Below are 137,226 nucleotides of genomic sequence, written 5' to 3' on the forward strand. Positions count from 1 at the left end.
ACTATAATCTCTTCAAATATTTTCTCAGGTCCTTTCTCTCTCTTCTCTTTCTGGGACCCCTATAATGTGAATGTTGGTGTGTTTAATATTGTCCCAGAGGTCTCTTAGGCTGTCTTCATTTCTTTTCATTCTTTTTTCTTTTTTCTGTTCTGTGGCAGTGAATTCCACCATTCTGTCTTCCAGGTCAATTATCCATTCTTCTGCCTCAGGTATTCTGCTATTGATTCCTTCTAGTGTATTTTTCATTTCAGTTATTGTATTGTTCATCTCTGTCTGTTTTTTCTTTAATTCTTCTAGATGTTTGTTCTTTAATTCTTCTAGGTCTTTGTTAAACATTTCTTGCCACTTCTCGATCTTTGCCTCCATTCTTTTTCCGAGGTCCTGGATCATCTTCACTGTCATTATTCTGAAATCTTTTTCTGGAAGGTTACCTGTTCCCACTTCATTTAGTTGTTTTTCTGGGGTTTTATCTTGTTCCTTCATCTGGTACATAGTCCTCTGCCTTTTCAATTTGTCTGTCTTTCTGTGAATGTGATTTTCATCCCACAGGCTGCAACTGCAACAGGCTGCAAGGAGAACTGTAGTTCTCCTTGCTTCTGCTGGCTGCTCTCTGGTGGATGACACTATCTAAGAGGCTTGTGCAAGCTTCGTAATGGGAGGGACTGGTGATGGGTAGAGCTGGGTGTTGCTCTGGTGGGCAGAGCTCAGTAAAACTTTAATTTGCTTGTCTGCTGATGGGTGGGGCTGGGTTCCCTCCCTGTTGGTTGTTTGGCCTGAGGCGAAGCAGCACTGGAGGCTACAGACTCTTTGGTGGGGTTAATGGCAGACTTCAGGAGGGCTCATGCCAAGGAGAACTTCCCAGAACTTCTGCTGCCAGTGTCCTTGTCCCCATGGTGAGCCACAGCCACCCCCCGCCTCTGCAGGAGACCCTCCAACAGTAGCAGGTAGGTCTGGTTCAGTCTCCTATGGGGTCACAGCTCCTTCTCCCTGGGTCCTGATGCGCACACTACTTTGTGTGTGTCCTCTAAGAGTGGAGCCTCTGTTTCCCCCAGTCCTGTCGAAGTCCTGCAATCAAATCCCGCTAGCCTTCAATGTCTGATTCTCTGGGAATTCCCCCTCCCATTGCCAGACCCCCAGGTTGGGAAGCCTGGGGCTCAGAACCTTCACTCCAGTGGGTGGACTTCTGTGGTATAATTGTTCTCCAGTTTGTGAGTTGCCCACCCAACGGTTATGGGATTTGATTTTATTGTGATTGCACCCCTCCTACCATCTAATTGCAGCTTCTCCTTTGTCTTTGGATGTGGGGTATATTTTTTGGTGAGTTCCAGTGTCTTCCTGTTGATAATTGTTCAGCAGTTAGTTGTGATTCTGGTGCTCTCACAAGAGGGAGTGAGAGCACGTCCTTATACTCCACCATCTTGAACAGACTGTCTTATGATTACACTTTGCATTGCATATATTTTCCATCCTTTTATTTATTTGTGTCAGTATATTTAAAGTGCAATTCTTGTATATAACTGAGTCTTGTTTTTTAATTCAGTTTGACAATCTGGAATATATGGTCTGTTTACATTTAGTGTATTTATTGATATGGTTGAGTTAAGTCTATGATTTTGCTCTTTGTTTTCACTTTGTCTCATCTATATTTTGTTCCTTTATGCCTCCTTTCTTGCGTTTTTTTTTGAACTCTGTTTTTCTTTTTTCATTTTAACTCCTCCACTAGCTTTTTAGATATACATCTTTGTTTTAATAGTTGCTCTAGGGAATACAATACACATCCATAACTGATCACAGTCTACCATGAGTTAATATATCACTTCACATATAACCGAAGAACTTTACATTATATTATAAACCTCATGATACAGTGTTATTATTTCTTCTTTGAATAGGTTTTTTTTTTTGCGGTACGCGGGGCTCTCACTGTTGTGGCCTCTCCCATTGCGGAGCACAGGTTCCGGACGCGCAGGCTCAGAGGCCATGGCTCACAGGCCCAGCCATTCTGTGGCATGTGGGATCTTCCCGGACCGGGGCACGAACCCGTGTCCCCTGCATCGGCAGGCAGACTTCCAACCACTGCGCCACCAGGGAAGCCATGAATAGTTATTTTTAAAGAAATTTAATAAATGAGAAAAAAGTATTTTTTATTTATCTACAAATGCACCATTTCTGGTGCTTTCCATTCCTTTGTATAAATCTCAGTTTCTACCTTACTTCATTTTCTTTGACCTGAAGAACTTGCTTTAACATTTAATTTCTTGTAGTGCAGGTCTACTGGTGAATTCTCTCAGCCTTTTTGTCTGAAAATATATGTTTTTGCCTTCATTTAAAAAAAATAGAGCAGTTTTAGGGTCACAGCAAAATTGAGTGAAAAGTACAAAGAATTCCCATATACCCTTGGAACCACCCCTCAACCCCACCCCCACCATCACAGGCCTTTGTTTTTCAAGAATATTTTCACTGGACATAGGTTCCCAGATTAACAGCATTTTTTCATTGTCTTCTGAGAGCATTATTTCTGGTGAAAAATCAGTGATCATTCTTATTGTTGTTCACCTATTTGTAATGTATATTTATTGTTGTTTGCCTATTTGTAATGTATATTTCTCCTCCAGGTACTTTTAAGATTAACTCTTTTTCATCTTTAGTAATTTGATTGCTGCGCCTAGGTATGACTTTCTTTGCATTTTTTTTCCTGTTTGTGGTTCACTGAGATTCTAGGATCTAATGAATTGATATTTTTCTTCAAATATGGAAGCATTTTTGGCCACTATTTCTTTAAATTATTTTTTTCTACCCTAGTCTTTTTCTCCTCTTAGTCTAGGACTGCAATTATACACATGTTAGACCTTCTGATATTATCCAGTAGCCATTGCTTTTTTCCCTTTTTCCAGCCTTTTTCCCCCCACTGTGAGCATTACTCTGGATAATTCTTATGTTCCTATCTTCAATTTCACTGATCTTTCCTTCTCTAGTTTCCAGTGTGCTATTAATTCCACCTGGTGAATTTATATTCCAGATGCTACATTTTTCATATCTAGAATCTCCATTTCTGTCCATCAACAGATGAATGGATAAAGAAGATGTGGTACATATATACAATAGACTACTACTCAGCCATAAAAAAGAACAAAATAATGCCTTTTGCAACAACATGGATGTAACTTGTGATTATCATACTAAGTGAAGTAAATCAGAAAGAGAAAGATAAATACCATATATCATCACTTATATGTGAAATCTAAAATATGACACAAATGAACTTAACTACAAAACAGAAACATACAGACATATAGAACAGACTTGTGGTTGCCAAGGGAAAGGCGGGGGTGGGGAAAGAATATAATGGAAGGCTGGTGTTAATAGATGCAAACAATTATATATAGAATGGATAAACAACAAGGTCCTACTGTATAGCACAGGGAACTATATTCAATATCCTGTGATAAACCATAATGGAAAAGAATATGAAAAAGAATGTATATATGTATATAACCAAATCACTTTGCTGTACAGCAGAAATTAACACATTGTAAATCAACTATACTTCAATTTAAAAAAAATAGAATTTCCATTTCTTTTCTTACTGTTTCTATTTCTTTAGTGAGCTTTTCCATCTCTTACCCAGTATGTTAATCTTTTCCTTTAAATCCTTAAGTATATTTAGAATAGCTGTTTAAAATTACCTGTCTGCTCTTTCAACATTTGTCATCTATGGGTAAATTTCTATTGCTTTTTTTTTTTCACTCTGGTTATGGGTCACATTTTCCTGATTTTTTTTTTCATGTCTAGCAATTCTACGTTTTATGTTGGACATTGTGAATGCTAAATTTTTTGAGTGTCAGGATTTTGTTGCTTTCCTTTAAAGGATGTTTTGTCTTGTTCTGGCAAAGTTAATTTACTGGCAGATAAGTTGTTCTTTTAATGGTTTATTTTTAAGCTTTATTGGAAAGGTCTAGAGTAACCCTACTCCTAATGCATGGCTAGAGTAACCCTATTCCTAATGCATGGCCTTTCTGGGGTCTCAATTGAATGCTCAGAGTATTTAATGATGTCTCTTGATTCCGCCTAATAGGAACTCCTATGTCTCCCAGTGCTGTGAGACCCAGTAGCTGTTCTCTGCTAGGCCTGTGAGGTCTCACCCTAAACATAGTTATGTCTTTAGTGCTTGGCTAAAGACTTAAGATCCATATGCAAATTTCTGGAGCTCCTTTTCTGTACACGCTTTTGTCTAATATCCCGACCTACAATTCCCAGCTGTCTCAACAGTTTCAAATGTTAAATTAGGGACTTCCCTGGTGGCGCAGTGGTTAAGAATCCGCCTGCCAATGCAGGGTACCCGGGTTCGAGCCCTGGTCCAGGAAGATCCCACATGCCACGGAGCAACTAAGCCCGTGTGCCACACCTACTGAGCCTGCGCTCTAGAGCCCGTGAGCCACAACTACTGAAGCCCGCATGCCTAGAGCCCGTGCTCTGCAACAAGAGAAGCCACCACAACGAAAAGCCCCTGCACCGCAACGAAGAGCAGCCCCCGCTCGCCGCAACTAGAGAAAGCCACGCGCAGCAACAAAGACCCAATGAAGCCAAAAATAAATAATAAAAAAATTTTTTTTTTAATGTTAAATTAACCTCTGCTGTTTTCTGCTTGAATTTCACCTCATTACAGCACCAGAAAGTGCCATCAGGCAGAAAGCCAGCGACATAGCGGGGTCCACTTTGTATGCCTCATTTTTACTTGGGGAATCACACTGCCGATTGTGCAACGGCCAAAAACAGTCACTTCATGTATTTTTTTCCATTTTATAATTGTTTATGGTGGGAGGGACACACCCTGTGGAACTTCAAATACCATATTTATGTAACTTGTTCCCTACTTAAACAGATATTTAGGTGGTTCTAAATGATAGTACAGCATAATGATCGAGTGTGCAGCTCTGGGTTAAATTCTCAGCTCTGTTACTTACTTGTTGTGGTTCCTTGGGGAAGTTGCCCGCTAATTACCCCACTTGCAAAATGGAATATAATAATAAAAACCACTTCATAGAGTTGCTCTGTGAAGTATATGAGATACTGTCCTGGAACACAGTGAGTACTCAAAAATGTCAGCTGTTATTATTCCACATTCTTCCTATTACAAAAAATGCTACAATCAGGAATTCCCCGGCAGTCCAGTGGTTAAGACTCTGCGCTTCCACTGCAGGGGGCACAGGTTCGATCCCTGGTTGGGAAACTAAGATCCCATATGCCTAGCGGTGCAGCACCCCCCCGCAAAAAAAAAAGCTACAATAAACACTCTGGAGGATACTTATTTGCATTCTTATGTAAGTGTATCTCTGGAATTCTTGGGTCTATGAATATATGCCTTTTATAATTTGATAGATATTGCCAAATGCTTTCTAAAAAAAACACTGGGGCTTTCCTGTTTTTCCAAACTCTCACCAAGGTTAAGAGATATGGCCAAACCTCTAAATTTTGGCACTCTGATATATGAAAAGTGCAGTCTCCCTCCTTTTAAATTATGGGACAAATTCTGGGCATCCTCTTATGTTTGTTGGCTCTCTATACATTTTCTCCTATGACCTCCTGTTGGTATCACCTCATTTGGGTTTTTTTTTCTTATTGATTTTATCCATTCATCCAACTAATTGTATTGAGTACATATTAGGCATACAACAGTGAACAAGACACGTCTCGTCCTTATGAAGCTTATAGTTCAGCCAGGGAGACAGAAAATTAGCAAAGAAAGAATAAAATAATTACAATTCCCGTGAGAAGAAAACAAAGAGGATGTTAAAATCGTGAGTAAGCAGCAGTAGGGATCTTCCGTAGAAAGAGTGGTAGTCATGGAAAGAGTATTTAAAGAAATGAACTTTAAGTTGGGAACAGATGGTTGAGAAGGAGCGAGTCATGGAAGGAGCAGTGGATCACGTTTGAAGCAGAAGGAACAGCCATATGCAGAAGCTCTCATTCAAGAATGAATTTAGCCTGTTTCAGGAACAGGAAGGCCACTGTGGCCATAGTGTCCTTGGTGAGGGGAAAAGAGCCACCAGATGAGATTGGAGATGTAGGCAGTGCCCACAGGAATATGAATTTATTTATTTATTTTTTTGCTGTACGCGGGCCTCTCACCGTTGTGGCCTCTCCCGTTGCGGAGCACAGGCTCCGGACGCGCAGGCTCAGCGGCCATGGCTCACGGGCCCAGCCGCTCCGCGGCATGTGGGATCCTCCCGGACCGGGGCATGAACCCGCGTCCCCTGCATCGGCAGGCGGACTCTCAACCACTGCGCCACCAGGGAAGCCCAGGAATATGAATTTTATTTCCAGTGCTATGGGAAACCAATTACAGGTTTTAAGCAGGAAACTGACATGATCTTAAATTCTCAAAGACCACTCTAGCTGTTCTGTGATTGGATAGGAGGGAGTCAAATGTGGATGAAGCCAGAAAGGCTAGTGAGGAGACTAATGCAGGAATCTGAGCAAGTGACAATAGCTTGGATAGAGTGGAGACACTGGAGAATGAGGAAAGGGAGGACATTTATGGTATTTTTGGAGGTATAACTGGCAGGACTTGGTAATGAATCAACCACGGCAGCTCATTGGAGAGTGAAGCTTCAGAAATGACTCCCCGGTGTTTAGCTTGTGCCACTGAGTGAACAGAGCACTTATAACGGCGGGGAAGACAACAGAAGGGGAGGTTTGAGAGGTGAAGTGGGAGATGGCAAGTTCAAGGCTTGGACATGCTAATCTGGATACGATGGTAAGACATCCTAATGCAAGTGGCCACAAGGCATGAGCTACATGAGTTAGAAGCTCAAAAGAGTGACCTGGACTAACCACATAAATTTAATGGCAAATGTTCTTTGTGTTTTTACTGTGAAGCCTGAGGGTAATTAAATGTAATGATGTGAACATTTAGAGTTTTGCAATCTAAAATGATTTAGCTGTTCATTAGACTGCCTGTGGTGATCATTTTGCAGTACATAGAAATTTCAAATCATTATGTTGTATACCTGAAACTAACATACGTTATATGTCAATTATACCTCAATTATTTTTTAAAAAGAGCAACAAGTTAGAAATTTTTAAAAAATGACTTAGCAATGAAAATATCTTGCACTTATATCAGGCCTCTCTCTCAAAAATTCAATGCACATCATCAAATCAGAATGGCTGATAAAAATAAGGAAGCAGGGACTTCCCTGGTGCAGTAGTTAAGACTCCACACTCCCAATGCAGCGGGCCCGGGTTTGATCCCTGGTCAGGAAACTAGATCCCACATGCGTGCCACAAGTAAGAGTTCACATGCCACAACTAAGGAGTCCGCAAGCCACAACTAAGGAGCCTGCGAGCTGCAACTAAGGACCCCACCCGCCGCAACTAAGACCTGGCTCAACCAAAGAAAGAAAGAAAGAATGACGGAGCAGTAAGCAGGAAGGAGGCAGGGGAAGGACCAGCTCCTCCATCGTAGAAGAAAAGTGTGCTGCAGTCTGGAGCCCTCCCCCCACAGTAAGGTACCCTTCTCTACCAGGGCAGAATTGAAACCCAGCAAGGGCTCAGGCACCCGTGGCACAGAAAGCCCAACTCTGACAGCGGGAATTTGCAGCAAAGTAAGGATTTACTGCAGGGCACCAAGCAAGGGAATGGGAGACAAGCCTCAGATGTATTCTAACTTGGTCTTTGAGTGAGGGGTTTTTTTTGGCGGGGGGGGTACACGGGCCTCTCACTGTTGTGGCCTCTGCCGTTGTGGAGCACAGGCTCCGGACGCGCAGGCTCAGCGGCCATGGCTCACGGGCCCAGCCGCTCCGCGGCACGTGGGATCTTCCTGGACCGGGGCACGAACCCGTGTCCCCTGCATCGGCAGGCGGACTCTCAACCACTGCGCCACCAGGGAAGCCCGAGTGAGGGTTTTTTTTAAAAGGGGAAGAACAAAGAGGCTGGGATTAATCATTGTCTTGTGAAAGTTCTATGGCATTTCTTAAACGTAGTTTCAGGAGCCAGGATGTCTCTGGTTTACGATTCTCTGGACAAGTGGTCCACGGCTCAGGGATCTGTTAGCTCATATTGCCCTGGGAAACAATCGAGTTTGTATGTTTAATGATGATATTTAGAATAGCAATTTCAGTACATTAATGATGTTATCAACAACAGTAATTTTAGTCACCTGACTCTGGTTGATGACTGTTCAGTTAGCACAGGACTGAGGTCAGAGGGGACAAGAAAGGGAATAAGTTTTGGATAAGGAGATTAATCGTAAACTCGGTAAGGGAACCCGGTTTTAGGGGAACTCGGTTTCAGAATCACTTGGCCACACTTTTACAAAAACTCTAATCTCCTCAGTCCTTAAAAAGATAGGTCAGATGCCACGGTACCTGAGGAAGGGGTTTCTCGTTTCCAAGGTCCCATATTCAGCCTTTCTGGATTGGGACTTTAGTTTGGGTCCAGTAAATAAGTGACGTGTTTAGCACACTGCCTGGCACACTGGAGGTGCTCGATGACTCCCTGCTGTTATTAACATTAGAAGAAAGGGCCCTGGGGCCTAAGAGCCAGAGGTTCTAGGTTCATTTCCTGGCTGCAAATAACAAAAAAAGGAATTCTAATTAGTGTAAGGAAAAAAAAGAAAGTTACTGGCTCACCTAGCCTGGAGGACTAGCCAGACAGGTCACAGAACTAAACGGCTTCAGAAACCAGGGCCTCTGGAAGCAGCGATTCAACACTTGATATTTGTCTCTGCTCTTCGTTCCCTGTTGGCCTGCTTCTCTCTTACTGCAGAAAGGTCGTCTCCATGGAACAGACAAAAATGGCTGCACTGGCTAAGCAACCCCAGCAGAAAGAATGTTTCCCCAGCCCCTGCTTCCTGCACTAATCCCCCAGGAATGGCTCTGCTGGGCTTGAGGTCACATTCTGACCCTTGGGCCAATTACAGTTGTCAGAGGAATGAGACATTCTGCTTGGCTAGGCCTAGGTCACAAATGCAGCCGTGGATCTGGGCTTTGGGGAAGAGTGTCTGTTCCTTCTTGTGGGAAGTCCCAGATCAAAAGCAATCACAGGCCACATGAATATTCCTGCTCCATCAATTACGGCCTGATGTTAGGTCTCCCAGCCTCTCAGTTTCCTCATGATAAAATGGAGACTGTAACTTCGGACTTACCATACTCAATTTTTTTTGTTTGTTTAAATAATGAAGATCAAAGGACACAAGTTGTATGAAAAAAAACGTACACATACTATCTTAGCTAACAATATTGGTCAGGCCAAGATATTTTAACTAAGTACACTAGATAACAATTTAATTTGCAGCCAAAGTTGTTAACTATTAAAAAAATTCAAGAATTTTCAACAATAAAAATGGCGTAAACTTAATAAGGCTGTCAAATTCAGTTGCCTTAAATGACAGGCAACTATTGAGTAGTCTATCTAAGAAACGAGTTGTTATCAAAAGCATCAGGGCTTCCCTGGTGGCGCAGTGGTTGAGAGTCCACCTGCCGATGCAGGGGACAAGGGTTCGTGCCCCGGTCCGGGAAGATCCCACATGCCGCAGAGTGGCTGGGCCCGTGAGACATGGTCGCTGAGCCTGTGCGTCTGGAGCCTGTGCTCCGCAACAGGAGAGGCCACAACAGTGAGAGGCCCTAGGGCAAAAAAAAAAAAAAAATAGCATCATCTCTAGGTGGATGTCGACCAGAGATATGGGATCTTGAGTGACATTTTCATCAAAAAAGGCAGGAACTGCTAGTGCTGGAAGGAATCTGGCCTCTTTACTTTAGATATGGAATCTGTGACCAGAGAGGCTAACATGGCATCCAACATTGCACAGCAGCCGGTGGAGCAGCAGGACTTCCCCAGGTCTCTCAAGTAGCAATCCTTATTCTTCCTATTCTATCACATTGCCTCCCTCCGTGATCACATCCTGCTGGAACTTGATAAAGCCTTCTCTAACTCTGAAATGCATTTAGAATAGAACTTGCTTGTAGGTTGATAGTACAATTATTTGGATAAAATGTGGGGGATTGACAGACTCCCGGGAGAGACCCCAAGTGGTGGTGCTTCATTCCTGAATGTTTAGAGCTCACAGTATTGGCGGGGAGGCAATTGGCCAGGGAGCAGCAGACCAGCATTCCTTTCTTGTTCTGGTGACAGCAGCTGCAGTCAAACTAAACAACCCACAGTAAATGCTCAGTAAACCAACTTTGCTGAGAAGCAATGTGGCAACACATAACAGGAGCCCAAAAATGTTCTTACTTAGTGCATTAATTACACACATAGAACTTATCCTAAGAAAATGCTCATAAATATAACTAATATCTATGTTTAAAATTTTTTCAGCACTGCAATTTTTTTTTTTTTTTTTTTTTGGCCACGCTACTCAGCTTGAGGGATCTCAGTTCCCCAAGCAGGGACTGAACCCGGGCCCTAGGCAGTGAAAGCATGGAGTTCTAACCACTGGACCGTCAGGGAATTCCCCTTTTTGCTTTATTTTAAATGGAGATCCTTTGTACTGTAAAGTTGCATTAGAAGAGCAGCAAAAAGCTGACATCAATGGCTGGGGCAGTGCAGACCAATTTCCTGGGGAAATCCGAAGGTCTGGGGCTTACCTGTTCAGGCCTGCCTTCTCCCATTTTATAGAGGCGGGTCTAAGGACCTGGAAGGAAGAAGGTGCCCAGAGAAGCAAGGACAGCAACACTGACACTGCTGCCTCTTTTTGAAACCAGGGAGGACTTATATCAAACACGTTCATTGAACCCACTGTTTAGGAACTCCTGCAGAGAGGAACTAAAAGGTATAAATGAGTCCTAGGGTAAATTCCAGCCCCAGATGTCCTATTTTCAAATGTGTGGCTCCCACGCTTCGGCTCTCAGTCACCTTATCTGTTAAATAGTAGGTTCAATATACTGGTCTGTAAGGTGTCTATCCTCTATACAACAAAAAGAAGACAACTGCGTTACGGACATCCCATGAGTTCATCCTGCACGAGCCCCTTGTCCCCCACCTCCTGTGTTACACACCGTGAAATTGTTCAGCAAAGTCTTTATTTAAGTGGAAAATTGGCTGTCCAGGGGGGCAGCTGCATGGACCATGATTCCTGAGCAAGGTGCAGTTGCCTGGCATTTAACTGGAGCTTCCCCTTGGGAACTTAGGAAGTCCCTTCCCCATTCTGAACCTCAATTTTCATATCTCAAGAAATGAGGGATTTGGGTTGAATGGATGAAGGTCCTTTTCTACCAGAAATCTGGCTGTATTTCTCCTAGTCTCCTGACTCCTAGGGGCAAAGACCCTAGTTCAAGTGCATGGAATAAAGCTTGGCCTCCTTTCCCCTGGCTGCAGAATCCATTAGTATAATCAGAGGAGAGACAGCAGAGCTACACGCTGCTTCGAAGCTCAGTCCTGCCACTCACTGTGTGATAAAATTCTTCACCTCTCAGTGGCTCCATTTCTCCATCTGTAAGTGAGGTTCCTACCTCAAAGAGCTCTTATGATAATTAAATGAGTTAATGTTTGCAAAGCACTAAAAACAGTGCCTGGCACGTAGTGCTTTGTAAAGTGTTTTTTGAATAAATAAAATTTAGTATGTGAACTGAATCTCTTCATAACTCTAACAGCTTCTTGACTCCCCCTTCCCCCAGGCCCCAGCCTCTGTGTTCACCCCTTCCTAAAGCTCAGAGCTCTGAACCCCCAATCTCTCTACTTAAAGGCCTCCTACAGCTCCCAGGTTCCTCCAGGATGGAGCATTGATGCCTCAGCTGGAGACCCAGGCTCTTCACACAGGCCCTCCCAGAGGTCCAGAGATGCTAGGCCACTTCCTTTTATTTAAGGATCCCAGTTAATTGAAAAAAAATAAAAATAAAAACAAACAAGCAAAAAAGGCACACAGAATTACGAAAATTGTGAGGCATTTTTTTTTTTTGTTTTTGTTTTTTTGCGGTACACGGGCCTCTCACTGTTGTGGCCCCTCCCGCCGCGGAGCACAGGCTCCGGACGCGCAGGCCCACCGGCCATGGCCCACGGGCCCAGTCGCTCCGCGGCACGTGGGATCCTCCCGGACCGGGTCACGAACCGGCGTCCCCCGCATTGGCAAGCGGACTCCCAACCACTGCACCACCAGGGAAGCCATGTGGGGCATTTTTAATGTTATACTGAGCAAAGTCAAGCGTTAACCACTCCCACACCCCAGCGCAGATAAACCGTAATTACGCTGTTTCAAGATAATTGCCAAGGGTTCTCAGGCTCTTAACTTCCAGCCGCACAACTGGTGGAGCGGCGTGGCAAGGAGGCGGGGGTTCATCAGGTGGATCTCTGGAGGGTCAGCGTCGGGAGACTGGCGAGGACGCCCCCAACCCAAAGACGAGGCCCCTGGGACAACCCCTCTCCACCCCCCCCCCCACAAAACCCCTCAATCTCCAACCCGCGGGCCCGGCAGGCCTCCCAGGCCGCGAGACCGGCCCTCCATGCACCCACTCACCCGGCTCGGCCGAGCCCACCCTACCTTAGTAGCCCAGGGCGCCCGCGCACCCGGTGCCGCCGCCCCGCGAGCCGGGACCCGCACCCAGGAGCCTCCACAGGAACCGTTATCTTGCCCGCGGCGCCCCCTGTGAGCTACAGGCGTGAGTCGGAGAGTGGGGTCCGGCGGCGGCGACCCCCGCAAAGAGCCCGCGAGGGGGCGCGCGTCCCCGCGCTCAGCCGGCCTGCCACGACCCTCCTGCAGCGCCCGCCCGCGCGGGGCCGGCGGGAAGGCGGGGACTCGGTCCCCGCGCCACGCGGCTCGACCAATAGAAGCGCGCGCAGCGGGGCTCGGCGCCGACCACCTCGGTTGCTGAAAACCCGACGCGCGGGCAGCGGGCTCTAGGCGGGCGCCAGCGGACCGGCTCCCAGAGCACTCGAGGCCGGTGCGCGCTACCCCGCGGGTCCCGTGCGCGCGCCTGACCTCCCTTGCCCAGTCGTTGCGCGGCATCGCCCGGCCCCGATGGCCCCCGAGACCCCGGCCCAGGGGCCTATCCCGCGCTACTTCACCTGGGACGAGGTGGCGCAGCGCTCGGGACGCGACAAAGAGCGGTGGCTCGTGATTGACCGGAAGGTGTACAACATCAGCGAGTTCACCCGCCAGCACCCCGGGGGCTCCCGGGTCATCAGCCACTACGCGGGTCAGGACGCCACGGTGAGCGCTGCCAGTCCAGGGAACGGGAGGAGGCGGGGCCGGGCGGTCGGAGCCTGGGGCTCAGCGCGCGAGACAAGAGATTTGGCACTCAGGGCCGAATACTCTAATTCGGGGAAAAGCCGGGAGGCGCAGGAGCGTCCCGGTTGCCAGGTGATTGGGTGTGCTGCGAAAACGGGATGCAAGGGCAGGAGAGAGGCTGCGAAAAGTGGAGTCTGGGGAGTAGGGAGGGAGGGAGGCCGGCAACGTGCACGCACAAACAAAGGGCCGCGCCATCTGTCTGTGCGCTCCGTCTGCTGCCCGGAGTCTGCGGTCTCCAGGCGTGGGCAGTCCCCGGAGCAGGGGTAGGAGAGAGGACAGCGGGGATGTGGAACCCCCGGACGGCGGCACTGCCGAGACCAAGGGAGGAGGGGTCAGTGGCAGGGAGAGGGATCAAGTCTTGACCTGACTTGGTGGCTGGGAGGGAAGCGCAGACGCGTCTGGGCCGAGCATGCCGGACTAGACTGGCGAGCGTGAGCAGGGCAGAGAACGAGGGAACCACACTCGGGGATTTTCCTGAGCGGGGAAGCCACCTAGTGCCCGCTGCCTTAGGAACCCCTGCACAGGGTGAAGACCGGAGGGTGGGGAAGGGGCAGCACCGGCCAGAGAGGGCTAGCGCCTGCTCTTGCACAAAAAAGAGTGGGAGCAACGTGCTGAAGGGGGTGGGGCTGCATCAGCATACACTTAGCGAGGGCCCTGGAACAGTCCTGGAATCCTGTGGGGAGGTCACTCAGCCTCAGGCCAGCAGCTGTTTGCAGTCCTGGGCTGTAGGCCCCGTGCTGGGTCGCATCCCTCCTCCCTCAGGCCTCACTGCGGGCCAGCGCGCGTCCCAGCCCCGATTCTGTTGCTTCCCTCTCTAGACGACCTGCTCTCGGAACTAAAGCACCTAGCACTTCCCTTCTGGGTTTGAGAGCTGGGGGTCCACTCCTTGGGACCCAAACATTGGAGCGTTCGCTTCGCCGTGTCCCCTCCCCCTATATCCTTCCCCCATCCTTCGCCTAGCGGCGTGACCCCTTCCACTGTCCCCAGCTTTCTCCCTGCCATCTCGGAGCGCGCCTCGGGCCACTAGGGTTCCCGTGATGTGGCGGTACAGCCTAACACGGTAAGGACCCGCCGGTCCCTCCGACGCGGCTGGCCTGGGAGTCGAGGCCTGAGCCTGTGCTCGTCTCAGGAGTGACCACTGGGGAGCTCAGGCAGTGGCCGAAGGTGAAGGTGTGGACTGGCGCATGCGTAGACGGAGCAGGCTTCCTGCAGTGTGATTTAGGGCCGGGGCCGGCTGCAACGGAGACCGCGATTGGTCCGGATGTGTGGTGCCACCGGCCGCCGGCTCCGCCCCGGCTCCCTCCGCCTCCAAGCTTGTGGCTTTGGGCCTGGGGCTGTCTGACCTTCAGGACATTAATCTCTTAATCTAGTCGCTGAGGACCCCGCCTTGCGTAACCAAAATTAGTGCCCTAGGGCAGGGGGTGTTCAGAGTGGGAAGGGAAATATGGAACCCCAACCAGAACAGCAGCGGAGGGAAGGGGGAGAAATGCAAGAGTCCTCCAGTTGGACACAGGGAGTCTCCCTCAGCACATTTCATGAGACACCTAGAGGAGAGGCCAGCCCAGGCAGGTCTTTCTGTGGTCGCCCTACCCGTGCTTCCTATTCCTTGGCATGGTACCCTTCTTCCTAGAACACAGTTGTTGGGTGATCCTGAGCTGTGGACACCAGGGACAGGTCTGAGCACTCTCAAAGGGCAGCTGCCTGGAGGGGGGTGGGGTCTGTTTGAACTTGGGTACAGCCTCCTTGCTGGATCAGGAGGATGGTCCTTGGTGTGAGCCCTCCACAAATCTTGGGGGGGCCGGGCTGACTTCCTCACTGTTCTGCCTTCTCCCCAAACTTGCAGGATCCCTTTGTGGCGTTCCACATCAACAAGGGCCTTGTGAGGAAGTATATGAACTCTCTCCTGATTGGAGAACTGTCTCCGGAGCAGCCCAGCTTTGAGCCCACTAAGAATGTGAGACCCCGTCTGCTGTTTGGAGATCCTGCAGTTGTTGAGGGGCAAAGGGTAGAAGGAAGCCCTAGATATGATCACAGGGGACCACAGTCAGTAGTTCTTGGGAATCTCGAGATCCTTGCTTCTCCTGCATAGTTATTGGGTTGCAGGGCTTTGGAACCTGTGGTTCTCACAAGGCCACCACCACCATCCCCATCCTCAACGTGAGACCTATCGACCGAGCACTTATTCTGTGCGAAGCATAACATCATATAATCCACACACAGTTACAGATGAGAAAACTGAGTCTCAGAGAGGTTAAGCAACTCGGCCAAGGATCACACCATTACTAAGTGGCAGAGCAGTGGCTTGAATGAATTCTGTTTAACTCCAAAGACCACATGCTCTTAGACTTAATCCCATATCACCTTCTGTCATCCCTCCTCAGCATTGTGGTATTTTTACCTAGGACCGTGGGCTTCCCTCAGCTACCTGGGTGGGGGGGCCTTGAGCTTAAGAGGGTCCTTGGCTCCAGTGCTGGGTTGCATCTGGGGAGAATAACACCCTTTCCATCTCCACTCTTCTACAGAAAGAGCTGACTGAGGAGTTCCGGGCGCTGCAGGCCACAGTGGAGCGGATGGGGCTCATGAAGGCGAACCCTGTCTTCTTCCTGCTGTACCTGCTGCACATCGTGCTGCTGGATGTTGCTGCCTGGCTCACTCTTTGGCTCTTTGGGACATCCTTCCTGCCCTTCCTCCTCTGTGCAGTGCTGCTCGGCACAGTTCAGGTGAGAGCCCTCGGCTTGTCGAGAACACAGCCAGCTCAGCTTCCGTGGGGAAAATTCTTTGTACCCCTCAGGAGGCCAAGGAGCCCTCTGTCCAGGGCAGAGCTGAGGACACATGGTAGAGTTGGTGCAGAAAGAGCACACATTGCGTCATCTGTGGCTTTCATCTGCTCGTCTTCACCACGTGCACCTTCATTTCTCCCACTGCCTCTCCAGCCGCTTCTCCCAGGGCTCCCTTCTTCCCGTGGCATTTCTCCTCTGAAACTTCACATTCAGGTTCTGTCACAGTCCAGGTGTGCCAAGAACCAAGATTCTGGTTTCTCAGCTGGGGCCCTAATACTTGGCTGTCAGAACCATTAGTTAAGCCTTCCACTTGCCTGAGTTTGTCACTCTGTCCTGTTCTGTAGTTTGGATGTTCAGTCCATCGGAAGTCACAGAACTCCAGAGCTGGGGACACCAAAGAACAGGGAAGGGGTCGTGATTTGCCCTAGCTCTCGTGTGAGTCAGTGGCAGAGCCAGAAGCAGGACCCAGGCTTCCTGACTCCTTTCCTGATGTGCTCAGTTAGGCCAGCACAGGCCTAGGTAGATGAAGGACGAGGGAGAGGCCGAGTCAGTTGAGACAGATGCAGGGCTGGTGGGCTGCTCTCAGCGCTAGCCTTTCTCACCCAGGCCCAGGCTGGCTGGCTGCAGCATGACTTTGGACACCTGTCCGTCTTCAGCACCTCTACATGGAACCACCTGCTACATCATTTCGTGATTGGCCACCTGAAGGTCAATGGGACGGGGAGGGACTCTGTGAAACTCCAGTCAACAATGGGCTGCCTGTGGGAGGGGGGGCACCAGGCTTCCATACTCATGCCCCGCTTTTCTGTAGGGGGCCCCTGCCAGTTGGTGGAACCACCTGCACTTCCAGCACCATGCCAAGCCCAACTGCTTCCGCAAAGACCCGGACATCAACATGCACCCCTTCTTCTTTGCCTTGGGGAAGATCCTCTCTGTGGAGGTGAGCAGAGGTATCGGTGAAGGTCTCGGAGAATGGGAACCAGGCAGCACACAGGGCTTGCAGGGAAGTGCTCACAATGCTGTCAGTGTGGGCAAGACATTGGGGGCCGGGCTGGCTGGCTGTTTGGAAGTTGTGGGACGCCACAGGCAGTAAGCAGGCTGCCCAGGACACTCACCTGTCCTCCCTCATGAGTTCAAGTCAGCAAATAGCTGTTGCAGAAAGGTACCCCACGCTGCTAAGGACCCAAAGGATGACCAGATTGCTGTGCAAACCCTGCTTGGCCTTGAAGGTGATGGATGGCCTCCTTGCAGGTGCTTTTTAGACACTCCCACCCCAGGCAGTCAGCCCCCTGCACTTTGTAATCCTCTCTCTTACGCAACGGCTACACTGGCTTACTCTTCTCTGATGCCCATTATCTAGAATATTCATTCACTGAGTAATTCTTCCCACCCGCCTGATCCTAGCCTGACTTTCAGGGTGGTCAGCACTGGGTTTGAGTTGTCATCTGAGGGTGTGAGCAACCATTATAATGCAGCTGCTAAAGCCTGGGGGTGGGTGGAGATCTGGTGAGCCTTCAGTGAGTGCAAAGTGATGGACGCTGGGAGTGGGCAGGGGAGTTCTTTACAAAGTTAATTTAGGGCTTCCCTGGTGGCGCAGTGGTTGAGAGTCCGCCTGCCGATGCAGGGGACATGGGTTCGTGCCCTGGTCTGGGAAGATCCCACCTGCCGCGGAGCGGCTGGGCCTGTGAGCCATGGCCACTGGGCCTGCGCGTCCGGAGCCTGTGCTCTGCAACGGGAGAGGCCACAACAGTGAGAGGCCCGCGTACCGCTAAAAAAAAAAAAAAAGAAAAAGAAAAACAGTAGATGGACTCATGAAAGAAGGGTGAGCTGGCATTCTGCTCTGGGGTAGAGTCCCTCCTGTGCCCTGTGGTCATCTGGTGGCCAGAACTGACCAGGACACGGGGAACAGAAGGAGCCATGACTCGAACACGAGCGCAGAGCTTCGCGGTCATGGTTGTGAGAGCTCCCGCTAGGGGACCCAGACTGACCGGCTGGCCTGGCAGCCCCAGCCTGTCTCTACGGCCGCTCAGCTTACAAAATCACCACCAGCCGCTGGGGAAAACCTTGCCAGAGCCTTCAGATTGCCAAGCTGATTTTGGTAATCTTTCCACAAATATTTGCCAAACTGTGCTTAGCTTTCAAGGGATTTTATAAAGCTCATGTTGACATTTGAAGAGACCGAAAGATTTGGAGAAGGTCAGGGGCTGGATGTAGAGGGGATCCTGGCCCGGGTAAGGGTAAAAATTGTTGTCTGTGGAGACCCTGGTGTCAAAAGAGTACCAGATGGAGAAAGGAAGGGGAGGTGGAGGGGCCTGGAAACCTGACAAGGGCGTCTCGGGCTGAGCACGAGGTGTACTGAGGACCTGCAGGCTCCGCTGTGCCCAGGCCTCGTGTGGGTGTGGGCCACCGAGCTGCGTCCACGCTGTGGCGCGCTTGGCAAATCCAGCAGCCCGGGCTTCACGCGCCAGGAGCTGGAGGTAAGGCTGGGCTTGTTGGAGCCTTCCGTGGCGCCAGCAAGCTGACGGCCCCCGCAGGAGGCCTCGGCTCCTGAGCAGGGAGAAGCCAAGGTCACGGGGAGGGGAATGGGTGACTGGCCTGTGGGGGCTGATGTGTGTTTGCTTTCCTTCACAGCTTGGGAAACAGAAGAAAAAGTACATGCCGTACAACCACCAGCACAGATACTTCTTCCTGAGTGAGTGTCCTCGTCCAGCCCCGGGGGGCGGGGCTTGCGACGCTGCCGCGGGACTGCGGTACTTGAAGTGAAGGCTGGAGGATCTCCACCTGGAACAGGGTGCCCCCTGCAAGGGGACAGTCTACCTTCTCAAGGGGCAAAGGCAAGAGTTAGGCTAATGTTTGGTCAAAGGTCACTTGTGTTGGGGGCAAACTAGCTCCTCCAGGCCCACCCTGGCTTCCACAAGGGAACTGAATGGTGGGGGGCCATCCCGACTAAGTCTGAAACCTCACTTTAAATCTTGTCAAACAGCCCAGGGCTAAGGTGACGCAGTGGGACACAGTCTAACACCCAGAAGGACAAAGGTAGATAGACTAGCAATGGGAGGATTGGATCTGAAGAGGGAGCTGGGGAGAAAACATTGCTGTGGTTGTCTTAAGCTCTTTCTCAAGACTGCTGTGTATATTCCCTGCTTTAAAAATCTCCATAATGTCTAAAATTTTTTAAACCCTTTCAAAAATTCAAATTTTTAAAGGAAAGGAGGGGATGAGTCCATTGATCCCATTTTCGTTCAAAGGAATTTTTTTTTTTTTTTTTTTTTTTTTTGCGGTACGCAGGCCTCTCACTATTGTGGCCTCTCCCGTTGCGGAGCACAGGCTCCGGACGCGCAGGCCCAGCGGCCATGGCTCACAGGCCCAGCCGCTCCACGGCATGTGGGATCTTCCCAGACCGGGGCACGAACCCATGTCCCCTGCCTCGGCAGGCGGACTCTCAACCACTGCGCCACCAGCGAAGTCCCAGAGCAGTACCTTTTTAAAGGCACAGGAGCAGAGCAAGTTCCATGCGTGGAGCTTGTCTCCCCAGCTATCCTTTTCCATGGAAGAGAATGCCACGTTCCCCCCACCTCACCCTCTCAGCATCCACTGGGAGGTTCTGCTTTCTTCAGACTTGCATTCATGCCCACCTCCAGCGCCCGTCGGTTCCAATGGATTGAGGACTGCCGAGGCAGCTGGAGGGGCAACAGGAGATGGCAGAGGGGCAGCCCTGTGCTGGAGGCCATCTGTCCAGCACCAGCTGGCCCTTTAGTGACACTTTAGTGCTGCTCACACCTCCCCCCTTGTGTCCATTTCCTCCCCAGTTGGGCCCCCAGCCTTGCTGCCTCTCTACTTCCAGTGGTATATTTTCTATTTTGTTATCCAGAGGAAGAAGTGGGTGGTAAGTATCCATGGCCCCCACATCCTTTGTCTCCAGTACCCTGAGGGATGGGAAGGGGGTTCTCCAGGGGAAATCCCACTAAGATTTACTCCAGGCCTAATTTAGAGCAAAGTAACAGAACCAGGTATAGACCCTTCCTTATCTCTAGGTGAGATGACTTGGGCTCAGCAGGCAACCTGACTCCTGATGCCCTATTTAATTCAGCGAGTTATCTCCTGAGGTTATTGTGTTCGGCATAAAGCAGGGGCCAGGCTGGGGAGGGGGAAGATGAATGAGAGACGGCACCTTCACTCGGGAAACTTCTGATGAAACAGGATGTGGTTGACACCAGACAGGAGGTACAGGCAGCAGCTTTGGGGATTCCGAAAGGGGCCTGACTGCCTCTGGCTGGATGGGAGGCATCAGAAAGGACTTTGCAAAGTCCCTTACCTAGCTGGCCTTGGAGGACAGGCGGAGGCAGGGGAGGTGGGATGGACTCTGAGCAGAGAAGCTGGGAATTAAGGGGCGAATCTGGTCACCGGACATGCGGTGGAGGACTCGGGTGTCAGGGGAGGAGGGTGGTGCAGAAAACTCATCAGCGATTTGATCAGGGCACTGGCACAGACTCAGCCACGATCCTGGAAGACTCACTTGGCAGCGTGATGAAGGGGTGAAGGATGGAGATGGGTTGGGAGGAAGTGGAGGCAGGGAGACCTGGCACCTGTGAAGGAAACAGGCAAGGAGGGCTGGGGGCGCCACTAGGAACGGAGCGGAGCTAGATGGTGCCGGACAGGGCAGCTGGGAGAGGCTGCCGTGAGCACTCCAGTGTCAGGACCGGGGAGGATGGCTGCTCCACGCAGAGGAACAAGTGCCGTGAGAGGAGAGGTGCTTTGTGCCGTCACAGGGCTCTGCCTCTCGCTGCAGGACTTGGCCTGGATGATCAGCTTCTACGTCCGCATCTTCCTCACTTACGTGCCGCTGCTGGGACTGAAAGGCTTCCTGGGCCTTTTCTTCATGGTCAGGTAGTACTTGATGGGGGAGGAGGGAGCGGCGCAGAGATGTGTGGGAGTAACCAGTCTGGTCTGGGGGCGTTGGCTGGGGAGGGTGGCGGGGTTGGAGCAGCTTCTGAGCGAGAGTCAGAACTCTGGGCTCTGCTTGTACTGGTTTTGTCTGGGTGCCATGTCCACCAGGTTCCTGGAAAGCAACTGGTTTGTTTGGGTGACACAGATGAACCACATCCCCATGCACATTGATTACGACAGGAACGTGGACTGGGTCTCCACCCAGGTGAGGGACAGTCACTTGGAAGACCTGGGCACAACTAATAAGAAGGGTGGGTGGGCACAGACCCAGGGTAGGGGTGGGCGGTGGTTGACAACAGACGCTCCCAAACCTTGCCTCGTTAGCCTGAAGCTTCTCTCCTGCCACCACGTGGAGAAGGGAGTGACCAGGGACAGGCCGGCTTTGCCTGGAGAAGGCTGGGCTGGCCTTTCCATCTGGTACCCAGAGCCATGCTCCCCCAACCTTCTCCTCCAGCTCCAGGCAACATGCAACGTCCATAAGTCGGCCTTCAATGACTGGTTCAGTGGCCACCTCAACTTCCAGATTGAGCACCAGTGAGTAGGGAGGCCTGGGAAGCAGGGACCTGGGGAGGGTCCACGTAGGAGGGGGATCGGGGGGCCACAGGAGCTGGAGCCACTGACTGTCCCCTGTTCTCCGTGAAGTCTTTTCCCCACGATGCCTCGACACAATTACCACAAAGCGGCTCCCCTGGTGCAGTCCCTGTGTGCCAAGCATGGCGTAGAGTACCAGTCCAAGCCCCTGTTCTCAGCCTTTGCCGACATTGTCCAGTGAGTATCTGAGCCTAGGAAAAGGGCTGGGAGGGCTGGAAGAGGGCAGGGCAGTGGGGTCAGTGGTGAAGTACGGGGTGGGAGCCACAGGAAGGTGTCCCCAGCTCGTCTGGAATGGAGGTCACCAAGGCCAAGGCCAGGTGCTCTGGTGGTCTTGTGGCCAGTTTGGGCCTTTGCTCTCAGTGCCATGGCCCAAGCCCTTTCTCAGAAGCAAAGGGGAGGCGAGTGCTCAAGTCAAGGGGGCCTTACATCACCTCTGGAAGGGCCTCACTGCTGCACTTCTGGTGGGTATGGCTTTGGGGCTCCTCTCCACTCTGTCTCCCTCACCGTCTGCTCCCATCTTGTCCCCTCAGCTCACTGAGAGAGTCCGGGCAGCTCTGGCTAGATGCCTATCTCCACCAGTAAGAGCAGCCTCCCATCTGGAAGAAGAGCCTTGGAGCCAAAGCAGAGGGGGGCTTGGGGACAATGCCACTACAATCCTAATGTTCAGAGGGGGTGGGTTTGAGGAGATAAAGGCTCTGACTCAAACCCCTCCCCTTTATCTTCTAGGCACAGATCTAAGACCCAAAGAGGGGTGCGCAAGCCCCCTGGAAGGAGGGGTGGAGCTGTTGGGACAGGGATGTGAAAGTTTTGTTTCCTTTTTTGTTTAGCAGATGCAAGTGGTTGGTGGGCAAAGAGGGAGTCAGGAGGGTGTTAGAATAGGGAGGGTCTACTGAGCCCAGAAATCAGGAAGAGATTTAGCACTAAAATTCCACCCAGGGGACTTCCCTGGCGGTCCAATGGTTAAAACTCCGTGCTTCCAATGCAGGGGGCGCAGGTTCAATCCCTGGTTGGGGAACGAAGACCCCACATGCCGCACGGTGTGGCCAAAAAAAAAAAAATTCCATCCAGGAAAGGGAGGAGCTCATCCCACTGGTCCACTTCTCAGTGCCTTCTCCACTCTTGCTTGCAAACCTCAGAAGTTCGCAGGCTGGAGGAGGACAGAGCAGCTCAACCTTCTGGGCAAGATTTAGAAAGGAAGCATTAGCGCCTGAGGCCCCGCAGCTTGGCTCACTCTAGGGCTAGGTGTGACCCATGTCTGCCTCAGGCTCCTGGAGAAGCAATTTTTCCACTTTTAGAAGCAGGGAGGGCAAAGGCCAGGGCTGTGGTGTCAGAGGCATCTGGCCCTGAAGGATGCTGCCACTACAGGATTTGGTCCCGCATTCCATCCAGGGTACCAAAGGAGCATGAGGTCCCAGGGCTTGCCAAAACAGCCAGCAGAGAGTCGCTGGCCATTAAAAATCCTTTCAGCTTTTGACCACCACCCGAGGGAGAGCACACTCCTAGGATGGGGAGTCTACTTCTCGCTCCATAAGCAGGTGGGCAGACGGGCGCTTAGTCTTCTCCTCCACAGAAACAAACGGGGGCTCCCAGGGGTTTCCCTTTGCTCCCCAACCTGTAATTCCAAATTTAATGAAGTAGCAGTTAGTGAGCACAAGTGACCAAGCTGGGAGAGGGTGAATTAGCAGTCATGACGAAAACACAGGGTTCAGTCATAAAGAATATAAGGGCCGTAAGAGATTTTCCATCACGTAAATTATGTAGCATTACTTCTGAGCAGGAGCAATGGGTTAAGTGTAATGACTTCATAGTTCTAACCGGAAACAGGAAGGGGAAAACGCAGACATTTGTGATCTCATGGCTGCCCTTCAGCATCCTTCCTCTGGCAATTCTGTCCAAGTACCTTTCTCTGCTGGAGACCAGGTAGGAATTTAGGAGAATCTCTTAAAGGTATATCAGTCTAATACTGAAATACAATTTTTTTAATCTCCGTTTTTTTTTAAAAGATAGAAACAGTTTAACCCATCTCTAGAGAGTGAACACAGGACTGTTCCCCATGGGTTGCCAGCGTTCACACCCTTTCCCCTTCCCACACCCACAGCCTTGCAGGTGAGGTGAGGGGATCATTCACTTGTCCCAACAGCATCTACTCGAAGCATATTGAGCATTTTGGACACTGGAAAGAAAGTACCTTAAACTACAAGGAAAAAGCAGAGACCTGGGAGAACTCATATTTCGTTTAGGAAAGGAACGGCAAGGAGATGAGAATGGTAATCAGGGAGGTGAAGGTCCTAAGGCATGCTGGGGTGGGATTAGAGGCACCACCTAATGGGAAGGCTGTTGTGATTACTCAGAGGTGTGTCAAAACAAAGACAGACTTAAACACACACACGCACACACGGCAGAACAGGTTACAGAAGGTTTTAGACCTTTTCCATTTGGGCAGAACCTGGCTTGAAACAGTCTGGGTAGAACAATTAGGAGCAGAATTGGAGAGTTCTACTTGCACTGGCGCCTTCATTCCAGAACAGGTGCTGAACCCAGCCCATCAAGCCATCTGGCTTTGGGCCCAGGCTGCCCGATCTGAGCAGAGCCAGTGAAACTTACTGAGCCAAGTCCAAGCCCTCAAAGCACCTCAACCACTGTGGCCTTCTCTCCTTAGCCTGGACCAGTGTGGTCTCACATGGCCACCAAGGGACAGACTAGTGACAAAAAGCTCAGACGTCGCGAGGTAACATGAGTGATCTCAAATCCAAACAATGACATGAGAAGACAGGATTAGAGAGGATAAGCTGCCTCTGGTCATAGATGTGGCAGAACTAACATTTGAACTCACTTTGTAAAAACTCCAACTTCTATGCTTACCTTTGTGACTTTCATCTTCCTACCACTTTGCCAGAGCCATTTTCATCAGACCCAATATCATCCTTTCTGTGTGTGCCAGCTTTGTTACCACACGCCAATGGAGTAAAACAGAAATAAAGGTAATTTTGACCAAACGAAGGCTGTTATAATCCACGATCCTCTCCTGCATCTGTTGACAGGAGTCCCTGTACCTCTGCTACAAGTTACTATCCGACTCTCTCACTTCTTTCTGAATATGAGTCCCCATACTGACTCCCCCTTGCCTAAGCCCCTTGGGGCAGAGGGAGGGTCATCAGGCTGCTGTAGAAACACCAAGGCACAGGTGGACTGTGGCAAGGAGAAGAAAGGCCAGCCCATTCCCATGATACCTACATGTTCCAATGCTAGACTGCCTGTGTGCGCTAGCCCATTCTAGTGTTTAGTGCACTGCTTCCTACTACCATGAGGCAATGCCCTCACCCTTTTAAACTTTGATAGTCTGTGTAGGTAGTCTCCGTAAGTTTCCTTTTTGCCTAAATCTCTGTAAGGCGTAATACCTCAGAGCTGGACTGCAAAGCAATGCCCTTTTAACACTGCCCTACTAGAACAGCTCTCCTCTCCAAGCGAGAATATTAGAAATGTGCTAGGGCTCCCCTGGTGGCACAATGGTTAAGAATCTGCCCGGCAATGCAGGGAACACGGGTTCGAGCCCTGGTCTGGGAAGATCCCACATGCCGTGGAGCAGCTAATGCGCCACAACTACTGAGCCTGCACTCTGGAGCCCGCGAGCCACAACTACTGAGCCTGTGTGCCTAGAGCACATGCTCTGCAACAAGAGAAGCCACCGCAATGAGAAACCTGCATGCCGCAACGAAGAGTAGCCCCTGCTCGCCACTAGAGAAAGCCCGTGCAGCTACGAAGACCCAGTGCAGCCAAAAATAAATTTATATTTTAAAAAATGTGCTAAGTAGGATTTGCAGGATTGATTTTCCCTGCAGTGGTTAATAAACTGGAAAAGACCAGGTAACTCAACTTCAAAAATAAGAGGAAAACAAACCACACGCTACCTGCTACCACAGGGGACAGGCCCTTAACTAGAGCTACTGCGCTGAGGTGGTAACACCTAAGTCTTCCCACCTCGGCCCCATCACCATTACTGCAGGCTTAGAATTGAATTACCTGAATGAGAAAATGGAGCTCAGGAAAATTCCCTGGCGGTCCGGTGGTTAGGACTCCACGCTTCCGCTGCAGGGGGCACAGGTTTGATCCCTGGTCGGGGAATGAAGATCTTGCATGCTGCGTGGTGCAGCCAAAAAAAAAAAAAAAAAAAACAATAAAAAAAACGGAGCTCAAATAAGTTGTGTGGCTTGCTTCAATCTGGAAAACTGGTTTCATTTGTCAACTGCTAGAGACAGAGCAGTGAACAGATACAAAGATCGAGAGTTTGAAAACTACTGGTCTTTAGTCCTACCTGCTTAATCTGTTGAAATATTGTCAACTTAAATTTCAGACCACTTAAGTGTCCTTGGTTAACTTTAAATGGCAGTAAGTGATAGGAATGCTACAAAATTAGAAACTCAAACAGGACAGCCCCCTATCAAGTTTTATTAGGATTATAAAAATTTCAGAGTACAAAAACATCCCACCTCTACGAAAAACAGTAACCTGAAGCTGACGTCAAAAAGGGAACAAAAAGGGATTTTCGAATGGCAGCTTTCATGATTTACAAACTGGTAAATGCTTGGATGCTATGAAGTAGTTGATCTAAATTGTGAGGATTTCTCAGAGGAGCTCCTTTATCTCACACAGTAGGTGGAAAACTAGAAATTCGTTCAATTTATTAAAACTCCTTTCCCAGCAAGATAAGCTAGGCACCATCCTCTAAATGGCTGAAGTACTGCCAAAGCCGCTTTGACCATTCTGTGGAGCACAGTGCCATCTCGTGGCCACTCAAACCACCCATTACTACAGTGCAATTCCAGCATGTTAACTTGGAGTGAAAAGAACATTTTAAACTGCCTGAAACCTGAGGCACTTGAGATGTCTTCAAATGTTCTCAAAGAACAGGACATTCTGGTTACTTTTATAATTTTATTGACTCTTTTCTCCTCATATCTTTCAAAACAAAAAACGCAGCATCTTATCCCAAAGTTTCAACTCAACTAACTGCCTCAGAGAGGCCATGTGAAGCACCACCACTTTATGCCTCTGAATAACCACTGTAAAGACTAGAGTTATGTACATAGCAAGTTCAGGTTTCTGCCCACCTTAGGACACACAGCTGGTAATCAAACCCTTGTTGCCAACTCCAGGGACTCTGCCTGTCTTATGTACCGGCAGCTCTTCGCGCCTGTTTAAGACTGCATCTTCCTGATGGCTACCCTTTAGGGTGGGTCAAGGCTGAGCCAAAGAGCACAGTCTAGTCCCCCGGTCACCTCCCACCAGCCCCCAGTTGCCCAGGCAGGAAATCATTTCCAGTCTTTTGTCTCCACCATTTATCTCGCTCTTTCTTCTTCAAAACTTGTTGCTATCACTTTCATGTAACAATGGATTCAGTGTCCATTAAATGGCCTGAGAGGCGGCTTCAGCCTGACATACTTTTCCTGAGCTAAAAAAGAAGAAAACAACAAATCTCTGTGGCCTTTCTGCCATGAGATCACGTAACAAAGGGAAAAGCACTACTGAGCAGGGTGGTGCTAGGGAAGCAATGCAAGGCCCTCCCCACCCCCACGGAGGTTTCTCCCGCGCCAGCTCTTGCGGGGACAACACGGCAGATATTCTGGGGTCAAGGAGGTATAATGAAGGGAAACCCGTTTATTTTCCCCTTTTGAACTTCCCTGCTGCCCCAGTCTTGGCCTTCTTCTTAGCGGACCCCTTGGGTTCTGGCTCCTTGCGCTTAGCTGAAGAGAGGGAGCCGGTCACCTTGAAGAAATCATCCAGGCGGCCCTGGGTGCTGCCCTGGCGGCTCTTGCTCAGCCTCCTGACCCCGCTGCGGATTCGCTCCTCGGAGAACTGCTTTTCACCACACATGAACTTGACGAGCTCTTCTTCGTTCGGCTCGCTCCACTTCAGCTCCACAGACTCCGGGTCCAGCACCTCGGGCTCCAGGAAGAGCTGCTGGGCCTCCTTGTGGAGCCAGTTTTCCGGCACAGGGTACTTGTTGGGGTCGAGCCGACGCAGGATCTCCTCGATGCTCTTGTGCTTCTGGATGAGGTCCACGGCCCGCTTGGGCCCAATGCCCCGAATGGTCTCACAGTAGTCACTGCCCAGCAGGATGCACAGATCCACAAACTGCTCCTGGTTCAGGCCCAGCTCCTGCAGAACCCGGCTCAGGTGGAACTCCTGGATGGGCAGCTTCTTGGCCTCGCTAGCAGTCAGGTGCCGCATGAGCACGGGGCTGCCAAAGGTCAGGCAATCCATGTCCTCGGTGGCCGCGGCGTAGACTCTGCCGGCCTTCACCAGGGCGGCGCAGCTGGCCTCAGCCTCGCTGGGCGCATCGAGGTATGGGATGCCCATGAGGCTCAGGAGATGCTTGCACTCATCATTGTGCTGCTTGGTGACCTTCACCAGCCGCTTCGTAAACTTCTCCACCTCCCCTTCGGCCCCAGCAGCCTGGGCCTGCTGCAGCTGCTTCTCCGCCTCAGCCCGCCGCTCGCTGCGTTTGGCCAGCTCCCCTGACTTCAGCTGTGGCGGCTTGCCGTCAAAAACGTACACGGGCTTGATGCCGTTCTCCATCATTCGGATGGTGCGATAGAACATGCCCATCAGGTGGCTGGTGGTCTCACCCTCCTCATTCTGCAGCACATCCCCCCCTTGGCGAACAGCTATTAGGAACTGATAAATGCTCATGGAGGCATCGATAGCCACCTTGCGGCCAAAGTAGCTCTTGATGTCATTCTCCCGGATGGCACTGGGGGCCACGTCGGCAATCAGTTTGGCCAGTCCTTGAATTCCCATAGCAATACAGAGGGACAGCTAAAAGAGAAAGGCAGGTAAGACAAGGAGGAACTTAAAGGATGCAAAAGGAGGAAGGGTCACCAGGGGTGCTGTCTCACCCACTTCACGGCCTCGGCTAAACGTATCTAGCGCAACAAAACGACACCAAGTCAGCACCTCGGAAGATGAAAAGAACAAGACAGGCTCCCATCGTCAGGAAACGTACAGTCTAGTAAGGAAGTCCTCTCAATTCATACTAAGGCCTCCTGAGAGTTAACTAACAGACAAAAACCCCGACAAAGATTAAGTGCTCCGTAAACGTTTTCCCTGCAGAACCCACTCGATCCTTTGGTTCGTGCCTCAAGCTGCCTGCTTTGCTAGAACGTGTACCGAGGGGACAATGCCTCGTTAGCCGGGGCATCCTCCCCCTGCGTCCGACAAACGCAGGCAGGAAAGGGATGTGAACGAGTGTAGCTCAAAACAATGTCTCCCCTCCAGGAGCTTAGTCACAATACACAACGACCTCATGAGCTGGGAATTATCTTCTTTCTACAAATGATGAAAGAGGCTCGGAAGTTAAGCGACCGGCCCCGGGCTCAGAGCGGGAAAAGTGGCGGGCCCGCCTGACCGCGAATCCCGCGCTCGCTCCGCCCCGCCCGCGGCAGCCGCCGGCCTTCCCCAGCACCCGGGGCAAAACGGCCCGCCGCTCTCGGAGACGCTTCCGGAAGGGCTCACCTGGCCTCTGGAGCGCTCCGGCGTGGCCCAGGACAGATCTCAGCCCAACTCGCTCCTCAGCCCCGCCGCCTCCTCCGCGCTAGCCGCTGATACACTCTAGCTCCGCCGCCTTCCAAAGCCCGCGCTCCCGTCACGTGACCTGCTGCGGCGCACAGCCTCCTGGGAAGTGTAGTACATGCCCCGGCCCTCTCGGCCAGCTTCTCTCACGACAAACAGTCCCGCCAGGGTGAACGGACTCGCTCAGCGAGCCGACCCTACCCTTCTCTACCGCTTGCCCCCACTCCACCCCGGTCGCCCCGCAGGCCTCAGATCCCGCCACACCCGAAACCACACGACTACAAATCCCACAATGCCACCTGTGCAGCTGCACTTCCTCTTCCGGCTGAACAGCGCGCCTGCTCCTGCCGACGTGTTCTTCCGGTGGCTGAGCGGCGGATTACCCTGTGTCCGGCAAAATGGTGAGAGGGTTGAGGGGAGTTCCGGATGGGACTTCGGGGACCCCTCGGGGCCCGTCCCGCGCCCTGTTTTTTCTCGCAGAAGCCTCAGATGTCCAAGGTCCAGAGGGCTGGAGGCTCCTGGATCCTTCGGCTTGGGCTGAGGGGCGGGGAAGGGAAGCCCCTTGCCGTGGACTCCTTAGGCTGAGGTTTTGATGGCATGGGCTTCTGATCTAACGATTTATAAGGATGAGGAGCATGGGGAGCATTTCTAATACCTTCGAGCTTTTATCTCTGTTACTTGTGATCAATCTGTTACCCCTGTCTGGAAAGTTTTTCCCGCCTGCCGAACTCGTACTCATACTACACGGTCCCGGGCAAAAGTCACCTTCTTGATGAAGTACTAACAACTGTCTCGGGCACTTGTCCTCTTTCTCCTGGGAGCCCCGCAACCTATGTACAGACCTCTTGCCACGTGTCATGGACTTCTTTGTTATTTGCCACGCCTCCTAGTGACCACCATCTGACGTGCCTCTGGCCCTGGGATGATGTCTATTCATCTTTGTATTTCCAGTGCCAAACACTGGGGCCGGCAATTGGAGGCTCAATCAATGGCAGCGATTGTCTTTATCATTTTTAGGGGGGCATAAATGTTTACTGAATTGAATTCCAGTGTCTCTGAGAACAATGAGGTCAATTTACTTCTCTAGAGTTGTTGTGTTCTGGATTTTAGAAGCGTTGGCTGGTGGGTGACAATGGAAGTTAACATTTGTACAGAACTTTACGTTTACAGCCCTCTTTCACAAGCATTATCTCATAATCTTCCCTATAACCTTGGGAGGGAAACAAACACCTATTGAGCAACTACTCTATGCCAGGCAGTGAGTTAGACGCTATTGCGTTTGTCGCCTTTCTTAAATCATACGTCAGCCTCGTGAGAGAGTTATTATTATAATCACTTTACTGAGGCTCATGTTATTCAGTAGAGCCAGAATTTTACTTATTTTTTATTTTTAAAAAATATTTTTTACTTGTTTACTTACTTATAATTTATTTTATTTTTGGCTGCCTTGGGTCTTCATTGCTGCGCTTGGGCTTTCTCTAGTTGCAGCAAGTGGGGGCTACTCCTTGTTGCAAGGCCTGGGCTTCTCATTGCGGTGGCTTCTCTTGTTGCAGAGCCTGGGCTCTAGGCACGCAGGTTTCAGTAGTTGTGGCATGTGGGCTCAGTAGTTGTGGCTCGCGGGCTCTAGAGCGCAGGCTCAGTAGTTGTGGTGCACGGGCTTAGTTGCTCCACGGCACGTGGGGTCTTCCCGGACCAGGGCTCGAACCCGTGTCCCTTGCATTGGCAGGCGGATTCTTAACCACTGCACCACCAGTGAAGCCCCAGAATTTTAAGTTATGTCTTTTGCCTGTAGGTCCTGAGATTCCTTAATTGTGTAATGGGAAGAATACAAGATTAGGAGTTGAGATCTGGGTACCAGTCCAGAGTCTGTCTTTCAGCAGTGATTCTGAGCTTGACGTCTACAGACATGGGTTCATAAGGCTTCTAAAATTATAAGCAGACTTTTTCTTGTATGCGGTTTGTCCCAGGCAAAGAGTCCATACCTTTCATCACGTGTTTTTCATGGTGGCCGGTGGCCTCAGATAATGTTAAGGACCATTGCATTGATCTGTAGCTAATCAGTCACCTTCTGTGTGCCTCAGCCTCTGACTCTCAGCTGCCCATCTTGTCTCATATTGAAAAGATAAAGTGCCACCTTAGTTTAAGATGTAATTGTTGTCATTCCCAACCGGAATCATTTGACGGTGGTTCTGAAGGATTTCCACATTTCCCAAGCTGAAATAAGCTCCTAGCAGTCACAGCAGCACGAGGCTCCGTGATAACCCCATAGTGCCCCCAGATTGAGGTCATGGGATTCTTTGATGGCTCTGATCTCACGCCTTCCCTTAGGAGCTTGAGGCCATGAGCAGATACACCAGTCCAGTGAACCCGGCTGTCTTTCCGCATCTGACTGTGGTGCTGTTGGCCATTGGCATGTTCTTCACCGCCTGGTTCTTCGTGTATCCTTTCACTGAGCAGCCAGTGGGCCAGAATTAGTGAGGTGGGAAACTGAGGGAGGGACCATGCTGGGTACATGCACCCTGCCAGTTTTGTTCCGGTGTGGGGACGGGGGATGGTAAGGAGGTTGAGGGAAGGCTATTTGACGTCCAAAGTCAGGTTGTGGCCTTATTTTCCAGGTTCAGGTGAGCTCAGTTCACGCCTCCGGTTTCCAGGACAGTGAGCAGAGGGGCCTGGCTGGACTGGAGGCTAGGTACGGGGCCCTGTGGTGTGCTCAGGTGTCAGGAGGTACGAGGGCTAGTCCCGGCTCTGCCGCTCATTAGCTGTGTGACCTAACCCCTCTGGGCTTCATTTTCTTCATGGGTGCTGGAAGGGTGGTAGGAGCACCAGAGTCTAGGTCACCTCTTGGGCCCCTCTGCCCGGAGCCACGCCAGCCACCCCTTTGCTTCTCCTTAATTGCCCTGCCAGTTACGAGGTCACCTCCACCAAATACACTCGGGATATCTACAAAGAGCTCCTCATCTCTTTGGTGGCCTCGCTCTTCATGGGCTTTGGAGTGCTCTTCCTGCTGCTCTGGGTCGGCATCTACGTGTGAGCTCCCACGGGTAAGAGCAATGGCAGGGTGGGACACTGGAGAGGCCTCCCCACGCCCACATCAGCGGGGTCCTTGGGCCTGCATGACCCCTTGGTTAATGGAGTGAGACTCAGCAGAGTGGATAGGGACACCACACACAGGTGCCCCTTTCCCTGTCTCCTAATGGGGATTTGAGCCAAGTGGGACCACCTTTGTCAGTTCTGAGGTCTCCACACTGTCCAAGGCCTCGACCTGGCTCTGGGATATACTACGTAGGGCTGTGGGCACAGGCTTCCCGTGGTTACACATCTGCATTCTTACCTGTCATACGCAGTGATTGGAGAGCCGCTGGGGGGTGACCCAGCAAGGGGCCAGGATCTGGGACTTGCTTCCAGGAGTAGCCTTTTAGTTAGTTTCAACGTTTTCAGTCATTGAAATAAATTTTGACTAAGCGACAAAAAAAACCACCCACAACCTTGCTGCAGATGACCCACCAAACAGGTCACTTAGAATCCGTCGGCTCTGGTGGCCCTGCTTCCAAGGACTGTGCCCGTCAGCGCTTGCCCCAGGAGCGTAGGGGTTCAGTGAGAAAAGCGGATGGAAAGAAGGGTCACTGCTCTCATTCTGATACCCCTCTTTTTCAGGTACCAGCCAGGCGGCTTCACTGAATCCCTGCTTTTGTAAATTAGTTTTTTTTACTATGCCAGAAATGTCCCACCTGCTGCTCACAATAAAGGCAGATGTGTGACAGCCCTGCCTGGTGCCCGTCCTGCGGGGTGGGAGTGGTGCAGGTGGGACCCACGACTTCCCCAGTCCCACCCCTTCCCGTTTCACCTGCCTTTCAGGTGGTTCCTGCTTGCTGGGAAGCCCTGCCCTCTGCCTATGAGAGGGCTATGGGGAGTGTCTTATCCTTAGAATTGAGGGCTCACCTGTGGATAGGAAGGGGCTTGGCCTGCCCTCCACTGTGGCTTCTAGTGTAAACTTTTGTAGGAACCCGTACCAGTCAAGTCTGCCCTGGGCCAGTCCCCTCCTCTGAGTGGTGCCGGGGACCCTCGAAAGGCTCAGCTTTTCCCTAAGGTGGCTACTTTTAACCCAGCCAGGGCAGCAGTAGGTCCGTGGGGTGTGGCTAGGGGAAGGGGCTGCTGCATCCTGTTCCCAAGCCGGGCCTGAAGCTACGAGGGATAATGGGGTACGAAGCATCCATTGGGCTCAGGAGCCCCAGTTGGTCCCAGGCCCACAGGCAACCCCATCTCCCACCAGAACAATCTCAAGAAGATGGCGAGGCAAGCTCAGATACAAAGCAGTATTTATACATTTATTTATATACGTATATTTACTTCAGAAAAGAACAGTTCAGGGGACAGGAAGCAAGCAGGCCTGGGGCTGCTCCCCTCTGCCCACTCCAGAGTCAAAGCTCAGGGGCCGGAAGGGGCGGTTAAGTGGGAGGGAAGGGGCGCACTCTGCACACGCAGGCTTTCCGGGGGGCGGGGGCACTTGTGCATCGAGAGGCGCTGTGTACAGCTCGAAGCCTGGGGGAGATCGGCCCAGTGGCTACAGGAGCAAATGCCAAAAGGGAGAGCGGAAGGGAGGGTAGGCTGCTGGACCCGGGGTAGGGGATGGAGCCACGACACCCACTCACCGGCACCCGCCAGGCAGCTGTCAGCCTCCAGCAGGTGGCCCACTGGCCTTCCCTGAAGCCCCTTTCCCTCACTGGGCTTAAGGCGACTTTAGTCCAAGGTTGACCTCCCCCCGCCCCCCGCCTCGGCCCCAAACTCAGCACTGAGGACCCCCTCCCCAGGCATGGAAACAGCCAGCTGCCAACCAGATTGGGGCGATGCTGTGTCCAGATGGCTCCAGGGAGCAGTGGAGGGTCACCTTCCAGTTAAGCACAGGGGGGCTGCGGTCCAAGAACTTGTACCCCCACTGAGGAAGCCCCAGAATCCTATTAGAAGGGGCAGGGCTCGGTAGTTGTATGGCATTTAGGGAGGGTTCCCCCAGTGGGAGGAAGGAGAACAGAGCAGCGCTAAGTAAGGCTCGGCCGCCAGCATGGCGTGGGCAGCCACGTAATTCCTATGTCGGAAGGAGGAGCCACACTGGGGAGGGGGCTGGGAGGCTAGGTATCCTTGCTACCCCCATTCCCCCTGTGTTTCCCTATCCCTAGGAGAAGTGCTTTGACATCCATAGCAGAAGGGGGCCCGCGGTCCCTAGGCTTCTTCAAGATCCAGGTCTCCCACAGAAAGGCCTCCCACTCAAAGCTGAGAATGAGAGGTAGATGGGGCAAGGCCTGGCTCCCAAAGCGGTGGCAGAATATCACAGGGCAAGGATGGCATTTCCGTCCCCATTTCTGAACCCATGGCAGACACGACGAAATGATTTCCACTCTCCTTCCATGAGCCTGGATGTGGCCTCAGAAAGCTCCAGATACCCACTAAGAAAGGTTAACGTTGGCACTTGAGATAAGACTTCTTCCGTAACCCAAGCCCACCACTCTGCTCCTGGGAGGAGTGGGCAGAACTGGGACTATTGCCGAGCACGGGGCCCGCAGCCTGGCTGTCCAAGCCCAGCACAGGAGCCCTCGAATCTGGGGAGGTGAGGCCACCAGCAGACAAGAGTGGAGGGAAAGGCCAGTCCTGGTGGTCGGGAGTGGGGTGGGTGTCTCAAAGCTCCCTGGGACGGATCAGAGCCAGGGCCTTGCCTTTCAAGTGTCCCCCCGGGGCTCTGGCCCACTCCGGGCTTTCAATCTCCATCCTTCGACTCCTGCCCGGGTTTAAGTGCATTTTAGTAATTATTTCATTAATAACAGCAAAAGCTATTTGCATCCACCCACCAGACGAGACCAGCCTGCTGCCTCGCAGGGATTCCCGCTCCTCTGCTCAGAGACCTCTGTGAGCTCTGGAAGCTCCCAGGGTCCCAGGCCGCGGGGCCGCAACGCCATCTGGGGGCTCACAGGGAACTTCCTTCCCTTCGGGATACTCCAGGTTCAAGGGTCCAAGGCTTACCTGGCCCACTGGCTCCCCTGGTTCAGCCAGGCACTAAGTGTACACAAGGCACGTGATCGGTCCCCAGCCCATCCAGGGCTGGCTTCAGCTGCCCTGGGAGCTCTTGGAGCCAAGCTCTCCCAGGGAGAGGAGACCTCCTGGGCCATGCTTAAAGCTTAGAAGTCCAAGTCCAGTAACAGTCAGACCCTAAGAAGTCCACTACCTAGCCCTCCCCAGGGAGCAGCTTCAAGGGTGAGGGCTGTCTGCCCTCCACTGACTCGTGGGTCCAGCCAAGTCTCTGAGGGCTCGAGCCAAGCCCCTGCCGGTCTCAAAGGCGGACGGGTCCTCTCTCCAAAAGAGGGGTGGCTCCCAGTCGCAGAAGGGGAGGCAGGAAGGGTAGGCTCTGGGCCGAGTCACGGGCTTCCCCCGCCTCTGGGGCGCTGCTGCCCACCAGCCCTCCATCGGCCGAATCCGGACACATGTGAATCAGGCCGGCCTGGGCCCGGCAGGTCTCCCTCCAGCGCCCTCCATGGTCTGGGGGCGCCGCCAGCAGGCCCAGCAGCTCCAGTGTGAGGACTTCCAGTTTCACCAGGCACGGGGAGGGCCGAGCCACCTAAGTCCCTCCAAGGAAGTGTCAGCGGCGGGCTCCAGTGTAACACCATGGCGTCCAGTGTGGAGGGGCGCCCGGAGCCCCGGGCCCAGTGTAACACCATGGCGTCCAGTGTGGAGGGGCGCCCGGGACCCCGGGCCCAGTGTAACACCATGGCGTCCAGTGTGGAGGGGCGCCCGGGACCCCGGGCCCTGCTGTGGCGCTGCCTCCCTGGGCAGCTCAGTCACATAGGCGGTAGAAGTGGAAGTAGTAGTCTGCGGCCGGCCAGACCGGGGCCTCCAAGCTGCAGTTGGCCTGACCCTGGAGGGAAGGGCAGTGGGAACCAGTGAGGTGGCTCCGGGGTGGGGGGGGGGGGGATGCCAGAGCGCTCCCCGTGCTGACGTCGCCGGACACTGCCCATGTCCCGCCATGTGATCTTCAGTCCCCCCCCTACCCCCAAGCCCCACCCTGAACCTCTGGGGGCAGACGGCGCAGGTGCTCACCAGCAGTGCCACCCGGAAGTGATAGGTGAATCTGCGGAAGGACAGGATGGTTACTGGCCACTGGTGGGAGGTGCCCTGGGGAAAGAGGGGGGCAGAGGGGTCAGGACAGCTGCGCAGCCTCCCACCCCCTGTCCCACCCCAACTGGCATCCCCCGCCATGGCCGTCGCAGCCCTGGCTCTGTGGCATGGTTTACAAAGTGGAGAAGCAGAGATCTGAAGAGAGATCGCAGGGTGCACTTTCTACTTCGGGGAGCAACAGCGCCCACCGTCTGTGTGTACTCCGTGCCAGGCAGCCGGGGGCCCACAGCCGCTGCTCTCTTACTGCCTTCCCTCTCACCACTGTGCTCCGGGCACATCCAGGTATTTCGCTCACCCTATCCGCACTGCAACCCACTGAGGCGGTGCCGCTTACAGACGGGGACAGTGCTGAATCACCTGCCTAAACACCGAGGCTGGGCAGAGCTGGGATTCCAGCCCTCCCTGCCCAGGGCCTGAGCCTCTTCAGGGCTCTCACCCACTCCATCCTCTACTCAAGCTACTTTCTGCACCCCTTTTCTCCCCGGCTAGAGAGTGCATTCTTGGAAGGCAAGGCCTGTTTCTTCCCTACCTCTGTCTCCCCTCAGCTGGGCCCAGCACAGGGCCTGGGACAGAGGAGGCCCCAACAGATATTTGTTGAATGAACACACGAGTGGGTGAGAAGAAATTCTCTTAACTTGTGTTGAGAGTCACAACTTCGGGTCACATGGCCAGGGAGGAGCCCGACGGTGACAGGTTCCCAGACCAGGAGGCAGCCCCCTCCACACAGCCCAAGAGATCTTCCAAAGTCACAGATGGAACAATGCCACTGCCCCCGCCCAAGCTTCAGGTCCAGCCTCCTTCCCATCTCCCCGGGCGCACAGCCCTCGCCACGTTTCCAGCTCTGCCAGCGCGCCATGCTCTCCCTGGCCGCCAGGCCTCTGCACCCGCTGTTCCCCTACTCCTGGGACGCTGTCCCCTTTCCTTTCCCCAGCTGATCCCGTATTGCTCTTCAGGTCTCATCTTAATCAAACATGACTTGGGGGCAGCTGGCCTGACCCTGAGGCCACACAAGGTCAGCTCTCCCTGCCACGGGCTCCCAGGACGCCCTCCACACGCCCTCCCCGTCTCCACCATTGCGCTCACCCCAGGTTAGGCCTTATGGAACTGTTTTCCTCCCCAGGCCTTCGTCAGGGCAGGCACAGGGCCGGAAGACACTCAGTGGTGAGCAGTGCACGCATGCCCCGCTCCCTGCGACACAGAGGCCCAGGCCCCAAAATGTCCTCCGTGGAGATGCCTGCTCTCTTGACTCCAGCTCCCTCTCCCCTCCCGCTTGGGAGCCCAGATGTGCCGGCGCGGAGGAAGCTCCGGCCTGGCTGGCCCACAGCTTCCCAGTCTCCTACCTGGGTGTCCTGGTGGGCATGGAGGCTCTGTGGAAAGCCCCCCTCCTCACACGGCTCCTCCTTTGACATCAGGCTGCACAGCGCCACGGACACGGGGGCCGAGGAGCTGGGAAAGAGCCAGTTAGCAGGGAAGTGGGGTTCCGAGCTCCTCCAGCCCAGCCCGCTCCCAGCCAGCCCTCCACTCTACCTCCCTCACCCCGGTGAGACAGGGCACTGAATCCTCACAGCCTGAAAATGATGCGTAGCCGTCAAGGCTCTAGACGGCTACAAACCCTTTTCCATCCACTGACCCACACAGCCTTCACGGCCCCTGGGAGGCAGCAGCGCATTTCCCAGATGAGGAACCAATGCCCGGAGGTTGCCAGGTCACACAGCCAGTGAAGCATGGATCAGGCAATAAAGCTAGCACCCCTCCTCAGCCCCTCCCCCGGCTGCCTGGGACCACTGGGTCCCCGTCCCCCACGGCGGCACTCACTTCATCTGCAGGGTCAGGCGGAGGTGCAGCGGCGTGCTGCTGCTGATGGGGATGTGGTAGGTGACATTTCCAGGCCTGAAAGGGCAAAGCTGGCTCCTCAACAAGGCCACCCTGCCCTGCACCCCCCCACTCCCATCAACTCCTCAGCCCCCAGTCTACAGTGGAGCCCTTCAGGGGCCTAGAAAGGGGCTGCCCCACCTTGAGGGGAAAGTTCCTCCCTGAGGGGAGCAAGATCTGAACACCTGGACCGCCTGGGCTCATGTTACCAGAGGGAACCTGTCCTGGGGCGGGGGTGGGGGAAGGGAGGTAGCCAAGCCCACCTGCAGGCATCCTCTGAGGAGCAGTACTGGGACGTGATGGGCATCGAATTCTCCAGCACCTGGATGGAGGTCAGGGACGGCACTGGGTCTGCAAGGAGAGAGGCCACTGGTGCAGGAAGGAGCGTGAGAAGACAGGACACAAATGAGAAGCAGCCAAACCTGTCCTTGCCCGAGACTCGAATCAGTCATTCACACCTCAGCAGGAATAAATTTCAGGTTATTCTTTCCAGACTCCCACAACGGCTGGGGTCACGCCACCATCTTCCCCAGCAGCCCTAGGACTACACAGTTCCCATGAGCCTGAGGTGTGCCTCCCTGACGGACCCAGGACACCCACAAGTAGGGATGGGTCTTCCATATCCCCTGCATGGGGCGTACAGGAGCCCGCTCTTCAGGCCCCTGTCCCTGACCGCACACATCTCTTCCCAACTCGGGGTACAGTGACGTCAAGTTGGTAGCTTGAAATCAGCCATGGCGGCAGTATTCACACACACAAATCAGGGCCCCACTGTCCTTCGAAGACTCAGCTTTCAATGTCGCCTCCTCCAGGAAAGCCTCCCCAATCATCTCCGCACCTCAGTCCGGATTCTGTGCCCTCCCCAGTCGCCAAGCTGCCTGTGTGTCCCCTCAGAGCCTCACCACACTGCTGTTTTCGTGTCTGTGAGCCCCTGGGGGCAGGACACATCCATCTCCATCACCCCCGGTGCCCTGTACGGAGCCAGTCACAGAGAAGGGGCCCAGGAAACGGCTGCTTGGTAAGCATCTACCCCGTGGGGTTTCCCCATCACTCTGAACTTCAATCTCGGCAAACCAGTTTCTAAGCTTTTTTTTTTTTTCTCTCTTTAAGCCACAAAACCCATCAAATGGAAGTTGATGAGGAAGCCCAGTACCTAGAGCAGAGGTGCCTGGTTGAAGCCAGGAAGGTTCTCGGCCTCCCCTTCAACCTCCAAGGCAGCCCTGGGGATACTTCAGAGAAACCCGGTTTGAAAACAAAGGGTTCTCTAGCTTTGTTAAAACCAGAGGTATGAGGTTTGGAAAACTGGGGGGACTCTGAACAGTAACCTTCTTGCCCTGGCGTGGTGACATAAAAGGAGCCACGTGGACTTGGGATCAAATTCCACCCCTGCCGCTAACAGGCTGTATGACCCTGGGCAAGTCACTTCACCCAAGTTTCCATTTCCTCATCTGAACAATGGGGACGATTCCTTTCTCGCAGGACTGTTGTGAAGATTAAATGATGCGATGGATATAACGCTATATAATCAGCCTGGCCTGACTCCTGGGACTTAGTAATGCTCAGCAAATGTCTGTCGACTGACAATTCTGCACCCAGGTATTCTGGTGATGGGCTGAAATGGGCCCTGGCCAGTGAGCCTTGCCAGGTTGGGCTGAGCGGGGGAAGGGGTAGGGCAGGTACCTGGCTGGCTCCAGGCCTGGGTGGGCTGAGCAGAGCTCAGGCCAAGCTGAGGGGCCCCTCGGCGGCCCCGGACATGGAGACCAAGGCTTGGGCTGTTCTTGGCTTTGCCCTGGCCTCCAGGAAAGGGGACCGCAGGGCTGGCCACAGGGTCCGAGTTCTTTGGATGCTTGAAGTAGCCAATGCCGTTGGCTGACAGGCCCCAGGACTTGGCTCTGATATTGGTGGCTGGCAGCAGGGCCATCTGGCTGGGGCCTGTGGAGAGAACCAGGCACGGGCTGCCTCCTGCCCAGCTGTCTTGAGGGCCCGACTGGACTCTGGGTGGCTCCCTTCTATCTCCTGGTCTCCTCAGGGGGAACCCCCAGTCTTTCTCCAGAGCCTCATTCTGGGCTCCAGGAGACCAGACCCTCCCACCAGTGAGTCTCTGGGGCCTTTCTTAGGCCTCCTGTAAAAACCCCTCCAACCCAAAACCTGGCCCCAAGCGAGCCATACCTGAGCGGTTGGTGGAGGGGCCGGGACTGGGGCTGAGACCACGGCCAGGATTAAAGCTAGGGGCAGGGGTGGGGCTGGGGCTGGGCGAGGAGCAGCAGACGACTGGGCAGGGGCGGCTGGAGCACAGGTCCAAGGTGCGGAGGGCTGGAGCTGGGGCCGAGCTGGTCAGGCCAGTGGTAACTGAGGAAGCCAGAGGCTGTATGAGCTGGAGTGGGGCAGCAGAGCCCCCGACCCAGAACACAGCCACCGCTCCCCATCCCACCCCTCCAAAGCCACGCCCCACACGCACCCAGCAGCAGAGAGGGCTGCGAGCCCGGCCGCCCAGTGGTCACAGGGGACTGTCGGAGCTGAGTGGTCCCAAAGCTCTGGCTGGACCTGCTGGGGAAGGGTGGGCTGAGCTCAGAGGGGCTGGGAGAGCCTGAGCAGGAGGCCTGGGAGTCCCAGAGCAGCGGGAGGGGCGCGAGGAGGTGGACAAGGAAGGCAGAAAGGAGGCAGAGGCAGGCGGGAGAGGGCTTGGTCCAGACACGTACCATGGGCACATGGCCTCACTCCCCCCAGGGTGCTGGGGCCGGAGCAGGGCCAGAAGACAGGAAGTGGACACGGCAAAAGAGCTAAGGGGCGGCAGAGAGGAAAAGAGGGGGCAGGCACAGGGGAGGAGAGAAAGAGAAGACACGGTCAGAGATGGCCCAAGGACTGAGGGTGACAGTGGGCAGAAGAGCCCAAGGCCCCACCCTGGCTCTCCTTCCCCTACCCCCTGTTCTAACCTGGGCCGCTCAGATGCCCCCTGCCACTCAGAGGCCCAGCCACCTGGAGGAGCACTGAGTAGGCCAGGGAGAAACATCGGCTTCAGTACGACTGCGAAGCAGCTGCCCCCCTTCCAGAGAGGCCTTCCCACCCACCCCCACAAACTCCTGGCGGGCTAAGAGCCTGAGGTGGAACCCCCTTTAGAGGAGACAGCCTCCAGGGCTCCTCCGACCCTGGGCTGCTCACCAAAGCCCCGCCCGGCCTGGCGATGGCCCCCGCAGCCAGGCCTCCAGGGACATACCCATCAGTTTCCACCAGGTCCTCCTCGGTGCGCAGGCTCAGCACATACAGTGTAGACATGGACACCACGCTGGGAGCCACAGGAAGGGGCCACTGTTAGAGCTGGAGCCACCACCCGGCGCCCTCTCTCCAGGGCGGGGCCTGTGGTTTTTGCTCCCAGGGGCTGGACTCCCAAGTGATGCCTGTACGCGGGTCTCCCCAGTCCCAAGGGGAGGAGACAGAACGAGGCAGCCCCCCTTCCTTCCCCGAGACCTCAGCCACTTCATCTCCCAGGCCCCGCCCTCCTCTTCCCCCAGGACTGGGCCCGTGGGCAGCCCGACATCCCTGGCCAGCCGCCCCCAAAGTCTGGGGGACAAGTCACCTGAAGGCCATGACCACCACCAGGGCGATGATGGTTCCCTGCAGGAAGCGCTGGCTGATGCAGGCCTGGTCTGGGACCACAGACGATGACTGAAGACCAAGAAGAAAGGGGGAAAAGGCCCAGACTTAGGGAGCCCATGGTCTGACCCACGGTGGGCTCTGCTGGAGGTGGGGTACTCATCCCCTCGGGGGGCAGAGGGAGAGGAAGGAGAAACCAGGGGCTGGGAGGGCTAGAGGATCCAGAAGCGAGGGGAGGGGAGGGGAAGCGCTTGGAGTCAGTGAGCCTGGAGAGGCGCCAGCTGGAAAGGGAGGCCACGAGGATGGGGAGGCCCCAGTCCCTGGCCCCCATCCCTGCCCACCCTCACCTTGCTGGCCACCTTGGGGGGCCTCTTCTTGTGGGGGACGCTGCCCGCCCGGCTGAACTGGCTCCCTGCGTGGCTGCAGCAAGAGGGCAGGGTCAGAGGTGCCTCTGGGAAGGGGGTCTTGCCCTCCCCGGCCCCGAGCCCCCACCTGAAGGCGCCCGAGCTGCCGGTGGACTTGAGGCTGTCGAGGCGCCGCAGCTTGGCCAGCTTGTGGCTCCAGCGCTCCAGCTCATCAATGCGCGTCTCCAGGTTGTCCGTCAGCTTGCACAGCTCCTTCACAGCACCCACGTTCTCCATGAAGATGCGCTCCTGCCGCAGGCAACGGCCAGTGTCGAGGGCACAGTCAGCCCCTGGGAGCCCCAGGCTATGGGCCCACTGGGGCGCCTGAGGAGGGCACTCAAAGGCTCCCTCCCCAGGCCAGCCTTGCCTCTCATCCAGCCTCAGCTCCCTCGGCTCCCTGTGCCTGCGTCCGAACAGCATCCCACCTCTGCACCTTTCCCCACCCACGGTCAGAACCCGTTGTCTCTCAGAGGCTCCCACCCTCCATCTCCCCATCTGATGAACACAATGTCTCAGACTTCAGCAGAGGCCAAAACACATCACATGGTGCCCATCCTCACGCCAGGAAGGTTACGAACATTATCCTCACGACAAACCCCACGTTTAAGCTTTGCCATAACCACATTAGAACTTCTTAGCGGTAAGTGTCGTTTCCCTCCTTTTGCAGGGGAGGAAGATGACCCTCAGAACGTTCCTCTTGCTCTTGATCGCACAGCGGCAGACTGGCAGAGTCCCCACCTCCCACCTCCACCTCTCCCAGTGGGGTGGGGAGGGGGCTCTGGAAGCAGCATGAGAGAAGACTGGGGGGCAGGGGAATGCTCCTGTTCTCTGCACTTCAGTGTCCCCGGTCTCTACGGAGGGCGTGAACGCCCTCCAGCGGGTCCACCCCTCTGCCCCTTGGGCTCCCTTCAGTCCCTCCTCCACAGACCTTGTTCACCACCAGGAAGTTCTCTATGGTTTTCCCATTGGCAAAGACCACGTCTCCAGTGTCCTTCACGGCCTCAGGCAGGATCTCCTTCACCTCCTGAGCGATGACACCTGGGGAGGGGCAAGCCAAGTGTGTGTTGCGGGGAGGACTGCCCACAGCACCGTAATGTAAGCAGGGGCAGGGATCGGTGAGGGTGAAATTCTGGGGGCTAGAGATTTGGGATCCAGGGAGCCCCGGAGCAGGGGGCTCCGAGGCACAGGGTCGCAGTTCCAGGGATCAAGGTGTGGGGTTCCCTGGGCTAGGGATAGGGGCATATTCCAGGGAGTAAGGACCCCAGGGGAAAGGGAGCAGGGATTCAGGAGAATAAAGGCAAGATTCATCTAGGGAACAGAGGAGTGAGGATCCCGAGGCCACAAGTCCCAGGCTTCCGGTGTCAAAGGTCAAGGGGTCCGGCCCGAAGGGCAGGTCTTCCAGAGGGCCGGGATTCCCGGGGGCAGGTTTCCAGGAGTCATGGGAAGGGGTTCCCGGGAGTAGGGTTTCCAGAGGACAGGGACAGGGTCGGGGTTACCAGATCCCAGCCTGCGCACGTGAATCCTTACCCGTTTCTGGCGCCGCGGCCTCGATGCCAGCAGTGGCGGCAAACTCTGGCTTGTATCTGTAGTGGACCAGTCGCATGCGCGAAATCCTCTTCAGCTGCTCGGTGGTGTCCACCTGCGCGGGAGCCAGGGCCGAACTGAAAGCCTCCCGGCTTGGGCCCGTCCGGAGGCAGCAGTGTGGAGGGGAGACCCTGCTACTAGGGTCGCGGGATCCAGAGATCCAGGGCCAGCCTCCCCCAACGCCTTCCTTTGCAGCCCCGCCCCCTACAGAGCCCCGCCCACAAAGCAAACCCGTCCCCCGCGGGCAACCCCGGGCACCAGTTCCTCCCGCTCAGTTGTCCCCGCCCACAGCCCCGCCCCCACCTCCTGCAAGTGCTCCTTGGCCCGCAGATCCGAGGGGTGCATGAGCGAGCCCATGACCTTGACGTTGCCGTGCACCACCAGCGCCTCATCGGGCCGGTCTGTGTTGATGCCCACACGGCCATGGTGGAAGACGGTGTCGGGCACCTGCGCCCGCTGCCACAGCACGTCGCTGTCACTCTCAAACTGGCCCGGATTGGAGGCCTAGCAGGAGTTGGGGTTGGATCAGCCCTGGGGCATGGGGGACCTGCAGCGCCCTGGGAAAGGGGGAAACCCCGCAGCCACCGCTCCAGCTCCAGCCAGACCTCCTCAGCCCACCATGAGGGGCGGCTTAAACTGTCCCTCCCACTGTGGCAACCAGGTCCAGGTCCTGGCCACCTCCACACTTTATTGTGACCCGGACAGGGTGGGAGCCTTGCCCAAGGCCACACAGCGAGTGCCCAGCAGGGTCAGCATTCCAGCTCCTGACTCCTGAGGACCCCTGTATCTCTCCTGGGTGCTGTCTCTCCCAGGTCTGGGGAGGACTCTCAGCCCTCTGCGGGGAGGTGGCCCTCACCCGCACGATGATGCGTTCTGAGATCTGGGCGGCCAGCGTGTAGTTCTGGTTCTGTGCGTGGGCCTGGAGGGCCACCACCAGCATGAAGTACCTGGGACACACAGGGGTCTTAGAGGCACCCAGGGGTCTGCCCCACTGCCTCCCCACCCCCCGCCAGCCTTCCTGGGTCAGATGTACAGTGCCCACTCGGTCATCTCGCCCAGGCTCCCACCAGCCAGGAAGAGGGCATGAACACCCCATCTTACAGAGGAGGAACCTGAGTCTCCACTAGGGGGCGGAAATTCCCCAGGGCCCACCAGCTAGGAACCAGGCTTCTGCTCTCCCATCTGTAAGTCATTAAGGAAGGGCTCTGAATCCCAGGTCCCTTTTTTGTGAAATGGGTGAGTCTGTGGGACTCTGTGCCTGGCGTGCTATGTGGGGTGGCACCCTCCCGCCCCTCGTCCTCAGAAATGGAGCGGCTCCAGGGCAGGGGCACAGCCTGCTCACCTCTGGTCAGGGTTGGGTTTGCCCTTCTTGCGCATGTTGTTGGCGGTGGTCTCGCTGAAGTGCAGCCTCCCCACAGTCACCTTCGTGACCTGCTCGGGGGGCAGGCTGACCCTGCAGAGGAGGGGCAGGGTACTCAGGGCGCAGGGAAGGGGGCTGCGGAGAGCCAGGCCGCAGTGGGGCACTGGGGTCAGGAGGGTGTAGGAGGTGCACACTGTGGGTGCACTCCCGCACTCCCCTCAGCTCCTGCCAGGGTGAGCCCTCCTGGGGACCACCCGCCACGGGCCAGGCACTCACGTGACGGGGTTGAAGGGCCGCTTGCTTCGGTCCGACTGCGACTGCTCAATGTTGATGGACTGGTTGAGGGCCTCCAGCTGGGGGAGGGGCAGAGGCCAAAGGCACCTCAGGGCCCAGGTTCCCCACCTGGTTCCGCCCTCCTTCGGCCTCTCGGCCCAGGCCTGGCCCAGCTGGGGCTCGTGAGGAAACCGAGGCCCTGCCCTCCCCTCAGCCCACAAACGCTGGTGCCTTCTCCTACACGCCACACATCCCACAGCCCCGCGCCACGCCACTCCCCCACCTATGTGCACACACATGAGCGTGCACACACACACTCACCCTCACCGGCCCCCACTCCCGTCCGCACACCTATCCCAGCCCTGAGCACACACCCCAAACCGGCCTCCACAGCCACCCGCTCACTCGCCACCCAACATTTCCCAGACCCCGCCCCACACCCACTTCCCCTCAACCCCTCCACGAGCGCTGGCTGCACCGCTCGATCATGACACTGAAGGAGTCGCACCCGGCCGACCCCCCTGGGAGCTCGTGGGCTCAAGAACCACCACCACTGTGGCGGTGCCGGGGGATCGCAGGGGAGGGACCTCAAGTCAAGATGGGCCTCAGGGCAGGTGTCCCCGAGGACGCAGCAGTGTGAACGGTGAAGGTCAAGGAACAGCGGCGAGCCGGCAGAGGAGGGATGGAGTGGTGTTCAGCGGGCGTCCCCGAGAAAGGGAGCCGCCTGGGGGAGGCGGGGCTGCGACTGGGCACAGCGAATGGCGGGAACGGGTGAGGCTGGGGTCCCAAAGCCCTCTGCAGGCCCAGCCTAGCAGTCAGGGCTTTGCTGGGGTGAGGGAGATGGGGTCCCGGAGGCCTTGGAAGGCAGAATGGGAAAGATCTCAGGCAGGAGCCACAGAGAAAGCTGCTGAGGACAGGTCAGACAAGGAGGTGGAGGTGGGGAAAGGAGGAGGGGACCAGGCAGAGGGGAGTTCTGGGCGACAGGAGGGCCTGGTGCATGGTGAGGGGTGGGCAAGTGGGCCCCGGATTCATGGCTCAGGTAACCAGGGCCCTGGAGCCCCGTTCCCAGAGAGGGGGCCCGGGAGAGGGGCAAGTTCCCAGGGAGTTCATTTGGGGGTGTGGCACTGAGACGGCTGACAGCGGGGTCAGAAGAGGGGTCTTGGCGGGGGGGGCGCAGGCTTGGGATCATGGGGTAGAGAAGGAAACGGGAAGCGTACCTGAGAAAAGGGCTGAGGGGCCTGACGCTTAAGGGGCAGGCATGGGAGGACAGGCGGAAAGGGGGGCCTGGACTTAGCCACGAGGGGTTTCCTCAGGACACACTCACCTGGCCTTGGGCTCTTTCGACTCCCCCCAGCCTGCCTGCCCTCCTGCCCTGCCCTCCTGGCCGAGCCCCAGACCTGCCTTCACGCCGTGCAGCTTCAGGTGGAAGCAGTCGAGGGGCTTGAGGCCTTCGGGCGTCTTGACGTACTTGGGCTCCCCCAGCATGCCTGCCCTCCTGCCCTCCTGCCCTGCCCTCCTGGCCGAGCCCCAGACCTGCCTTCACGCCGTACAGCTTCAGGTAGAAGCAGTCGAGGGGCTTGAGGCCCTCGGGCGTCTTGACGTACTTGGGCTCCCCCAGCAGGCCTGCCCTCCTGCCCTGCTGCCCTGCCCTCCTGGCCGAGCCCCAGACCTGCCTTCACGCCGTGCAGCTTCAGGTGGAAGCAGTCGAGGGGCTGGAGGCCCTCGGGAGTCTTGACGTACTTGGGCTCCCCCAGCATGCCTGCCCTCCTGCCCTGCCCTCCCTGCCAAGCCCCAGACCTGCCTTCACGCCGTGCAGCTTCAGGTGGAAGCAGTCGAGGGGCTTGAGGCCCTCGGGCGTCTTGACGTACTTGGGCTCCCCCAGCATGCCTGCCCTCCTGCCCTGCTGCCCTGCCCTGCCCTCCTGGCCGAGCCCCAGACCTGCCTTCACGCCGTGCAGCTTCAGGTGGAAGCAGTCGAGGGGCTGGAGGCCCTCGGGCGTCTTGACGTACTTGGGCTCGCCCAGCATGCCTGCCCTCCTGCCCTCCTGCCCTGCTGCCCTGCCCTCTCTGCCGAGCCCCAGACCTGCCTTCACGCCGTGCAGCTTCAGGTGGAAGCAGTCGAGGGGCTTGAGGCCCTCGGGCGTCTTGACGTACTTGGGCTCGCCCAGCATGCCTGCCCTCCTGCCCTCCTGCCCTGCTGCCCTGCCCTCCTGGCCAAGCCCCAGACCTGCCTTCACGCCGTGCAGCTTCAGGTGGAAGCAGTCGAGGGGCTTGAGGCCCTCGGGCGTCTTGACGTACTTGGGCTCGCCCAGCATGCCTGCCCTCCTGCCCTCCTGCCCTGCTGCCCTGCCCTCCTGGCCAAGCCCCAGACCTGCCTTCACGCCGTGCAGCTTCAGGTGGAAGCAGTCGAGGGGCTTGAGGCCCTCGGGCGTCTTGACGTACTTGGGCTCGCCCAGCAGGCCGATGTACACCGTCACCTGGAAGTGGTTCTTCTTCTGGCAGACGAAGGCGTCGTCGCCCACCGAAAAGTTGAAACCCTTGTCGGCGTCCACGCGGTAGGTGAGCATGGGCCTGGGGACAGGTGGGGGCAGTCACCCGAGGCCCCGCACACCGGGCTTGCCCTGCCCGTCCCACCCACATGCCTGCGTTCCAACCCAACTTCCCACGTGGTGCCCCCACTTCTCAGAGATGGAAACTGAGTCCCCAGGAGGATTGGAGCTCAGGTCTGCCAGTGCCTCAGCCCATACTCTTCCCACTACGTGCCTGGGACCACCCCACCCCGGTGATGGGGGCAGGTTGAGCAAGACACTTGGACGGGAGGGAACTCCTGAGGAGGGGGCCTGACGGCCCCTCACCACACTTGGCTTCTTCCCAAAACGCTGCCCGAAGCCCCCTCCCTCACGGGAGCCGGGGTGAGAGGGGATGCGTCTGTGGAGCCTCACTGCGCCTGACAGCTGGTTGCCATGGAAACGGTGGAACCAGGCGCCGGCTCTGCGCTGGCCCAGCCCCTGCCCACCAGCTTGCTCAAGCCCCCAAACGTCCTCATTCTGACTCCACCATCTGCCCGGTTGGGGAGGGGGCACTCTGGGCAGCCTGGCCTCAGTCTCAGTTTACACATCTGTTGCTGGCAAGGTGTTCCAAGTCTGGACCCTTTGGGGGACCTCCAGGTGGACTGAAAGGGGGTGATTGTTGGCCTGCCCTCACCCAGGTCCCCAGGCACAAGCAGTGCCCCGGATGCCCAGGGCCCGCCTGGAGGAAGCTGGGCAGGGACAACGTTTCCAAACTTGTGGGGAGAGGCCTTTGGGCCTGGCTAACATCCATGGGAAGGCCCAGAGCTCACTACTTCTCCCTCCCTGGGCTCCACCCACCTGCCTGACCCAGGGGAACACCCAGGAAGTGCCTGGGCCACACTGGGGGCCTCAGCTGCCAACTTCCTGGCCTTGGGACCTGGGGTGGCAGGGCTGGCCCACGAAGCATAGTAGTAGGAATGGGAGCTCCTCGCCAGGCCATAGAGCTGGACAGCCAAAGACCTGCCCCCGCCACCCAGACAGGGCCTCAAAGGACCCTCTCACCACTGCATCAGCTGGACGCCCCCTGCCCCAGCCCTGAGGGCTTGTGGCTAACAACCCGGCATAGCCTGGGACACCCAACTCCAGGAGGCTGGTCTAGCTGCGAGAGGGCCAAGTCCCAGACACCCTGCCCAGGCCTGGCAACGTCCAAATGAGCTGATGGTGAGCCATGCTCTCATCCCTCACTGGCCTTCCGTGGGAGTGAGGGGACTGGTCCCGGAGTGCTCCTGGCCAGGTCCCAGGAAGCTGAATCCACATGGGTGGGTGCTGAAGGAGAGCGAGGAATGCCCGGCCAGCCTCTGACCCAGTCCTCCCCCACCCACTCATCCCTCCCCTCCAGGGAGGGGGCTGCTGGAAGGGCCTTGCTGACGCTCTGCTTCCGGCTACCTTCCTGGAATGCAGAAGGAGGAGTGGGGGAGGGGAAGGGGGGCCAGAAAACACCCCTCCACCCACCGGCCCCTCCCTGGCGGACACCAGCTTCTTCAGGAGGCCTCGGGCTGGCTCCGGAGTCAGGAACCCTGAGCGCCAGTCCTAGCTCTTCCCTGAGCCTGTCTGCTCGTCTGTGAAACGGGACCATCTCGTGGCCGGTGTGCTCCCCAGCCCTGCTCTAGGACGGCGTGGCCAGGAGGGGTTAGGGGGAGCACAGGTCACTCACAGCTCTTTGTAGTTTGCATCGTACAGTGTCGCCCACTTGTTCTGCTGATGTGGTTGCCACTTGATGGACTGGTAGTTGGGGTCCAGGTAGGAGCCACTGAGGCTATCATTGTCCTGAAGGAGACCTGGAGAGAGAGAACGGCCATGGGCCCCGGGCTCTGGGCACCCCCCGCCCCCCCACCTTGAAAGCTTGAGCAGGCCAGCCATGTACCTGGTGAGGGTGCACCTGGGGGGTGCCAAGGCGGTGTCTGGACCCGGGCGATGCTGAGGGGCAAGGAGCCAGGGCCGGGTGAGAGCGGGCCCTGGGGAGGCCAGGGTGGGGATGGGGCTCGAGCTGGGTGCGGTGGCAGGGATGTCACAGTCCCGGGCTCCTGTTTGATCATTCCATTCAGCATCTGGGCATTGAGGGTGTTGGGGGGTGATTCGGAGTGCTTCCTCTTCTTGGAGGGGTGTGTGGGGAGCCTGGGGGGGACACAGGTGTGCACCATGGGGGGCTGGCCCTCCCCAAGCCCCCTCCCACTGGGCAGTACCCCCGCTCCCCTCTTCACCCTGTTTCAGCAGGATACACCCAGCCCAGGGGATACCTCCTGCACGAAGCCCGCGCCTTTACCTCCTAAGTCCTCCCCCATCAGTCTGTGTTATCATTCTGTTTCTGTCCCTCCACCCTACCCCCCAGACTGTGGAATCCAGGAGGGCAAGACCCACACCTGACTTGTCTGTGGTTCCCATCATGCCCAGCAACTGGCCCGGCACACAAAGCGCTCAGAATCGTTCGTGGAATGAACGAGTCTGTCCCTTCCCTGTGGTGTCATTCTCAGTGTCACTCTTTATAGCGACGGCTCTTTGGAGAGCAGCCTCCATGGTTAGAAACAAGCCACAGAGGGCCTGGGCCACGAAGGCTGGGAAAGAGCGTTTCCTGGGGAGGGGGCTGACGATTTGGGGGCTACACAGCACCCCTTCCCCTTCTGGTTTACAAAAAGCTTTGCCAGTGGAATCTTTCCTTGAATGAAATCTTTCACGAAATCTCAATGTGCAAAACAGATAAAAAAGACAATTCTACGGGTTGGAGTCAGAGCAGGAAGCTTGGGTCTCCGCCTAGAACCTCCTCAGAAACCCGAGGACTCCATGGTCACTGGAAAGTCACTGGTGTCTGGGTAAGAGCACAGTCCCAGGCTCAAGTACTGGCTCAGCTCCCTCCTATCTCCGTAGGGCAAGCATCCCACCCCCCAAGCCTCAGTTTACCTATCTGGGCAACAGGGGTGGCCATGCCCGCAAATAAGGTACTTGTGAGCACTTGGCCTTGGCCACAAGTGCCCGATGCATTGCTCGCACATACATATACATGACACTGACCCCCATCTCTGGGGTCAGAGCCTTGGTCCTTCCTGGGTTCATTCATCCCCGCCCCTACCTCCATCTCTATCCTACCTGCTGCTGCCCTGAGTATCCCCCCTCCCGCCCCCACCAGCCCATCTCCCCGCCCACGCCGCCCACGCCCCCCACCCTGGGGGAGGCTGCCCAACTCTTACTCGGCTCCGGCTCCGTGTTGCTGCAGCAGCTGGTGCAGCATCTGGGACTGCTGGGTATGGTGGAGATCGGTGGGCACCAGCCCCTGCCCCATGGCAGCGTAGGGGGGCATCGGAGGCTCAGCCTTCATGTACAGATCCCGCTGCAGGACGGGGTAGTGAGGCGGGGGCGGCGGGGGCGGCGGTGCGGGGTGCTCCGGGCGGGAGGGCACCCCCACGTGGCACAGGCTCTCAGGGGTTAGGGTGCGCAGGAGATGGGGGTCTGTGGGAGAGATGCGGGGTGGCCATTAGGTTTCCCGGCACCAGCTCTCCCCGGGGCGGGGTCTCCTGATTCCCGCCCCCTCCTGAACCCAGCCTGGGGGCTGCCCTCCTGCCGACCCCACGTGGGAGGAGGCTGGGCAGTCTAGAGGCTGGCCACTACAGGCCCCGGCGGGGAAGCCAGACCCTGCCCAGGGGGTGGGCAGCCTTTCACCCCATCCGAGCCAGCTCCTTCCCCTGGGCCGCCGGGCCTGGCCCGGCTCCCTGGGGAGGTCCCTCATCCCCAGGTTCTCCCCCAGCCCCTCTCAGGCCTGCTCCTCCTCTGAGCCTCAGGAAGGAGTCTCCGGGACCCCCAGCGCTGTCCTGCGGGGGGCCCTCCTCCCTCCGGCGGGTCCCAGGGGCCAGCCCCCCAGCCTGAGGGGGGAGGCCCCAGCTCCCTTTGTTCCCCAGGAGGCATTCCAGAGATGTTTTTGGTAAGATAAACAGAACTCTTGACCCCTCTCTGGGCTGTGGGGAGACGGCTGCCCGTGATCCCTCTGCTCTTGGCCACCTGGGGGCCACTGCACCCCTGAGCACCTCCCAAGGGGAGGTGGGCCCGGCAGCAGCCAGGCCTGTGTCCAGGCTGCACCCAGCCGCCCCCAGCCGTCCACTTACCGCCGAAGGGCGCGTCCATGATGGCGCAGGCGGGCAGGCGGGTGGCATCCCCGGCAGGGACACTTGCTCAGAGGCAGGGCCAGGCTCCCCACCCACCCATGGGGAACAACAGCCAGCGCCGGGGAGTATTTGACCAGCGATAATCTGGGCCTGCTGGGCGGCCGCTGGCCCCCTCCCTCCCGATAAGGCCGCCCCAGCCACTTGCCCAAACCCCAGAGGGGGAGGGCGGTGCCCGCTGGACTCACCATTCACCTGCTGGGGGGAGTAGGCCTCGGAGCCAGAGTCTGGGGGGGAGTCTGGCAGCGTGCTGGGAAGCAAGAGGAAAGGGTGGTTGGGGGGGCAGCCGAGCCCCTGCCTTCCAGCCGGGCAGCTCTTCTGCGGGGCAGGGTCCCGGAGACCCAGGGGCTGGAGGCTTCGAGGTTTCTTCGCAGCCCCCGTTATGGGCATTTCTCTGTACCAGCTACCTTGGGGTGCCTGGCAGGGCCCAGTTGTGGGTGGAGGCCTTGGGCTCTGGCCCAGCATCCCCTCAGACCTACAGGGCACTTGGGAGCGTGTCACCTGTGTCCCTGACGATGGCACAGGGATTCAAGGACTCCCTCTGCAGCCCGAAGGGCCAGGCCAGCTCTTTCCTTCCTGCACCCACAGAAGTCCCACTTCCTGGAGACTCTAGGGGCCGGGCCTGGGAAACTTCAGTGGGTCACCGGGGGGGCTGCCCTGCCACAGGCAGGTGTAGGCTGGGCAGGGAGCCAGCTCGCCAGGCCTGCACTTATTTTTTTCTTGCAGGTTTTGTTTTATCAGTGGTTCGGGCAAAAGAACAAACTCAACTCTGAGAGGTCAACACGTCCTGCGTGAGCCCTGAGTCCGCCCGGGGGGGCGGCTGCGGCCACTCTCTGAGGGAGCTGACTCTTTGGCCACCCTGGTCCCCACATCTGGAAAGGCTGCCCACCGTCATGCCCAGGCAGCTTCTGAGGCGGCCCAGCTCTTGTGGACACAGCCCTGGGCTGCTTGCAGGGTCCCCCAGCTCCCCTGGACAAGCCACCGCTCACCCAAACCCTGCAGGCCGTGTGAAGATGACAGGAAAAGGTGATGGGGACTCGGTCCTTGCTGCGCCCAGCGGGCCGACCGGGGCCTCTCCAGCTCCGGGTCCACCATCTGCCCCCACTCCCTGCGCTGCCCTGACAGCGGCCTTGAGTAAAGGTCTTTCTCACCCTCCGGCCCCTATCAAATGCGCCACATCCACAGAACCTCGTGTTCTTCCTCGTAACTCCTCACGGTGCACGAGTCCTCGATTTGCTGATTTACTGATTAGTCACTCCCTCCCCCACTAGACCGCAGGAGCCACTATAGGAGGGATGTGCCTGCCTCGTTTACCACCTAGAACAGGGCCTGGCATGGGTGGGGGCAGTGGCCCTGGAGCGGCCCGGGGGCCACAGCGTGTCTGAGTGGTTCTGGACAAGCACTTTCTCTCTCTAGGAAATGGCCCCAGTCTGCCATCCGAATCCTGCCGTGAGCGGGGTGGGGCTTTACTCGCAGGCTGGCTGGTTTTGGGGTCCCCCAGGAGCTGGTAACTGGGGACAGTCGAGGGGCTCTCGCAGAGGCATGGAGAACAGCAGCGGGCACCCAGCAGGTGCTTATGATGTGTCAGTTCCCTTCCCTCCCTGCCCTTCGGGGCCTGTGGCTTAGGGACAGCCTCTGCGCCTCAAGCGGCCAGCTGCCCTGCAGCAATGGCTCACCCCTGGCTGGCACCCCAGCTCCCCTCCACGGCCCTCCCCCTGTAAGTCAAGACACAGCCACTGTCCCCCCAGTACTTCCTCTGGGTTTCCTCCCCTGACTTCCACAGTCACGCAGGGGCGGAAGCATTCGGGGCTCCCTTCACAGCCGGGGTGCCGAGGTTATGGGTTAGCACCCAGAAGGCCGGAAGTGGTGGAGCTGGAGACGGAGCCAGGCTGCCTGGCCGGCGTTGTGCTCCCAGCACCCTGTCATCCTTCCACCTAGAGATGGGGTCACCTGCCCCCTGCCTGAGCCCGGGAACCCAGAACTTTCTCCGAGCCCCTCTGCAGAGCCGAGCAGACCCACGCTTCCCGCCTCTCCCCACGAGCATGTGCCTGTGGACTGCCCTGCAGTCTGGCTGGGCTGGTGGCCACCTGGAACCCTGGGTCACAGCCGGGCCCGGGCTGAGCCCTTGGGTCAGGTGCTGACGTGGACTCCTTGGAGAGGAGCCAGGGAGCACGTCGGGGGCCGGTTTGGGTAGGGTCCCAACACCTGCACCAACGGCCAACTCCCTGAGGCCGCGGGAAACAGCAGCTATAAATGCACGAGCGACTGGGTAGGCCTGGTGCAGGGAGGGGTTTGGGTGCCCTGGGTGCCTGCATGCGCGTAGAGGTGCTCCCCTGAACGTAAACAGTCCTGCCTCCAGTCCCACTCCCTCCCCGCCACTCTCCACACAGCTCTCGGGGATGGAGATCTTCCTAGCACTTAGGTCAGCCCTCATCACTCCCCTGCTCAGAACCCTCCGTGGCTGTCCACTGCCTCAGCACAAAGCCGTGAGCACCTCCTCAGCCTGGCCCTGGTCCCCCAGCCACCTTACCTACCCACAGGGCAGCCCGATGCCCACTGCCCAGCCTCGGCCGGCACCTCCCAGGCCCCCAGTCACTGGTCCCACGGGCCGCCTGGGCCTGGGTCTCTGCATCTTACCCCACCCCCACTGCCCTCACTCACCCGGGGGCATAGGGAGCCTTGGGCTCTGCCTTGATGGGGGGCCCAGAGCCCCCCAGGAAGGGCTTGGGAGCAGCACCCATGCCGTTGTTGTTGTTGCAGTTGAGCGGGGCGCTGTAGTTCGGGGGTGGGAGGGGGCCATGGCGACCCGGGGAGGGTCCGCCCCCGGGGGGGCTCAGGTGGTGGACCCCGCTGGAGCCGGGGATCGCTGGCTGCCCGTGGGGGTAGGAGGCCGCACTGGCTGGAGCAGAGATGTCAGGGAAGCAGCTGCGGAGAAGGGTGGAAGCTCAGCGCCAGCCCGGCACCCCCGCCCCTCCCGGGGCTCCCACCTGCAGGGCGGCTTGGACGCTGCAGTGGGCTCAGTGGTTGGGAAAGGAGCAGCTCTCAGAGGCGGGGCCACGTCACCCCTCCCAGGTGGAGGCCAAAGGGGCTGGGGTGCCGCGGGGGCCACTCACAGGTCAGAGGCGTCCTCCTTGCTGATGTACTCCTCCAGGATGCTGGTGTCTATGTTGGAGGGCTCCAGGGCGCCGTTGATGTCGTGGCCTGTGGGGGAGGGGTGGACGTGAGAGATCGGCCCAGCCCGCCAACTCTCCGCAGGCTGGGCCCTCCCCATCTGTGCATCCACGTGGAGGGGGAGTACCTCATCACCCCCCACCTGCCAGCCCTCCAGGAGGTATTGATGGTGCTGCCCTCAGTCCACAAGGCCAGCTGGACTCTGCAAGGAGGGGCGGGGCCCAGAGTGCAGGTCTGGACAGACCGGCCACTTCCTGCCCCTCCATTCTCCTTTCCAGCTTCGTGACATGAGCAAGTCCCTTCTATAAAATGGGGTAACCGTGTCCCCATCTTGCGGGGTGCTGTGAGGAGCAAACGAGGCGCTTTATTTAGCCGGGTGCCCAGCGGATACCAGCCCCCTCACTGACTCAGACCCAGACTCACTGACTCTGTCCTGCCCTGTCCTCCGGGAGGCGGTTCCAGATGGCCCAGCTGCGGGCAGCCGGGACCAGGAGGCCTGGCGGGGCTGGACCACACATCCTGGGGGGCCCATGGGGCTGGGGGAGACTCCTGAACCCCGGGCCCCAGCTGCAGGTGGCGAGGGAGCAGGGGTCGGAGTCAGGAGTGCCCAGCCCACCCTCACTGCGTGTGCCCATCACCCCCACATCGAGGGCTGAGCCCAGAGGAGGAAACAGCCCCAGAGAGGTTCGGCGGGGAACGATGGTGGCCTGAGCGCTGCTCCCCTGCCTGACCTCTCCTGGGCCCTCCCCGCTAGACCCAGCCCCACCAACGGGAGGGATTCACAGAAAAGGCAGCCCAGTGCTCTTGGGCATCAGCAGTGAAGGAGAGGGGGAGGCGCTGGCCTTTCCCCTCCCGGGGTCACCTTGCAGGGGGAGCTGGAGTGCTGGGTGATAAGGGGGCTGACGTGGGAGATGCGTCAACTCTGATAATGGAGGACGGCCCCACCCACACTGCTGACCTGGGCTGGCCGGCCCCACTGAGGCAGGAGGCACCCCTCCCATAGGCCCCTAGGCCTTGAGTCTGGGGTCTGCACCTCATGCCCCCTCCCCTGGTGAACCCTGGGAACAGAGCTCAGGTCCAGTAATAAATCCTAGCTCACCTACTCCCTGCTGTGTGACCTTGGGCAGGTCACATACCCTCTCTGAGCCTCAGTCGCCTCAGTAAAATGGGGACGTGAACAGCTAACACTTTACAGCGTTCTTCTGAGGATGAAACAAGTTAAGGTATATGAAGTGCCCGGAACACAGTGGGTGCTCAGCAAACAGTGGCTGTCCCCACTCCCCAGAGCCCTGGGGTCCCCAGGAACCCCCAGCCCAGGCCCCTCCCTGGCCCTGGCCGGCATTTCAAGAATGCTGAGCCCCGCTTAGGTGATTAATGAGTGGCTAAGCCCTCCTAGGAGTCACGCGCTGCCTGGGACAGGCCCTCCTGCTGGCCCCCACACTGGACTCACCCGGCCAGGAACAAGGGACACCCACCAAGCACCGCCAATGGCCGCCCAGGGCAAGGGGAGCTTCTCGAGCTGGGAATGACCAGGCTGCATGCCGAGGTTCCAGGACCCCCACCCCGTCCTTCCCTGTTAACCAAAGTTCCCATTTACTGAGCGCCTGCTGTGTGCCAGACACTTTCAGAGCCAAGTACGTTAATAATCACAGGAGTTTATTATACGTAAGGCATCCTGCAGGCTCTTCCTGTGCACTGTGACATAATTCTCCCAACCTATCACGGTGACGATGACAGTGGCTCACACTGACTGAGTGCCTGCCAGGCCCCAGCACCATCCTAAGTGCTTTACGGGTTCACCTCCCAATCGCCCCTGCAGACTTGGTGTCTGTTATTAGCATCGTCCCCTTTGTTCAGAGAAGTCAAGCCTCTTGCCCAAGGCAACCCAGCAAGGAGAAGCCAAACTCAAGTGCAGGGGCCCGACTCCAAGAGGGAAAGTGTAGTTGGTGGTCGCTGAGGCTTCCCAGCCATGCTGGGCTGTCCCACTGGATGACGGGGGAGCGGGTGGTCCTGAGGGCACAGGAGGTGGGGAGGGAGGGGGTACTGGCGCATCACTCCCACCTTGGCTGCTGAAGCCGCAGGGTTTTGAGACTGAACTTGGAATCCACAGTGAATGATGGGGTGACAGAGTCCTGGTGCAGCTATTTATAACAGGCCAGGCCCCCTCCTCCCCCTCCCCCGGCCAGGAGCAACTCCTAATCACCCCTAATCCTCCTGCCCCCCTCCCCCAGGGTGGGGGGTGCCTCCGACAGAGGCATCTTGGGAGACCCTAACGAGAACCAGATGTGGTTGGGGGGAGGAGAGACCCTCGGTGCCAGGGGCCGGGCGGACGGGAGGATGGAGGAGGGAGGGGGGAGCCACTGGGGCAGGGTGGGGGTGGGCCAATGGGTGGGAGAGAAGTATGAGGTTTGGGGGGTTGGTGGGCCTCCTGAGGACCACGGACCCCACACCTCCTCTTTCTCTGGGAGTCCTCGCCGCCTGTCCCAAAGGGTCCAGCCACCCAGGAGATGCCCCCCGCCTATCCCATGACCAGGCTGGAGATCTCTAACCCAACGTTCCAGCAGGACAGGGTGGAGTGGCTCCTTGACTCCTGAGGCTGGGGCAGAGCCTCCAGGAACCCAGGAGAAAGGCATGGCCCCCTCCCCCACTGCTCCCCCAAGAACCCTGGAACATCCTGGAACACCGCTGAGCGGCAGGTACAGTCGGGAAGGAAGCTGAGAATCTCATGCTGATCCTCAAGACCTCCCTGGGAGCTGGGGAGGCTGCCAAGGTCCCACAGCCTGAAGGCGGCACCACCAGGCCACAAACCAGCATCCCCGTCCTCCCTCTCCCCAGACCCTTCAACTTCCCATCGGGATGACCAGGACCCTCGTCCGTCCAAGGCCTGGCCCGGTCGACCCCCTGCCTGCCCCCGTGGCCGCTCCTGCCCCAGTGCCCCTCCCTGCAACTCTCCACAGTCCAGCCCCCGCCTCATTCCATCCTGGGACAAACACCCCCTTGCACATCAGGGCCTTTGCACATGCTGTTCCCTCATGCTGTTCCCATTCCTCGTGACTCTATAGGCTTTGGCTTAAATGTGAGTTCCTCCGAGAGACCATGTCTGACTCCCCCATTCTCCTGAGCGGCCTCCCTTCTACTTTCTCATCAGGCTCTTTGCTCTCCTGCCCAGCACACACCTCGGGGGAAGAATCAGTCCTCTGCCCACCCACTGCCCGTAGCACACACTCACCGAGCGGCCACTCTGCCCAGCCACACCACACACACTTTATATGGCTCGTATTTAATTCCCATAACAACCCTACGGGGTAGGTGGTTTTCTTGTTCCCTCTTTCACAGATGAGGAAGCTGCGGCTCAGAAAGGATAAACGCCTTTCCCATAGCTTAGAGGTGTGGCAGCTGGGCCGTGAGTCCTGCCCCGTTTTGTCTCTCAGCGGTTACCGCAGGCACACAACGAACGTTCATGGGATGAATGAGCAAAGTGGCAAGCGGGGCCCTGGGACCAGGCCTGCCCGAGTCTGGGCACCTCCGCCCGGCCATGCTGTGGTCAGGGTTCAGGGCTAGACAGGGTGCCTCCAGGTACCGCCCCTGCCCTGCTGAGCTATGCACCCCAGCTGCTCCTCATTAATTAGGCCCTTTATTACCTGCTTTTAACAGGAGCCAGACACTGCTCCTTCCCAGGCAGGCGGGATCGGGGCTGTGGGAAGGAAGCCCCTCCCCTCCTGTCTCCTCCTCTCTTTAAGGCCACCCAGCTAGGCAGAAGAGGAACCGAGGCGACACAAGCCAGGTGCGGGATGAGGGCGGATGGGGGCCCAGGTGGTCCTCCACCCTGGACCCTTCCCTTCCTGCCCCCTCGTGCTCATGCCCCCCCCCCACCAGCTGTGGCCACTGGCTGAGTCTCGGCCATTGTCCCGGGGAACGGGGGAGGGTGGGGACCCGGCACAGTGGGAGGCTTGTGCCCTGCCCACACCCTCCCCCTCAACCGTCAATGAGGCACTTGTCAATTCATGCCCCAAACATGGCGGAAATCCCGTCGGCCACGTGGCTGTGGGCAGGGCAGGCCATGGCCTAAGGATGCCGGCCAGGCCTAGCTGATCTGAACCTGGGGCTAACAGGACACAGGTCTGCCCCCCTGCTGTTGAGTGTCCACTCCAGGCATCTGAATCTGAGGGGCATCCTGCCTCCAGGCAACAGCTGGGCCAGGGTAGCAGTGGTCAGGGGATTGCCCACCTTGGCATCCCCATAATGCCCTAAGGGACCCCTGGGGTCAAAGAGGCCTGGTTGCTAACGCGGGTCCCCCTTCATTGCTGCGTGACCCTCGGCAAGTGACCTGACCTCCCTGTGCCTCAGTTCCCTTCCCTCTCAAGTGAAGGAGGTCCCTGCGTCACGGGGTGGTCATGGGTCTCCAGTGAGAGGGTGGGAAAGCTCCTCACCTCTAGAAGGCCATTCCTCACCTTGCTCTGTTTCCATCCCTCCTGGGCTCCCATCTCCTCTCCTGCCCAAGCCCAACCTGTGCCATGATGGTATTCTGGCACACGCATGGCACAGCCCAGCCTCCAGGACTGGGCTCTAGCCATCCCCTCTCCAGTGGGGAAGCCTTCTGTGACTGCCTGCCTACCCTGGCAGTCCCTCCTCGATCACCCCAGTCACAGAGGGCCCCCAGTGCTGCGGCTCATTTCCCCATATTGACTGAGCTGATCAACATGTACCAAACTAGTTCACCCTGGGACAGGGCACAGAGGGCTCTCACCTCCCTTGGTTTGGACTTTCTATCTTTATTAATTGATTAATATGGCAACTACTTCAGGCTTCAGATTGTGACCAGAGCCTTCTCAGTCAAAACACCTTCAGGCCAAATGCTTGATTCTGCAAGCTACGCTTTGCATCTCTGCATCAAATCCCCAATCATCTTGGGGCTGAGTGACAAGGATGTAGCTCTGGAGTCATTGCCATCAGGTCCTTAATCTGATCCACAGTTGTCTTTGTTCCCTCTCAACTTCTTGCCAAAAATGCGGCAGAGCCCTGCCTCCTGCCTGCAGAGACCCAGATCCTCCAGGGGACCTGAAATCTTCAGCCACCCCTGGGCTATAGCTATGTCCTCCCCTAGTCCCCACACAGCTGCCACCCTGTCCTCAGGTCCACACAAGGCTGAACTCACAGCCCGAAGATGCTGCGAAGCCAGGTCCAACAGACCTGGCCCAGCAGTTGTGGCCTCTTCTTAGGGAACCCACATGGGTCCCTAGGGATCTCCACTTTGCTCTGGGGGCCCCCAGCCCTCTCCCACAGCGACTAGGCCAGGCAGGCTGGGGAAGGCCCCTCCCCACAGAGGCAGAGTAGAGACCCTGCAGCTTGGGGTGGGAGCAGGTCTCTACCAGGGTTACCCATGCCCAGCTGTGTTCATACACCAGCATGCCCCACAGGCATGTGCACACACAAGGGCACACTCCCAGGCACGTATCCACTGGCACACACATGATCGTGTACATCCGAACATACACATGTACAGAGGCACACGCCCCGCACACTGACACACACGTGTGCACATACCGGCGTGCTCCGAGTGTGCTCATTCATTCATTCACACAATTATTTACTGAGCATCTGCTGTGTATCAGGCACAATTCTAGGCTCTGGAGATAAAGCAGTAAACAGACAAAACCTACGCCCTCCACGGAGCTGACATCCTGGAAGCAGAGTCAGATGACAAGCCAGCTGGGCAAAATCCACAGCATTTCAGAAGGTGACAAATGCTACGGAGACAATAAAGCAGGGAGAGGGGCTGGGGTGCTAGGAGGGTGGGAAGCGTTGCAATTCTAAACAGGGTAGCAGGGAGGGCTTTACTGAGCAAAGATACGAAGGAGGTGAGCCACAGGGACATCTGGGAAGCGCATTCCAGGCAGTGGGGAGGCACTGCAAAGGCCCTGAGGCATGTTCACATCTCAGCACACCTCACAGACTTCTACATTTGTGCCTACCAATGCTCGCTGACCCAATGGCAGGCCCAGGCCAACACACCTCCCCATCAGCTCTAGGTGGAGCCAGTCCAGCTAAGCGAACTCGGTGTCACAGACCCCAAACTCCACCACCAAAGGCAGCCCCAAGTTAGCAAAGCAGGGGATGGGGACTGCCCCCTACCCCCCAGCCCCCGCCAAGGCCACAGACCCCAGGAGGGAGAACCATGGGGGAAGAAGATAGCACAGGGGACTGAGATGATGAAGAGGGGAGTGAGGGAGGGTCACAAATCCTTCAGAGAGACAGAGGCTGCGGTTGTGCATTGCGGGGCTGGAGGGATCTAGGTCAGATGGAGGGAAAACTTTCGCACTGATGCAGCCTGGAGTCAGGGGGAGGCCAGGAAGCCCTGAAGCCCCCTGTGCATAGTCCAGGCCAGTGGGGGCTCCGGACCCAACTTCCTTCCCTCCCACTCCAGGCCCTGGGGGGGTCTCACTGCTTATGTCACACAACCTAGATCATCTGAGTGAGGGCTCTGAGGCCCAGAGAGGTCAAGGGGCTGGACGGCAGTCACCCAGCACAGCCATCACTGGTGGGTCAGGACCCTCAGCACGCAAGGAGGAGAGGCTCCCTCCCGCCCCACTCCAAGCTAGCACCCAACTGTGACGGGTCAGGAGACCCGGGGTCCCAGCCCAGCTCTGCCGTGGCCGCCCTGAGTGAGCCTGACCCATCGCCTTCCCCTCCTGCCTCAGCAGCCCCCTCTCGGAAGTGAGGGGGCACCACCCACACTTCCACGGAGGCCCAGGACTCCCGGGAGACACCACATGCGAAAACCTCTGGCCTGGGTGTGGCAGGCAAAGACGAAGGACAGTCAAGACCCTTGCCCACCCCCCTTACACCCCCCCACCCCCCACCCCCCGCCCCGCCACCTGCCCAAGGGCCGAGTTCCGAATCTCTGGGGTAGAGGGCAGGGCAGGCCCAGCTGGAGCAGGCAGCAGGACCAGGCAGGGCCAGACCTGTCATGGAGCAGAGCTCCGGAGTACCGAGTGTGCTCATCCCTGGAATAAGTAGCCCAGAGAGGGTGAGGGGTTTTCCCAAGGCACACAGCGCCAGCCACAGGCCCCAGCCCAAGCTTGGGGGCACTGACCTACCCATGGACCAATAAATCCTCCAAGTGGGGAGCATAATACCTGTTGTAAGCCTCCCAGGGGAGAACTGACATTCATGGAGTGGAACCGTGCCAGGCACTGCATGAGGCCCTGCTCAAGCCCCTTCTACCTAACCCCCATGGAAACCCTGAGAGGCAGGTACTCCTACTGCAACTGTATTCCCATTCTACAGATGGGAAAATGGAGGCACAAAGAGGTGCAGTGATAGGCCCAGGAGAAGGACCGTGGGTAAGCGGCAAAGCTAGGGACCGACCTTCAGCCCACCCCAGGGAGTGCACATGACCAACACAGACCCGAGGGGCTGCCCAACACGGTGGTAGCAGGGGCTGGAGACGGAGGTGAGAGGGGAGGCCCCCCCATACACACACTCAGGCTGTGAGGAAAAATGAGGCCCAGAGGAGGGGGCCGTGAGGAGGAAGAAGGTGGGAAAAAAGGGCAGGCAGCCTGGGTGGGGCGGGGCCATCCCTGGTTAATAATTTAGTTAATGATTTCTTCTCCCCGTCCTTATCGAGTGGGCAAAGTCCAAGGGCAGCAGCCAATCAGCAGCCCTGCCGGGCTGTTACCCAGCAGCCTCTGCTGCCAGGGCCCCCCAGTCCTGTAGGCCCTTGGGAGTCAGGGAGCGGGGGCCAGGCCCCCAGGAGGAGGCCGTTCTGCCCAGAGCAGCCTGTCTTTCCCCCAGACACCCTGCTTGGCTCTGCCTAAGACCCCCAGGGGTACTCTGCCCAGGCCCCCAGACTCAGGAGAGGCCCTGAGGCCAGCACGTCGGAAGCGGCCGGCTCCGGTGGCTCCGCTCCCCTGTACCGAGCCAGGCCCTCACAGAGAGTCAGCTTCCTGGGGTGCGCCCCCCACCCCGCCTCTGTTCACACAGTCATTGTTGCTTCCATTCCTTGGGAACATTTCCTGCCCCCCTCCCACCCCGTGTGGCCCTGCGCTGTGTGTTGGGGACAGGGCGATGAGTCAGACCCCTGGCTACCACTTCCCCTCCAGCTGGAGTCAGGACCTCTGGGGAGGCTCTGGGTGGACCCAAGAGGCACTCCATCTCATCTCCTTGAGAGTCAGGGGTCTGGCGGTCTCCCCATCCACCTACTCCATGGTCGCACTGCAGACAGACAGGCGGACACAAGGCACAGTGCCATCCCATCACACACCGCGCCTCAGCCCCAGATTCCAGGGTGGGCGTCCTCTCCCACAAGCGGTCAGGTGGTCTCCTCCTGGGGCCTCCTCCTGCCCTCTGGAGGCAGAGATGCTGGTCCCCATAGGAAGGCCACCCTCCCTCCCCCAAAGCCCTGGAGGCAGAGGGGTGTTCTGAGGCCTGGGTGTCAGCCCTGGCTCACGCTGGCTAACTCCCTTCTCTCAGAGCCGCAGTCTTAGGCCCTGGGAAAGGGGGCCAACGCCACCGCTCCCGTCCCACATCCCAGAGCTGGGGAAGGGTGGCTTTCAAACCAGGATCTGGAGTCTGGGGTCTGTGAGGAGCCCATCCGCCCTGCGTCCAGTGTATATGTCCTATTCGGAGGCCAGGAGTTTGTCTTTGCTCGGTGGCTAAAAAGAATCACATTGGAAGTCCCTGCTCTGGCCCAGCGCACCTGCCTACCCAAGGAGGGGACATGAGGCCAGAGAAATAGAGTCACCAGGCCAAGGCACCCATCAGGTATGGAAGGAGTGAAAACCCGGCTCCCACCTCCAGCCCTGGCGGGGCTCTAGAGGCCAAGGGAGGTCCCCCAACCTCTCGGTGGCCCTTCCAGCCCAGCTCCCCTCAGTGGCTTCCTCCACATCCACCGGCTTACCGAGTGCTGATCGCTGCTCACTCGTGCCCCGTGTGCCCCCGGAACCAGGGGCCAGCACCCTCCCCCTTCTAAAGCGTCCCTCTTCCCCAGGGCTGGAGGACAAGGCTCAGCTGCGGGCATCATCAGGACCTGCTCTGCCACCCACTCCTGTCTTGCAGGTGAGGAAAAGGGGCCCAGCGAGGGCAAGAGCTCTGCACAGGGTCATGCAGCTCTCAGGGCCAAGTCTGCACCAGAACCTCTCAAGTCCTATAGGGATCCTCTGATGCTGCCTTGCCCTGTCCCTGACGGGCTCTGAGAGTCCGAGGCCCCAGCCGGTCAAGGTGATGAGGGGAACACCTGCCACTGTGCCCCGGTTACCTGCTGGGAGCCAGTGCATCCTGCCCGGAGGGTCCCCTCTCTGCAGGCCCTGTGCCCGCCGATCTGGGCGGCCGCAGCCTCCCTCTAGGGGATTAGCAGGGCAGTCACGGGGGCCCGGCTGTACCAGCCTCGAGGGGGCCGCCCTGTCCCAGCCTCCCACCTGAGGCCCAAAGCGCCTTAGCTTCCAGCCCACCAGCCTGAGGCAGGGTACAGCCAGGCCCACCGCACAGGACCAGGCAGGACCCAGGGCATATGCTTGGTGTGCCTGGAGAGTGGGCCACGTCACACGAGGGGCCTGGGCACGCCCTGCCCCCTTCAGCCAAGCCCTTTCCCACTTCCAAGTCCAGAGCTGAAAGCACAGACCCTGCCCGCCATACCCACTGTCCTGGGGAGTGACCAAGGCCAAGCGGGAGCCAGGATGAGCGCTCAGGTGTCCCCAGCCCCAAGTGCGAAGCACCCTCCTCCTGGGAAATACATCCACGTGCACAAAAGCACCCTGCACTTCCACACTTCCACTCGTGAGCACACTCAGCAGCGCCCCCGCCCAGGGGCGCCCTAACAACCCCACTACGTCCCCCACATGCCACTGCCCACCGGATTCCTGGCCAGGCCTTCCCCACCAAGTGGCCCCGGAGACCCCAGCCCTCAGCGCCTGCCCCACCTTCCCCCCATCTCAGGCTCTGGGAGCACTTCTCCAGCCCCTGGCTCCCTCCACAGACATTCTTGAGTCTGCTCTTATCTCTCTGGAGGGAGCAGCGCAGCCTCCCCGCCAGGCCAGCCAGGCCGGCCGCATGGCTGAGCCGTGGCGTCAGGCCCCACCCCCACCCCCACCCCCCGCCCACGGCCAGGAGGGAAAGTTTGGCTCAGGAGACAGGGAGCCTGGGCCAGCCAGGCCCACCCCTCTGCCCAGGCCCAGGGTCCTGGGGGAAGGGGGCACAGGGATTTCTGCAGGAAGCAAGGGGGCCTGGTCCGTGAGTCATCTGGGATGTCCGGCGGGCTCCGGGCACCCCCAAAATAGTGGCCCCCAGGCAAGGACTAGTGTCCCCTTCCTACCTCCCCAGCCCCCATAAGGCCCCTCAAGGCTCTTAAAGGAGGAAAAGGATCTGGGGAGAACAAGAGCCCCTGGGACTGACGGGGAAACGCCTAGGACCCTCAAATGGCCCAACTACCTGAGGATCAACCACTTCATCTAGTCCAAACCTGATTTCTTGGATTCTGAGAGTGTCCAGAATCCTGGAGTGGGGAGGCCGGAGGCTTGGGGATGCCCTTACCTGGGCTGTTCGGCAAGCAGAGTGCACAAAGGCTCCCCCCGCCCCCCCACACACACCCCCTGCAGTCACAGACAGGGAGAAACTAAGTCAAAGAAAGACCTTCCTTGCTCCCTCATGGGACGCCAAAGGGCTCTGGGCGCTGGGCGCTGGGCTTGAAACTTGGACCCTAATTCCCTGCCCTGTGGCCCAACAGCTGCAGCACAGTGTGCCCCGTGGGCCACCGCGCCTCGCCATGGGCAGGTTCACACTAATGGAAGGTTCTGGATCATTGAGTTTTGGGTTCTGAAGGCACTGAGGTGCTGGAGATGGACTTAGGGACTAGGGGGAGGGTGGGGGCAGAGGCTGGGCTCCTGAGGTTGGTGGAGAGGGACACAAGAGCACCCAGAGGGTCTGAGAAGCTGGGAGAGTCAGCCTGTACCTCTGCACCCCCTCCCACACTCTGTCTCATCCCTGGTCTGGCTGGATGTACCAGTGAGGGTCTGAGAAGCTGGGAGATGTCAGCCTGCACCTCTGCACCCCCTCCCACACTCTCTCATCCCTCCTGAACCCAGAACCCAAGAGGGGGACAGCCTCAAGGGGCAGAGATTACTCAGGAAAGGGGAGTGGGTGAGATGTAGGAGCAGACCCCCAAAACCACTGGCCAGGAGAGGGGAGAGGGTAGAAGAAAATCTTGTAGGGTGTGTGTAGATCCCAGCCCTGGGGAGGGTCCTATCAGGGTCAAGGTGAGGGGATGAGGTCACTCTTGGGACGGGGGCACAGCCAGAGGAGGCATAGCTCCAGGGACAGGTGTGAGCGAAACAGCCCGGAGGAGCCACACAGAGCTGGCAGGATGCAGTTCACAGCTTTGGGAGGGTCTTGGAGTGCGGAGGTGGCTAACGGGGGGGATGCCAACTTCAAGAAGGTTCCAGAACCAACGCGAGTATTCCAGGGGGGGAGGTGGGGAAATCCAGCCCACAGAGGAATGCTGGGGAGGGGTTCCCAGCCCTAAGTAGGGGAGAGATAGCCGCTTCAAGGGGAAGTTCAGCCGTGGGGGGGGAGCAGCCTTGTGGAAGGTGGGTGACAGTCTTGAAGGGGGTCCCTGTCTCAGGGAAGCACTGGTGGGGAGGCGCTGGGGGCTGGAGTCAGGCTGGGAGTAGGGTGCCAACCTGAAAGGCACATAAGGTGCCTGAGTCTCTAGGCGGGGGTCCCAGTCTCTGGGAGGCATGCTGGGGGCCCCAGCCTGGATGGGGTCCCAGGGAAGCACAGTAGAGGGTCCCGGCGTCGGGAAGTGCGCTGGGGGTGGGAGGTGTCAGAATTTAGTGGGGACTGCAGGTCCTGGAAGGCATGAAGGAGGACCGAGCAGGGAAGGGGATACAGCTCCAAGGAAGTTGTGTGTTGGGGGACGGGGAGTGGGGAGCCCAACTTCAGCGGAGGTGGGTAGTAACCTCCAGGAGACAGAGTAGGGCCCCAGCCCAGAGGAGGTGTTCTGGGCCGGGGGTGGGGGGGGCCCAGCTTGATGAAAGCACAGTCGGGGGTCCCAGTCCCCGGGGAGATCGGCTGCGGGTTCCCAGCGCGAGAGGGTCGCCGCCCCCGCCGGCCCGCGGTCCCTCACCTTCGAAGAAGCGCTGCAGCGCCTCCGTCTCGTCCACCACCTCCATGTCCGGCCTGCCCCGCGTACACTCCACCCCGGCCCCGCTACAGCCCGGCCCGGGGGCGCGGCATCGCCGGCGCGGCCCGCGCGACAGTCCCGGCTCGGCTCCAGCTGCGGTCCCGCCCGGACCGCCGCAGCGCTCGCCCCCCGCGCGGCACTGGCCCGGCCCCTGCCCGCCCCACGCGCCCCGCCCGCCCACCGCGCGCAGCGCCCCCTGCCGGCCCTCCCCATTCCCGCGCCGCAGCCCCGCGGCTGGCAGGACGCGCGGGCCTCCTCCAGGGGGCGCTCGGCGCGGGGTCCTAACCAGCTTGGAGGTCGAGGGGTGGCCCAGCCTCTATGCCGGGAGGGCAGGGCCCCCGCAGTCCTCGGCAGCCCCTTGGGCAGGGGAAGATAGCGGGCTTCTGAACCTTAGATTTTCAGAACCAAACCTCACAGGCATCCCCCGTTTCCTCTCCTTTATCCACCCCCCTCTCAGCAATAATAATAATAACCTGCGTTTCTCGAATATTTGTTATGTGCCAGGCCCACAGTGAGCTGCTCTACAGGGGTTATCTCACGTTGTCCTCTCAGGTACCCTACAAAGGAGAAACTATTATGTGCATTTTACAGATGAGGAAACTGAGGCTCAGTGAAGTTTAGTACCGTCTGAGGAAGTCTGTCCTGGGTAACCTTCCGTGACGATGGAAATGCTCTCTGTGTTGTCCTGCATGGTCGCCGCCGGCCACATGTGGCTACTGAGTACTTGAAATGTGGCTGCTGAGACTGAGAAACTGACTTCCCAATTTTAGTTAATTTTAAATAGCTATGTGTGGCTGCGGTACTGAACAGTGCAGGTCGAAGGGTTTCCAAGTAATTAGCAGCAAAGGCAGCATCAGTGCCAGATCCTGGCTGACTTGGGAAACTCCCCCCTCAATCATCCAAGAGGGTCCTGAGTGAATCCACCAGCCTTGTCCCTCTGCCTCCACCCCTGTGAGTGCCCCCTCATCTCTCTTCTGCCCAACTGCACAGCCTCTCTCCCCACCCAGTCTCCTCTATCATCCTCCCAAATTACTCTCTTTAAAATGTAAATCACATCATTTCACTTCTTTGCCAAAACCTGTGGTTTCCCTTTGCACTCAAAACAATATCTAGGTCCATCCATGTTGCTGCAAATGGCATTATATATGTATAACTGATTCACTTTGCTGTACAGCAGAAACTAACACAACATTGTAAACCAACGATACTTCAATAAACATTTAAAAACCAATATCTAAGCTCCCGCCCTGGTTTCCAAAGCCTTGTATGACCTGCCCCTGCCTGGACCGCTGACCTCAGCTCCTAGTTTTCTCTCCATTGCTAAGTCACAGCCACCAAAAGGCCTCCTTGCCATCACTCACATGTGCCAGACCCACACCTGCCGCGGGGCCTTGATTTTTTTTTTTTTTTTTTTTGTCCACACAGCATGCAGGATCTTATTTCCCTGACTAGGGATCGAACCCGTGCCCCCTGCAGTAGAAGCGTGGAGTCCTAATCACTGGACCACCAGGGACTTCCCTGCCGCAGGGCCTTGGGACATGCTGTTCCGTCTGTCTGCAGTGTTGATCCCACACGACTGGTTCCTTTGTAGTAGTCAGTTCACTCATCGCCTCACTGACCATCCCATTGAAAGCAATTCCCCCTACCTAGGCCTTTCTTTCTCCCCACATAAAAGAGTTGTATCTACTCTTTGTTATTATCCTTCTCCTCGCTCGAGAATGGAAGCTCTATGAGGGTAAGGGATTTTTCTGGCTTGGTGATTGCTCTAGCTTCAGCACCAAGAACACTACCTGGCACACAGTAGGTGCTCAATAATTATGTGATGAATGAATGGATGGTGACAGCTTCACACTGCAGAATCCTAGACCTCTGAAACCTTGGAAGCAGAGAATTCTGGAATCCCGGACCCAGCGAATCATCTCACTACAGAGTGGCTCAGCTCGCAGCCTCCCCGGGTCCTCAGACACAGCAGGTTAGAGCTGGAAAAACCCATCCCACCCCAGAACTGTTTGACAGAAGACAAAACTGAAACTGAGGCCCTTGGGGGGGGGGTGGGAGGACTCACTGGCAGATCAAGATGCCAGCCTAGCCAGCCCAGAGCTCTCAACTCTGCCCACCAGTGGCCCCCCAGAGGAGAGTGGGGTACGAATTGGGCTGCCTGGTAGGGGTGGGGGTGAGAGCCTGCAAAGCGGCTTCCTCCCAGGCCACCCTCCCCCTCCCCAGCGGCCAGCCACAGGGGAGGGACAGCCAGGGCCTGAGCCCCAGATGTGGCCCAGTCAGCAGGCTTGCGGTGGCCCGCCGAGGAGGGTCAATGCCACGACAGTTCTGGGGCTGGGGGAGGGGACGCCCAGGCCGGCGGGCGCCTCACAATGAGGTTTTGTGCCCCAGGGGCCGCTCTCCGAGCTGTTGCTCTTAGATATATAGAATGGGATTTTGCTGGAGGCCCCAGCTGTGTGCGCTGATCAGTGCTGCCCCGCAGGGGCCGGGCCAAGCGGGGGGAGAGGGCCACACTGAGACGCCTATTCTTTTCCAGCTGATACACCCCAGAGGTTTTTCCCCCTCTGCAGCCTCCCTTAAGACAATTGTTATTCTCTGCTCTGCCCCCTCCCACACCCGGGTCAGGCCTGCCTGTGGACACAGTAGACACCGCCTACGCTGTGTGATATTTAAAAATGAATTTATTTCAGCAGTTGCCCAGGACTGGCTGGAAAACCGGCTTCTTTATAAGCTTCCCCCACGAGCAGGTCTTTCTGCCACATCCCACAGGGTACCAAAAAGTCCACCATCAGAGGGCCATCCCCATGAGCTTTGTGTCGCCCTTGCCATGGGTGGGTGGGCAATGCATATTTTGGTCCCGACACCCAACTTCGCAGGCTGCATGACTATGTCTCTGGGTCAGCCTTGAAGTTGTGCGGGGTGGGATGCGGCTTCCTGTTAATCCCGTGGCAGCTGGCCTTGCTCGGAGGTTCTAGCCCTGCCGTCTCCCGACTCCACTGGGCCACTGAGCAAAGGAGCAACGGTCCCCAGGGATCTTCATCTCTGGGCTGGGGGAGAACGGTGGCTGAAAGGTCCCAGACTCCAGGGCTCAGCTAAGAGTCGAGGCTGCCACCCCCAAATCCATAATGAAGGAGGTGAGCCTTGCACAATCAGGACCTTGAGGGGCTCATCCATGGAGAGGGGTCCCCATTGGTACCCCCTCCCCACCAAGCCACATGAGTGAGGGACCGAGACTTCAGTCCTGGCCCAGCAGACGTGGCTGTCCCAGCCATTCTCCAAGCCCTGTCCTCTGGTCCTTGGAGACCTCATCTCTAAATCAGCCCATTATTGCTACCTCACGGTGTAGGTAAAGTACCAGGGAAGTGATTGATAAATGGTGTTTTCTCTGATTCCAGGTCAGTTTCCAGTGCCCAGTGCTGGCCTTTGAGTGCCAGTAGGGCCAGGAGGAGCTGGCAGCTCAGCAGGCAGCCCTGGGGAAAGGGGGGCAGGGACTTGAGGGTTAATGAGTAACGGGCTGGAGGCCAGCCCAGGAGAGGGTGGGGTTCTGTGGACAGAACCCTCCCTAGCGCAGCACTCCAGGCCTCCCGTGGGCCCACGCAGCCCTGGCATCCGCCCATTTTGCAGAGGAAGAGAGGAGGGCCCAAAGGGTGGTGGGTGTGAACCCAGGGAGTCAATGAGGCTGGGGACCCTGCAGGGTAGCCTCTCTCCCACCTCCCTCCCAGTGGAGACGGAAGGGGACATCCGAGGGTCTGGGAGGCAGAGCGCTGCTCCAGCCCTTCCTGGAATTGCTCCTCACGAGGGGCCCTTCCCATTCCTCGCTCTGGCTGTGTGACCTTAGGCAAGTCACAGAACCTCTCTGGTCCTCAGCTTCTTCTGCTCCACTAATTAGATAGGATGATATGCACACCAAATGAGACTACAGGGTGTGAAGAACCTCTGAAAACCATGAGGCGAGGGTGGAGGCCGGAGTCCTGGCCTGGAGGCCTGGATTCTGGTCCTAGATCTGTCCCCAGGCTTGAGTGACCTTGAGCAAGTTTCCACCCTTATGTAGCCTCCGTTTCTTCCATTCAAAGAGGCCTAGGTGAAGACAGAACTGTTCTATCATCCCCTCCAACTCCCCACTCTGGACTCAGGGCTGGGAGGGTGGGCAGTGTGGGGAGGGGAAGGTCAAGGTCCGGTCACAACTTGGCTGGGTCAGTGCCTGGGCTGCACGCTGCAGGTCCCGTTGGGACTGGCTAGAGGAACAGCGCCATCTGCTGCGAGGAGGGGGCAGGCCTGGGCATGGGGCTGGCTGGAGGCCCAGCTGCCTGCCCACCGTGGCCTTGCAGCCACTCCCCAGGCCTCCCTGTCCCGGGGCCAGGCTGGGAGGGTGTCCCTGGGGTGCCCTGGGCCTGGCCAGGTCTTTCGCATCCTCCTAGAGAAGCCCTCAGCAAAGACTTCCAGTGGGCTCTGCATTCCACTGCGACCCAGCCAGGGAGTTTTAGTGCCCTCACCCCACCCTGGCTCTCAGCACTGGGGGGAAGGGGTGGGCACTGTCAGACCTGCCTGGTACCCCATCACTACCTCTGTGGTCTTGGGCAGCTTACTAACCCTCTCGGAGCCCCAGACCCCTCAGGGAGAAGGGGCTAAGAAGCCCCGCCTTTCAAGGCCCTAATGAGGCCAGATGGAGCCCCTGGCATGTACCTCATGCAGGTAGGGCTCAACAAGGAGCTGCCCCCCATTCAAATGGGGCTCTGAGGGTCTTCTGGTCTCTCACTGCGACTCAGAGTGTGGTCCTGGACCAGGGCATCGACAGCGGTGACAGCCAACCTCAGAGGTCCCCTCCCGCCACTCTGCCACTCAGACCCAGCCTCCACCCCACCTGCGGGGAAGAGAGGTCACTCAAGGCGGCCAGTGTGCTTCTCCATCCAGTTTATACACAGCTCTATACAATATACAGAAAACTTTTATATACAGATATATTTATAGAATAAGCTATATTAATTTGTCTCTCCTTTTTACAGCAATATTAGTTTGCATCTTTCATACATTAAGTACAAAAAAAGTCACGGGAGAATGGCACGTACAGTGCATGAGTGTCTGCGGGGCCCAGGGGCTCACTACCGATTGCATATGGAGGTCGCCCGGGCCCCTGGGAGGACAGGCCAGCGTACGGCCGGGAAACCTTGTGCTGCAGGTCTGGGGGACAGAGTGGGGGTCGGTCTGAGCCGAGCTGGGCTGAGGGGGGTGGCTCAGACCCCCCCAAGTGTGGTGTGCAGAGGAAGGGAGAGACACGCAGCAGGCCCATCCTGCAGGGGAGAGGCGGGGAGGGGGCGGGTGAGATGTGGGCCGACCCTGGAGCATCCAGGGCTGAGTCCGAGCCTGCCCCAGCCCCAAGCCTGTAACCCTGTGCGGCTGCAGCCCTGGGGGTGGGGGGTCTGTCCCTGATGGCTCAGCCCTGGGCATGGGTGGGCACCACGCCCCCTCAGAGATCCCAGGCCCACCCTGGTGGAGGAGGAGTTAAAAGGCCAGACCCCTGGGCTTCTCTGGTGGCGCAGTGGTTGAGAGTCCGCCTGCCGATGCAGGGGACACGGGTTCGTGCCCCGGTCCGGGAAGATCCCACATGCCACGGAGCGGCTGGGCCCGTGAGCCATGGCCGCTGAGCCTGGGCGTCTGGAGCCTGTGCTCCGCAACGGGAGAGGCCACAGCAGTGAGAGGCCCGCGTACCGCCAAAAAAAAAAAAAAAAAAAAAAGGCCAGACCCCAAGTCTCCCTGCTACGGGCTGGGGTGCTTGTTGGAACTTTACTCTGATTTATGATTTGTCTTTTTTTTTTAAACTTTAAGAGACACTGATTCCGTCTTGATTCTGCGGGAAAAGTGGGTGGGCCCAGCAGGGGCAGAAGCCTGATGGGGCTGATGAAGTTTGGGAGTCGCAGAGGGTGAGGGAGGCCCAGCTCCCAGGTCTCTGTCCCCATGTGTCAGGGTGGGCAGGGGTCCCAGGTACCAGTGATCACGAGACGGGGGTCTTGGTCAGGGGAGCCTAGCCAACCCAGGGAGGCCATGGGCGGGCCCAGAGTCGTGGGACCTTGCCTCCAAGGAAATGAAGGCACAAGCGGGCGGTCAACGCCTCGGCACACACCAGGTTTCCAAACCAGGGGTCAGAGCAGCCGGCGAGACGAGGGGGACGGGCCGTGTCCGAAGCCGAGCTCGTCCCGCGGCCCCCGCCGCGCGGTGCCCGTCATGTTTGCTGCCTGTTTTCTTGGCAGGCTGGGAGGGTCAGCAGGCAGGCAGAGCGGGCGGGGCGGGGAGGGTGCCCCAGCAGCCCCTTCCTCGGCACACACTCATGCACATGCACACACACGCCCCGCGCTGGCATGCGCCCCCTCCCCGCTCTGCCTCTGCGGACAGGCAGGGGCTCCACTTCCCCGCTGCTTCTCCAAGCCAGCAGGGAAGGAACCCTCCCAAGTGTGGGCTGTGGAGGCCTCAGGCTAAACTGGGATGGCCCCCGGGCCCCTGGCCCTCCTGGGTCTCTAGCCGGCTCCCACAATACCCCACGCCAGGCTCTACTTAGTGCCAACAGGACATTGTGGGTGGGAGGGAAGAGAGGCCCACTCCCAGCAGAGAGCCCAGGCCAGCGGGGAGGGGCAGCTGTGCAGAGTGGAGGCGTGTTTGGCTGCAGAGCCCAGGGCCTGGCGTGCCTAGGCCTGGGGGGAGGTGATTAAAAGGGGGTTTGGTGGGGCCCTCCTTCCCTCCAGGGCACTGACTCTGCAGGCAGGGGTGGTCACACCTGTGCCCTCCACCCTTTGAGTGGCCAGGATCCCCGGGGGTAGAAGGCAGGCCAGGAAGTAACGGGGCGCGCCTGGGCACCCAGGACCCATCGACAGAGGGATCAGCATGAGGGATATCAGGCAGAGAAGGGACGGCCCTGACCACACCCTCCTGGAGGCCCCTCCAGGCCCCATGGCTGCCTTGGGCCCTGTGGAGGCTGGTGCCTGCCTGCCCAGAAGAGGGCTACTAAACACGTGATTGCAGCGGGGGTCGGGGGCCTGCAAGCCCAGGACACATCCTGAGCCCAGCCCAGCAGCTTCTGTAAACATACACAGCACTGTGGGCCACCTTGGTGGGGGGGTCACCCCAGGGGGCTGGCCAGCAGGCACCAGATCTGGGGGTGGCCAGGGCAGATGCCAGCCTGGACCACAGATGAGAATACGTGGGGAGGGGGCCGCTCTCCATTTCCATCCTGGGAGAGCAGCCAGAGGGCAGTGACGGGGAGTCAGCGTACTCATGGCCTGTCCCAGAATGGGAGGTACCAGGATGGCCCTGTGGGGGGCACTCAGGCTGAGAGGGCAGAGTGTTGCCCTGTCCACCTGGCAGGCTGCCCCAGGCTTCTCCCTGCTCCACGCCCCTCCCCGTCATTCCCTATCTGGAGGGCCCAGATCCCAGCTGCCTTGGCTCTGGGGGTTCCAAAGCTGAGGTAGGGATGCGGACCCCCAGCTCAGCAGCAATGCCCAATGCCTGAGGCTACACTGGCCCCGTGGGGGCCTCTCCTCAAAGCTGCCCGGCCTGGGGGGCAGCCACCAGAAGCCTGAGGAGCCGCCTGCTCTGGCCCGGGCCTCAGCGGGCAGCAACTCCTGGGGTGCTAGCGTGCCGAGATGACCAGGTCATCCTGCTTGGCGGGGCTGGCCCCGTGGCCGGTGGGGGTGGAAGTCCGGATCTTGTCCACTGCCAGACACTCCTGGCTGCTGAGGCCCGTGGGCGTCAGGTCCATGAGCTCGCCCGAGGAGCTGAGTGGGAAGGAGGGCGACAACGAGATGCCCGAGGAAGGGTCGGCCGAGCCAGCGAAGAGCCTTGGGGGCTTGGGCACCAGGTTGGGCTCGAACTGGGCGCGGAGCAGGATCTCTTGCTGGCTGGGGGACTTTGGGCCCTCGGCGTAGTCGCTGGTGGGGCTCTCGGGCACCACCATGCAGTAGAGGTCCTGGAAAGAGCTGCTCTTGCTGTCCAGGTTGAAGAGGCTGTCGATGAACTCGGCGAACTCCAGCACCTGAGGGCTGGGCGAGTCCCCCAGGCGCCCGTCGTGCAGCGCCAGCTCCCCGCTGCGGGGGGCTGCCCCGCCGCCACCCCCTTCTTCCAGCTCGTCGTGGGCGGCTGCGCTGGGGGGCCGCTCGGGGGTGATGCCCCCGCTGCCCAGGGTGGCCTCCAGGGGCTGCGTGTCCTGCGAGTGCTTGGACAGGCTGTCGGCCGCCAGCAGCTCGGTGCGCGAGCTCAGGGATGGGTTCTCCTCGGGGATGGCGGGGTCGATGTAGAAGAGGTGGCCCTCGTCGCGCTCCAGCACGGCGTGGAGGCTGGGCGAGCCGCGGATGCTGCGGAAGCCGGAGGAGCGGCGCGAGTCGAAGCTGTACAGCGACTCCGTGTCCGAGAGGCTCTCCATGGTGGCCAGCGGCGCCCGCCGCGCCTGCAGCTCGGCCGCCAGCCGCTCCTGGGTGGACAGCAGCAGCAGCTCCACTGGGTCCTGGCGGGCTGCCGCGGCCACAGGGGACAGCAGCTGCCCCTCCGAGAAGCCCTCCAGGCTCATCTCAGACTGGGACTTGCTCCTGAGGGGGTAGGGAGGGGTGAGACTCAGCGGGGTGGGGGCCCACCCCTAGTTCCCCAGTGGGAGGGAGCTTGGGGAGGGGGAGGAGGGGAAAGTGGTTGAACAGTCTGGGGACAGGGAGCCCTCCTTTTTAAAAACCAGACCCCAAGATAGAAGACAAGAGAGTCGATGCAGAGCTGAGCTGGGGAGAGGGGGCCGGGGGCCTGCACTGGTGCCCATCACTGCACCAACGTCGCTGTACCCACCTGGAGACTGAGGCCCAGAGAGATTGGCTGCCCCAGGTCACTGGAGGCAGAGGTGGAAGGGTAGAGAGGGAAGGAGGGAAGGTAGGGAGGGAGAGAGCATGGCCCAGAGCCGCCCCCGCTGGGTTCAACCCCACTCCCGGGCCAGCACCCCCCTGGGCCCCTTCCTGAGCTCCTATCACTTCCTTCCTCACCCGGGGGTTCCTCCCACCTCTCCCATGGGGTGTAGCCCTCTGCTGATGGGGCCCTGGAGCCCCTTGTCTCCGCACACCGGCCTGCAGGGAGTGAGTGAAGGGCCAGGGTGGGGGACGCAGCAGTCACTGCAGCTGCGAACGGACACTGGCTCCCCCATCTGGTCATGCAGCCGCTATGGGAAATGCTTGTGAGATAGGGAGAGAAGTCCAGGTGTCCCCACCAAGGGCCAAGAAGCAGCCACCGCCTTCTTTAGCGGCCTCTAGGCCAGATCTGTAACCTGGACCCAGGACCTGGGCGGGAAGGGTCCCAGAGAGGCAGGAGGATCCCCACCCACCCCAGGAGCCACGGCCTCAGAGCCCAACCCCCAAAGGAGTGCGTGTGAATGTGGGGTGTGTTTGCGTCTGGAAGCGTGTACACGCCTGTGTTTCTGCATGCAGCCTGCATGTTAGGCATCTGCACGTCAGTCGGCCCATGTATTTGAGAGCCTGGGTCTGGGTACAGGTGCATCCACCATTTACACACATGGCTGCCCACACAAGCGTGTCCTTGTGTCCAAGCGTCTTGGCCTCTGTCTTGGCGTGTGTTCTATACGTGAGTCTGTCTGTATGGGGCTCTGTGCACTTAGAGCTACTATTTGTGAACACATGTATATACACGTGTCAGCTTTAATACGTGCGTGCGTGTAAGTGCCTGGATGTCCACCTGTTTGGGTCTAAACACCTAGGAGTGAATCTGTGTGTTTGTGGTCCCTAGATGGCTACTAGCCCACATGGGCTTCAGTGGTGGCGGGCTGGGGGACAGTGGGGGCAGAGCAGGAGAGACCCCGAGCAGCGGAGGCCAGTTCAATCCCTCCCGTGCACGTGTGCAGAGTGGCGTGAACATACGAGGGCCCGGCGCGTACACAGAATGCACACGTGCACAGGCATTCGCGCGCTGAAAGCACGCGCGTGGCCACTGCACACACCCTCTGGGGCGGGGCTGCGGGGCGACGGCGCTCACCTGACACTGCTGTTTCGGTGGTCTGCGGCGGGCAGCTCCAGGGCCAGCCCGGCGGGCACAGGTGGTCCCGTGGGCAGCGGCTGCTGCTGGAAGATGAGCTCCGGAGTCAGGTCCACCTCCGTGGGGCTCACCATGACCTTCGCAGCAGAGAGCAGGGCCGTCTTCCCCTTGTTGTAGTTCTCCAGCACCTGGGAACGGGACGGGGAAGCTGGTGGCAGCGGAGGGGTGACAATCACGTGTGGAGGCAGGGCAGCAGGCCAGGCCTCTCAGGCCCAGCAGAGCTTCATGGGGTCAGCCGGGCCTGCTCTCCTCCCCACACGGGGCCCGGCTCCTCCGGGAAGGTCGAGGCCAGGCCCTGTGATCGTGCCTCACCCACCGCACAGATGGGACAGGTTGGACTTTTCCTACCCTGTGGTCGGCCCTTCCATGGCCGGGCAATGGCCAAGGCTGCCCCTGCTTGGCCATGCGTCCGCCAAGTGCCAGGTGGCCTTCAGGGTTTGAGCTCAGCCTGCCTCAGGGACAGGTTCCTGGGTGTCTCCTAGCCCCTACCCACCGTGGGAGCACACGGTGGTGTGGACAGAGGCGGGTGTGGAGCCCAGGAAACGAGTGGGCTCCCTGGCCCACTGAGTGTCCAGGGAGCGTCGCACCCTTGTGAGTAACATGGGGACGGAGACCCAGCCAGCCAGGCGCCGTGGGGCTCACCTTGTTGAGCCCCTCCATGACCACGTAGGGGAGGTGCTCATGCAGCATGGCCGGCGAGATGATCACCTCGTTGAAGGCCTTGTTGTCGCCCCAGATGGCGAAGTACGTGGGCTCCTCTTGCTCGCAGCAGCTGAGGGGCACAGGGGCCAGAGGGAAGCTGGCGGGTGGGGGGCAGCCTGGCCTTGGCCCGCAGGCCCCTGGCCCTGCTCTCTGCCCTGGCTTGGTGGGGGTGGGGGGGCCTTGGAGACGCCCTGCCCGGCTGGACCAGCAGGGCTGTGTCCCCGGGCTCCTTGCTTCTGCCTCACCTCAGCCCTCGCCACCAGCCCTCCGCAGCCAGGAACGTTTATGCCACGTGGAGCTGGAAAGCCTGACCTTGAGCTGTCACCTGCCTGTGGCCTGGGCCATACCTGCTCCACCCTAGGGAGGGTGCCGGCGCAAGCCGTTTGTTTGTCGAGGAGGCAGCCCAACCCTCTGAGAGTGTGGGAAGGGGTGGGGGTGGGGTGAGGTGGGAGAGGTCGCTGTACCCGCCCTCTCCTGGTCTCTCTCCTGCCCCCGCCAGCTGTCTACCAGCTCATCCCAGCCGCGATGCCAAGTGACAACTGAGGCGTGAGCTTGGCCAGGGCTTTAGGGTGACCCTCCAGGGCGTCCGCTTTTAAACGGATGCGAGTGGGGACAGCTGTCCTGGGGGACACTAGGGAAGGGTGACACTGGGGACGAAGACCGGGACCGTCAAGAGAGGAGCCTGGAGTCCTGCTCTGGACTGGCCTGTCGTTGCACTTCCAGGGCCCGAGGCTGGGGCAACCCTGCTGTGGGCGCCCTGGGCCACCGTCACCAGCCTCTGCACCTACGCCCCAAGGGTGACAGAATGAAGGCCGGCCCCACCCTCCACTCCCCTGCCCTGGCTGCCGCCACGTCCCAGCTGACCAGGGCGCGGGCAGCACCTACCAGCACTGTTCCGCTGGGTGGTTGTGGACCACGTGGATGATACGGCCGGGGGGGTAGAGAGGGGTGCTGGCGGACAGGGCGATGGTCAGGTCACTGGGGTGGGTCCAGAGCCGCGTGCTGGCCAGGGTGGTCACCTCCAGCTCCTCGGGCAGCTCCGACTTGGGGATGCATTTTGTGGCCCCTACAATGATTCGCCACTGTGGGGACAGGGAGAAGAGGGGGATGGAGCTGAGTGGCGCTGCCCGGGTGGGCAGGGGGTGCTCAGGAGAGCTCACAGGTGACGGTGGGGAGCTGGGATGGCCGCGGGGCAGAGGGAAGGGCAGCGCCCAGTGGAGAGGCGGGGGCTGAGGTGTCCAGCGGCCACGATGGCCAAAAAGGTGCCGAGGACAGATGACGTGGAAGGGCTGAACTTCAGGGCTGCAACACCAGTCAGCCGCTCATCTAGCAGAGGGGAAACAGGCCCCTTGCTCTAGGTCGTCTCGTAAGTCAGAGGCAGAACAGACCCCGAAGCTCAGTCCAGCTGCACCCACCAGGCCCGGCCACATGGGGGCGGCTCCCCGCCACTTGCCTCCTGGGCCTGACAAGCACCCAGGACTGGGTCTGAGTGGAGCAGTTCCATGTCCTTAGGCTCCTCCTGTGCCTTCGTTGCCCGCTCACCCCGGCACCTGGTGCCCTGCCTGCCAGACGGTCACGGGCACGAAGGCTGGGAACAGTCCCAACTGGGCTGAGAGGGTGAATGGGGTGAGGGCGGGCCTGGGGGCACAGAGGCCCTGCTGGGCCTGGCCGGCCACCCCCTGCCCGCCTCGGGGCGCCTGGCTGCAGCGTGCCCACCCCCAGCCTGGAACGCTGAAGGCCACGTTACAGGAAGAGCCCCCAGTGTCCTCTGCAGGCCTGAGGAGGGGTTAGGGAGGGCTGGTCCTCTCCTCTCAGCCGCAGGGAAAACCGGAACCAACTGCGCCCAGAGCCCCTCCCCCGGTGACCTCCAGCCTCCCCGAGCCTGGGGATCGCGGTGGGCTTTGGAGGAGGCCTTCCCGTCACACTCGGAGCACTGACCTCGGGACTGCTCTGTCCCGACTGCAGGCAGCTCTGTGCCGCAGGAGTCAGGACTCAGGAGCCCCCGGTTCCAGTCCTGACTGCGTTACGACTTGCCGTGTGAGCACAAGCAAGTCCCTTGCCCACCCCGGGCCTCCGTTCCCCCGTCTGCACAAGGACAGGTAGGGGGCGGATGGCGTGAGCTCGGAGATGCTGAGGGCCTGATGGCTTGAGGTCCCCAAGACATCAACCGTACTCCAGCCTGGCCTCACGTGGCGAGGGGGCCGAGGGACAGGTGGGGCAGAAGACCAACGGGGAGCCCAGAGCCCAGGGCGCCCCGGCGGCCGGGAGGGGAGTGAGCTCACTTTGGGCTTCGTGCTTCGCTGCAGGACGTCCAGGAGCTGTCTGCGGAAGCCTTCCAGCTGGGAGAGGCCGATCCTGGAGAAGGAAGCCGTCGGGCCGTCAGCCTGAGCTGGCCCAGGACGGGGAGACGAGCGGGGTGAGGGGCAGCAGGGCTCCCGGGAACAAGACGACCAGGCCGTCAGGGTCACGGGGCGGGTGAGGAGCCTGCAGCTCGGCAGGGCCCAGCCAGGAAGGGGAGGCCAGGCAGGGCGGGCCGACCTTGCCCTCTCACCCCGGACACCTGAGTTGGGGGGTTCTGGGGGTCCCTCGAGGAGGTGGGAATTTGAGTGAGAGAGACGGGGCACCTGGGTGAGGCCCCGAGGTGGCAGAACAGCCCAGGCCAGGCAGGTGGAGCGAGGGAGCGACTTGCCTGGGGACAAGGTCTTTGCCCAGGACCACAGCTGTCACAAACTCCTTGGAATACTCCATGGCGTCCTCGCTGCAAGGGAAGCCGAGGGGGTGCCAAGGCAGGGGAGGGGCGCGGTGTTCCCGAGCGGGCTCGGCTCCAGCACTCCAAGACCCTCTGGGGAGCGGGGCTGCCTGCGCCCTGCCCGCCTATCCCGTCGGCAAGGCTTTGCTGGGGCTAGATCCCAGGGTCCACCTGGCTTTTGCCAGAACCCCCGCCTCCACTCTCCAGGCCGTTCCCGGGTTCCCTTATGATTGGAACCCAGACTGCCCAGTCTAGCCCCCTGACCAAGCCAGCTCCCAGCGCTGTCCACCAGTTGCCCCCAGCCAAGTCTGAGGCCCCAGACTGCTCACCTCAGCAGGCCCCCTGGCGGGGAGTAGGCAAAGCACTTGAGGGTCGGGTACTGGGGTCGCAGGAGGAAGGAGAGGATGGCAGCGGTGCCTGCGCCCAGGGAGTGGCCCACCACTATCAGGCCGTAGTGTTTGGTTCCGCGGCCCTGGGGACCGAGAAAAGCCCTGAGAGTCCTGCCCCGCTGCCTGCCAAGCTGACACCAGGGAGGCAGAGGGGGCTTCCCAGAGTCCTGGGATCATGTCTGTGCTGTGTGGCTGCTGGGGCAGAGGAAGGGCCAAGCTAGGTCCCCACAGAGCAACTTCTTGGGGAGACTATATAGCAAACTCCTATTCATCCTTCAAAACCTTGCACAGAGGTTACCTCCTTGGAGAAGCCCTTCCTGATTTTCCAGGAGAGGCTTGCTCCCTCCTAGATACTGCATCTGCACCTGGGATAGACCTTCAACTATAATGATTACACTCTATTATAATCATTTGGTCACCTGCTCCCATCCCTGTGCCCCAACCACTAAACTGGGGTCTCCTGAGGCCAGGGACTGCTTGGCTTTGGGCAGGGCAGTTAGGAGCACCTCAGGAGCTGCCTGCCTGCACAGGGAGGAATGGGCAGTGGGCAGGCCCAGATCGCCCTCAACCAGAGCAGCACCCCTTCTATCTGTTCTGCAATTATCTTCTGTGTTCATTCTGCTCAACATTTTGGAAGCCCCAGAACTGAGCCATCTTTAGCCTCCAGTGCCTGGCACCGAGCGGGTGCTCACAACTGCGTGGGGCTGAGCAGGGGTGTTCAAGAGGAGCTGGTACAAAAGAAGAAAGGGCCAGAGCGGGTGGGAGGGACTGAGCAAGTGAGGAGGGGGCTGGGAGCGAGGGACGGAAGGAGAGTGTAGGAGCCTGGCCTGCAGGGAAGGCTCCATCATTCACCTGTCCTGTCCCCAGTCTGTTGCCCTGGGGGAGGGCGCGCTGGGTGTGGCAAGGGCTCATGGCATGGAAAACGCCTCACCAGGTCTCGCCCGAAGGCCTGGGACAGGACCATCTCCTGCTCCAGCTTCTTTTTGATGTACTCAGCGGAGAGGACCATTCCCTGGGTGAGGAGGAACAGAGGTGGGCGTCACAGGGAGGGAGGGAGGCCTGTCAGGGACCAGCAAAACCAGGGATGTGAAGCTCACTAACCCTGTCCCTCCCATTTCCCCCTTTGGTCCTCACGACAAGCTGGCTGGGGGCGCTGCTGGACACTTAAATCACATCATTTCCATTTCACAGATGAGAAAACTGAGGCTCACAGGGATGGTGTGCCTAATAGGAACCAGGGAGATCTCTTCCCAGTTGCCTCCTTGAGCCCTTGTGGGACAGGATCTGCGCCGGGCAGGGCTGTGGGGGTCCTGGCAAGTGGGGGGCAGTGGACTTTCCAGACGAATCCGCACCTCTCTGACCAGTCTCTCCTGGTGAGCCCAGTGACGCCGGAGGAGCCCCCACCCCAACAGGACAGGCCTGCGTGCTGGCAGCGGAGAGGAGAAGGCCAGGGGCCGCCGGGGGAGCCCACGGGGAGGGGTACCTTGTGTCCCAGCCAGGTGCCATGGTGCCCCTCCACAGGGAGGCGCTCGGCGTCACCGGTCAGGTCTGTCAGGGCGTCCTTGTGGGGAGAGAGGACGGTGAGGGGTGGGACTGAGAACGGGAAAAAGGAGGCGGGCACCCTCGGGGGCTGTGAGGGGGTCCACGGGGTGGGCTGGGTCACTGGGCAGCGTACCTTGGGGGACAGGGTTCCCCGGATACTGATCACCACCTTCTTCTTGTCGTGGTCCACGGCCACGTAGAAGGGGGTTTCATAGACCTAGGAGAAGGGCAGCTCATGAGCCTGAACGGCCCCCAGGGTGGAGGCAGATTTGGGCAAGTGACTGAAGCCAGTCTCCTTCAGGGCCCGGGAATCTGGCTCCACTGGCCACTGGGCCCCTGACGCCTGCAAGGGCCACAGTAGGTCCCTCCCAACCCGGCACACAGCCTACCCGGCCTTCCTAATTCCGCTGACCCGGGTGCCCTGAGTGCTGCCGTCCTGCCTGCTCAGTCCTGAGGGGCTGCCCCCTCCCCAGTGCCTCCGGCTTCTTCCCTCTCAATTCCTTCCCCCAAAGGCTGGGGCCAGGAAGCCCCAGTGCCGGGTGCGGGCTTGGGGTCCACTTCCTAGCCCCGGAGCGGATGCAGGCCAGGACGTGGGGAGAAGGAGGCGGCCCATCTCTGGTCTGCCCAGCGAGGGGAGGCCTGGAGGCTTCGGCCAGCCGTGCCAGCCAGGCCAAGGGCTCCTGCCGCTGAGGGAGACGGCGTACACTCTCCAGGCCGCAGCGCTGCCTGCCTCCTGTGGCCTGTGGAGGACCGAGGCTGGGGGGACGCTGCACCCGCCTGGCAAGCCCGCCCCAGTCCCTCACCGCATCATGGCAGGAGGTGTAGACGATGTCCACCGCGGTCATGTTCTCGTCCAGGAAGTGGCGCCGGATGGCGATGGCGTTGCAGCCGCAGCAGTTGTCTTCCTCGATGGTCACTCCAGGGGCAAACCGGGGCCGCGTGGGACACAAGCAGCACCTGGGCGGGTGGCAGAGGGCTCAGAGCCAGGGACCCCGACGGAGCACCGGTCTCCCCCATCCTCTCTGGAACTGGTTCTTGCAGCCGTACCCCCTCTCCAAGGCCTCCCCTGCAAAGCTCCAGCGGCCCGGGCCGGGCCCAGCCCTCATCTTACTCGGCCTCTCGGCAGCACAAGACCCAGTGGGACTCGCCCTCCCCCTTGAAACGCTCTCCCCATTCGTTTGGAGGCACCCTCTGTCCTGGGCTGCTTCTCCCTCGGGGCAGCCTCCTCGCACTCGTCCTCTCACTGAGGACCCAGAGGTCAGCCCTGGAGCTCCTCTTCTCTCCAGCAACACTCGCTCCTGGGGCCTCATCCAGTCTTGGGCTTTAAATACCACCTACGCGCCAATAAGCCCCGGAGACCTGCTCACATTCCACTGCCTGCGCAACACCTCCTCCCAGATGTCCCACAGGATTGCAACCTTTCCAGGCCCCAGTCCCGGAGGCCCCGCCCCCTGTGCTCCGCAGCTCAGCCCCACGCTCGGCACCATCGCCATCGGGTCCTCACCCCACCTCACGTCCCACACCGGTCCGTCAGCACGTCCGCTGGCTCTGCCTTCAAATTCAGATCTGGACTCCGAACGCTTGCCCTCGCCGCCACCCCCTACCCTGCTCCAAGCCACTTATCCCTGCCTTAGAGTGTCACAGGGGCCTCCTGACTGGTCTCCCTCATTTACACTCGCCCCTTACGTTCTCAACATGGCTGCCAGAGTGACCCTTTAAGATATACGTCAAGCCACGTCACTGCTCTCAACACCCTCCGATGCTGCCCTTCCTGTCCAGTATAAAGGCCAGAGTCCTTGCAAGGGCCGAGGGCCCTGCCCCATCTGGCCCTGGTCCTCTGGCCTGTTGCCTCCGACTCCCCTCGGATGCGTTGGCCATACTCCTGCCTCAGCCTCTTTGCACCGTGGTTCCCTCTGCCTGGAACATTCTTCTCGTGGTTTCTGTGTGGCCAGATCCCTCAGTCCTTCAGGCCTCTGCTCAAATGTTATGCTATGGGAGGTCCGCCGCCTGGGCCACCTCATCTGACATAGCTTCCCCTGCCAAGCCTGACCGCACAGACAGCCTAATTTTTCTCCAAAACACTGACGTGCTCCAATGGGCTGCATTTCCTTGTCTGTGCCTTGCCACCAGGCGGTGGGCTCCACAGGGCAGGGTTGGCTCTGCCTGGTTCACAGTTACGTCCCCAGCACCAGGCACCCAGCAGGATTCCCCAAAGTGAACAGCTGAGCGGCTGAGCTGGGCACCCAGCTCGAGTGCAGCGGCTCCTCGGGCCACCAGAGGGGGCCGGCAACCAACGGATGGGGCCCTGGAGCCCCGAGAGCATGTGACCTGTGTCTGCCTGCTTTCTTGGCTTGACGGCTGAGATTTTATTGATACTAAGAATCCTAGATCTTGGTGATGCACAGAGGTTTGTCTTCACCCGAGCAGCGCCTGAGGGACTGATACACACCCCTCAATGGGAAGAGGCCTCGCTGAGAAAACCCAGGGTCGAGCCAAGTCTCGGAAGCAACCGGGCTTGGGGTGGGCGACCATCTCCATTGACTCTGGGAGACCCCCACGCCCCTCGCCCGCCACTGCTGGGCCAAGTGGGGACAGGGCTGGGCCTGTGGGCCAGGCTCCCGTCTTCAGGCAGCTGTGGCCCCTCTCCAGGCAGCTGTGGCCCCTCTCCAACCTCAGCCCCGCCCTCTAGCACCGAGCAGGTGGCTGCCGAAGTGTACGCAGTCTTCGGAGACAGAGACCCGGGCTTGAATCCTTGCTCTGGTGGCCCTTCCTGACCGCGAGGGCCTGGTGGGCAGGTGCTGATAGCTACTCTACAAGGCTGGGGTGGGATCAAAGGCCCAAGATGCAGGAAGCACCTGGTGTACAATAGGGACCCAACCTCTCTCCAGGGAGAAGGCTGCCCCTGAGTCAGTGACCTGAGAGCCAGGGGAACCGATGAGAGCAGCGGGGCCAGCAGCCCGGAAGGGAGGGGCCTGCGGCACCGTCGAGGCCAGCACTCCCGCCTAGAGGAGGCTGGGGCGCTGAGGGGCTCAAAGGTCCCGGGAGCCTGAGGACCCGCTTGGCCCATGGAGACTGACCACACGTCCAGGGCAGGGCTGGAGCCGAGTGGGGTGTCCCCAGGGTGGCGGGGCCGTAGACAGGCATGGCCTGCCATGCTCTGTGTGGGACGGCAGGACCACTCCAGGTGAAGGGCCTGGGCCTGAGGCAGGTGGGCTGCCCTCCTTCCTCCAGCCAGTGCTGGGTCTCTGGGCTGCTGTGGACAGGCTGGGACTCAGAAAAGGGAGCCCGGCCCTCTGGCCTCCATCCTGACACCCTTGGCTGTAGGCCGGGACTCCAGGCTTGCCTCTTCTCCGCCCCCCAGGGCACCGGGCTCTCACGGAGCCCTCACGGGGTCTGAGGTCCTTCTGCTTCCTCTCCCCGCAGTATTGAGCAGCTGCTGCAAGTGCAGCCTCGCTCCTGTCTGCAGAGCCCCTCCAGTGCCCAGGCTGCCAGTGACTCCCCGGCTTCTGAAATACCCCACAGGTGGGCAGGACGAACACTGCCTGTACAAATGACGTCCCCACTCTGCCAGTGACAAATGGAGCAGGGCTGTCGGAGCCCAGGTCTCAGGGCTCCTGGCCCAGTGCTCATTGGGAGAAGCTTCTCAGCCGCTGCAGGGGCTCCCAAGGATGCTGTGGGGGGAGAAGCAGTGTGCGGGCTGGCAAAGACGGGGAGGGGCGTGGGCATGCCCTGGTCAGCTGTGCCAGTCGCTGGGGGATGGTGGGAACAAGCCTGAGAGCCGTCCAGCTTCCTGGGAAAAGGACGCTGAAGGAGGGCGTGGCTACTTGTGCCCCAAGGGCGGTGGTGTCGTGGAACAGAAGCTGCCCGCCCAGCGTGCCAGCCTTTCCGGAACAGGGAGCCCAGGGAGCTGTCCTCCTTCTGCCCGGCCCGGGCAGAGCATGGAGACACCAAAGAAGGGGAGGGGCCCTCGTGGAGCCGAGCCCTCCTCTGGCCCACTTAGGAAAGCAGAGCCCACCCCGGCCCCCGGCGGTGGGCTAAGGGCGGCACCCGGCTGAGGCCTTGCCAACTCCTTGTGAAGAGGGCTGGAGCCTTTCACAAAGGGCCTTCTGGCTGCCCTTCCAGAGGCTTCTATGGATTGGGGCTCAACCGGGAAAGGCCTTTCTTCCAGGAAGGCAGAGCACAGGAAGGGAGCCGGGAGAAGGAAGATGCGGGCAGAGGGGAGTAGTCGAGGGGGCAGGGAGAGAGATGGGACAGGGGTAAGCTGCACAGCCAGATGCTGGGCAACGTCTCATTTCATCCTCTCAAACATCCCCATTTTACAGATAAGGAAACTGAGGCTTGCAGGGGTAGACTGACTTGCCCAAGGCTGCCAGTGACAAAGCGTGGATTCAAACCTGATACCGTGTGATTCCAAAGCCCACGCCCTTCCCCAACCAGGGATAACACCGAACTAGAAAGGCTGAGGCCCAGAGATGGTGCGGGACAGAAGCAACGCGGGCCGCAGCGGGCAGGGTAGCAGGTACAGTCCGTTTAGGGAGAGCCCCCCATGGGCAGGCCCGGCATCGTGACCACAGCCCCTCTGCACATGCCGCTAGCTAGGGGGACGGGCCGGTATACTCACGAGCAGGACCGGGCCAGCTGGCAGAGGCCACAGGCCGGCTTCCGCATCAGGTACATGGGCCACCCGTAGGCAGCCAGGGCAAAGAGCATGTAGTAGCAGACCTCTTTGTAGCGGAGCATCTCTTGCTGGAAGAGAAGAGGCAGAGGGCGGTCACCTCCTGCCCTTCCTGCCTGTAGCCTCAGGGCCCATGGGCTCCCCTCGATGGAGGATGGAGGCAGGAGCTGCCCTCCCAATGGGCTGCAGACCACCCCCACCCCCACCTTGGAGGACCAGCTCCTCCAGATAATTGCATTTCCCTAATTATCTCCATGCAACCAGGGCACGAATCCTCCTAAGACCTGTCCCATTGCACCAATCTCAGAAATTAATGATTTGGGGACAGAAAAGCACTCAGAGCACTGGATCGATTTCCTCGCCCGTTTTCCCGAAAAGGGAAGAGGGGGGAGGTTACCGCGCGACCATCGCCCACCTCGGCAATCAGGCCCCCGGGAAGGGTGATTTAACCCTGAGAGGTCCGGACCCTCCAGAGGGGGTTGCCCAGGCCACAGAGCAGCAGGGCGGGCCCTGGAGACATGGACATGCTGGGGACCAGACCAGTGGCCCACCGTCAGGGCGTCTGGGCAGACTGGGATCTCTGAGAAAGGCGCCCGTTTGAAAGCTGGTATCTGAGGCCAGTGGCGGTTATCAGCCTGACCAGCTGCAGGAAGGTAAGGAGGCCCAGGTATCCCAGCAAAGCGGCTTCCGGTGTCCCGGGTGCCCCAGGCACTGGGGACTCCTGCACTTAGAGGGAATTAGTCACCTTGTAAAAGGTGAAAAGGGTGATTAGTCATCTTGTGAAGTGAAATAAACAGCACCTTCATCAGGGCCCCGAGGTGTCTGCTCTCCAGGAAAGCACTGGAGGAGGGAGGTATCCTCTTCGGCTCAGGCAGGAGGGCGGGGCGCTGGCACCTGGAGGCTCAGCTGCCCCTCCCCTGCCTCCCACAGGCGAGAGAGGGCGTGGTGAGAGCGGGCCTGGGCAGCCCCGGGAGGCTGCTCTGGGCACATGCTACGGACAGGCTCTTTTTTTTTTTTTTTGCAGTACGCGGGCCGCTCACTGTTGTGGCCTCTCCCGTTGCGGAGCACAGGCTCCGGACGCGCAGGCTCAGCGGCCATGGCTCACGGGCCCAGCCGCTCTGTGGCATGTGGGATCTTCCCAGACCGGGGCACGAACCCGTGTCCCCTGCATCGGCAGGCGGACTCTCAACCACTGCGCCACCAGGGAGGACAGGCTATTTTAAGAAAGGATACAAATGCCCATTTTGGGGAGCGGGGGCAAATGGAGAACAGGCTTTTCCAGGGGATTCAGATTGTGAAGGATGAATCCTTTCTAACGCTGTCCCGACTGGCACCACTGGCGCCGTGCAGGGAACGGGGCTCAGGATGGCTCATCCCCTCCCCACCGGGGCTCTGGGTGAAAGGCAGGCCCGGCACCGTTTATGCTGCTGCAGGAGCAGACTCAGAGGGGTCCCGGCTACACTAAATCGGTTTGCTTCTGGGGCAGGGCCGGCCCTCCAGCTGCAGCTTCAGCCCTGGGTGAGGCGCTCCTTTACTGGGACACACACACCGGATTTCTCCTAAAGGCGCTTAAGAGGTTCTGCTACTCAAAAGAGCTTGGAAACCAAAGTGCTGTGTCCTGCTGCCTTTTGTAACAGTAACAACCATGGCAATAATAGTAACAGCTCACCCTCCTGAAGCGCTTTATCATCTCAGGAGGCCAGGACCAAGCATTCTGAGCACCGAGAGGCCGATTCAGGGGCCTTTTATGCAGAACCAGCGTGACGCAGGGGTGGGGGTGGGGCCGCTGGGGGGGGACTCAGGAGGAAGGGGGCGTGAACTGAGAAGGGGGGCCGCCTGGAGGGCTGAGGGGGGACCCGCGCAGAGCAGGTGTGCCCAATGCTGCCAGGGCAGGTGGTCTGCTCGGGTCGTCCCGGCAGAGGGAGAGGAGCCGGCACGGGGTGGAGGCGGGTGGCTCGGACTCACCGAGTTCTTGAGGTCGAGGTACTTGGTGTTTCTGGTCACCGGCATCCCAGACAGGAAGGCCAGGATGTCATTGTTGGCCTGGAAGACAGGCGCGTTAGGGTGACTGCCCCGGGCCCAGCTGCACGGCTGAGAAAGGGGTCCAGGCCCCCAGCTCTGCACCCTGCCTGCCTCCCCAGGGCCTGAGAGCCCAAAGGGGCGTGTGGTTTCTAGCTCTTCCGTGACCTGGCCAGTTTTCCAAAATCTGAGGTCTCCTCATATCTCCAGTTGCTCCCCTTCCACCCAAAGCATCAATCCCCTGGGACGTCGCTAGCCCAGGCCGGGAGAAAACGTATTTTGCATGGGATGCCGGGAGACCCCAGCTAGGACTGGTGTGTTGGCTGGGGTAGGGCGGAGAGGCAAGCGCAGAGGCTGGAACGTGGGGCTGGATGCTTCATTGGGCCCCTGTGACTAGATGTCCCCTGGGGCCCTGGAGGCAGCCTTGCAGCCCCGCAGAGGGAAGCCACTCAAGCAAGAGCCATGAGTGGTGAAGGGTGAGCTGGGGAAGGGAGGGGAGGGAATGTCAAAGGGTGGCCTCCTGGGCCAAGAGGGTGGGCGGAACCCGGGGGGCAGCAGGGGTGGCAGGGAGGGCCCGGCAGGAAGGCGGTGCGGGGAGGTGGCCTGAGCATGGCCGCGTGCTCACCTCGTCCAGCACGGCGTTGCGCTTGGCCCGCTGCCGCTGCCGGAGCAACACCAGGCCAGCGATGATGTCGGAGGGCACGATGTCCAGGTCTCGGAAAAACTCGGCAAAGAGGTAGGCGATTTCCGAGTAGGCGTCCTACGAGGTCCAGGGAGGCAGGAGGCGGCGGCAGGGGAGCAGGAGAGAGGACGAGACACGGGGCGTGAATGTCCGGGGCTGGGTGTCTGCTCGGGGTCCCCTGTGCAAGTTCCCCCTAGCCCCCCACATGCGGCCCTCTGCAGCCGTGACCCTGAGGGCCCTGTCCTGGGCTCCGGGCCCCTGTAGACCCGGCAGAGGCTGTCCCAGACACGGCTGACCCTTCTCCTTCGGCGCTCACCGGGCACCGTCTACCCCGCACAGATGCCTCCGGGAGCCGTTTCCTGTTCTTTCCCCAGGACTAGGAATCAAGGCCTGGGCCTGGCCTGTTTCTCCTTCAGCTTTTCTCTCTAGCAGAGGAGCCAAAACTAAGCTCCTGGCTGCTTTCCCCACACTGAGTTTCCTCCCACCTCCCACCAGCTGTGACCTTGAATGCCCTGCTAAGGGCTGTACGGAGCCCTGGGTCTCAGGCCCCCTCCCCGACCTGTCCACAGTTGTAGGCTCAGGGACCCCCACCATGTGCCTGCAGAAGGGGAATGTGACCTGGGGCCACTGGCCCCCCTAGCTGTCCTGCCAGCTCTGTTCTCAGGACAGCCATGCTTGGGGCCTGGGGGCGGGAGGCAAGGCAGACAGACGCAGCCCTTCCAGCAGAGTGCCGTCTGCCCTGCCCCACGACAAGCTGAGTCTGGAACCTCTTCCCTGACTGGTCAGGAGAGGCTGTGATGGGAAGAAACTCATGGCAACTGGTTTCCTCTCGCTGGGTTTCACCCTTGAGTGTGTGGCACATGCAAGAGAGGAAGAATCAAGGGCTGCAAACTCAAAAGCCTAATGGGGCCAAACAGAGCCTGCTACTGCTGTGAGAGGCCCACCTCGGGCAAATCTAGAAAGACTGAACTTTCCCTACACTCTCCTGATTTTTAAATGTTGGCCACCAATTCAAATTTTTAAGCAACACAGCACGAGGTGATCAAAACGTTCTCTGGGCTGGACCTGACCTGACCTGACCCCCAGGCCGTCAGTGTTTGATGGGACCTAGGTTCTGGGGAGCCCCGGCCTTTTTGAGAAAAGACGTTCTGCTTTTTCCCCAGGCTCCAACGCCAGCCCTGAAGCTCTCTGCCAGGAGGGGTGGGTGTGTCCTCTGCACGCCCTGAGCTGAGACCCCTCAGACTCCCCCGAGAGCCCCGGGGTTGGGGGGGGGGGTGCTTCCCACCCACCAGGGAACCTCTGGGGGTGGGAGGGACTTTCTTACGCTTGATTACTCACTCCACGGCTCACCAGGGGCTGCTAGTGGGTAGGAGCCACTCAAGGCTTCCGGGGGCTGCCATGCAGGGCACCTGCTGTCTGGCTTGGGGAGGAGTGGTCTCCTGACCTCACTTGCTCTGCCACTAACTAGCTGTGCAATGCTGAGTAAGTCACTCCACCTCTCTGGGCCTCAGCGGCCTGATCTGCAAAACGAAGGGTGGGACTAGATGACCCCTAAGGGCCCTGCCTCCCCTCCCCAACCCGGGGGCCACCCACCACTGACCCACAGCGCCCTGGCGGGTGCGGAAGGCTAACAGTGCGCATCGAGGGACGGATCTTCCAGAGGGACCTGCAGCTGCTGAAATGCTGCTTTTCTGTCTTCGGGTTGCCCTGATATTTGAGTATCTCTTCTCCTAAACTAAACTCTTGAGTTCCAAGGGGGTGGATAAAAGGTCTTCACATGTTTCTGTCTCCTTGACAAAGCAAGGGGTTGGCTGTCTCACATGCTGGAGGGAGTCCTTCAGTGAATAGTAACAGGTCCTCTTAGGAGCAGGCTGTCACCTCACTCCTGCCCCACCCGGCAGGGCTGCAGAGGGAAGCCTCCTGAGTCGCCGACAGCAGGATGTGAGCCCCAGGACGGCGACTTCCCAGTACTTACTGACTGGGAGTCCTTCGTCCGAGTACAGCAGAGGAACACTTTGAGCCGGCGCGACCAGCTGGTGGCCTGACCCTCTTCTAAGCGGTGCCTGCAGTGGGGGAGAGTTGGTATGTGTGAGGTCAGGGGGCCCGGCCAGAAGAGCTGGGCCCGCATTACAGAAACAGGACAGCCTGTTCCCAGGACCCCAGCAAAGGGCTCCCCAGTAGGAGGGTCTAGGGGAGAATAGGCCTGGGTCCGGCCAAGGCTGGCCGGCCAGTGACCTGGCTATCAGCCAGCAGGGCTCTCCCTGGGGGGCTCCTGATGGCCTGAGATGGTGCACTGTTGGCCGAGGCCAGGGCCTACGCTCCCAACTTCTGGCAGACTGACAACAGCACACTCTGGGGGCTTCAGAGCTGGCAGCCCGAACTGGGGGCTGCCCTGCGGTCCACTCCAAAAGTTCAAATCAAGAGCCCTGGGAGATGGTGGCAGGGTGCTGGCCTTTCTGCCGACTTGTTTCCTGGCCTGGAGCAGACCTGCCGGAGAGACCTGTTTCCCCTCTCAGAAAGGATTTCTCACATTGTCTGTACTTGGGGAAGTTTAAGGGGCTGAATGAGGCTCCGCATTCTTCAACTCCTTGGAACTGTTGCATTAGAGGGGAGAGGGCCCCTGCCTTTCATTTGCATGGCTGGCCCCTGTCTGTTCCACCCTCAACCCCAGCCCCAATGGGTCTGGCTGCTCTGATGGGGAGTCAGGGTACCCAGGAGTCTGCACCCAAAGGGAGAGCAATTGGCCGATTATCCACGGAGACCCTTCCAATGCTGGGTGCCCAGAAGTCGGTGTGTTTTGAGCATGAAGATAACAGATCCAATATAAAAATGTAAATTTCCAGGGTTTCCCTGGTGGCGCAGTGGTTGGGAGTCTGCCCGCCGGTGCAGGGGACGCAGGTTCGTGCCCCGGTCCGGGAAGATCCCACATGCCGCGGAGCGGCTGGGCCCGTGAGCCATGGCTGCTGGGCCTGCGCGTCCGGAGCCTGTGCTCCGCAACGGGAGGGGCTGCAATGGTGAGAGGCCCACGTACCAGAAAAAAAAAAAAAAAAAAAGTAAATTTCCAGACTGAGCACGAGGGGCTGGCTTGCTTTCGTGACACGTGCCCTCCCCTCAGCTCCTTCAGAGCCTGGCGCTGGGTGGTCAGGAAGGGCAGACATGGGTGGCCCTGGGTGCCTGCAAGGCGCTTAGCATCCACCAGGAGTGACAGACCGGGTCCCCCCTCCCCTGCCTCTCGGCTCCTCTTTGCAACTAAGGGCCGCTTCCTGCTCCCAACCCTGGTTCCACGGGCCACGGGCCACAAGGACAGGGAAAGCCACAGAGCCTTCCAGGGCTACAGGAGGGGGTTAGGAAACGGTGCAAGGGATTTGCTATTTCTGGGACCTGCCAGCCCTAAGGGACTTGGGCAGCCTCACATCCTAAGCCAACGTCCCCCCTACTGGGGACTTGATGAAAGGACAGCATGCTGGCCAAGCTGAGTTCCCAGAGCATCACGTTCTTTAACCCTTTCTAACCAAATTGGCTTTTAAACATTCGAAGAGAATTTCCTCCCTTCCCTCCGGCAGATGTTAAGTGCTGTATACTCTACTGCAGTACCCTTTATGCCCACCAGGGGGCAGATGGAGCCAATGACACATTTGGCATAAAGCATCAGTTAGGCTACATAGACCAAGACAGGGAGAGACACACTCAATCTGCACAGAAAGTGGGCTTCTCTGGTGGCACAGTGGTTAAGAATCCGCCTGCCAATGCAGGGCACACGGGTTCGAACCCTGGTCCGGGAAGATCCCACATGCTGTGGAGCAACTAAGCCCGTGCGCCACAGCTACCGAGCCCGTGCTCTAGGACCCGTGAACCACAACTACTGAGCCTGTGCTCTAGGACCCGTGAACCACAACTACTGAGCCCGCATGCCACAACTATTGAAGCCTGCGCACCTGGAGCCCATGCTCTGCAACAAGAAGCCACCGCAATGAGAAGCCTGTGCACCGCAATGAAGAGTAGCCCCCGCTCACTGCAAATACAGAAAGCCCATGCGCAGCAACGAAGACCCAACGCAGCCAAAAATAAATAAATAAATAAGTCTGGACAGAAAGTTCATGGATCCAGCATCCCCCACCCTGGGGCTCACTAAAGCGAAGGGAGGGCAGACACTCCTTCCGCAAAGATCCAAGGTCAGGCTTCCAGGAAGTAGTGGTGGGAAGAACCCACCCCAAACACCAGCAGATTTCACTGGAAGGAGAAAGAGCAAAGGACTTAAACAGCTCCCTGACTCCCAGAGACTAAAATAACCCGTTGGTGTGAGGCAGTAGGGCTTGTGCACAGCCCCAAACCTGGAAGCGGAGGAAGGGTCAGCAGGCTTGAAAACGGCCCTGTTGGAAAAACTGTCTGTTGGTTTCAGAGCAGAGGGAGGGTGAGTGGGGAAGAGCCTGAGAGGTGGTCACAGCCACCCAGCTGTGGCCTGGGCTGCCCTCCCAAGCCCGCTCGAGAGCTGGACAGACCACAACAGGTGGGGACCTGTGAGCTCGAGGACCCTCACTACCCGCACAGGGCCCGGCACCGCTGGAAAACGTTCTAATTCAGATGACAGCCACCGACAACTCCCAAGTGCAAAGGCGTTGGCTGCCCTGGGCCCCAAAGGCAATTACCCAGAGTTGGGGAGGGGAGAGTTTTTTCCCCAGGGCCCCAGGAGCCCAGAAACCAGGCCAGGTGGGGGCATGTGATTGGAATGAGCAGAATGGTACTGGTGGTCATGGCCAGCTGCACCCGGAGGAACGACAGGCTCCGGGGCCTTGGCTCCAAAACCTGGCATCTGGGGCTGGGAGGTGGCCAGCCCAGGCACGGGTAAGGCTCTGGCTACAGTGCCGAGCTGACGCGGAGGGCCCAGGGGAGCTGGGACACAGAGGTGCGCGAGGGTCGGGTGGGGGCCTGGGCAGCACACTCCCCTGGCTGAGGGCTCCTGACCCTGCTGCCCTGGGCTGGGGATGGAGTGCCAGTTCCACTCCCCACCAGCCTGACCTGGGGCAAGTGACCTGCCCGCTCTGGGACTTGGACCCCTCATCTGTAGAATGGGTGTCACAACCGCACCAGGGTTGGCAAAAGGATTAAACAGACGGATGGCGGAAGGGGCTCAGTGCAGGGCCTAACGCAGAACAGAAGCTCAATATATAGGAGTCACTGTGACCCACCCTGGAAGCACCCCCTCTCTTTTTCTTTCAATAAACAGGAACCTGTGAATGTGCCTGGACGGCCTCCAGCATTTTCTCTGCCATGGCACGGCCTCCCCCGCTTCTCCAAAACACTGTGCAAAACATCTCCCCTCCAGGAAGCCTTCCTTGGTTAACCTCCTCCAGCCCCCTTAACCCTAGAGGCAGCCTCGCCGAGTGCTTAAGAGCAGGGCTCTAAAGCCAGGCTGCCTAGGCTTGACCCCAGCCCCACCATTTACCGGCTGTGTCACCTCAGACAACTCACGTAAGCTCTCTGTGCCTCTGTTTCTTCCTCTATATTACGGGGATGACGCTAACAGCTACCTCGGCGAGCTACCGTAAGTTAATACATGCAATGCTTGGCTCGCCGTCCGAGCGCTTCCTACCATTATTCTCGTGTTGTTAGCACTGAAGATGATGACAGTGGCTACCATTTACTGAGCACGAACCTCCCATGAGCACGGTGTTAATCACTCCGTTAAACCTCACAGCAGAGCACGAGGCAGGAATTACTGCGGTTCCCACTTTACAGACCAGGAACCTGAGGTAAGCCTTTGGCCGGCGCCCGGGGCTCACACAGGTTTAGACGCCGGGAGAGAGGCGTGGGGCCGGCCTCTGTCCACCGTCGGCAAACCCCGCGGGGGACGCCCGCCCGCCCGGCCCACTGACCGCAGGTTGTAGGTCCGCAGGTTGCGCTGCCTCCTCTTGGTGGCCCTCAGCTTGACGAAGGTGCGGCCCGTGGGGTCGAAGACGCAGAGGACGGTGATACAGACGCTCAGGATGACCACCCAGTTGCAGACAACCATCCCTGTGGAGGCGGCCGTGGGAAGCCAAGGGTCATGGTGCTGGGGACACCGCTCTGGCTCTGAAGAAGGGGCACTGCAGCCTCCCTACCCCCAACTGCTTCTGGGGCCCAAGAGCAAGGCTCCAAAGGCCCTGGCCCTAGCCTCTGGCCACACAGCCGTCCCCCCTGGCTGAGCTGTGACCCCAAGGCCCATCCTTGGCACGAGCAGACAGCTGTGTGGGTTTCGGGAGCCCTGGGCAGCGCTGTGTCTGCTGCTGCCCCCGAAACCCAGGGTTCCCCAAGGGGGTATGGCAGACTGCCTGGTGTCCTCATGGAAACTGTTTCCCTCTCACAGTGCCTGAGCTTCCTATTCTCTAACCTGACCTGTTCCCTGCACCCCAGGGCTGCCCTGTCTAACCTGGCCCTGTGCCCTCCACGCCAGGGTTAGGGTTAGGGTTAGGGTTAGGGCTGACCCTGTCCCCTCCATCCCGGGGCTGCCCTGTCTAACCTGGCCCTGTGCCCTCCATGCCAGGGTTAGGGTTAGGGTTAGGGTTAGGGTTAGGGCTGGCCCCGGCCCCTCCATCCCGGGGCTGCCCTGTCTAACCTGGTCCTGTGCCCTCCATGCCAGGGTTAGGGTTAGGGTTAGGGTTAGGGTTAGGGTCAGGGCTGGCCCCAGCCCCTCCACCCCCGGGCCGACCAACATACCGAGCGTGACGTTTTTGGCAGTGAGGTCATTGCAGGAGGTGTAGTACTGGGTGAGCCAGACGATGCCCACGATGGCGTAGATGAACTCGATCACCAGGATGGCTGCAAGGAGAGGAGGGCCCCAGCTGAAGGACGGGAGGCCCTGGAACCTGGGCCCGGCTCCCCCTGTCACAGGACGCCTGGCCAGCACAGTAGACTGCCCGCCGCCCCTGCCACACAGGCCTCGTGGCGCAGAGGGCCCAGGGGGTGTGGCTGTCCCACCACCGGTTCTACTCATGTGCCCTCAGGCCCCGACGTCCCCCTGAGAAGGTGACTGCAAAGGTGCATGATGAAGAGGCGTTTCTCTGTTCGTTCGGGAATGAGAACTATATCCACGAACTCTGGGATCAGACGCATCTTAGGCAAGTTACCTAATCTCTCTCCGTTTCCTCGTCTGTAAAATGGGGGTGACAAGGTCCATGGTACAGGGCTGTGAGGACTGGGTGACGGGGTGTTCATTTCATGGAAACTGCTATTCCCAGGAGGAGGCCTCTGGCACTTGAGGCAGGAGAGGGAAAGGGCCCCAGCAGGCAGCTGCCCAAGGTGCCCTGCCCAGACCAGAGCAGTGGGCCCAGGGCTGAGATGGGGCTAGGGGGGCAGGTGGGAGAATTGACGGCCCCCCAGGGGGCAGCATTGGAAGCCCCAGCTCTACAGCCATCCCAGTGTGGCAGCCGAGAGCCCAGGCTTTAGAGCCAGACAACTTGGGTTCAAATCTCAGCTCTGACACTCATATGCTTTCTAGCCATGTGACCTTAAGCGAGCAAAGTAACCTCCCTGGGCCCCGGATTCCTCATCTGCAAAATGAGGCCAACAATGGCTCCTCCCTGAGTTAACACGGGAAGAGGACTTAGCAGAGGCCACAGGAGCACAAGAGTATCCACCCGGAGTGACTGGGAGAGGCGGCTGGGACCCGAGCCCAAGGAAGAGGAGACAGGCGGGTCCTCCGGGAGCTGGTCCAGGCCCCTGAGGGGCTTCCCTGGGAGGGTGGGGGGCTGTTTGGGGAAGGGTCACAAAGCAGCTGAAGGATATGCACAGCCTAGACGGGGCAGCGGTCGGCAACCTTTTTCTGTAAAGGGCCGTAGAGTAAATAACATTTTTAGATGTTGTGGGTCATAACGTCCGTCACAACTTCTCGGCTCTGCTGTGGTCATGCAAAAGCAGCCAGAGGCAATAAGTACTAAATGAATGAGTGTGGCTGGGTTCCAATAAAACTTTATTTAAAAAACAGACGGCGGGCTGCGCTTGGCCCTCAGGCCGCAGTCTGCCCACCCCCGGTCCAGAACCGGGCCCAGTAAGTCTGCCTGTTCGCTGCTGGCCCTGGTGCTGGCACAGGGCCCAGCCCATCGCGTGTGGCCGAAAGAACGCTGGGCCCAGGAGGAGGGAGGGGGTGGGGGTGGGCCGGAGCGGCCCCCTCACCCACGGCAGGGGGCCCTTACCCAGGCGCACGTAGAGCACGTACTGCATGGATTCGCGGGGCTCCGTGTAGAGGATGCCGCCGCGCATGCTCAGCCAGATGATGGCCATCTCAGCGATCATGCAGCTCAGCAAAATGCCCAGGTAACCGCGGCCGTGGTCCACCAGGTTCAGGGAGCAGGCCTCGTTCGGGTTGTAGACCAGGCCGAAGAGCACCACGGACAGGATCACAAACCTGGGGGAACGTGCACGTGAGAGGGGCCGGGCGGCCCACGCACCTCCCACGGCCTCCGGCGGGCAGCCGCACGCAGCCTGGACGCGGGGTGGAGGGCTTCACTGCTCCGGGAGCAGGACCCCTGTCTACCTGGCAGCAAGTCCCTCTGAGGACACGGGCATCCAGGGACAGGGGAGCGAGAGCAGGGAGCCCAGCCGCCAGCCGTGGGCAGACAGCACAGCGGCTCCGCCCAGTGCTGGGGTCAGGCCCGGAGGTGGCCAGGCGGGGTCTCTGGGCTCCACGGGGGTATTGCCCTAAAGGCATAGCCGTTTCAGCACCAACTCCGGGGAGCTGGGAACACAACAGGGTTGGGACAGATGGCCAGCAGGCCTCCTTCCAGGCCCGTGGCGTGGCCCCGAGACTCACCAGGTGGTGTGGAGGAGGAAGAGGAAGATGGCTGGCAGGACGAGGTCATCGCTGCCCACAGACCAGCGCCGCCGGAACACCACGATCCCGGGCATGGCTGGCAGCTCTGCAGAGGCTCAGCGGGCCTGGCGCTCACCTCCTGAAACAGAGCAGAGGACCCTGAGGCTGCCCGGGCTGCTGCGGCACCCAGGGCCACCGCGCTCCTGGTCAGGTGTGCCCAGCAGCAGAGGCATCTCTCCCAGGCCCTACAGCCCCAGGGCTTTCAGGCCCATCCCTGGGCAGGATCCACCTCCCACAGTATCCACCCCCTGGAGCCAATATCTAAAACTGTAGCAGCCAGACACCGGCTTCAGTCTTACCCGTGAGGACTCTCCTCCCCGCAGGACTGGCACAGACCCCTTGGGATCAGCTCTGCCTGGGGTCACCCCAACAGGAACTGCTCAGCTCCCTTAAAGACCTGGGCTCACCCCTGCCTCCCTTTCCATGGGATCAGGGAGCCCCCTCACCCACCACCTGCTGCCCAGTTCATTCTGTCCTTGGGGTTGGGTGAGGGCTTCCCAGGCCGAGCCTGAGTCTGTCTCCCGGCATGCGCCGAGCCGGGCAGGTGGAAGGCTGAAGGCCTTGGGGAAGGTGGGGGTGAGGGCATGCGTGGGGCTGGACACATGGAGGATGGGAGCGCCCAGCACATAGTAGGTGTTCAGTAAATATCTGCAGAATGATGTCTTCCGTTTCGTGCTTTGCTGGAATGCTGGGAGCATGCTCCATGACTTGATTTTGCACCCGTCAGACAGAATTCCCCATCACAGCTATGCCTCTTGGCAGGGAAGGACGTGGTTGGGACAGGGGGTCAGGAGTGTAGCTGGGGTGCCCAGCCCCTCTGCCGGAAGGGCAGTGGGCAAGCCCTGCGGGTATCCCATCCTCCTGGCGACCACCGCTCCCACACCCACCCTGGGCCATGCAGCCTTTACCGCCCAGATCTCAACTCTCTGAAGTAGCTGAATTCAAGTTAGCCACAGGCAAGCTCAGGGAGGAGGGCCCAGGAATCTGGGCCTCCCCACCTCCCTAGAGCCCTAGGAACCAGGGCAGGGGCGCCGGCTGGTTGGCTCCCCGCGGGGAGGGGCCCGGGAGACACGGGTGAGGGGCTCCGGGGCAGCCCTGCGCTCAGCTGTGCGGAGGAACCCCTGCTGCGGGAGGCTGGGTGCTGGTGGGCAGCTGCCCCCAGGCTGGCAGAGGCTTACATGGCACCTGGTCCAGAGGTGGGCGGCAAGTCCTCCTCTCCCCGGTGACGGCTCCAGGGAAAAAGAGTGTCTGCGGAGACCGGCATCACTCGGGAAGTGGCCAAGTCTCCCCGGCCGGTGGGCGCGGCCCTCAGGGTGGGCGACGGGGTGTGCAGCCAGGTGGCCGGCCAGCACGTCCAGCCCAGCCCGTCTCGGTCGCCCTCTCCCTGGTGCAGCCGCTTCATCCAGCCGCTGCCCGGCTGCTCCCAGAGAGGTGGCGGCCTGGCGGGCAGGCTGGCGGGCTAGCCTGCTGGGGTCGTGCCTACTCCTCCCCCCACCCTCAGGAAGTGACATCATCCCACTCTCTCCAAGGAGGAGTCGGAGCACGGATTCTGGGAAGCAGGAGAAGGATGGAGAGCGCGGAGCTGCGTGGCGGGGTGTCCGGGGGGTGGGGGTCTGGGACTGCAGGAGGCTGGGGCTCCAGTCCTGTGTCTGTGACAAGCGGCTGACCGCAACGGCTCCGGTTTGAAAGGACGGACGGGATGGGAGGGGCTGGGACTCCATGGGTGGCAGTAGGGCTGGGAAGGGCAGAGCTGCCAACAGCTGGTATTTGAGCCGCCAGCTCTCTACAGCCCTTCCCTGATTCCAGGTGGCCCACGGAGGGTGAGCTGGAGCATGGGGTTGGGCTCAGGGGCCCCTCACACAAATGAAGTGACTGAGAGGTCCCAGCAGGTGCTGCAGCACCGCTCTAATCAGGCCAGACCCCGGCAGAGGAAGGGGAGGGCTGTCCCAGAGGGGCTGGCGGGTGAGGGCTGCCCTGCCAGGAGCCTAGAACATCTCGTGCTCAGGGATGCAGGGTGAACCCTTCCCAATCGCCTGCTCTCACCCCCGCCCTTCACCTCTTGGAGTCCAGAATGGCTAGAACTCCCTCAACTCACACGTATCATTCACTTAACAACCTCGGGCGCACGCGGCCCCGCCCTACCTGCTCTCAGGCGGGAGAGGTGGGGTGAGCCTGGCTCCCCTGCAGAAGTGGCCGAAGATCTGTCAAGACCCTGGAGTGATACGGCCAGTGGCAGCCTCTGTCCCCCGGCTCAGGGAGTGCCCAGCCGACAGCTGTGGTCAGTGCCAGTCCCCCCTAGGTCACGTGGCAGGGCTGCTGCGGGCTGACCCCACCGGGTGCCCCATTACAGGCCTGGGGACCACACCCCGCGCCCTCCAGCCTGCACCCGGGCCCAGCCCCCAGCTGGGCAGAATCCTAGGCCCAGCGCTGCCTGGCTTCCGACCCGGGCTCCATCACCCACTAAAGGTATGACTTACTAGTTGTGCCTCAGTTTCCTCATCTGTAAAGTGTCGATTATCCCCACCTGCTAAGGGTCTAGTGCGGACCATACGAGAGGGCCCAGCAGTGCTGGACAAAGCCAGCGACGGTCTTAGCTCAGGCGGGCGAAGCAGAGGGAGAGTGCGTGAAGCCGGTGGACCAGCGGCCTGGGCTAGTGGATTCTCCAGCTGGTCACCACCAGGTCACGGTGTGGGCTGGGGGGCGACAGCGCCTGTGCTGCTGCTGGGGGAGGATGGGCCACTCGACTCCATGCAGATTCATACATCCCAGGGCTGCTATTTTTAAGGGCCTGAAAGACGCCCTTTCTCTCGAGACCCCGGCCCTTCACAATGGGGGCCTGTTCCCCTGCTGGGGATGTGAGTTCATCCGGAGGAAATGTCTCAGGATGGGGGAGGGCAGAGGCTACTTCCTGGTCCGGGGCTGCCACAAAGCACCACCTCTGGCTCTCCTCCCCTAGGGCACAGGGTCCGTGCCCTTCAGAAACCTCCGTGGGGGCAGCGCCCAGCCTCCCTTCCTTACCCAGACCAGGGGCACTTCCAGGGGAGGTGTGGCGCCCCCGCCGGTGGGCGGGGGAGAACAGGGGCACTGCTGGGCGCCTCCCATGCCCCTGGCTGGGCACCCCCCCAACAGAGGCAGGTGTGAGGGGAGGCACCAGGACAACCCCACACGTGGATGGAATGACTTGAGTGGCACTCCGAGGCCCCCTTCTTCCTCCACCCACAAAGCCCAATTTCCTTGATGGAGGTTCAAGCCCCCGAGTTAAGTATTAACCATTCTCAGAGTTCCTCTCTCTAAAAATGCAAAACTGTTTTCTAAGATGCACGTGCTGATCCCTACTTTAAAAACCTTCCATGGCTCCAGTGGTCTGCAGGATAAAGTCCAAGCCTCTCAGGCAGCAGCTCATGGCCTCAGTAACTGGCAGGCAGGCTGTGCAACCTTGGGCAGGTGCCTTGCCCTCTCTGAATCCTGGAGCAGGAAGATACTCCCCAAGCCCTAAGGATCCCAGGCAGAGACAGGCACAGGGCCGCCTTCTGGCTGGGGAGGCACTCCAGCCCCTTCTCACACTGCCTCACCCTCCTTTCCAGACCCCCCAAACTTGCTGCTCCCTAAAAACACCTCACTGGAATCTGTGCTTTCTTTACCCCAGTTCCTCGGCCGGGCAAAATCCTACTCATCTTTCTCGGGCCGACCAAAAGTCGGCCCCCCTTGAAACCCTCCCTGGCAGCACCCCGCACTCCTCTCATGCAGAACAGGCTGCACCCTATGGGATCCCTCATCCCAGCGTAGCCCTGGCCACCTGCTGATTCCTTGCTGCCCGTCCCTGTCCCAGCTCACCCGAGAGTCCCGGAGGGCGGGGGCCTTGCAGCATTGCTCTCCTTCACACCCCCTCTCCCCCTGGGCAGCCCTGGCCCCTCCAAACCACCGCTCCATCCCCCTGAAGCAGCTGTCGTAAGCGCTGGGGGCATGGCTCCTTCCGTCTTCGCTCAAATCCTTCAGTTTTGGGGAAATGTCGCTCCCCAGCGCTCTCCCTGACCATCCTCTCCTCTGGCTGTCTTAACTGTGCTAGGGCTTTGGTTTCTTCAGCTGCAAAACGGGGACAACGGCACCCCCATGGAAGGCTGCAGCGAAAGCTGGCTGGGACGAGGTCACAGAGGTCTGCATAGGTCCCGGCGGAGCCCAGGGCTCCATTCACAGTGGGTGGGTGGGGGGCATCACATCAACAGGGCTCCTGAGGGGCTTCTGGGGACTTCGTGGCACGGTGATCTGCGACAGGTGCTGGGGTTTGGGCAGGTGCTGCGGATGCCCATGATTGGCTCCAGCTGACCAGCAAGGGCCAGACTGAGCACATACGAGCCCTGACAGGGGCCTTGAGCAGGGGCGCTGCTATTTAAATGCCCTGGGCTGGGCCTCACCCCTGATCCTAAGGTCCCCTTGGGCTTGGTCCAGGGAGCAGGTTTCAGGGAGAAGTGCCCCTTGGCGGTGGGTCCCAGCTGGTGGGATGCTGAGAGCTCCCAGGGAAGGGAGGAGGGCACGGGCTGCCCCCGGGACAGAGAGTTCCAGCTCGGGGCGGGTGGGACATGGGAGTTCACCTCGTTTGCCTGCAGGGGGGCCAGGACACCAGAGTCAGTGTGAACCACAGAGGACAGGATGATGCTGTAGGAGGCCCGTCCAGTGTCACCAGCAGCCTCTAGGTCAGCCCATGAGATTTCCCACCTGGCAGAGGTGGCTTCAGGCATCCGGGCCAAAAATGGGCTAGAAGTTGAGCCTGAAGGAAGGGATGACAGCCAGGTCCAGGCCACCGGGATACATCTGACATCAGCTGAGCACCTCCCATGTCCTGGACTAATCACCTGCCATCCTCACAGCAGTGATGCAGGGTGACAGCCTCGCTCTCACTCCACATGCTCTAAAAACAGGCTGTGTCTGAGTCCTGGCTCTGCACTTACTGGCTGTGTGACCTTGGACAAGTTACTTAACCTCTCTGTGCCATGGTTCCTTATTTCTAAAGTGGGGCTAAGAACAGTAGCTACCTCAGAATTGTCACAAGGGTTAAGTGAGTCATACACTTAAGCCAGCACCCGTCACAGACTAGGTGCTCAGGGCGTCTGGCTCTTCCGCTAAATATTTCTACTGAAGAACGAGGAGGCTGAGGCTCAGAGACTCTGCCCCACACCTTCAGAGGAGCAACAGGCTGAGCAGGCAAGGGACACGGGTCCTTCCTTCTGCCGTCCAAAGCTCACACCCACTGCAGGAACGTCAGGGTTAGAAGGGGCCTTGGAAACAGTCCTGGGGCCCCCTTTTACGGGTGAGTAAACCAAGGCTCAGAGAGGCCCCAGAGGCTCCCAGCTTTCCCATTACCTCCACCCCACCTGGTGCTGAACACACAGTCAGGGTCCCCAAGGTGGCCCATCCCTTCCCCTTCCTTACAGCACGCCCTTCTCGAACTCCCCGAGAGGCACTCCCATTAGCAGTGTCACCCCAGGGAGCCTCGGCTGAGATCCTCTCTTTTGCACTCTTGATACATAACTCTCTTGGAAGCCGGCAAAATCCACACGAGCTCCCTCGCTGAAGATCAACCCGAAAGAAGGCATCAATCATTTGGACGGATTCACGCAGAGTCACCAGTGGCTAGCTCTCCACCTTCTCGGCGGGTGGGGTCCCCATCACTCTGCAGCTCAGCTGGTGAAGAAGAGGACACCTCAGCCTCAAGCCCACCTTCCCTAGACCCCGTTTAGCCCTACCTGCTGAGGCCTGGTGACTGGGCCAGAGCTGCCAGTCCCAGACCAAGGGCAGCACCCCCGGGCCAGAAAGTCACCACCCCTCCAGACCTCAGTTACCTCTTCTGAAGAATAAGGAGCCTGGACTAAGGGAGGCTTGTATTTTTGTATTTGTTAATATTTATTTACATCCACAGCTAAGGCTGCAGGTGCCTATACAGGAACCACAAACAATGAAAAGGTGGAATATAAATGTAGAAACAAACCTCAGAACAAAAAGTAAGTAGATGAAAATAGAAGGTTGGGGAAATTGTTGTACGTGTGTAAGGCATAAAGGCCCTCACAGGAGCTACATGCAGAACTATCATTAGACTCCGCGCTTCCTGGTGGCCAAAGTTAAAAGGGAAATTGGGTAAGGACTCTCGTAGCTCTGTAAGGTGTTGCAATCCTTGGGGCCCTGAGGGGAGGGCCCAGGACTCCCATTCCCATAATGAATGGGATGCCCCACGTGACAGGGCTTTGAAATGAGAAGATGCTCCAGAAACAGTGAAAGGGACAGGTACCTGCTGCCTGCTAAGCCCTCTGGGGCTGTGTCGGGCGCTGGAGCGTGTCTAGTCTTGAGGGGTGCATCTGACTGCAGGGAGACTGGACCCCGGGCAGCCTGCAGGGCAAGTGGTGGCCCCCAGAGGTTCTGTCCCAGCTGGGGCGGGCTCACCAGGGGCTGCCCTCTGGCCTACGTGGGCTGGCAGACGGCTCCTGCACTCTTTAGCCGTGTCCAGAGCACGGGCTCCAGGGATGGTCAAATCCCAGCACCTCCACTTCTCAGCTGTGTGGCTAGTTAAGAGAGCTAGTTCATCTCTCTGCTGGCTTGTGAGGCTTACATGAGGGAGCACCTGCAGAGAGAGGGGATCCGCACGTATTAACTAGAATCATTTCACGAGGCTGCAGGGCGGTTCCAGGGCGATGGAGGAGAGCTCAGCCCACCTGAAGTTGGGGACCCAGGTGTTCTGCTCCCTCCAGCATTTGTCAGTTGCCTACCATGTCTTGGGTCTTGTCTAAGCCCTTTGCAAACATAACTCACTTAATCCTCATAGTAACTGTGAGGTAGGCACTGCTATTACCACGTTTTACAGATGAGATGAAGTGACTTGCTCCAGGTCACACAGCCTAGTTCCAGAGCCCATGTTTTAACTGCTGCTTCTGAGGAGCAGAGTTCAGCTAAAGGCCTGTTTCTGAACCCAGGAGCAGGCGTCCCGTGTCCCCCACAGAGTGAGGGGCCATGGCCTCGGGGACCACAAAGAGCTCTCCGGGTCTTCCTGTGGCTCCAGACTCCTGGTCACACCACCACAGGGAGACTGTGGGCATTGGCCCCACTCTGCAGATAAGGAAAACTGAGCCCGGGGGTCGGGGGTGGGTCCACGGGCTGCCTGGAGGTGCGTGGGTGGTGGGCCCAGAGCTAGAAACTTTATGTGTCCTCTTATTCCAGCCTCGTCAGACAGTAGGGGTACCGCCCCAGCTTTACAGATGGAGAAACCGAGGTCACAGAGGGGCGATGGCTTGCCCGAAGATCCCATGACAAAGACGAGGCAGGGCTGGGATTTCAAAGTAGTCTCCTTGAGTTACTTAAAAGGAAAACTCTCTGCCCCTCAGTGCGATTCCTTATTCCCACATGTTCCTTCGGCCCTTCGAGTCCCTCTCCCTCCCAGGTGTGGGGTCCCACACAGAAGCTGGGCTCTGGGAGGCACGGGGAGGGGCAGGGCAGCGAAGGAGGCGACAGAGAAGGAGCGCGCGTGGGCCGGGGGCCACGTGCACAGCCAGCCTGGGCCTGGGTGTGTGCAACCCAAGTTAGGGGCCGGAAAGCTGCTGCTTTTCACACGTCAGCTGTGCCGAAGCAGAAGGTAGAGGCGAGCCAGCCCGGGGCTGAGGCCGGATTTCGGCAAGAGGTGGGTCCTCACACGCCCAGGCCCTGGGACTGAAACGGTGGGGGCGGGGGGGATGCTGCCGCCTCTGCTCCCCTCCCCCGCGCAGAGTCTCAGACTCGCAAGCCCCTTCCTGGCCCTCCCCACCAGGGCAGGCTGGAAGGACCAGGGGAAGCACCTCCTGTGCCCCTCACCACGAGCCCATGGGTGGGTATAGCTGTTCTCATGTCACAGATAGGGAAACCGAGGCTCCAACGTTAAATAACCCGGGGAGTGGGAGGCCAAGTCAGGCTTCGAAGCCAGGCCTCCCTGCTGAGTTCTCTCCACATCCACGTGCTTGCTGGCCACAGCTCCTCCCCACGAAAGAGCAATCTGGGAGCTGGGCACAGAGTTCAGGGAAGAGGATGAAAAGGAGGGGCCCCAGCTACTGGGGGCCACGGCTACGGTCATGCTGGGCTGGACCCGGAAATAGCCCCAACCATTATCCTATCACCAGTTATTCAAAAAAAATTCTTACGTGTCATCTACTACACGCCAGGTACCGTAGGAGCAAGCCACTCACAGATATTACCTACTTCAGTGGCGTCCTTGGAGCAGCCCTATGAGGTAAGTGCTATTGTTAACCCACTTTACAGATGAGGAAACAGGCCCAGAGAAGCTAAGAAACGTGCCCAAGGTCACTCAGCTGGTGAGGGCCAGGCCCGAGGCTCCAGGCTGTGCTCTCAGCCCCTCCCGAGCCCTCCTCAGGGCTCCCTTCATCACAGAGGCTCCAGCTTCTCGTTCTCACGCTAATTATTTTCCACTCATCTACAACAAACAGAATTTACCATCTGCCACGGGCCCTGTCACTGACACCAGCTCCCCGGGAAGCAACTAGCTGTTCTGGGAGAGTGGCTGGCTGCTGGGGGACGAGGACGGAGGGCCCGGGAGGCAGCAGGACCCTCCCGTGGCTACCCCGCAGCCCTCCCCGTGCTCTCCTTGGGGGCGGGGGGTGCGGTTACACCGGGGCTTACTTAGTTCTGGGCCGGAATGGACCTGTTTCCCATCGTGGAAGAGGTTCCCCTCCGGCCAGGCCAGGTTTCATTTCTGAATTCTTCCTTGGAGACTGTTTATTTTCCTGAAACTAGGAATGGCCTTTGTCCCACACTCGTTCTGGTGCCCGGGGAAGAGGCAGGCTCTGCTGGCCTCCTGCTGGGCACTCGCGGCACCTGGGTTTCCCAGCCCCTGGCCAGTTCCTCCCGTCTGTCTGTGGATGGATGCAGGCACCCAGCCCAGGTTTGTTTCTGTCCAGGCGGAGTCCTTTCTGTGCTGCCCCTGTGGTCTTCTCAGGGTGCCTCACGTGCTCAATGTCTTTACCCCGCCTCCCCTGGAACCCACCCTCTCAAATGCGGGCACCTGGAGGGTGACGGCTCATCGAAGGAGCCTGCCGCTGCCTTCCCTCCGGCCCTGGAGTGGGACAGCCCCGAGTCTGAATCTTGGTTCTGTCACTTCTAGTTGCCTGTGACCTTCATTTCTCGGAGCCTCCGTTTCCTCATCTGCAAAAGAGGACAATGGAGGTACCCGCCTCACAGGGAGTCGTAAGGAGTAAGTGAAATAATGCATATGAAGCGCTCAGCTCTCGGGAAGTACTAGCTGATATCAGCATTATTTATCCATCACCTCTCCTGAGAGCGCTCAGACCTCGTCCTCACTGCCCGAGTTGTGGCAGGGCCGCTGATCTCCGTGAGGGAAGTCAAGCCTCCCACACGGAAAGGCCCTGCTCCCAACCCCTGGCACCAGGCTGACCCATGCCTGCCCTCACCCGTGCCAGCCTACACAATGCCCTGACCTACCTTCTCAGGCGGGGATGGCAGCTTCTCCTAGGAGCCCCACCTGCCAGGCTGAGGCTTCATTGGCTCTGCCTCCTTAATCCACGAAGAGCCACTGAGATGGGAATCACCAACGCACGGCTCAGCTGGGACTGGGGAGCTCCGGCCCAAGGCCACACCTGTGCTCCTGCGGAATGCCCCTGTCTGTCTGTGTTCCCAGCTCAGTGGCTCAGTGGCCGGATGCCCTGAGGGCTGGATGCCCAGTTCTGCATCCTACCGGCAGTCCCCGCCAGGCCCTCTCGCCCCTCACCTCCCCCAGGGCCTCTGCTCTCCTGCGAGCCAGTGCCTGGGGGCCCCCCAGAAGGCAGTTCATCTGCAATGCTCTGGCCGGCTTCCCAAGAGCTTCCGAGAAGAGACTCCCCGTTCCAGGTGCGGCAACACCTCTGAGAGGAATTAGCACCCTCCACTTCAGGAGGGACCCCCTAGCGAGGCTGCTAATGAGGATGTTAAGTGGGCACCCCTAGCCTGACACCTCCCCTTCTGGGAACCCACCCCCACGCCCAGCATACCCTGTGCCATCACGGTCCTATCGCGCCTGCCTCCTCTGCCTGCACTGGGGGAAATGCTCTCCAGACTCCGGGAGGCTGCATGGGCCACGGAGGATCGGCGGAGGGGCCGCCTGCCCGGGCAGCACGGCCATCTAGGGCACAGGCCCGCACTCAGGCTATTGAGTTTCACTTCAACCATTCCCTGGGCATCGCAGAAGCAGGCAGGGATCGAGTGACTGCGTAACACAAGCTCTTTCCCGGGGGAGGAGGTCTGCAGAGTTCCCGCGTGTGACCGGAGGGCCGGCGTCCTGTCCCGCCACAGAGCATCGCTGGAGGTGGTAGGTGCTGCTTCCAACGGCCCTCGGGCCTCAGCCCAGGCCCTGCCCCTCTGTGGCCCTCCCCTCCTGTGCCCAGTGAGCGGATGGCAGTGCTCTCCCAAGTGGGTTTCTGGAAACCCTCGGACACCCCCAGAGGAGGGGAGACGGTCACAGCAGGCGAGGGTTTGCAGGCTATATGGTCAGAGCGGCTTTTCCATATTGGGACTCCTGGTAACACTGTGTTTGAGCTAAACGGTCTCAGTGCTTAAAAACGTTTGAGAGGCCCTGGACAGGATGACCTGTCAGGTCCACTCTGGCCTTGACTTCTAGAGTTCTACTTGCTATTTTGGTGCAGGACGGCTCCACCAGGAGCCCAAGCTAATTCGACCAACACACGTGTCTGCCTGGCCTGAGCCACACAGGGCCAAAGGAAACACTGAGCCAGGTGCTCAGAGACTCCTACAGGCCCCTCATCCCCTCGCACCTCCCCAGGCACGACAAAGCCAGACCCAAGCACGTGACCACAGGCCTCCGGGAAGCGGTGCGGGCTCGAAGGCCACTGGATGGAGGACAGGGCTGGACCCGGCTTTTGTCCACTCAGACGTGCACTGAGCCGTGACCTTCAAAGTACGGTACGGCACGGAGTCACTTCCCAAGATGAATCCACCACTGCTTCCTCCTCCTCGGTAAAACGGGATGGTGATGACAGCGCCTCCCTCGTGGAAGAGGACAAAGTGAGTTCAAAGCCGTGAAGTGCTGAGAGCCGGGTCGGCACAGAGCGGGGGCTTGGTAGCATTAGCTAGGCGCACACGTTTACAGTTTTAGTTAAATCAACCCCCTCCTCAAAAGTGCATTAGGGCTCCCGACTGCCCTTTAAATAAGATTACAACTCCCAAGCATTAGCTACAGAGCTCTCCACCAACAGCCCCCTCCGGCCCTGCCACTGGGCAAGCCTGCTTCCTGCTCCCATGTCCATCTCCTGCTCATCAACGGAGCGGGCCCTGCCCAGTGCTTCCTGCTCTCCAGACGCCCGCTCACTCCAGGGGCTCCTCCCCGGTGAAGCTCAGGGCCTGTCCAGCTGGCCGTAAGCCCCAGCCCTGGTTGGTCAGCCTGTGGCTAACCAGCGAAGTGGCAGCCCACCTTCCCGCAGGCTCCGGGTGCTCCCGCCTCACCTTCTCCACTACACTGGAGGCCCCCAAGGAGGAAACCTTGGCCTCCCCCTGCTTCTCTCCTGGCCTGGGGGATGCGCCCAGAGGCTCGGGGCCACATAAACTGGAAATGGGGGGAGCACTGGCCTCCACAGTGGGGGCCACCTCATCAGGCACCTGACAAAGGTCAGCCTTCTGCCTCCTCACGCCCTTCGGTCCTGCCCTGTATCTGGGCAGGTGAAGGCTCGGAGAGAGCAGGGCCCGACCTCCGGCTCCGGAGCTGGGTGTCACTTTCCTTCCCAGAGGACTCACCCTCAGGGCCTGGGGCCCCAGCCTCGTCACACTGTCACTTCTGTGGCCTCTGCTTCCTGGCCTCCTCCCTGGGTGTGGCAGGAGGTGGAGCTGCGGCCACTTGCCCGGCACAGCCCTGGTGACCGAGGGCTGGACTGCTGCCCGTCCTTCCAGCCCTGCGTGGCACTCCATAACCACTTAACAAGGTCACGGCAGGGAGCTAATGGGCATTTGGCGGGGCCTCTCCCAGTCAACCTGGGGCAGGTGCCCATGGCCCCATTAACTGCCCACTACCAGTAGGGATGAGACAGGCCTTTCACTGCACCTGCCGGCCCTGGGGAGGTCGGCAAAGCTGCTGGTGACTCCAGGGGACGAACCTTTCAACAAGAGCTGACGGCGCCGTCGAGAGAGACCAGCAGGGCCGTGCACTGAGTGCTAACGGGATGCCCGCCTGGGGTTCAGGAGACAGACAGGGTCCTGGCCAGATGGGCTGAGGCCGAGGCTCCTGCCAGGCAGAAGGTGGCACCTTGTCTCCTCTGGGGCTCGGCGGGGAGTGCGGCAATGCCTGTTCCCTCGGCAGGCCCAGCCCTTTGCCGCTTGCCCAGGAAGGCTCTGGAGTGGGGCGGAGCGGGGGTGAGGGAGTCGGCGAGAGCTAGGGGACCGGAGGGGGGCGGCCTGCGTCACGGCTCCTGCTGACTGCCCCACCCTCAGCGGCTGCTGGCTGCTATAAATACCACTCCTGCCGCTGGATGGTGCAGGAGGTGACCTAGAATCGTGGGCTCAGGGGCCTCCTGGGTGCCCCTCCCTGCCAGCGTCAGATGGAGCAGCCCGACCAGAACGTCCCTGCAGCCCGACAGCCCATCCCCACCTTGAGCGGGGTCCCCGCCAGGGCTGAGGGGACGGCTGCGGCTTCCCAGCCCCGAGTCTCCCACAACCTTTCTACCACCTTGGCGGCAAGCGCCCGGGACACTGGGTCCCCAGAGAGCGAAGGCCTGGCCGACCCACAGAGGAGACAGGAGGCGAGGCCCGTAACCACCCACCACAGCCTCCATCCTCAAGCCCGAAGGCTCCAAGGCCCCTTGACCCCGGGCCCCCGGCCCCCTCCTCAGTCCACGGCTCCTCGGCAACCCCACCTGCTTCCAAACTTGCCATCTCCCCAGAAGCCTCCCTGGATGCACTCGACTGTGACTGTCCTTCTTCTAATCGGTGGCAGGCGTCTGAGTGAGCCCTTCCCTCCTCCAGAGACCCCAGGCGGACCCGGGCCCCAAACCCCAGGCTGGGCTGACCCAGGAGCACAGGATATGAGGCGGCCCCGGGCCCGGCAGCGGTGAGGACCCTAGCCCTCACATGTGGCCAGAGTTTGGTTTCAGACTCCCGGGCTCAGGGTGGCGCCAGGATGTGAGGCGAGAAGAGGCTGGGAACAGCTCCCCAGGTGGGGCCTGGGGGTGTGAACACAGGTGAAGCCTAGTAAAAATTAAGTTCACGCATGCAGCCACCCTCCACCCTCCACCGCACGGAGTGCCCGCTACATGCCAGGGGCCACGGCAGTAAATAAAGGCCCAGGTGGGTCCAGCCCTCCCGGAGCTGACAGGCTAGAAGGAAAGAGGTTTCAAGCTAATCTTCACACACAACGGTGAAAAATTCTACGACCTGTGCTCAGAAGAGGGGTCGTGTCAGAGCCTGAGCAGGGAGGTGAGGGGCAGCTGTCTTAAGAGCTGGGAGCCGGAGCTGAGATCTGAAGGATAAGACGGAGTAAGGCGGCCACAGAGAGAGAGTAGCGGGGGAACACATGGAAGAGGCCCGTGTGCAGAGCCTGGAGGACGCGGATTAAAGACCAGACTGGCCAGACGGGAGGGCCAAGCTGGAGACGCTCCTGGGGTCTCGTGAGCCAGGCTTCATCCTGGGAGCAGTGGGAAACTCCGGGCCAAGGCGGGCACGACGGGGGTGGGGAGAGGAGCAGGGCTCAGAATGAGCTTTAGCAGACAGTGGTGACCGACGGGATGGGCGCTGCTGAGGATGCCCCAGCCTGACTGCCGTGCAGCTGGACAGGCGGAGGGGCCGGCACTGCAGCAGCCCTCGGAGCCCTGAGACACCGGGCCGGCGGGCTCTGGAGCGCTTCCTGCAGTCCGGGAAGGATGGACCACGCCCTGCTTCCCCTGCTCCTGGGGGAACGCACTCCCCAGAGCTTCAGCTCGGCCCAGTCCTGCCCTCGGGTGTGCCACAGGCCAGGGTGTCGGTCCAGCAGGCACCCATTCAGGGGTGGTCCCTGGGCTCTGCTCCCACACCTGAGGGCTCGCCACAATGAGCTTGAGGTTGGAGGCATTTCTCCTTCAATGTTCAACTCCTTACTCTTCTGGCCACTGGCTCTGACCACGGATACGGCCACGCGGGGTGGGGGGGGCGTAACTCAGGCAGAGGAGACCTCAGAGTTGATGGGAACCCCCTACAGGAGGGGAAACAGGCTCGGGAAGAGGGTGTCTCTGTCTGCTGGTCAACCACCACCCCAGCCCCACACCCCACTGAGGGGCTCCACCGCACTGATGAGCTGGCCTGTCCGTGGGGGGGTGGCTTGTAGTGCCCACCTGCCACTGGGGGGCGGGCGCACATCAGCGGGGAGGGCACTGCGGGCCGTGCTCTCGGGACGCAGTGGGCACTCGAGTCCCCTCCCAGAGACAGGGTCCCTGAGGGACCCATGTGCCTGCAGCCCGGGTGGCCAGGGGGGCTCCCCAGGATCCTGGGGCCCGCTGTCAGCGAGGAGGAAAGGGAGCGCCTGGGGAATGACTCCCCTCTTAGAGCCTCAGCGATCTCCCGTTTCCCCAGGACTCGCTTTTTAATTCCCCTGAACGCTCAAGTGCCAAGGGCCCTCAGCCTCTGCCTGGGGGACACAATCCCAGGGAAGATGCTGAAATACTGATGCCACTGAACGGCTGCCCTGGGAGGGAGATGGGCCAGGAAGGACCACTCTAGGCACAGTGTTTTAAATCAATCTGAACCAAGGCCCAAACCTAGGCCGTCAGTGACTTGCCTGTGACCCTGGAGCCTCTAAGCCTCGCTCCTCTCCAGACAATGGAGACGGGAACAGTGGCTGCCTCCTGGGCCGCTGGGGGACGGGAGACGACTTGGTGAACGGCCTGCCCTGCAGATCCTCATTCTGCCTCCTCCCCGTGACCCTCATCTGCTCTCTGCCAACTTCCTAGGAATGTGAGGAGAACAAACAAGACAGAGCGGAGGCTTCTTAGAAGGAAAGCACTATAAAAAGCCTCACAACGAGATTACTTCCCCTTAAGACAGAGCCCCGGGCTTCGACATCCCCCCCCACATCCCCCCGTGGGGCCCCATCAGGATTCTCCCAGCGTCCCTTCTCCTCCTGGCTCACACCTGCACAATCGGGAGACCAGAGGCAGAGCACAGGCCCACCGGGAGACACGTCCCCGCCCCAGCATCTCCCCTACCAGAGGCAGAGGGCTAAAGGGGGCCTGGACAGCGGGCAGGCTGGTTTCTAGGCCCCGTGGTCCGCTCTGTGCGGCCCTTCCACCACCCTCAGCGCCTGGCCTCCTCTCAACTCTTCTGGGCCTTGGGAGGACACATGAGATCACGTCTGGGAAGGGCTCAGAGTTCCTCAGAGAAAAAAGGCCAGAGGGATCCCAGGTGGGATGAATTATGTATCGATGTGCTCATTTATTAGCACTTTGGTTTCAGTCGGGGGCAGAGGGGGGGACGCATGGGGCTCGCTGGCAGAGAATCCAGGCTTGGTATGGGCTCGGCTGCTACGAACTGTGGGCCAGGTGCAACCTCTCGGAGCCCCGCTTCCTGTAAAAGGGGCTCGAGCACAGGGTACGTTAAGGAGCCTCCTTCTGGATGAAAGGCCTGACGATGGGGCTGTTGAAAATGCCTCCCGAGCTTGCAGACTCTGTGTCCATCCCCAAGCGGGCACCCACCCCTGACCAGCAGCAGGAGACAGGGCTGGGCAGGGCCTGGCGGCCACTGTGACTTAGAAGGAGACTCCCCTCTTCCATGTCAGCCTTGCTCCCCAGGTAAGAGGTGGTGGTGGAGGGACCAGGCTGCCTCCCCAGCCCCAGCACACAGCCAGCCCCCCAAGGGCCAGCATGCGTGACTGGACAACCTCTTGCAGCTGCGCCCACCTGCGAAGGCTGTCCCCAAGCCTGAGCGAGGACGCTCTCCCGGCTCCCCTCTGTGGACGGAGCTCTTTGCCCATGCTGGGTGCAGTACAGCCTCTTGGCGACAGCCTGCTCTTCCTCACCGCCTGTCTGACAGCTACCAAGTGGTGGAGTGACCACAGGCCACAGCAGTGGGCTTGCTAAAGGCCACAGTGCAAAGCAAGGTGGGCACCCTGCAGTGAGGCGAGATTCCTCATTCTCCCAGGACCGGAGCCACAGGCAAGGCTGCAGGGAGGGAGGTGGCGGCTCCCTGCCCAGCTAATGCAGGCGTCTCCCTGGGGTCCCAGCTCCGGGGAAGAAAGGGCTCCCTCTCCCCTGGGACACCAGGCCCTCCCAGCCTCTGTTTACCTGATCTGTTTCCCTTGGCCCCGAGGACCAGGCCCCTGGCCTCAGGGAGCCACCAGCACATTCAGGGTCAGTGAAAGCCACTCTCAGGAGGGCAGGCGGAGGGGAGGGCCCAGGGCCAGGGAAGTTCCTGGGGCTGATTCTTCTGAAAGGGGGTGAGGGCAGGCCAGGGATTGGTTGAATCCAGGCAGGCTCTCCTCGCTGGGAGGAAGGGCAGGGGCCGTGGACAGGCGCAGCAGCCCCAGGAAAGGAAGGGGCAGAAGGGTCTGGTGGAACGCTCCTGGCTTGGGCCATGTGCTCCTCTGACCCTGGCCACACAAAAGTCCCATTGATGCCACCCCTCGCCTCCACACTGGTGCCCTGCCTGACACAAGGGCTCTGGGGACCTCTCTTGCTTCTTGCTGACTGTCCAGCTGCCGCTGCGACTGCTGCCCTGGCACGCCAGGCATGCCAGGCCCAGCACTGCAAAGTCACATGCTCTGCGTGGGCGAGGCCAGGCACTGCTGGGGCAGCATCGCGGACTGCAGGGTGTGGCGCTTATGGGCAGTGCAGCCCTTCTCAGTTATGCAAAAAGGCTGGAAGCCCAGAAGCAGCAGACCACTTGCCTGCCACCCCCATCCAGCCCCACCCATCTTCCTGGAGGACGAACCCTTGGGCAAACAGTCAGCCAGGTGCTGGCGGCGCAGCAAAAGCAGGGCTGGGAAAAGCAAATACTGTGGGTCACCCCCACCCCACCCTGCACACCGAGACTTCTCTAGGGGACAGGGTACGTAACCCCGCAGGAGGCGTGCAAGGGGAGGGTCAGGCTGACCTGGGCCTGGAGCTTGGCCACATCCTGGCTGGGTGACTCTGAACAAGTCTCAGGACCTTGGGGTGATGCCCACGTGCACCGCTCTCGTGAGGGTTAAAGGGGAGGAGGCCCGCGTGGGAGCACTTAGTGCAGTTTGGCATAGACTAGGGTCTCGATTCATGGGGGCTCTGTCCAGTGCCACATGGATGTGGGGTGAAGCTGGGACAGGTCACAGAACGAGGGGCAGCACCGTGGAAGTCTGCACCACACCCTCCGAGGGCATGCTCGTTCATCGCCTCCTGGCCTCAGCCCCTGGGGGAGACTTCTAACCTACGGCTCAACCAGCAGGTGCTGCTTCACCAGTAGGGGATGCTCCACCAGCAGGGGATGCTCCTGCTGGTCCCAAACTCAGGGCAGCCATAAGTCAGATCCCAGAACTCCCTCCAGCTGCTTAGGGCCCCACTGGCCCCCATGCAGGGCTCCTGCTTCAGGCTGGCCCTGCCCCACAAGCAGCCAGAGGGGCACTGTCTGCCCCTCCTTGCAGACCCCACCCTGGGGTTGAACGGCTCACGCTGATGAAGTAGCTCGGCCTTTATCTGCTCTACCACTCGCCACAGTCGAGCGCTCTGCAGGGTCTGAGCTCTTCATGCCTCCGTGCCTTTGCACAGGCCCTTCTCGCTGCACAGGATGCCTTTTCTAATCCTATTCTCCTGGGAACTCCTCAGCCCGTCAGGGCTTAGCCTAAACACCACCTCCTCAGTGAAGCCCATGGAAGCCTGCCAACCCCGAGGCAGACCTGATCAGCGCCCCTCCATTCCCGCCCCAGGTACCCTGGTTCCCCACCAGGCTGGGAGCTCCTAGAGGGCGGGGCTGCACCTTCTGCCTGTGTCCGTGGCACCCAGACAGTGCCTGGTGCCTAACAGCTGCTCAAGAAAAGTCAAACCAGGCCCAGGCCCTTGTTCTTCTGAGATCACGCTGCTGGCCTGTTTGGCCAAAGAGACTTAAGACGGAGTGTGGGAACCTGGGCAAGACGGCTTCCCTGACGAGGCAGATGGGGGCTCGAGGTTTCCCCTCCCTTGGACACTGTCCACGCTCTGAGCACCAAGCTTCACCACAGTCAGAGGCGGCTTCGGGGGCTGCAGGCTGCCTCTCCACCTCCAAAAGCAGAAAGCAGAGTTAACAGGAGGGTGAGCGCAGGGAAGTGCAGCCGGAACTGCAGGGAGAGAGGGAGTTGTGGCTGCCATCTGCTGTGAACAAGATGTTTGGAGAACACGCACTCCTCAGCTCTGAGGTCTCCCAGCCAACTCACGGAGGGCGGGCCGCCCCTCTGCAGATGGGAGTCGGTGGCTCAGCCACGCCTGACCGGGGACAGGACCCCTCCCGCCTGCCCAGACCCTCCAGCTGCCCCTGTCTGACCTCCTGCTTCTCAAGCAGACTGGGGGCCTGGATGCCAGCCCAGGGCATGGGCCACACCATCCCTTCCAGGGAGCCCCTTGCAGGCTCTGGGGAGCCAACTCCACCACAATAATAACATCTCAAACGTAATGATAATAAGGGTGACAATACCAACTACTATTTAGCGAGAGCCCAACGACCTGTCAGAGGTCTTGTACTGGAAGCTTGTGGCCATTATCTCACTTTAGCCCATCACCCCAGGGAGGAGGGAGGAGACATGGAGAGTCCAAGAGAGGACCTTTGCCCTGCTCCACGGTGCGGGCGCACCTGGCCACCTAGGCGCATCAGGAGAAGGTCCTCGGGCCCTCCCTCAGTCTCTAAGCTGGGGGCTCAGTGAACAACAGGAGAACATCTGGGTGGGAAGGAACCTTCTGGGCCACTGAGTCACACATGCTCATTTCAGGGAGGAGAGTGAGGGCTAAGGATGCAGAGACCTGCCCCAGGCCACACCAAGGTCAGCAGCAGGTCGGGGGCAGAACATGACCCCTGGCCTGCAACCCAGCTCCCGGGGCCTCCGCAGCCTCCTGTGCAGGGCTGCCCTCTGGTCTTTAAAGAAAGCTGCCCTTGAGGGCTGAGGTGTGCTGGCCCTGTCTCGAGGGCCCAACCCGGTTCAGGCCAGGCCTCCCTCGTGCCCTGCCTGCTCGGGCTGCTGTGAAACAGCCTCCATGCCCGACAGCAGCAGGGGGCTGAGCCGAGAGCCGGGGAGGGAGAGCCCTGCCCTCGTGGCTGTGCCTGCAGCCCCGCTGTTCTGGAGGCTGGGCCCGCGAACCCCATTCGTCCCCCGGGCCGCCCTGCCCTCAGCCTGCTCACAGAGGGACTAGTGTGGCCAACAAGGCTGGACATGCTGGCCAGGCGGCTAGGCAGCCCGCTCATCAGAGACACTGGAGCTCCCCGCCGGCACCCAGCCAACAAAAACCGCTGCATCTCTCACCAGACCAGGAGGGTGGGTAGGGGGCTGAGGAGCCTGCCCACCTAGACTGAACTGTGCCAGGGTCCTGAATGTCGCCCAGGGACCTCGGCCCCGGCAGCCTGGCCCCCAGGGCGGTGGGGGGCTGCCGGCCCTTGCCATTCCAGCCTGGAGAGGTCAGGGGGCGACTCCCCCTCGCTTCGGCAAGGGGAAGGCAGGCGCTCTGGGGCAATCACCCAGAACGGTGCATCCCATCCCACCCCCAGCCCGGCCTGCCCCACGCGGCCCTGCTGCTGCCGCCCCCACAGGCCCGCTCTCCAGCCGCGCGCTCCACGTTCTGTGTGCTCGGTCCTCCCCAGGCCCCCACACGCCGTAACTGCGACACCTTCGTCCCGCGGCCTGCTCTCTGGAGGGCGGCACAGGCCGCTGGCAGCGCGGGGGGCCGAAGCCGTGCTCCGGGGCATCTGTGGGCCCGGAAATTGCGCGCAGGCCTGTGTGAATTCTTCTGGAGGGGAGCCGACAATTTTCACCCTTTCTCCAAGGGTCCTTGGCCCCTGGGCTGGGTCACTGTGTCGGCCCCGCTTCCTGCCTCTCAGTACCCCCAGCGGGCCGCCCTGTCTGGGAAACGCCTGGGGATCGAGGGGATCAATGGCTTCTCTGTTCTTTGGAGGGAAGGCGTTTCATCACCCCTGGGGGACTCTTTCAGGGAGGCAGGGAGCGGCCAGGCCCGCTCTTTGGGCTCGGGACCCTCCATGCCTCACGGCTCCTCCCGTGTTGGGAAGTGGGGTCACTATGCATGATGGAGGTGTGGGGTTAGGTGGGGAGGGGCGGGGGGCGTGCCGTGGGGCAGGAGGGAGGCCTGAGGGCTCCGTGGAGGGAACTGCCCCCCTCCCCCCGGCCCCCCCTCCCCCGGTTCCCGGGACTCCCTTTGTGTGAGCCGCTCTCGCTACCCAGACACCTTCACGAACAGCTCCTGCCTGGGCAGAGGCACAGCCAGGCCGGGGCGAGTGAGTCAGCCAGGGAAATCCCGGCACCCGCACCCACCGCTGGGTGACAGTGCCGCTGACACCTACGGAGCGGGGTGCCCAGCCCCTCCCGGCAGAGGGCGAGAGAACGCCCCCATTTCCTGCTCCCTGAGAGGGGAGCCTGGCTGCGGGGCAGGGAGGAGTCAGGGCTCAGAAGAGCCCTACAAGTGAGGGCTCAGGCCCTAGGCCTTGCCCTGTGGCCTCTTCGGGGCTCTGGTCCCTTATGCTTGACGCAGCAGTGGGGAAGGGGGTGGGAGCACGGTCGCCAAGGCCACTGCCAGCTCCGGCCCCGTGCCTGTCGTCTCCCCAGCCACTGGGCATCCTGCCTCCCAGGGTCTCAGTGCCTCTAGGCCTTCACGGGCCCACCTCGTTCCTGTGGGGCCCTGGCTAGTCTCCTGCCTGGGCACCTCCACTAAAGGCTGCCCTGAACCCCAGAAAGGGCAGGGTCAAGGCTCTGCCCAAGAGGAGGGAGGCGGGGCTGAGAGGAGAGCAAGGCCAGGAGAGGAGCAGCCTGAAAGGGTAAAGACAGAGAGGACAGGCACAAAGCCTGCTCCCAGCAGGACACCCCATCCCTCAAGAAACCCGGCCAGGTCCCCACAAACCCGCCAGACCGGTTGGCGTCTGGCATTAGCGGTCACCTCACTGCTTCCGGCTGCCTGAGTGTGCAGGGGGCCTGGTGGGCAAGGTCCTGCCGGGCCGGTGCCTCACTGTTGAATGCCACCGACTCCATTACTCCCATCCCTTCCAGCCTGACACCTGCCCAGGTAGGACCACCTTCTGGGCATAGGTAAGGGGAGGGTGATGTCCTGAGTCCGCCCCACCCACTGCCTCAGGTGGGCTCCAAGACCAGGGTGGGGAAGCAGACCCGCCCAGCCGAGGCTTCAGATGCGCTCAACAGGATCTGAAGAAGGAGCCTCTGGGGACTTCCCTGGTGGCACAGTGGTTAAGAATCCGCCTGCCAATGCAGGGGACGTGGATTCGAGCCCTGGTCCAGGAAGATCCCACACGCCGCGGAGCAACTAAGCCCGTGCACCACAATTACTGAGCCTGCGCTCTAGAGCCCGTGAGCCACAACTACTGAGCCCATGTGCCACAACAACTGAAGCCCATGCGCCTAGAGCCCGTGCTCCACAACAAGAGAAGCCACCGCAACGAAGAGTAGCCCCCGCTCACCGCAACTAGAGAAAGCCCGTGCGCAGCAGCGAAGACCCAATGCAGCCAAAAATAAAATTAAAAAAAAAAGAAGGAGCCTCTGGGGCTATGAACGCGAAGATGACAAGCCCCAACCTTGAGGCACTCACTGCAGAATGAGGAGGAAATCCACACACAGGTCAGTGAGTACAAGGCTCTGATGCCAGGGACCCCACAGCAAGGCCAGCTGCTTAGCCCAAGGCAGACAGAGAAGGCTTCCAGGAGGGTGCTCACAGCTGAGCAGGAGTTCACCACCAGGCAGAAAGAGGGGCGAAACCAGGCTCACTCTTTCCGCCACCTCCCCCTGCCCCCCCGCACACAGAAGCCTCCCAGAAACCCCGGGGGCCAATGCACCTTGTGCAGGGGCTGGGCCCCAGCCAGCACAGAGCCTGTCTCCATCTCCTCTGCCCTGGAAGCGCTCTGTGCTGAGCACCGCCGTTAGCTCCCAACTCCTGCCTCTAGGTTGCTGCCAGGCAGGGGAGTTGGTGGTTGGAGAGACCCAGAAACCCACCCATTTCTTTGAAAGAACATTGAAAAGATGTAACCACAAATCCCATGAGTTTACTGAAATGTCTTTAAAACAAATGGCTTGAATGGATTTCTCCCACCCCTTCTCTCCACTGAGCCACTCATTGGAAAACAGCAGCTCAAAGGGCCACACTCGGGGCTGCTGGGGCCTGATGGAAACTGGGTCTCAGCTGCAAAGCCAGGCAAGAGGCACTGGGATAAAGGCAGCTTCGGTCAGGAGAAGATGAAAAATGACGCACGGGAGGCCACTATATCAGATCCAGGAACGCTCAGATGCCCTCAAGCCCTCTACTACTGGTGGCTTTCTCAGCACCATGGGTCTCCCTTCTTCCTGCTCCTCCCTTTGTCTCTTGCCTTGAGGGCCCCGCCCTGAGCAGCTGCTTTCGCACACACTCTTACTGGGCAGCTGGAACGGACAGGTGGGGTCTTCCTGGACAACACAAATTGCTTAGAAAATCAGGCAAAGGAGCAGGAGTGGGAAGGCATGTGACTCACCAGAGAGGAGAGCTGGAAGGGCCCGGGGAACTCAGAGTTCAAGACTCCCTGACTCTTAGCGATGAAGACTCTTAAGCCCAGAGAGGTGCGCTGATGTGCCCAAGGTCACACAGCTACGGGTCCTTGTCCTCTTGTTGGCTGCATTCCAAGCGTCATTCCTTCAACCATTACTTCTCAAGCACATTCTATGTGCCTAGATTCTGGAACTTAGGCTTAGGCTCCTAGGCGATGCCCTGATGAAAACTGAACTCTGCCCCAGAGGCTTGCAAGCCTGAGGGGCCTCCCATCCCTCGGCTCTCCCCTCCCCACTCGTTCCTCTTGTGTAAAGAGGAGGACGTGCCCCACCATCACCAGGGAAGACTCAAAGCAGAGAGGAAGTGAGAAAGTGGGAGAAACAGCAGGAAGGACTGTGGAACACTGGGCACAGCCTGGAAAGGAGGGACCAAGGTGAAGGATACCCCAGCGGGGGTAAGTCGAGCAAGAGAAACACTGTTCTGGGAGTCTGGGGCTGCCACTGGCACCTGTGTCCTGAGGACCCTGGACCAGACATGCTTATCTATGCCTACTTTTTCCTTCTTATCACAAAGTACATGTTCTCCACAGAAAACAGAAACCAAAAAAAGAGAAAGAGAAAGGGAAAGAAAATAGAAATCATCCATGATCCCTCTAGGAAAATTATTAACTATTAACATCTGTCTAGCTTTTTTTCCCCTGTTCAAATATGGGATCATTCCGTACCTACTGCTTTTTTTCACTGAGCTAGAGAAGGTGAACATTTCTCCTCATTTAACATTTTTCCAGCCCTACCTTCCCTCATTATTGTGGAGCAGTCCATGCCCATGGAGTATGTGAGTTTATTCAACCAGTTCCCTACTGGTGGCCCTTAGGCTGTTTCCCTCTTCTCCCTGTGAGAAAAGCCCCACAGCTGGGCCCCAGGATGAGTGGCTCCAGGCCCCCATGGGGTGGTGCTGGAGCCCGGGGCTCCTGGCTCTCTCTAGGGTTCATTCTCCCCCAGCAGAGGCGGGGTCTTGTGCAGATCGTGGGGAGAGGGGTAGGGATGGGGGTCCTGCCCTTCTCCACAGCTCTCAGACAGTCAGTGATTTCCAGTGACTCTCAAACTTGAACCGGCAGGGAGGAGATGGGAAATGCAGGTTTCCAGGCCCTACCAGACATTCTGAAGCTGTTGGTCCAAGGTAGGGCCCAGGAGCCTGTGGTTGAGCAAGCCCCGTCACGGCCAACCCCAGGAGATTCTGAACCTCCCTGCACTCAGAGAAGCCCTGCTCTCGAGGATGAAGCCCACCAATGCTCCCCCTACCTGAGCAAGCAGAGGCAGCACCTCGGAGCTGGTTAAACTGCAGAGTCCTGGGCCCCTCTCCAGAGATGCGGATTCAGTGCAGGGAGGGAGGGGCGCCCTGAGATTCTGCTTTCCTAACCTGTTTCCAGGGGCTGCGGCTGGCTCATGGGCCACACTCAGGAGCGCTCAGCTAAGCCCGTGTGGGTGCCCCGTGTGGGTGCCGGCGACGGGCACTGTGCCTGGAGGGGCGATCACAGCTGGCACGTAGCAAGCACTTCCTAGGGGTCGAATGCTGTGCCCTGGCTGCTCAAGGTGTGCTCCGCGAGCCACGTCCTGAGGAGCAGATCTGGGGTCCCATCCAGCCTCCACGGGAAGCTGCATTGGCAAGCTCGGGATCTGTGTGCCCATTAAAACAGCACTTTTTAATTTTTTAATTTTTTTCGGCAGCGCCTCGAGGCTTGCAGGATCTTAGTTCCCTGGCCAGGGATCGAACCCATGCCCCCTGAAGTGGAGGCTCAGAGTCCTAACCACTGGACCGCCGGGGGAGTCCCTAAAGCAGCACTTTGCTGAGACCTTAACCCCATCCTAACACTCCTCAGACGCAGGTCAATTATTCCCCTGATTTTCCAGCTGAGATTCTGCAGCTGCGAGGTTAACTGACTTGGTTAAGGTCTCACAAGTGCCGCCCGCAGGAGCTGCAACTAGAAGCGGTACGGTCCAGCTCCAGAGCCCCTCACCCCAAATCACGACACCCCCTGCGGGTTCCTGTTCAAGCCCCACAACCACTGGGAGAGGTTGCCTCCGACTCTGCACTTTACAGATGAGACCTCGGAGACGGCGGGGGTGGGGGGGCGGGGGGAGTCAGACCAACCGCTCCCCGGGAAACGGCGGGCCGGGGCGGGGGCGCGGGCCTCCCTGTCTGCTGCGTCTAGGCCTGTGTTCTTCCCTCCCGGCCCACTCGCTCTGCGGCCGAGGCCGGGGTAGGGGTTCCGCCTCCTAAGCCCGCAGGCTCTGCGGACACAGCCGGGGGCAGGAAGTGGGAACCGGGGCGGAGCAACCAGGAGTTCAGTTTGGTCTGAGGACATTCTTTCTTCGCAGCCAGACTCAGCTCCGTGGGCCTTTTGAAAGGCGGCAGAGAATAGCCGTGCTCAGCCCAGCGAGGCCGGCCCCTTTCAACCTTCCACTTGCGCCGTTTCCAAGTACAACTCCAGAGGGCTCCTATAATTTATACGTCCCAGGATGCACTGCTCCAGCTGCTTTATGATGGGCGCTCGTTACACCATCAAGGTTAAAGTACTGAGCAGGTGGTGGGCTGGGCGCCCGGCTTAGTTACCGCCGCCGGAAGCCTGCTGAATGGGGTTCACCTGGGGTGGGGGTGGGGGTCAGGCTCTCTGAAGGGCCCAAGAAATGGAGAAGGCGGCCCCAGAGCACGGGGGCCCTCTGTTAGCCGTTTATTAAACTGCACGGTAGAGTGCGGCAAGGAGGACAATCTCCAGCAGCTCAGCACCGCTGGCAGGGGGCATGGGGGTGAGAGGAAGCCTCCTGCGCTGCCTGCCAGGGCCTGCCAGGGCGGCGAGGTGCAGGGTCTGAGCCACAGACGGGCCCACACACGGGCAATGGCGAAGGAGTGGGCAGGCTTGTCTTCTCAGCAACAGGGTGGCCATAGGGGGCCTTCCTCTTGTAGGAACCTGTCTGTCCTTCCTGTGGTTCACGGGGTCCCCGAACCTGATGCGAGATGGGGGAGCAAGAAGGAACACCCTGAGAGCAGGGGCCAGACAAACGGGGGTCCGAGGCCCAGCCGGCCAGCTGCAGGTACACGGCCTCTAGCAGGTCCCTTCAGTTCTCCAGGGAAGCTGAGATCCTCAACCTGTCCCTCAGCGGTCAAACACACGTGCCTCCCTCCCAGGGCAGTGCCCCAGCACGGAGCACGGTGAGCGCCCACCGCACGAGAGCGGTCGCTATCCTTCGCATTAAATGAGTTACGGCATATAGAGCACTTAGGAAGGTGCCTGGCAGAGAGGACTCGCTTTGCTATTGTTGCTGTTGTTCCATTTGTCTGTTTATGTGTCAGTCCTTGACCTGGGAACTCTCTGAGGAAGCGGTGGTAACTTTTCTTATTCCCAGCTCCAGGCAGAGTTAAGCGTGCAGTAGCTGCTGGACAAGTGTCCCTGAGAACGGGTGGACGGGAGTTTACAAGTGGCAGGACTATTCCCTGCTCCGCAATCTGGCCCCAGTCCCAGGGACGGTGTCGGCGGAAGACCAAGTTCTCTCAAAGGTATGAGGCTGAAACCACCTCTTGAGAAAAATTCCTTGGCTTCCCAGGAGGAAAGAGACTCCAGATGCGGCTGGTTTTTCTGGCTCCGGGACACTGGGGTTGACTCTGGCCTTCTCCTTCCACACGTCTCTGGAACCGAGGAGGACAGGGAGGGTTTGCTGTCACGGGAACCTCCAGCCTCAGGTGGGGCTTTGCGGCCCTGCAGGCTGGCCTCCTTCTCCAGTCACTGCCCCAACCGACCAGCTCCCAGGGCTGGAACGGACCGGACGGGACTCTGGACTTGTCAAGGCTGCCGGTGTTCTTGGCTGTGAGGCCAAGTCATGACTGCCATGCTCGGGACGCACAAGCTCACCCACAGCTGAGGGGAGCGGGAGGGGCTGGGGGCTGCCACTTGGCACGGGCGGGGGGGGTCAGAGAGTGTCTAAGGAAAGACCTGGCTTCCCCCAAAGGCCTCAGGGGAGGAAAAGGTGGACCAAAAAAAAAAGGCAGCCGGATGGAAGAGGCGCCAAAGGAAGGAAAGCAAACTAGGAGAGGGACCAAAGAAGGACGGGCAGCCTCAGAGAGTGCTGGGGCGGGAACAGGGTCAGTGCCAGAGGGACAGAGAGACCCTGCCAGCTCTGAGAAGTGCTAGGGGTGGTGCAAGGGTTGCCTGGCTGCAGGGCGCAGCCTCAGGAAAGGGAGGGTCCTCTCAGTTTAGCACTGCCTGCGGGGACAGAAGAGTGGACAGCAGGTAACACTGACAGTGCTCTTGGCATTGGGTGGAACTGCCAAAGAGGTAGCGTCTCATTTGATCCCGACGGCTGCCCGGCGTGCCACATCCCACTAGATCCCCCGTTTTAGAGATGAGGAGGAAACCGAGGCTCTGAGAGGTTAAGGGACTTGCCCAAGTAGTAGTGGCCTCGAATAGAGCTTTATGCTAAAGTCCATGTTTGCAGGCCTATGTTACACTGAACTTAAAGAGAAAGAAAATGAATCAGAGGTGGGTGATGGGAGGAACGAAAGGGCAGCATCGTCTTGGAGACTCGGCGGTCCCGAGCGGGCCAGGTGGGCAGTGCCACCTGGGAGGTAGCGCACCCAGCGAGACCGCAAAGGCCGGGACAGTGTCCTCGGCTGCTGGGCCCAGGGCTGCCGGGAGGTCCTGCAGCCGGCCTGAAGCTGCCGCAGGGCAGCTGGCCCAGGGCAGTGCAGGAGCGTGGATGAAGTGGAGCCTGATGTAATCCCCGCCTGCAGAGGGTGGAAACTTGGGAAGTGAAACCAGCTGTCACCTCACTGCAGCCCGGCCACAGATTTCCAACAGTCATGCCAGGCAGGCCTCGCCCCTACCCACAGTCTGAGGCCTCTGCCCTCCTCTCCGGGGCCCGGGGGAGCCCTGAAAGCACACGCTGCGCTCCCCATGCCCAGCTCGGCGCTGAAACGTGCTCGGAGTAAAGCTGACGAGAAAGCAGAGGGTTTCTAGCCAACGCCCTGGGAAGCCTGCCATCGAGAGGCTGACAGTCTCACCGCTTTCCGGAACAGACGCAGGCTCACCTCTTCACCAGGCTTTCCGCATATTTTGAGGGGTGAGGAGAGGTCCCGGCGGCTGCGTGGTGAACTATCCTCCTTCCTCAACAAACCCTGCCTGAAGCGACCTGGTCAGGCTGCCCAGGCGTGTGGGAGACCAGAGGGGTGGTGAGGCCCAGAACCCCAGGTGGGCCCCACGCACTTCCACACAACCCAAGGCCCCAGCGCAGGTGGGGCGGCCTCCAAGGGCCCAGGCACTGGTCAGCCAACCGGGACACCAGACTGCGGTCTGGCCCCCACTCTAGGGACCTCCTGCCCAGCTCTTGGCCCAACAGGGTCCTTGAGCAAGGCCTTCCAGCTGGCAAACCATGGAATTCGCTAGCCTATCCGGGCAACTCAGAGGGTGGGTGCAGATGCCCCGGCCCGGGACTATGCCCCGGCTTAAGCGCTCCTGGCCTTCACGCCAGCTCCTGAAGCTCTGAATCTCACACACAAGCAATTCTAACCCTTGATCAGTACAGTGTCTTTCCCATCCAGCATCACCTCTGAGCATGGGGACAGCCCATGAAGGAGAAGAGAGTATCATTGTTGCTCTTATACAAACGGGGCGACCGAGGCTCAGAAAGGCTGAGTGACTCATCTGAAGTTGCCCAGCAGAGCCAGGGGCAGAATCCAGGCCCAGCACCCTCCACTTGCCTTGCTGTCTCCCTAAAATCACCCATCCTGGGATCCCAGGAGTAGATACTCCTGGTCCGCATGGCAAAGGATGGCGCCCGACACATCAGGCCAGACAGGCAGAAGGTTTGAGGCGTTGGATAAATATACAGATATCTGATACACAGGCCGGAGCAGATGGAGAGAGGTGAGAATTACAGGAAGAACGAGACCAGCACCCTGCATCTCAAGGCCGCTGGAGTCCAGCAGGCCCTGCCCTCTACCAGCTGAGTGCCTAGAGCACATCTCTAAACCTCACCTATGAAATGGGTTAATACCACCTGCCTCTCGCGTGGTCACGGGGATTAAATGAGCGAACGCATGTAAAGTGCTTAGCATGGCGCCTGGCGTGTGCGCTCAGTAAGTGCTATTTGCCATCACTGTTAGCCTTCAATGAGGACATGGATTAGCGAGGGGAACAAGCCACGAACATTTAACAACACACGCTCAGAGGGGCGCCGGCGCTCTGCCCCCTGATCACGTCAGGTAGGACAGTCCCGGGGTGCAGTGGGGCTGGAAGAAAGGCGTCACGGGAGGGAGGGGCTGTGTGGGCCTGAAGGAGAGGCAGGGCTCACAGAGCAGAGGGAGGGGTCCTGGTTTCAAACTCTGGCTTCCCACCTACTTGCTGTGTGTCCTTGGGCAGGTAACTCACCCTGTCTGAGCCTCCTGTAAGACAGGGGTAGAAGGATGGGGGGAGTAGAGGGATACCTATTACAAGGAGTAAATGAGATCTCGTCTATAGTGTATGTTGTGGCAGGCTGAGTTCCCCGAATTCACAAAATGGAAACGACTGCTATCATTACTGTTATTTTGTGGCTGGGCAAAGGCTCCTGGAGACAGATGCCCTGAGGCCTCCCGACCCCCAAACCTGAGAGGGTTTGGCAAAAGCCAAGTACAGGGCGCTGTCCCTGGGGTGGGGGTGGGGGTGGGGGCCAGAGGAGCAGCCCCACCCAAGCTCACCCCACCGTGAGGCCTGCCCAGCAGGGGCAGCCATGTGTTGGGAGGTGCAGGGTAGACTGTCTATAATGAAGAGACATCAATAATAAATTAACCTCAAGTAAGTCCAGGAACATCAATCATAAATTAATTAAATGGCTCCAGGAGACGCGAGGACAAGATCAATTAGAGGCGGCATCCTGCCTCACGTTACACGGCACAGCCCAGCCTCTCTGGCCCCGGCCTGCAGGCTCTGTGGCCAGGAGCATCTCCAGGTGGAGGAACTGGTTCTCAGGAGCAGCTCCCAAAACACAGGTGAAGATAAGCCCCGGTCTCTCCGCTCCCCTCCCCACCCTCTCCCCTCCCCCACCCCTCCCCCTCCCCACCCTCTCTCCCCTCCCCACCCCTCTCCCCTCCCCCCCCCTCTCCCCTCCCCCACCCCTCCCCCTCCCCACCCTCTCTCCCCTCCCCCCCGCCACCCCCCAGGCTCAGAGAGCTCTCAAATGCCCAGAGGGATTTTGATGAAACTTCCTAGAATAGTAACCTCCTGGGCTGAACTCAGGCAGGAGAAATTTCAAGGGGTAATTTGGTGAGAAAATGACCAAACGCCTGGAAATAAGTGCTAAGAATACTGGAACCCCCTCAGTGGGTCCTCAGGGACGAGAACAGCCTCCTTCAGGGGATCCCCAACAGCCTCCCACTCCCACTCTGGGCCTGGAACCCACCGGAGTCAAAGCAGCTGAAAGTCAAGTGTGGGAGCTGCATCAGAGGCAGGGAAGAGGCCCTGTTCCAGGCCCCGCCTCTACTGACCAAAGTGACAGACCTTGGGGCCCCCACCTCCCCTCCGCAAATCAGTAAGGGTGGCCTCTCCCCGCCCTCCCCAGGGCGGCCCCTGCCCCAGTTCAAGCCCTCCAAACCCGGCACCCGCCCGAGACGCCAGCTGGCCTCCCCACTCCTGCCCCCGGGTCCCGCCGGCACCGGCTGCCAGGCTCTCGCTCAGAACACTTCAGTGACTGCCCACGTTCACGGGCCAAACCTTCAGCCTCGCTGTCGTGGCTCTTGGGGACCCAGCTGGCCCCAGCTCACGATTTCAACCTTTCCTCACTTCCGTTTCCGGCGCCCATAGTCAAGCCAGACCACAAACGGTCAGCCCCTCGCTTTCCCAGCCATATCCCCCGTTGCTGCCGTTTCCTCTACAATCACCTGGCTGGCCCAGGTTAAAGGTCACCACCACTTAAGTCTCCCCTGATCTCCTTTGACCGCCGGTAGCACCCCCCTCTTGACTTTACAGCGTAGACCTCTGCGTCCATCTCATATCTTCTCAATAGATTGTGAACGCCCGAATCTATACCGTAGAGGCGCTAGTGTGTCCACTTCATCTTCATGGCCCTCACTGACCCCAACCCTCGGTGGGTGCTCAAGAAATAACTATCGACTCAGTCGGAGTGGAACCATTTCCCAGGGGCCAACACATTATCTTGCATGTGATTCTATTAACAGATAGGCCAGGTTCCATCCATGCCAAGGGTAGGGTGGAGCTAATTTCTCTTTATCGAGAAAAGGGACATGACCTATGATATCTCCCCTGCTGCTAATGTATGCAGATGATGATGTAACTGCTTTTCTGTGTAAAAGATCCTGCCTGCAGGAGCAAAAACATAAACCGAACGTGCTTGCCTCCATCATGATCTCTCCACTCGTCAGGCATGGGATTCTTACACCCACCCCTGGGGGAGGTTTTACTGTCCCCATCTTACAGATGGGGAAACTGAGGTGTAAAGAGATAGCAGGATTCAAACTCGAGTCTGACTTCAGAGTCCCAAGTCGTAAGGCCTCTGGGCTACAGTGCTCTCTTCTGACACCCGGGCGGACTGTCTCCGGCTGACTTCCCAGTGGGCTTGGGGAGGAGGTGGAAGCAGGCGTGTGTGAGTACATATGGGCGTCACAGAGCCACACCCCCAGCCTGGGCGTCCTTCTAAGGAATACTGAGAAAGCAGAAAGGTTGCTCTCGTAAGAATCACATGGAGACGTTAAACTCACCCTCCTGGAGCTGGAAGGAGACCTCCCCCTGACTCCCACAGTTCTCTCCTGCTTCGTGGGGCCCAGCAACACCCCACTGCACACACCCACTGACACCAGGCCAGCCAGACACGGGAGCCCACGAGCTCCCCCGCCACCAGGCGCTCCACACCCCCTCAGCCCTCACTTCCCACAGAAACGCTTGCTTACGGGCACACGCGGCTTTGCACACGTGCAATCGCCCGGCAGCCGTGCAGTGACGACAGCCCCACCCCTGCCCGTCTCCACCGTGATCCTGCAGAGGACTTGGGCACTCCTGCCCACCGCCCTCACCTGTGGCCAAACCACTCCCCTCCACATCACCTCCCTGGAACCCCTCAGCAGCCAGGAGGACCCCACAGGGAAGGGGCTTTCCTGGATCCTCCTCGCCTACACACCCAGTGTCCTGTCCACCCAGGGAGATCCAGTCCAGCCAAAGTCGGTAGCAGAAAGGAAAAAGGAAAATCAAGATTAACAGTCTTTAGCCCTACCCGCTGAGAGGTAACCACATCCCACGATGTCCTGGGCTCCACGGCTCTAAAAGATTTATCGTCCTCTGACCGCACGCTCGTTGATACTTCCCCAGCGCCACTCACCCGGTCCACTAGAGTGTAATGTAAAGCTATTCCAGGGAGAAACTGAACTCAGATGGAACGTGGGCCAACAGGCGATTAAACCCTAAGGGGGGATCCCTTTCTGGTCCCGGAGAGAGGGACTGCGGGGAGGGTCCGGGCCTTCAGCTGTGGCCCAGGAAGCCTCTGTCCAAAGATGCCCGATTCCCTGGCACCCCTGAAGCTGAGCTGCTGGGCACCATGATGTGTGAGGTGGCTGAGGAAGGAAAGGTTGCCAGGAGCTGAGTTAAGCAACTTTTGGAGAAACACGGACAAAGAAATAGGAATAGGACTGAGGACCAGAGTTGAAAACAATCTCAGCTCCAGACAGCCACTTGCCCTCGATGGCCACTCCTGTGTTGCCAGCCCCCTGCCCCCGCTGGCATCTGCTCAAAGTCAGCAGCTGTGCAGCACGACGAGGGGTGGTGGTGACCTGGCTGGGCTCCCTGTGGCCTCAAACCCTGAGGACTCGGAAGAAAGCCCTGCTCTGCTTTTGGGAAACAGAGGCCAATTCCTCCTGTCAACGGCTCCGAGCTGCCCCGCCTGCCACCCAGCTCTGCTGTGCAGGGTCCCAGCATCCCAAGCAGATGGCAAGGGGTGGCTGCAAAGGGGTGGCTCCTGGGTCCCCAAACCAGGAGGCTGAGCCACAAGTCAGAACAAACAGGCGGAGGTGTGGTGGGTGAGCTGAGGGGATGTGAATGCGGGATATTCACATCAGGGAGGCCGGAGGCTTCCTCTTAATGGACTTGCACTAGGAGAGCTTTCCAAGCAGGAGCTCAAGTGCTGGCAACTCCTGGGGAGGCAGCCAAAGGGGCCCAGGAGCACGTGGGACAGGCCTCGGACGCCCCACGGATGACCCGGGAACAAGTAGCCGAGGAGGCGCTTGCAGCGCCAGGCAGTGTCCAGGCGGCAACCCCTGGGCAGGGGCCTGGGGGGCCGTGTCCTCTTTCTCCCTTTGTGGCTTGACACTGCAGCATGGACACAGGACAAAAACTTTCTGCCTCGGGACCAAGCTCGTGAAATGGGTTGCTGTCTAAGGCAGACACTCACATGGAATGCTGGAGAAACCGGGCCTGGGTTCACGGAATCGGGCCTTCCAGTGCAAAGCCTTCTAGCCGTGGGGTATGTAATCTAGGCTCTGCAGCCCATTATCAGGAACTAGGCCCCAGTGGCAGAAAGTAAAGCAACTGGCAGCCACCCTCAGCTTCTCCACCTGGGAAGGCCCTTCAGGCAGAAGTGGGCCCGTGTCCTGGGGAATTCCTGCTACACCTGTCTGCCCTCAGAGACCCCCTATGAGGGTGCCCATCACCCCTTCTCCTTGCCCCGTGTATCCGAGGGCGTCCCCCATGGGCCCCAGCCTCCTGCCAACCAGCCTCAACCTCGCTCACAGGACCACCCAGCCCTGCATCCCTCTGGTGACTCTGACCCACTGGGCTCTCTCCAGGCCACAGCCCCCAAAACTCTGATGCAGCTTCTCCCCACCCCCATCCTCTGAACCCAGAGCTAAAGGAAATTCTCAAGAGAAAGTGCACACTTCCAAGTCTCGCTCCCACCCAGGTACCCCAGATCTGTCAGCCAAGGACACCTCCCAGCTCTGCGCGGCCACGGGCACGTCTGCAAGCCCGGGCGAAGCACTCCCTCTTGCTCTGGCCACTCCTGCAGGATGCTACAGTTGCTGCAGCCACGCTCGGACAGTCCTCGGGAGCCCTGGGGCCTGGTTCCTGCTCGGCAGCTGACTCACAGTGTCAACAGATCCCACTTTCCCCACCAGGAGCCCTTACGCTCAGGGCCTCTAATTCCCTATGACAGGCCCTCGACCTTCCGGCTGCTTTCCTCCCCAATCACATTCCATGCCTCCATTTCCTCTGCCTCCTGCCTTGGTCTCTTTACCTGATGATAATCCCTGACCTTTGGACAGCCTTTCACAAAGGGTTTCCATGGGCACCATCTTTCATCCTCTGCGACCACCTTCTGATGTGTCTCTGAGAGATAAAGTCACCTGCTCAAGGTCACACAGGCAAGGCTGGAATTCAAGTTTTCTGGCTCCGTACGCACTGGACCACCTCTAGCTTTGAGGAACCTCAGCAGCATCTCCAAGCACCCACTTTGGCAAGTGAGCTGCCACCCCCACCCTAGTCTCCCATACCCTCCACTTGGTCTTTCTGGACTCCTAAAGGTCTTCTCCAGGCCCGGCCTCATTTATTCTTCTATCCCCAAGAGAGCCACAAAGACCTAACAAAGTCCCCCACATCCTAAGACTTCTCCGGGGGTCGTAAATTGCCCTTCTGTGAAGTAGAACACAGGTGACGCTGACTGTGACCCTCGCCCAGAGCTTCTCAAAGGACTGGTGAGGGCAGACGCAATCCTAGCACACTCCTGGTGGCTGCAGACTCGTCTTTCAAACATCACCCAAATGAGCCTCTGGACCCAAAGGCTTCCAAGCGTCATAGAAGAGAGGCAACTCCCAGACACCCAGGAGCGAAGGAAAAGGCAGGGCCCGGGAACTACAGATGGATGCAGCAACACACCTCCCCCCGCCCACCAACGTGGCCCACCTCTCAGCCCTGCACATTCCTCGGGACGCACGTTCAGGGAGAGTGAGAAGAGCTGAGAACTGTCCACCTCTCCTCTCCTCCCCAAAGCTGGATGAATTCATGAGCCCAGGACAATGCTAGAACAGGTCTCCATCTGGGTCACCAACAGCGTCCTCAGGGTTGAAGCATTCTCCAGGCATCTCTCTTTCACGTCCATTATAAAGGACGCCAACCTTCTCTCAGCTTTCTGCCTTCCTCAGTCCAGTGCACCCAACACATATTAAAGGTGGGCCCGCAGTGCCAGAGGCAATGCCCCTCATCATCACCACGGTGGGAGGATGGGCGTTTACCCTTCCCATCCACCAGGGTCTGAGGGCCATGGATTCTCCCCTCGCAGGGCCAGGCTGCCCCGGCACCACGCTGTGCCAGGGCCATTTCTTACAGTCACGCTAGGAACTCCTGCCATGCTGAGGACACAAATTCTTCAAGCCCCGGGTACCATCACTCCAGACCATGTCAAGGCCAGAACCATCCGACACCTTAGTAATGAGAGCACTTCCTCACACCCCTGCCAGGGGCACCACCATGCGCCCACAGGCTGCCCACCGCCACTCCAGAACCAGTCCAAGTGTTGTGCCCGTCATCAGTCTGCACTGAGGGCTGCGCCCGCCTCACACCTGGGCAGCCACCACCGCACCAAGGTGGGGGTGAGTCTTCTGACACCCGTGCCGGGAAAACCACGCTGCCCGTGCCAGACCCACGCTGCCCACGCCCGTGCCACGGGTGTCACCATTTCCACACTGGCGCCAGGGGCTCCACGGATCTCACACCTGCCACACCGCGCGCCCTGGACACTGCCCAGCTGCCGCACCGCTCACACCGCGCCCGAGTCCGGGGCCCGGCCCGCCGCGCCCGCGGCCCCCCTTACCTCCAGCCAGCCGCAGGGCTCGGCCCGCCGCCGCCACCGCGACCGCCACCTCCATCCTGGGCTCCCCAAGGCCCCAATTCACTAACGCCGCTTCCGCAGGGCGCCGGCGCCGGCGCGAAGGCCGCCTCCGCCCCCCGGGGGACGCTGCGTCCTTTACGTAAACCCCACTCCGCCGCCAGCGGTGACCATGGCGACGACCGCGGGGCGGCAGCGCCCCCTGGTGCCAGGGAGGGGAGCGGCGCCGAGGCAGGAGTGAGCGGAGTCTTTCGCGGGGCTCCACGCGTGGGGGCGGTGGGCGCAGGACTCCAGCCGCCGCTGCAGCTTCGTGGGCGGCCGGGAGGGGCAGGACCGGCTGCGCTGCATGCGGGGAAGGGAGCCGCCTGGGTCCCCCTCCTTCAGGCCCCGCGTGACCGGGTTTAGCGTGGGAGAGAGGCAAAAAAGCATGTAGGATCACTGGAGAACTGATGCATTTGCGGGGAGGAAAGAGAGAGATGGGTTCCACCTCCTCGGGGTGCTGAGCGCTCCTTGAGGGGCGGGGTGGTCAGAGCACATCATAATCATCTGCGTCCTCCCCTCACCCTCTACCCCTGCAGGGCCCAGCCTCGTGCCTGGCATCCAAAAGGGCGCTTGGTCAATTTTGAATTCCTGGAAAATAAAGAAAATTGCCCTTCCTATTCTGCTTCACACGCATCCATTCATTCACTTAACACACCTTCCCTGAGAGTTAGCCTTGAGCCGGAGCAGCACTGTCCAGTGCCTTGTGCTGAGCTCGGGGAGTGAGTGAGCACAAAGGCAAGCAGAGCCCAGGCCCTGCCCTTCAGTTCAGTCCAGGGGGTACGAGACCATCACGGTACAGGGTGCTTGTGGTGTAGGAGCTCAGCAGAGAGGGCGGGTGGAGCGCTCTGAGGGGCACTTAAGCAAGCCGTGGGGGAGGGAGTTGGGTCTGGAGGCTGAGATGACCCAGCTGGGTCTCAAAGGTGGAGTAGAATTCAGAGGCAAAACGGGGAGTCGCATGTTTCAGCAGGGGGAGTGCCTCTAAAATGTTCTCTGGGCCCTGTCGTCATCCCAAGAAAACAGGGTGAGACACAGCAGTTTAGTGTAAGTGGGAGTGTAAAGAGCTACGTGTGCAGGGCCTGTGGTGCAGTAGCCACCTGAAAACTAGCCGGACTTTTGGGGTTAAGGTGAGACTCTGAGTCCAGGGCAGTCTTCCCCTCTGCTGAAGCAGGTGGGACCTACTTCTGGAAGGAGTTCTGTATTACCCGTGGTTATTTTGAAGGCAAACTCCGGCTTATTTAAAAAAAAAAAGAAGAATGGGGGTGGGGAGAGCAAATACTGGGTGGGATACCTCAGGGGATTCAAGAAAGAGTTGGGCCCTCCCAGCCTCAGGAAGGGCCGGGTATCAGGGAGGCTTTAAGGACTGACTGTAACATAGCAGTTTGGGAGCCTTCTGTCTAGATCATTGTAATTAATCAGAATCAAAACTGCCAAATGTAATGTCCCTTGGTTCAAAGTTCTAGATTCCCAAAAGAAAGAATCTTGTTGGTCCAGCTTGAGCCATGGTCAATCATAGCAGCTACATTCTACCCCCTTAGCTGCCCAGTGCACACAGATTCACACATGTACACACACACACACACACACATACACACACACATCTTCCTCCCATTCATCCAAAGTCATCTTCACCAAACGATATTGTGTTCCAATATTCCCTGGTCGGCCACCTCCAGACTTGCTGTCATGATCAAGATCAAAGTTCAAGGTCTTCAAGGTGATGTCCATGTCTCTTTTTCCTCAAGGTTTATGGTGATCCCATCTGGGCATCTAACAACTGAATTAAAGGGTGCATTTAACTACCACAAACATGTCCTTTGAATCCTCGCTGCTCAAAGGGTGGCATTAGCACCATCGAGGAGCTTGTGAGAAATGCAGAATCTCAGGCCCCCACATCTCAGCAGATTGAAAAGCTCCCCGGTGGTTTGTATGCACATTACAGTTGGAGAAGCACTGCTATTATAAATATGGATGGAAAGGAAAAGGCAATGTATGAAAAATGCTTTTCAATGGTGATCACTGCTGTTTAAAAGGAAAAGGGGGAGGGGTGAGTTATTTAATCTTCAGCAACTCCAGTAACCAACATGGAAATAACCGACTCCAGTAACCATCAAGGTAGCGGCTGCAGTCTTTATTTTTGCAACCGGTTGCAAACTCCTAAAAGGTGTTTAGGACTTTCTTCCTCTAATTCTTTATTCTTTGGTTCACTTGCCTCCTGCCTGCATCTCATTTTCCTGGTGGACCGTTCCGAGTCTCCATCCTTGAGGGCCTGAGCCGTCGGTGATCCTGGCTGTAAAACACCACAGCAGAATTCCGTCTGCCTTTACCACCGGGCGTGACGGTGTAGGAGGTACTGCACAGGGACCCTGCGCGCCACCCATATCCCTCGTGTGCGTGTGTGTGTGTGTGAGATGACGATCCCCCAGTGGCCAGGTGGCAGTCCCAGTGTCCAATTCAGTGGAACCGTTATTGTGCCTCCTGGTGGAAATGTTCCTCCCTTCAGTTCTAAGACCACCAGACAATCAAAACTCAGAACTGCCTGAACAGGAGGCAAACGACAGGCATTCTGACAATGGTG

General features: G+C 59.1%; 5 protein-coding genes across 7 annotated transcripts; 2 read left to right on the plus strand and 3 right to left on the minus strand.

The window, feature by feature from the left end:
* Positions 1–12,764: 12,764 nt before the first annotated feature.
* FADS1 (fatty acid desaturase 1) lies at positions 12,765–24,553 on the plus strand. 2 transcript variants are annotated; one of them, XM_079929735.1, is made up of 12 exons: positions 12,765–13,147; positions 15,069–15,179; positions 15,748–15,945; positions 16,612–16,713; positions 16,817–16,945; positions 18,637–18,697; positions 19,815–19,891; positions 20,795–20,892; positions 21,061–21,157; positions 21,407–21,486; positions 21,595–21,720; positions 22,074–24,549. In XM_079929735.1, exons 1-12 carry the CDS (start codon positions 12,956–12,958, stop codon positions 22,123–22,125), a joined length of 1,323 nt encoding a protein of 440 aa, XP_079785861.1. In that variant the 5' UTR covers positions 12,765–12,955; the 3' UTR covers positions 22,126–24,549. The 2 variants fall into 2 exon arrangements, with proteins under 2 accessions (XP_079785861.1, XP_079785862.1); XM_079929736.1 differs by lacking the exon at positions 16,612–16,713 and having other exon boundaries at positions 22,074–24,553.
* Positions 24,554–25,433: 880 nt separating this feature from the next.
* FEN1 (flap structure-specific endonuclease 1) lies at positions 25,434–29,180 on the minus strand. Its single transcript, XM_079929737.1, has 2 exons — positions 29,056–29,180; positions 25,434–28,359 (listed from the first exon to the last, which is right to left on the minus strand). The coding sequence occupies exon 2, from the start codon at positions 28,339–28,341 to the stop codon at positions 27,199–27,201; it is 1,143 nt and encodes a 380-aa protein (XP_079785863.1). The 5' UTR covers positions 28,342–28,359; positions 29,056–29,180; the 3' UTR covers positions 25,434–27,198.
* A 283-nt stretch (positions 29,181–29,463) lies between these two features.
* TMEM258 (transmembrane protein 258) lies at positions 29,464–32,888 on the plus strand. The gene is made up of 4 exons (XM_079930547.1): positions 29,464–29,513; positions 31,441–31,550; positions 32,017–32,153; positions 32,767–32,888. Exons 1-3 carry the CDS (start codon positions 29,511–29,513, stop codon positions 32,141–32,143), a joined length of 240 nt encoding a protein of 79 aa, XP_079786673.1. The 5' UTR covers positions 29,464–29,510; the 3' UTR covers positions 32,144–32,153; positions 32,767–32,888.
* Positions 32,889–35,804: 2,916 nt separating this feature from the next.
* MYRF (myelin regulatory factor) lies at positions 35,805–67,589 on the minus strand. 2 transcript variants are annotated; one of them, XM_079930548.1, is made up of 28 exons: positions 67,361–67,589; positions 55,185–55,272; positions 54,733–54,996; positions 52,260–52,321; positions 51,106–51,364; positions 49,788–50,038; positions 49,578–49,701; positions 47,823–47,924; positions 46,756–46,849; positions 45,358–45,434; positions 45,064–45,174; positions 44,578–44,668; positions 44,025–44,225; positions 43,665–43,776; positions 43,066–43,175; positions 42,226–42,386; positions 42,081–42,153; positions 41,717–41,805; positions 41,357–41,425; positions 40,842–40,922; positions 40,601–40,689; positions 40,312–40,491; positions 39,823–40,074; positions 38,406–38,511; positions 38,086–38,160; positions 37,611–37,716; positions 36,193–36,267; positions 35,805–36,010 (listed from the first exon to the last, which is right to left on the minus strand). In XM_079930548.1, the coding sequence occupies exons 1-28, from the start codon at positions 67,404–67,406 to the stop codon at positions 35,930–35,932; spliced, it is 3,429 nt and encodes a 1,142-aa protein (XP_079786674.1). In that variant the 5' UTR covers positions 67,407–67,589; the 3' UTR covers positions 35,805–35,929. The 2 variants fall into 2 exon arrangements, with proteins under 2 accessions (XP_079786674.1, XP_079786675.1); XM_079930549.1 differs by lacking the exon at positions 40,842–40,922 and having other exon boundaries at positions 38,406–38,493.
* A 6,919-nt stretch (positions 67,590–74,508) lies between these two features.
* DAGLA (diacylglycerol lipase alpha) lies at positions 74,509–100,908 on the minus strand. The gene is made up of 20 exons (XM_079930209.1): positions 100,261–100,908; positions 99,023–99,161; positions 98,406–98,617; positions 96,931–97,032; positions 96,111–96,249; positions 92,213–92,300; positions 90,181–90,315; positions 89,502–89,579; positions 87,483–87,607; positions 83,665–83,818; positions 82,995–83,078; positions 82,803–82,880; positions 82,251–82,331; positions 81,260–81,402; positions 80,871–80,939; positions 80,464–80,536; positions 79,067–79,263; positions 78,122–78,251; positions 77,420–77,607; positions 74,509–75,984 (listed from the first exon to the last, which is right to left on the minus strand). Exons 2-20 carry the CDS (start codon positions 99,115–99,117, stop codon positions 75,033–75,035), a joined length of 3,123 nt encoding a protein of 1,040 aa, XP_079786335.1. The 5' UTR covers positions 99,118–99,161; positions 100,261–100,908; the 3' UTR covers positions 74,509–75,032.
* Between the last annotated feature and the right edge of the window lie 36,318 nt (positions 100,909–137,226).

Source organism: Stenella coeruleoalba, assembly GCF_951394435.1.
Source record: "Stenella coeruleoalba genome assembly, chromosome: 8".
In the NCBI taxonomy this organism is placed as follows: domain Eukaryota; kingdom Metazoa; phylum Chordata; class Mammalia; order Artiodactyla; family Delphinidae; genus Stenella; species Stenella coeruleoalba.

What these genes read in the sequence shown, in the direction of transcription:
- TMEM258 (XM_079930547.1), top strand. An exon ending in TTCACCGCCTGGTTCTTCGT is followed by an intron (nt 31,551 to 32,016) that starts GTATCCTTTCAC and finishes TTGCCCTGCCAG; the next exon opens with TTACGAGGTCACCTCCACCA.
- FEN1 (XM_079929737.1), bottom strand. Translation starts at nt 28,341, where the DNA reads ATGGGAATTCAAGGACTGGCCAAACTGATTGCCGACGTGGCCCCCAGT.
- FADS1 (XM_079929735.1), top strand. Translation starts at nt 12,956, where the DNA reads ATGGCCCCCGAGACCCCGGCCCAGGGGCCTATCCCGCGCTACTTCACC. An exon ending in GCTTTGAGCCCACTAAGAAT is followed by an intron (nt 15,180 to 15,747) that starts GTGAGACCCCGT and finishes ACTCTTCTACAG; the next exon opens with AAAGAGCTGACTGAGGAGTT. An exon ending in TGCTGCTCGGCACAGTTCAG is followed by an intron (nt 15,946 to 16,611) that starts GTGAGAGCCCTC and finishes TTTCTCACCCAG; the next exon opens with GCCCAGGCTGGCTGGCTGCA.
- MYRF (XM_079930548.1), bottom strand. Translation starts at nt 67,406, where the DNA reads ATGGAGGTGGTGGACGAGACGGAGGCGCTGCAGCGCTTCTTCGAAG. An exon ending in CGGCCCTTCAACCCCGTCAC is followed by an intron (nt 45,175 to 45,357) that starts GTGAGTGCCTGG and finishes CCTCCTCTGCAG; the next exon opens with GGTCAGCCTGCCCCCCGAGC. An exon ending in GGCCGCGGCGCCAGAAACGG is followed by an intron (nt 43,176 to 43,664) that starts GTAAGGATTCAC and finishes GCCCCTCCCCAG; the next exon opens with GTGTCATCGCTCAGGAGGTG.
- DAGLA (XM_079930209.1), bottom strand. Translation starts at nt 99,117, where the DNA reads ATGCCCGGGATCGTGGTGTTCCGGCGGCGCTGGTCTGTGGGCAGCGAT. An exon ending in ACACCTCCTGCCATGATGCG is followed by an intron (nt 83,079 to 83,664) that starts GTGAGGGACTGG and finishes CCCTTCTCCTAG; the next exon opens with GTCTATGAAACCCCCTTCTA. An exon ending in GCACCTGGCTGGGACACAAG is followed by an intron (nt 82,332 to 82,802) that starts GTACCCCTCCCC and finishes CTCCTCACCCAG; the next exon opens with GGAATGGTCCTCTCCGCTGA.